The 142,700-nt window shown below is 39.9% G+C and overlaps 10 protein-coding genes, 1 long non-coding RNA gene and 3 pseudogenes across 17 annotated transcripts; 8 read left to right on the top strand and 6 right to left on the bottom strand.

The window, feature by feature from the left end:
- Window positions 1-4,392: 4,392 nt before the first annotated feature.
- On the bottom strand, window positions 4,393-6,570 carry LOC121768003 (polygalacturonase-like). Its single transcript, XM_042164340.1, has 9 exons — window positions 6,273-6,570; window positions 6,072-6,193; window positions 5,823-6,003; window positions 5,702-5,722; window positions 5,422-5,629; window positions 5,249-5,330; window positions 4,900-5,008; window positions 4,700-4,816; window positions 4,393-4,611 (listed from the first exon to the last, which is right to left on the bottom strand). Exons 1-9 carry the CDS (start codon window positions 6,561-6,563, stop codon window positions 4,393-4,395), a joined length of 1,350 nt encoding a protein of 449 aa, XP_042020274.1. The 5' UTR covers window positions 6,564-6,570.
- Window positions 6,571-27,895: 21,325 nt separating this feature from the next.
- On the top strand, window positions 27,896-30,094 carry LOC121768318 (pentatricopeptide repeat-containing protein At5g48910-like). The gene is made up of 2 exons (XM_042164786.1): window positions 27,896-28,844; window positions 29,204-30,094. Exons 1-2 carry the CDS (start codon window positions 27,987-27,989, stop codon window positions 30,029-30,031), a joined length of 1,686 nt encoding a protein of 561 aa, XP_042020720.1. The 5' UTR covers window positions 27,896-27,986; the 3' UTR covers window positions 30,032-30,094.
- A 219-nt stretch (window positions 30,095-30,313) lies between these two features.
- Window positions 30,314-34,201, bottom strand: LOC121768319 (calcium-dependent protein kinase 32-like). Of its 3 annotated transcripts, none has more exons than XM_042164790.1 (9): window positions 33,977-34,201; window positions 33,196-33,880; window positions 32,541-32,664; window positions 32,310-32,453; window positions 31,963-32,115; window positions 31,734-31,849; window positions 31,452-31,619; window positions 31,054-31,284; window positions 30,314-30,804 (listed from the first exon to the last, which is right to left on the bottom strand). In XM_042164790.1, the coding sequence occupies exons 2-9, from the start codon at window positions 33,673-33,675 to the stop codon at window positions 30,655-30,657; spliced, it is 1,566 nt and encodes a 521-aa protein (XP_042020724.1). In that variant the 5' UTR covers window positions 33,676-33,880; window positions 33,977-34,201; the 3' UTR covers window positions 30,314-30,654. The 3 variants fall into 3 exon arrangements, with proteins under 3 accessions (XP_042020724.1, XP_042020725.1, XP_042020723.1); XM_042164791.1 differs by having other exon boundaries at window positions 33,196-33,699; XM_042164789.1 differs by having other exon boundaries at window positions 33,196-34,201.
- Window positions 34,202-44,357: 10,156 nt separating this feature from the next.
- On the top strand, window positions 44,358-47,250 carry LOC121768263 (guanylate kinase 2-like). Of its 2 annotated transcripts, none has more exons than XM_042164701.1 (10): window positions 44,358-44,752; window positions 45,095-45,130; window positions 45,221-45,319; window positions 45,412-45,488; window positions 45,578-45,707; window positions 45,812-46,174; window positions 46,255-46,376; window positions 46,451-46,586; window positions 46,671-46,719; window positions 46,798-47,250. In XM_042164701.1, exons 2-10 carry the CDS (start codon window positions 45,128-45,130, stop codon window positions 46,980-46,982), a joined length of 1,164 nt encoding a protein of 387 aa, XP_042020635.1. In that variant the 5' UTR covers window positions 44,358-44,752; window positions 45,095-45,127; the 3' UTR covers window positions 46,983-47,250. The 2 variants fall into 2 exon arrangements, with proteins under 2 accessions (XP_042020635.1, XP_042020634.1); XM_042164700.1 differs by having other exon boundaries at window positions 44,364-44,752; window positions 46,792-47,250.
- Window positions 47,251-48,006: 756 nt separating this feature from the next.
- On the bottom strand, window positions 48,007-50,218 carry LOC121766783 (annotated as a pseudogene).
- Window positions 50,219-50,714: 496 nt separating this feature from the next.
- Window positions 50,715-55,938, bottom strand: LOC121768261 (annotated as a pseudogene).
- Window positions 55,939-56,135: 197 nt separating this feature from the next.
- LOC121768264 lies at window positions 56,136-59,033 on the top strand. 3 transcript variants are annotated; one of them, XR_006043333.1, is made up of 6 exons: window positions 56,136-56,294; window positions 56,411-56,638; window positions 56,952-57,454; window positions 57,537-57,765; window positions 57,881-58,201; window positions 58,300-59,033. It is a non-coding gene; the product is annotated as an uncharacterized LOC121768264 (long non-coding RNA). The 3 variants fall into 3 exon arrangements; XR_006043331.1 differs by having other exon boundaries at window positions 56,411-57,454; XR_006043332.1 differs by having other exon boundaries at window positions 56,411-57,454; window positions 57,881-57,995; window positions 58,300-59,011.
- A 9,040-nt stretch (window positions 59,034-68,073) lies between these two features.
- Window positions 68,074-70,750, bottom strand: LOC121766782 (annotated as a pseudogene).
- A 21,369-nt stretch (window positions 70,751-92,119) lies between these two features.
- LOC121769554 (1-acyl-sn-glycerol-3-phosphate acyltransferase 2-like) lies at window positions 92,120-97,665 on the top strand. Its single transcript, XM_042166401.1, has 11 exons — window positions 92,120-92,367; window positions 92,694-92,816; window positions 93,341-93,380; window positions 93,472-93,545; window positions 94,110-94,169; window positions 95,372-95,449; window positions 95,596-95,754; window positions 96,470-96,595; window positions 96,807-96,899; window positions 96,994-97,077; window positions 97,169-97,665. The coding sequence occupies exons 1-11, from the start codon at window positions 92,287-92,289 to the stop codon at window positions 97,397-97,399; spliced, it is 1,149 nt and encodes a 382-aa protein (XP_042022335.1). The 5' UTR covers window positions 92,120-92,286; the 3' UTR covers window positions 97,400-97,665.
- A 4,588-nt stretch (window positions 97,666-102,253) lies between these two features.
- Window positions 102,254-104,009, top strand: LOC121767122 (small nuclear ribonucleoprotein SmD3b-like). Its single transcript, XM_042163316.1, has 5 exons — window positions 102,254-102,518; window positions 103,119-103,171; window positions 103,254-103,320; window positions 103,398-103,454; window positions 103,642-104,009. The coding sequence occupies exons 1-5, from the start codon at window positions 102,360-102,362 to the stop codon at window positions 103,702-103,704; spliced, it is 399 nt and encodes a 132-aa protein (XP_042019250.1). The 5' UTR covers window positions 102,254-102,359; the 3' UTR covers window positions 103,705-104,009.
- Window positions 104,010-104,544: 535 nt separating this feature from the next.
- LOC121767330 (zinc finger CCCH domain-containing protein 14-like) lies at window positions 104,545-107,378 on the bottom strand. Its single transcript, XM_042163576.1, has 3 exons — window positions 107,044-107,378; window positions 106,600-106,660; window positions 104,545-105,463 (listed from the first exon to the last, which is right to left on the bottom strand). The coding sequence occupies exons 1-3, from the start codon at window positions 107,105-107,107 to the stop codon at window positions 104,701-104,703; spliced, it is 888 nt and encodes a 295-aa protein (XP_042019510.1). The 5' UTR covers window positions 107,108-107,378; the 3' UTR covers window positions 104,545-104,700.
- Window positions 107,379-110,466: 3,088 nt separating this feature from the next.
- On the top strand, window positions 110,467-114,078 carry LOC121769373 (enoyl-[acyl-carrier-protein] reductase [NADH] 1, chloroplastic-like). Its single transcript, XM_042166163.1, has 13 exons — window positions 110,467-110,613; window positions 111,281-111,578; window positions 111,741-111,850; window positions 111,933-111,988; window positions 112,075-112,159; window positions 112,244-112,291; window positions 112,465-112,539; window positions 112,868-112,979; window positions 113,051-113,102; window positions 113,185-113,236; window positions 113,320-113,377; window positions 113,474-113,572; window positions 113,728-114,078. The coding sequence occupies exons 2-13, from the start codon at window positions 111,302-111,304 to the stop codon at window positions 113,883-113,885; spliced, it is 1,182 nt and encodes a 393-aa protein (XP_042022097.1). The 5' UTR covers window positions 110,467-110,613; window positions 111,281-111,301; the 3' UTR covers window positions 113,886-114,078.
- A 1,575-nt stretch (window positions 114,079-115,653) lies between these two features.
- LOC121768855 (mediator of RNA polymerase II transcription subunit 4-like) lies at window positions 115,654-118,824 on the top strand. 2 transcript variants are annotated; one of them, XM_042165442.1, is made up of 3 exons: window positions 115,655-115,889; window positions 116,783-116,872; window positions 117,208-118,824. In XM_042165442.1, exon 3 carries the CDS (start codon window positions 117,237-117,239, stop codon window positions 118,467-118,469), a length of 1,233 nt encoding a protein of 410 aa, XP_042021376.1. In that variant the 5' UTR covers window positions 115,655-115,889; window positions 116,783-116,872; window positions 117,208-117,236; the 3' UTR covers window positions 118,470-118,824. The 2 variants fall into 2 exon arrangements, with proteins under 2 accessions (XP_042021375.1, XP_042021376.1); XM_042165441.1 differs by lacking the exon at window positions 116,783-116,872 and having other exon boundaries at window positions 115,654-115,889.
- A 2,066-nt stretch (window positions 118,825-120,890) lies between these two features.
- LOC121766781 lies at window positions 120,891-132,228 on the top strand. The gene is made up of 2 exons (XM_042163029.1): window positions 120,891-121,217; window positions 131,242-132,228. The coding sequence occupies exons 1-2, from the start codon at window positions 120,891-120,893 to the stop codon at window positions 132,226-132,228; spliced, it is 1,314 nt and encodes a 437-aa protein (XP_042018963.1).
- Window positions 132,229-142,700: the final 10,472 nt, after the last annotated feature.

The raw sequence follows: 142,700 nt of genomic DNA, 5'->3' as shown, positions 1-142,700 counted from the left end.
TGAAGAAATATGGAAGAAAAATGTTATTTTTGGCGAATTTTAACAACTGTGAAGGAATATAGATGAAATTGTTAGAGGAAGTGAATGTCACTTTTATATACTACTCCTATTAGGTTTATTATTCAAATGAATTGGTAAAATACAAAATCTACTTTTAAGTTGAGTAAAAGTGAAATAAGATATGTAATACTAGTGCAGATTCCAAAATGGCCAAATGAGACCTTTAATGACTGACATATAAATGAAGTATAAATTTAGCTTACCCTAATTGTAAAATGTTAAATTTATCATAATTTAATTGGATTTTCGGCGTGTGTTTGAAATTTTAAAGCGGGAGGTATTTGTAAAGGTCAAAGGAGTGGGGTAGGAAAAGACATGATGTAATAGAACAAAATGAACAATATATATAGTTTATTAATTATTGACAATTATCATAAACTTTGTGACTACTGATCATAATGAACAACAATGCATTTTTCCCATTCAATATTTTTCCGAGGAAAGTAGTTTGTTTGAATGGAAGATTTGTGGCCAAGATAAAGTAAATCAAAATATCCTTATGAACTCTTGTTTATTTTTTGTTCAAAATGTTGGGGTTTTTAGGTTAAGAAACCTTGAAATAATAAGATGGATCGGTGAATCATCCATACAATGAATTCAAAATTACCATGAAATAAATTTGAATGGAGATGAAAATATCTACACGTCAAGAGCTCATCTTAGTCATATTAATTAACCTTAGTGTGTCAACTTATCTGATCTACTTTACATGAGAACTGTATTTTACTTCTAAATTTTTCTTTTATTATTGCTACTAATGTAGTTTATGGCCTAGGTAATTGGGTTTTTAGAGGTTTAGATTCAATTTTGAATTTGATTGGTCCTGCAAATGAAGTCCAATACGATTTTACAATTGAATTTGATGGATAAAATGTGAATCTATTTTCGTATAAACATTTTAATTGGTTAAATTAATTTTAATTTATATTTTATGATTAAATCTGTAGTTTTTTGGGTTCGGAAAAATATTACTCCCTTCGTCCCCAAATAATATGCATTTTGGGTTCGGTACGGATTTTAATATAAAATTGGTAAAGTAAGAGAGAGGTAAAGAGAAAAAGTAATGAAAGTATTGTTGGTAGAAAATGAGTTTCACATCATTAGAGAGAAAAAAGCTTTTCAAAATTAGAAAGTGCATATCCTTGTGGGACGGACTAAAAAGGAAATAGTGCATATTCATCTTGTGGGACGGAGGGAGTAGTTGACATCACAAAATATATTGAGTCGGGAACTGGCATTGTGTCAGGAATTGATATTCATGAATTTATGATGACAACTTGTATTAATATATTTGCGAATTAATATAATTTTGTGTTATGACTTTAAGAAAACTATGAAACGAACTATCTCTTTAAGATTAATATTCACATGGTACAAAGAGATAATAATAGTCCACACAATTTGTTCAGATTCTGATTAGTTCTAATTAAAACGAAATATTACAGACATGGAGTTGCAAACTACTTATATATGAATTTTAAATTTTCTGAAGTGTAAAGTACAAAACTATGAAATAATAGGGGCGTAAATTCATAGTTTACAATTTAATGATAATTCGAATTTACCAATGGATTTAGAATTTTGACAATTACAATCACAATTTCGAATGTTTTTATAGTATGAGCAGTGCATATTAATCTTAACAAAAAAAAAAATGAAAATGATAAGTATGAATGTGAAAAAAAGGAGAAAAAGTGATTGTGGGCACAACGGCTTTGTTGTTCAAAGCTTCTTTTCAACAGCTATTGAGCTTTGAAATGTTATCAACGATTTCATTTGTGTTTTCACACACACTTCCATCTCCCAATTCAAGACAATCCTTTTTCTTTTTTTCTTTTTTTTTCTCCAAATCAAAACTAGAATGGCTCAGCTGCCGCCGGTGGTGGAAGCAGAATCCGGGCACTCGACACGCCGCTCGATTGAGACTCTGGTGGTGGTGTTGGCGGCGATCACGATCATTGCAGTCGTCGCCGGAATAATTGCTCGTCTCTGCGGCGGACAGCATTCCGGCGGCGACCATGATGTGGAGGGATGGGTCGAGAGGAAGTGTCGAAGCTGCATCGACGGCGGCGTGCCTACGCCTCCACCGCCGCCGGCCAAGGAGGAGGACCCAAAACCAGCAGGAAATGAAGAAGCAAAGAAGTGAGAAAGGATTATGCATCAAATTTTTTGTATCTTAGTTCTAATTATTTTTTAAACTATAAAATTCTCCAATAGCCAAAAAAATGGAAATATTTAGTCCATTCGTTACTCTTTTTTTTTTCACTTCTTAAAGATGTCTACATTTAAATGAGGTAATCAGGTAAACTTCATAGTTAATACTACTATCAATAAAAATAGTACATTCTTATTTGTAGTAATATTTTAAGTATTTTTTTGTAGTAAAGGCCAAAACTGGTTCGGAAGATATGCTCATTTTATGATTTTGGTCATACACTTTATCTTTTGAATTTTTGCATCTTGAACATTTCAACTCGGATCACAATTGGTCCTACACTAACAATTCCGTCAATTTTTAAACGGTTTTAACCCGATTTTGATGGTTTTAACAGTCCCATTCGGGTTAAAACCGTTTAAAAATTGACGGAATTGTTAGTGTAGGACCAATTGTGATCCGAGTTGAAATGTTTATAATGTAAAAATTTAAAAGATAAAGTATATGACCAAAATCATAAAATGGGCATATGTTCAAGACCAGTTTTGGCCTTTACTTTTTTTTTACTTTATTAATTGTGAACTATACCGTCCAAGTATTTACTTTAATAGGGCATTGAATAATTTTTTTTAGAAGCTCTTACCAAGTACTCTCTCCGGCTCGTATTATGGAGTACCAATTTTCCACTTTTATTACTTCTAGTAATGAGTTCCACATTTCAAGAGTATATAAAAAGTAGGACCCACGTATCACTAACTTTTTTTAATCTATTCTTTTTTACATTTCTTAAATCTTGTCCAAGATCAAAATGAGATACGTATTGGGAGCGGAGTGAATATACTATACAAGCTACTACTATACAAGCTAGTACAAAACTAAGACCTTATAGCTAGTACAAAACTAAGACTTTATGCAATCGTGTACTAAAACTAATTTTCTAGTAAAGAATAATCCAAATCACAACAAAAAAAATGCAAACTTTTGCACTTTCACCATTTCTAAGGGTATACTAAAACTTAAAATGGGATAGGTAATTAGCTCCTATACTACTCCAAAATCAATCCTATTTTTGGTTTTTGGGAAAAAAAAATATCTATCTTTAGGTTTACACTAAATCCAAACTCAAAAATTTTCAATTTTTGTGAGTAATAAAAGCATAATATAGATAATATTCATTTAAGTTTGAGAATGTGTAATGGTTGGAGTAAAATTATATTTGATGTGATATTTACACTAAAATGAATTTGAGTTTAGTTTAAATGGTTGGAGATGTTCCGGTAATAGTTTGCATTGTTGACAAACGCAAAAGCTTCGGAAAATTGCAATCAAACAAATTCTGTTGTGTTTTTAAAAAAAAAGCAAGACAGAGGAAAGAAAGAAAAACATAAATGAGTAAAGTAAAAGAATAGGGAAGCATGATGAAAGTGGGCCTCAAAAATTGGATTAGTCTTGATCATTTGAGTTTAAAGTCATTTACTCATATTAATTAATTGGGCCAATAATAGATGGTGTGATTGTGATAATTTAAATGTTCGTGGTTTTATAATTGGTCTGTTAAATTTGCTTTGAAAATTTTTGGTATGTTTTATTATAATTCAAATTTGAATGTTAGTAGTATATTTATTTGATGATGTCTTTTTTTAAGTTTGTGTAATTTTTATTCAATATGGGTGGAACGATCCACTTCCTCACTACAATGTCAATACAATTGTGTTATATTTTTGTAAAAGTTAATGATACTATAATTATTAGTATTACTAGTTAGTTTCCAAAGTGTAACTATGATTTTTTTTGTTTATTTATATGTACATTGAAATGAAAATTTTATAAATACGAACATTCTCCATGGCACAAGAATTGGATGCTTCAAATTTGACCTTTTTCTTTTCCAAACTTTCAATATAATTAAGTTTAAAAAACATGTCAGCATCAATAGTAACTTTTTTCATTTATAAACAGTGATAACTTATTTTAAAGCGAAAGTATTAGTTTAATGAAAAAGATCTTCATTCATAACTTGTTAAATCACAATAGTGTATCTTTTCATACATTATTACTTATTGAATAAATGAAGAACAATTTCCTTGATAAGTTCTGCTCATGTACACCAATAACTAAATAATTAGTCCTATATAGTAATATACTACTATTATATTTAATACTAGCACATTAAAATTTTAAGGGCAGTGAGGTGAAACAGTTCCAATGCTCTTCAAATGGACGTTCTTGCATATAGCTTTAGATTTGCCACCATTTGTCCCTCCCAACCTCACATTGTCCACCACTATTTCTTGGCATGGATGGCTCTTACTGCACTTGAAATCGACCGCCACTTCCGTCGCGCTCGTGCCCTTTATGTTTTGGTACAGAACGTTACTGATTTTCACAGCTGATTTCTGAAATTAATTAGTAGTACTATAAGAAATGGTACTTAGCTAGATTGAACTTTGATTTTTTTACTAAAAAAATTTGTCATATTTTCACCTGTTCTTTGCAAGGGTCATCTTGATCACAGTAGTTTTGGTCTATGATTATGGGATTTTTCACATTGTGCATCTGTGCATTCTGAAATTTGATATTGCTTGCACTTCCATATCCTCCCTGTATATATATATATATATGTTTCAACTTAGTATTTTGGTTGATGTGTGTGTGTGTGTGTGTGAGGACAGAGAGATAGAGACCTGCCATGTCTTGATTCTAACACCATTTGTGGTTCCAGAAAAGTTTACTTTGTTCACCACAACATCAGATACATGTGCTTCTGAATTTCCAGCCCCTAAACTTCCAATGCTGAATTCAAAATCAAAAACACAATATTTAAGTCATTGGTTCAATAAATAATACTCTCTCCGTCCGTTGATAAAATATACATTTTGCTATGTTCCTCATTAAGTCACATTCTATTATAAAATTAATAATCTATAAAAGTGCGACAGACATTGTAGAACTAACTTTTTCACCAATTTCGTTTATAAGTTAAACAATTTCATAAAATCCGTGTCTAAGTATAACTAAGGAAGGAGTCCAAACCTGATGCCGTGGCCGGGCCCACAGGAAATATCAGTGGCTTGAACCTTCCTTGATCCACTAACAATGGAGATGCAATCATCCCCTTGCATCATTACACAATTTTGTTAACAAATAATGAAAAATATCACTATATATATATATGTATATTCAATCAAAATTACAACTACATATACCAGTGGCTATGATACAATTAGAAATCATAATATCTTGAGTGTCTGCGACATGAATTCCATCTGTATTAGGACTCTTTTCTGGGGCATTCACCACAATTCTTGAAACCTCAACATCTCTACAATTCTCAATCGATACATGAATTTGCTGTCCATTTTCAATCCTCAAATGCTTCACTACCAAATTTGTGCACTCGTAGAAGGTTAGTGCCTGCATCCAATTTTACAATTTAGATACAAATTATACAATAATCGTATCATATTCAAATAAAAGTATACATACCGTTGGAGCAACCTTGCAAGGCTGAGAAAGAGAAAGAAAAAATTAAGAAATAGAAAATGTCACGCAATCTAATTAAGAAATGAAACTTGTTAAGTGAAATAGAAAGGGAGTTTCACATCACCTTAGACTTGTCAATTTTGCAAGAATTTTTCCACCATATATTGCCATTGCCATTGATAGTTCCACCACCTCCTACCACTAGATTATCAACACCCTGGAAAATAATCCAGTGTCTCCTATCTTTGCTATAATCGGCTCGATTATCCGATGCTATGATTGTTCCCCCTATCTGCACTTTGATTTCTCCATCACCATCTTAGTATATACTAGTACTACATCTTAGTACTAATAAATATGTACCTTGATAGTTATGTTGGATTTGCATGGTCCTGAAAATCTTGATGGTTTCAAGAGAAATTTTTTGTAGTTTGGTACCACAAAAGTGACATCTTCCTTGGATGAACAAGCTGATTTCCATGCACTTTGAAAAGCCTGATAATTAAGTAAAAATTGTAAAATCAATTTGAGATGCATAGACTTAAAGTAATACACTAGCTAGCTACTTAATTACCTTTGTATCATCACTTTTTCCATCACCTTTAGCTCCAAAATCTACTACATTAGCAGTCTTAGCAACTCTTCTTCTGTCTGAATTCCATGGTTGGATTTGAATAGTGAGCTCAGCATGACTAATATACAAGGGATAGCCGCCAAGATCATACCCTAATTCTTGTTGGAATAAATTGTTTGGGAAATCATCATCATCATCATCATCATCATAGTGATGGAGGCTGTTGGTGCAAATTGAGCTTAAACAAACATACACAATCAACAATTTCAAAAGATTATTTGCATTGCACATATCTAACTCTTTTTCTGGAGATACCAAATGAAATGATTAATTTGTTTGTGTAATAACAAAATTTGGATATATAGTGACAAATACATACCTACCTTGTACATGTATACAAGTTTTGGGATTAATTGGGAGATGATGATATCATCATTTTTTACTTGAAGTTTTCGAATGCAAATTAAATGAGACACGTGTGAGATTTTTTTTTTTTTTTAATATTTTCTAAATTTCAACCAAATTCTGAGAATTCATGTTGTTCGTTTTGGTTATGTGGACTTGTACAGCCCAAAATACACATATATATTGACTGTTTTGCAATAATGAAAATTACAATAAAAAAAACTATAGAAGTTGGCATATATTTATTTAGACGAAAGGATATGTAAGTTTAACAGTTTGCTGACTTCTGTATTTATTGCTTTAGCATTTTCTTATGTTAGAAAAGGTAATGTTTATCGGCTGAGGGATTTGGAATAGACAAAAGAGAATGTTATTGCCATTATTAATATTCCAAATACATGGTAATAATAGATTAACACGCATTAACAACAATTGCTTTCCCGAGATTAGAACTTGCGTAACTTATTAAAAAAATGATATTCATGCCATGAATTAATCTAGAGAAGTATATTTGTCACTATAGTTAATAGTATATATTTTGATAATCGAAATATTTTTTTTTCGTGCAAAAGTCCTCAAAGAATACATATGTGAAAAAGATTATTCAGTGCATACTAATTTACTAGTATTATATCTAATTAACGTGGACGTATCCTCTCTCGTGACATACTAGTACTTTATATGGTTATTAGTCTATAATACTAATTATTATTATTATTATTATTGAAAATAATTAGTAATGATTCCTTATTTACTAGTGATTGTGATGATTCGAGCCCCTAACATATTGATATTAGTCAAAGGAGAAACATTTACCAGTTAAAATGCTTTATAATTAGTCTCTAATTTTGCAGCTCACATTTCACCAAATAAGTTGATACAAATTATTTGGTATAGTGTAAAAAACGCCACTTTCCATTTTAAAGATAAAAACATCAAGATAAAATAGATGCAAAAAGGATATAATTTTTTGCCAAAGTACTTATTTTTTCGTGGAATGTCGTAAAATAAAAGGTAAAAATAAAATTGTATGAAATGATTATTTTCCAGCCTTTTTCTTAGTGACTTATATTTATTTTTACAAATTACAATATCAATATTATTATTTACTTTTACTTTACTTTACTTTTAACAGGCCACTCTTACAATTTTACTTTTAATAGCACTTTACTAATTTATTAACCATATTCTGTTTACGGATCACATTAGACCATGTTTATCAGCAACCACCTAATCCATCTACTTTTTTAATATTTAATTCATTTCTATCTCCTCCACATCATCTTCCACATCATTAATATTCATTCAACTCAACCACACATATTTTCATGGTTTATCAATGACCACCCAACCACACTATTATATATTTATTTTTATATTATTTTTTAATACTATTATTATTACATGAAATACTTATTATTGTAAATTTATAGAAAAACGTAATAAATGACAAACTAAAAATTATAAAAACAAACAAATAAAAAATATAAATTACAATCATTGAAATACGAAATTGAAAATACATAATTGGTGCTCATACATAAGATGAAAACTAGACATTCAATTGCAATTGCCGAATTTTTCCCATATATGCTCAACCAAATCGTGTAGCAGAGCTTTGTGAGCTTCTCTGTTTTGAAGTTGGGCTTTATTTTTCATGTAAGAAGCTAGACTCACAATCCTATTCCGAGAATATATGAAATCATTATTCGCGTCTCCATCTTCATTCTCACGACTACTTTGTCCAAGTCGATCTTGAATAAATTATGTTGGATCACAATAGTTTGAATACGTGCTTCTTTCGTCTTCCACTATCATATTGTGCAAGATTATGCAAGCAATCATTATTTTCTCCATAATATCACGATCCTAAATAAGACATGGACATTTGATAAAAGCAGAACGAGCTTGCAAAACACCAAAAGCTCGCTCAACATCTTTTCGCACGGACTCTTGATGTTGAGCAAACAACTTGTGCTTCATAGTTTGTGGACCTGGGATAGATTTGACAAATGCCACCCATTGAGGATATATGCCATTAGTGAGATAATATCCCGTATTTTTTTCGTGGCCATTTACTATGTAATTGACATTCGGTGCTCGACCTTCCAAAATATCATCAAAAACAAGAGATTGATCAAGCACGTTAATATCATTTCTCGAACCTGAAGTTCCAAAAAAAGCATGCCATATCCACAGATCTTGAGATGCTACTGCTTCCAAGATGATTGTCGGACTCCCGCTTCTTCCGGCATATTGTCCAGCCCATGAAGTGGGACAATTCTTCCATTCCCAATGCATGCAGTCAACACTACCCAACATGCCTGGAAAGTGGAAACCCACATTGTTCTCCAATATGCAGAAGTCTTGTCAAGTCTTCTTCGTTGGGCTTTCGCAAGTACTCATCGCCGAAGTTAGAAATTACACCTTCAACGAACTTGATGAAAGATTTGCGAATGCGTTGTGCGCTCATTCTCAAATATTCGTCCTGCAAGTCGGCCGCCGCCCCGTAGGCCAACATCCTCACGCTGCTGTCCATTTCTGAATTGCAGACATACCAAGTCGACCAGTAGCATCACGCTTTTGCATATAAAAGTTGTCGATGTCGATGAGCTTATTCATTATTTTATCGAACAAAGGTTTTCGCATGCGATACCTTGTTCGAAAAAAATCTGGAGAATAGATTGAATCTTCAGCAAAGTACTGCTCGAAAATAGTATCATGACTCTCTTCGCGTTTCCTTTCAATGTATCTACTTTTAGCTCTAGCCGTTTGCGTTGCAGGTGGTGAAGGAAAGGTTGTTGGCCAAATAGCTATATCCCCGATTAGTTGATCGAATTGCTGATTTTGTTCAACAATTTTTCTTCCCATTCATTGTCTTCAAAATTAGAACTTGATGACATTTTTTAGGGAGAGTTGGCTCAATAATTGTGAGAAGATTTGTGTGTAATTTTCTTGAAGCATATAGGTAAATTTATAGAAGCAATTTGTTGAGCATAAGATTCCACTACTATCATTTGTGAGCACATGGCATAACTTTAGATTCCACCACCACCACCACTTGTGATAGAAAATGACTTGTCATGTAGTCATACTTTAATTTTCGTGATCACATGGGTTGTCATTGGATTCCACCACCACTTGTGACAGAAAATGACTTGTCCTATAGTCAAACTTTGATTTTCGTGATCACATGGGTTGTCATTGTATTCCACCACCACTTGTGATAGAAATGACTTGTCATGTAGTCATACTTTGATTTTCGAGATCACATGGGATGTCATTGGATTCCACCACCACTTGTGATAGAAAGGACTTGTCATGTAGCCATACTTTGATTTTCGTGATTGATGATTCCGCGAATTTTTGATGTTAGTAAAAGCACGTAAAAATAAATTACGACACAGAGAATTTACGTGGTTCGATTTACTGAAGTAAATCTACGTCCACGGGAAAAAGGGAGGGCAAGATTGTATTGCTTGATCTGTTTTCTACAGCTTACAAATATAAACTTGCTATTTGCTATATGGTGTTTTATCTCTAGAGAGCTTCCCACCCCTTTCTATCAGATCTAAGTTCTATTTATACATTGAACTAAGATCGTGGCTTACATCATCACTCTAGGTCGTGGAGGTCGTGTAGGTCATGGCCTAAGATCGTGGCCTGAGTTGACGCCACGTGGTAGTGGGTGTGTTGGAAGTTGTGGAAATCCTGCATGGGTCCACTAACTCCTTGTTCGGTCGAATACTGAGACCGAACTGCTTTGGTTGCCGATCTGAGAGTAGAGCTTGATGCCGACCTGAGAGCAGAGCTTGATTGGTTGGCTTTTACCGAGCTGTAGGCTGAGGCCGAACTCTTTGGTAATGCCGAACTCCTCCGAACTCTTTGGTCATGCCGAACTCATACTCTTCCTTGGGCTTCGGGCTGATGGGCCGTCATTGCTGTTGGGCTTGTTTAGTCCGTACCCCATCACTACCCCCCCCGAAAGACGAAGTGAATCACTTCGGCGAAGCGAGTCACTTCGGCATTCTGGATAAAGGTACGGGGGAGGCTGACGTCAGGGGACGTGCCTTGCATGTGACTGCATTAAATGCGACAGCAAAATCCGGCCGTTGAATCCTGAAAAGGTGGGATTCGAAACGGTGCGTCGATTTTGAAATCTTCGCCGAATCTGATAAATACCTCCTTTCTTCGTCATTGAAGCACTTTTGCGACTGCTTCTTCTGCACTCTCTCTTTTTTGCGAAAATTCTCTCTCCGCTTTCAAGAACTTCTTCAGACTTTCTTCACCTTCAAAAAGTAAGAAAAATGTCTTCTTCTTCTTCGGAGTCGGGTAGTGGTAGGAAAGGGGATAAGGGGTCTTCTAGCCGGAAGGAATCCGGGGAGAAGACCGTAGAGTACTTTCACAGCGTCTTGAGTAAGGACACCGTGATATTTCTACACGAAAAATATCTTCTTCCCGGGGGGAAGGCGGTGGTTCCCGACGATGATCATAGGGCTAACGACCCGCCGGAGGGTTATGCCACCGTTTACGAAGCCTGCTTAGAATGCGGGCTTCGTTTTCCTCTTCCCCCGCCTTTTGTAGAGCTTCTTGATTTTTTTCAACTCCCTTTAGGTCAGGTGACTCCGAACTCTTGGAGGCACTTATCGGCTTTTGCTGCCGAACTGCGTAGGCTAGATAAGGATCTGTCTCTGAGGGCAATCCTTAATTTTTTCCAGTTTAAAAGGAAAGGATCTTGGTTTTACTTGATCCCCTTACAGCCTTTTAGGGCCTTCTGCAAAACCAAGTGGCCGAAATGGCAAAACCGTTTCTTTTTTTATAATAGGACTTCGGCTCCGGGCTTTCCTTGGAGAAGGCCGAAGTCCGTGATTCCCCACCCTCGGTTAGAACCGTTGGCCGAGCTCGAGGGCGAGCTCAATAAGATTCCTATGATTAGGAAACAGTATTCGGACACTGAGCTCGTCAAGGGCGACCTCGTGTTCAATATCTCGTCTTCGGACGAAGAGGCCGAGGGTGAGGATTTCTCTTTATCTTTATGCTCTACTGCTTTAACGAAGAAAACTAACCTTGTTTTCTTGCTTTTTGGCAGTGTTCATGCTGAATAAGGCTATCCGAAAGTCCTCCGAGCTCGAGGAGCCGGAGAAAGAGAAGGCTACCAGCTCGGCGCCTGATGCCGAGAATAATCCGAAGAGGCAAAAGACCTCTTCGGATCCAAAGAAGCCGGGGTCCACTTCGGCAAGTAGGAAGGGGAAGACCCAGAAGCCCCCGAGAGTGCCAGAGAAAGACGTGGTCTTGGCGCCTCCTTCGGAGCATATCTGTGAGCCATTTTTATGGCCCACGGACTTCGCCGAGGTGAATTGTCTTCTTGATTCTTTGGCTTGGCTTCTGTCCTGTATTTTTGGTGCCCTCTGTTGACTTTTTTCCTTATCCATTTTCAGAGGAACGACATGCTCTCCAAGCTCGTCGCCGTCGAACTCTCCAAAGCGTCCAACGACTATGCTGAGATGCAGAGGAAATTGGCGGCTGCTTGTCACCGGGCCGAGCAGGCTGAGGCAAACTTTGAGAAAGCCAGAGCTGCTAGGATTTCGGCCCAGGATGAAGCTCAATTCGCCAAAAACCAGCTCGTCATCCAGCGAGAGCAGACGAAACGGAGGGATGCTGCCGCCGTGGTTGCCCAAGGAGAGGGTCTCCGTGCTTTCGTGGAGAAACTCTTTCTGAGCCACCAATTCTCGGCCTTTGTCGGTGATCTGGTAAGGCTAATTACCGATAAGGGCGAGCAGGGGCCTGAAGTCGTCCTGCCGCTGTACGGCCGGGAGATAGCAGCTCGGCTTCAGAGTCTGCCGGTGCTTGAGGAGCTTGCTTCGTCCTCGGTCCTGCTTTCTGCAGACCGAGTCCGGAGTTGTCGAGCTGATCGGGACGAGAACCTGGAGGCTATCTTTGCCTCCGTGGGACCCGTTTCACCCGCTTCGACTTACAACGGAGAGGGTGAGGCCGAGCCGCTGGAGCGGGAGGCCGAAGTCGAGCGGGCCGGGCATCCGGAGAAGGAAGCCGATCAGGAGACGCAGCAGATCGGCTACGGTGGCGCCGAGCAGGTTGGGGAGAGCAAGGAGGCAGAGGCTGAAGCTGAAGCAGATAAGGAGAAGGAAGCTGAACCTCACCGAGAAGGTGGAGACGAAGCTAGCGAAGTATGATTTCGTCTCCCTTCTCTTAGTTTAGTTTCTTCCTTTATGTAAAATGGCCTTGAAGCCCTCCTTGTATAGAAAAATTTTTTTCTTATGAATGAAAAAATTCTTCTTTCTGCTCTCGTGTCTTCGTATAGCCTCTCGTACTCTCTTACTCCTGTTGTGGTTTACTACCTGCTCGGTAAGCTGAAATGCCGAACTGACGTAGCTGCTTTGTATTCTTAACTCTCAAGGAGCTGGAGGTACTTCACTGGAAGCGGCTGTACTCTTCGGCTTTAGACGAAGCTGAGAAAAGAGCTATAGCTGACCAGATGAAGAATGACGAACTCTTGGCTCGTTCAATGAAGCTGGAGGCCGATAATAAGGACTTAGAGTCCGAAAAGAAGGATCTGGAGGCCGAGCTGAACACTGCCGTCGCCGAGAGGACTGCATATGAGGATTTCATCTGCAGACGTGGGGGAATGACCATCTCTGAAGTTCAGGAACGAGTTGACGAACTGTGGGAGGAATATCACGTACTCCGGAGGAACAATGCGCTGGAGAGCTCGGCTTGCCAACAAGTTGTGAAATCATTGCGGCGCTGGGCTTCTCGGTATGACATCGTTCTTTCCCGGCGTCCTCCAATCGAGAGATTCCTTAGGCATTTCCCGCCAACAGATGCTAGTACTCCCGCTCAAACCTCTGATTCACTTGCTCAAAACCCTACTCCAAGTCAGCAACGAACTCAGGGACAACCAGAGACGTCAAGTCGAGGACGGACTGAAGTTCGCAGAGGAGCTGTGGTTATGAGTGAGCAAGACCGGCAAATGCTTCGTGAAGAGACTCTTCGCCGCCGAGGTGCTAGGGCTTCTCGGGCTCGGGGAAGAGGCGTTGGGTCGAGGATAGCATCTCGTCGACCTGCTTATTCTTCATCTGCTCGGAACAACCGAACTCGGCTTCCAGAGGATTTTGCAGATAGGTGGCTTAACTTCAGCAACCCTGGACAGTAGAATAGTCCTGTGTAATAGCGTAACGCCATTTTGTAGGGTAGCGGAGTTGTATGCCGAACAAGATTTGAAAATGAAATTTTGTTTTCGCTTCTAACACTGTATTTACAGCTTAGCGAAAAAATTTCATCGTACTTGTCCTCGGTCTTATGAAGTAAACTTCTTTGACCGGACTTGGTCCTTGATCTTATGAAGTAAACATCTTTGACCGGACTCGTCTTTGGTCTGATGAAATAAACATCTTTTGACCGGACTCGTCTTTGGTCTGATGAAATAAACATCTTTTGACCGGACTCGTCTTGTCGGTCTGATGAAATAAACATCTTTGACCGGACTCGTCTTTGGTCTGATGAAATAAACATCTTTTGACCGGACTCGTCTTTGGTCTGATGAAATAAACATCTTTTGACCGGACTCGTCTTGTCGGTCTGATGAAATAAACATCTTTGACCGGACTCGTCTTTGGTCTGATGAAATAAACATCTTTTGACCGGACTCGTCTTGTCGGTCTGATGAAATAAACATCTTTTGACCGGACTCGTCTTTGGTCTGATGAAATAAACATCTTTTGACCGGACTTGGTTTGTGTTCTAATTTGGCGATTTGTTGCCGGGATCGAACTTTCCCTTGTCCTAATTCGGCGAGTTTTATCGCGTGGATCGGACTTTCCCAGTTAACCGAAGTGGTCTTATGCAGTAAACCTCTTTGACTAGACATGGTTGTCCTCGGTCTTATGAGGTTAACTGCTTTGACCGAACTTGGTCGTCCTAATTCGGCGAGTTTTATCGCGTGGATTGGACTTTCCCTTGTCCTAATTCAGGCAAGTTTTATCGCGAGAATCGGACTTTTGTTGCAGTTCGTTTCAGACGAAGTGCTTGATTCTTAAGCAGAATTGTGGTCTTGTATCCTCTTTAGAAGCTTTGACACACAATCTTTGGCTTGTTGCAGCTCGTTTCAGACGAACTGCTTGTTTAAGCTGAATTGTGGTCTTGTATCTTCTGTAGAAGCTTTGACTCACAATTGTTGGCTTGTTGCAGCTCGTTTCAGACGAACTGCTTGTTTAAGCTGAATTGTGGTCTTGTATCCTCTTTAGAAGCTTTGACGCACAATCGTTGGCTTGTATATGTTCTAAGAAGGGGATCAGCCTTCGAAGAACAAGATACCTCAGTAACATTTGTAAGAGACGACACGCACAGAGAGACAAAACACACAGACCAAACGCACAGAAACACACAAAGACCAAGCAAACCAAAGAAAGCACATTGACCGGACTGTCTCTTACAAATGGAACTTTTTGAGGTTGGGAACGTACCATGTTCGGGGTACTTGTGCTCTTGACACGTGAGTCAATTAGTAAGACCCTTTGCCGAGGACTTCTGACACCCGATATGGACCTTCCCATGTGGGTTCGAGTTCGCCCAGCTTTTCTGCTCGGCTTACTTCGTTGTTTCTCAAGACGAGATCTCCCACTTGAAATTGCAGCTTTTTCACCCTTTGGTTATAATACCGGGCTACTTGCTCCTTGTACTTGGCTGCTTTTATGCAGGCCAGTTCTCTTCTTTCTTCAGCAAGATCCAGTTCGGCTCTTAGTCCGTCCTCATTCGGTTCTGCTGAGAAATTAAGAGCTTGGGGACTGGCTATGCCGATCTCAACCGGAATCACGGCTTCAGTGCCGTACACCATCGAGTTCGGCTTCAGTGCCGATGTGACTTTGGTCATTTCGCTTGCCTTTGACTCCGGCAGCAGTGATTGCTGTGCTTGATGGTGCCGATCTGACTGCTCGGCACTTTTAGGCGCAATCTGCAAACACTTGCTTTTTTGATCACCTCGGATGACCGCTATCCCTCCTTTAGTGGGGAAGGAGTTCGGCGAGGAAGCCTCTGATCGCTATGATCGGGCTTCTTTTTGTCTTCTCTAGATGAGCTTTCTAAAGACCGTTTTCGACGGTCTGCCTCATCGGCACGAGAAAACTGGTCCGCAATGTCCCACATCTCTTGAGCTGTTTGCGGACTGCATTCCACGAGCTTTCTGTAGAGAGCTCCGGGCAGGATTCCATTTTGGAATGCCGAAATGACAAGTAGATCATTGAGATTATCTACTTGTAGGCATTCCTTATGGAATCTCGTCAGGAAGTCGCTGATCTTTTCGTCGCGACCTTGACGTATAGAAAGCAGCTGAGCCGAAGTAATCCGGGCTTCCGCTTTCTGAAAGAACCTCCTGTGGAAAGCATCCATTAGATCTCGGTAGGATCTAATGCTGCCTTGAGGAAGGCTATCGAACCACCTTCTTGCGTTCCCGATGAGCAGCTCGGGGAACAGCTTGCACATGTGGACCTCGTTGAGACCCTGGTTCGCCATGTTATATTGATAGCGTCCCAAGAAGTCATGAGGATCCACTAGCCCGTCATAAGTTATCGACGGAGTTCGGTAGTTCTGTGGTAGGGGAGTTCGGGTAATATCGTCCGAGAACGGAGTCTTCAATGCTCCGTACATGGCGAACCCGACATATCTTCGGTATGGAGGAGTTGGAGTTCTCCTGTGATTCCGGTACCGAGGATTCTCTCTCCTGGAAGACATGACACTACTGCGGTAGTGACTGTCTCGTATGGAGGGAGAGGGAGAATCCGCCGTTTTCGCCTCCGGCTGCTTTTGGCTTTTTTGCAGGAAGGTTAAGAATTCCTCCTGCTTTTCAGCCAAAAACAGCTTGACAGCCTCGTTCAAATCGGGCTGCTGGGAAGACTCGGTGTGACGGCTTTTGGAGCGGCTTGTTCCTCCGCCATGAGAACGGGTGGTAGATTTATCCCTAGGCCGTTTTCCAGACCTATGGGATGGATTGGCTTCCTCCTGGTTCTCACGGGCGGGAATACGGGTACTCTGCGATCTGGTATGCATTTTTTGGGTTGAAAAAATGGTCAAAAATTCGCTTTATCACAAATTTGGTTCTCTGCTTCCCACAGACGGCGCCAGTGATGATTCCGCGAATTTTTGATGTTAGTAAAAGCACGTAAAAATAAATTACGACACAGAGAATTTACGTGGTTCGATTTACTGAAGTAAATCTACGTCCACGGGAAAAAGGGAGGGCAAGATTGTATTGCTTGATCTGTTTTCTACAGCTTACAAATATAAACTTGCTATTTGCTATATGGTGTTTTATCTCTAGAGAGCTTCCCACCCCTTTCTATCAGATCTAAGTTCTATTTATACATTGAACTAAGATCGTGGCTTACATCATCACTCTAGGTCGTGGAGGTCGTGTAGGTCATGGCCTAAGATCGTGGCCTGAGTTGACGCCACGTGGTAGTGGGTGTGTTGGAAGTTGTGGAAATCCTGCATGGGTCCACTAACTCCTTGTTCGGTCGAATACTGAGACCGAACTGCTTTGGTTGCCGATCTGAGAGTAGAGCTTGATGCCGACCTGAGAGCAGAGCTTGATTGGTTGGCTTTTACCGAGCTGTAGGCTGAGGCCGAACTCTTTGGTAATGCCGAACTCCTCCGAACTCTTTGGTCATGCCGAACTCATACTCTTCCTTGGGCTTCGGGCTGATGGGCCGTCATTGCTGTTGGGCTTGTTTAGTCCGTACCCCATCAGTGATCACATGGGTTGTCATTGTATTCCACCACCACTTGTGATAGAAATGACTTGTCATGTAGTCATACTTTGATTTTCGTGATCACACGGGAAGTCATTGGATTTCACCACCACTTGTGATAGTTAATGACTTGTCATTTAGTCATTCTTTAGTTTTCTTGATCACATGAGATGTCATTGGATTCTTCCACCACTTGTGAGCACAATTTATCTATTCATGCTTTAATTGAAGGGCTTATCACATAAATGGGAAGCTACATAAGCAACAGAAATTAAAGATTACATAATAAGCAACGGAAATTGAAGATTACATACTAAGCAACAGAAGTTGAAAGTTACATACTAAGAAACATACATTGAAAACAGATAGACCACGATCACTTCCCAAACAATTCTGCTATGAGATTGCGTTTCAGATCTTCTTCTTCTGGAGTTAAGTCCCTCCTAGCCATCAGCGGAGTAAGGATAGTTGCCTTGATGTTCTGTTCCTGAATATCACTAGCTGCTTTAATCTTCCGTTCCTGAATATCACATTCCATTTCACGCGTGACTCTCATTTCACGCAGTGCTGCAGTGAAATCATTAGGACTTGTATATGATGGTGTTGCAACTTCTTTGCCTTTTCTTTTAGCCTTAGCCTTAGCTTGATCTCTTCAATGTTGAAGAACGACTCTCAGGAGTGGAGTCAATTTGAGGTCCTACTTCTTCACTAGTCCTCGACCTTTTTGAGCTCCCATGACTTTCTTCAAGACTATCTTCATATGGCTGGAAACGCGTTGAACCGGTGCTATTCAATTTCAATTCCCACTTGGGATCGAGTCTCATCACCTCCTCAAACACCTTATGGTGAGTAAACTTGCTCTTACCATACAGTTGTTGAGCGACTTTCTCAATGTCCTCTTTAGACTGGCAACTCGTAGCTCGATCATGCGCTTTTTTATATGCACCAACCCATTTTGCGACATTTGCGTTGAGTCGTTTGTAGCGCTGTTTCAATGACTCTAAACTTCTTTGTTCATCAATTCTTGGATTTTCTTTTCTTGTCTGCTCATATAGTTTAAGAACATTTTCTTGTTCAGAATTTGGAAAATCATCAAAGCTAGGGAAATAATCTTGAGAATGATTAAAATTTTGAGAAGGGTTGAAGTTTTGGGAATGATAGAAATTTAGATAATCAGAGAATATATTATTCTCATCATCCTCCATAGTTAGCAACAAAGGAAACTAAAAAATATGAAATTCTATTAAACAATAAGGATTATAGGAGGAGAAAAGATGATATTTTTTTGTATGCAAAACTATAGCAAATGTGGTCACTATTTATAGAGGAAGAAAAATTATGAATTTTGGTATAGTTTTTATAATTTTTTAATATAATATATTAAAGATATATAAATTATTTAAAAAATAATATCAGGAAATGAAATTTTGCCATTTGGCACAATCTCATTGGTTGAGTGGTGAAATGGGAGGAGAGACCGTTCAGTCAGTTCAACTCAATCAGCCGACCTGTGTCCAAGAGAGAGAGAGACCCCATGGATTGATATATATATATAGGGGTGCGTTATAATGATAACCCCAATTTCCGTAATAACCCTATAACTAAATCTGTACCACACATTTTTAAAATCACGCGGTCTAGATTAAAACTTAGATTTACTTCATAAAAAAAAGCGCGGGGGTAAATATGTCAGTCAAAAGTATCATTTTATCAACTCAGAGTATCATTCTATCCGGCAAAACTATCATTCTATGCAATAAACCTATCATTTTATCATTTTACGTGATATTTGGCGAAATTCAGAGTATCATTTTATCATTCAGAGTATCATTTTATCAACTCAGAGTATCATTCTATCCGGCAAAACTATCATTCTATGCAATAAACCTATCATTTTATCATTTTACGTGATATTTGGCAAAATTCAGAGTATCATTTTATCAACTCAGAGTATCATTCTATCCGGCAAAACTATCATTCTATGCAATAAACCTAACATATATCATTTTATCATTTTACGTGATATTTGGCGAAATTCAGAAATTAAATGAGCGAAATGACATATTTACCCCTCCGCCTTTTTTTATGAAGTAGAGTATCATTCTATCCGGCAAAACTATCATTCTATGCAATAAACCTAAAATATATCATTTTATCATTTTACGTGATATTTGGCGAAATTCAAAAATTAAATGAGGGAAATGACATATTTACCCCTCCGCCTTTTTTTTATGAAGTAAATCTAAGTTTGAATCTCAACCGCATGATTAGAAATATGTGTGGTCCAGATTTAGTTATAGGGTTATTACGATATTTAGAGGTTATCATATGATCACGACTCTATATATATATATATATATATATATATATATATATATATAGAGTTGTGATCAATGTCGAACCAATCTTAAAGACCGAACTAGAGAATAAATTAGGACCATCCATCTTCTTAATCTTGTGGTTAGGATTAATTTACCATTATTTTATTATTTTATCCCTAAAAAACTTGTTGAAGGGTATTTTGGGAACTCAATTTATTAACAAACATAAAATACTAAAATACGTGTTTCCTCAATTTTTCTCTCAATTCTTCAATCGCCGATCTCTTATTCAATCTTCATGATCTCCTTCTCGCAATTTCCTTCATCTTCATCGATCTCCTTCTCGCAATCACCTTCAATCTTCATCGATCTTCATCACCGGACAATTGTGTTGCCTCAATTCACGATCGCCGGATAATGGCCTCAATCGCGATCTGCTTCAATCGCGATTTGTCTCAGTTTTCACGATCTTCTAAATCTCATCCATGGAGAATTCCACACGTGAAATTCATCAGCTTCTTGATGTAGTAGGAACGACACCGACAAATTATGCGGTGGATGCGGAGCTTCGATCTCGATCCGCCGCCGGAGGATTTGCCTCTACTTCACCGGCGGCATCAACGGTGGGATTTGGTGAATTCCTTTAGAATTTTGCTATCTCTCTCTCTGAAATGCTAGGGCTTTTGTTTGAAATCCTGATTTAGTTTTTTCAATTCTAAATTCTAGCCAAATTGGATGTTATTTTGATACTGGTAAGTTTTTAGCCTGAATTCTGAAATCCTAGCCAATTCTAGCCAATTTCTAATTTTGAATCCTAGCCAATTATGGCCAATTCTGAATCTGATATATGTTTTTAACATTGATGAACAATCTCTTGTTGAACCTTGTCGGTGGTTATTTTTTCGATTTTTTTATGTTTGTTGTATAAACAAATCTATAATGAAGTAACAGTTTGGCTGAATGAAGTAATCCGCAGGTTGAATGAAGTAACGTGAACTTAACTGTGTTGTATGCATAAGTTTGTGTATAGCATTAGTTAATATGAACTAAATATCTAGATGAATGAATTAATAACATGTTCAATGAACAAATGTCGGTTAATATGAAATGATAATATAAAGTGTATTGTATGCATAAGTACGTGATCGGTTGTACTTATGATTAACTAAATTACCTTTTTAAATGAAGTAATAACATGGATGAATGAACTTAAATTCTGGTTGAAAGATTATTTTTGTTGTTATTGTTGTGGTGGATGAGGCTAGTAGGAATGATTTGCAAGCACATTTTTAGAATGTCGCTCAGCTTATTGAGGGCAATATTGATCAAATACGTACATTTAAATATATCATTGTTGAATGGTAAGTGACGAGAGAAAGACGATTTAGAATTTCTATGGCTTGAAAGATGATTTAGAATTTCTATGGTTCGCAAGTCCTAGTGAAATAAAAGTCCATCCTCCTGATGTCGTCAGCACCAAGGTTTGCAGTAGTCGAAAAGTTTACGCCTTGAGAAAGAAATAAAGGATATATCCAAGCAAAGCCGTAAATGTGCCAAACGGCGAGGTTGGTCAGCGTGATTCAAGAATTGTGAGAAGAAGAAGTGCTTATTTCCTTATAGTAAATTATTTCATTCCAGTAGGTTTCGTACTTCATTCCAGTAGTTATTTACTTCATTCTTATGTTTATTACTTCATTACACTTTGAATTTAAATTTATTTAAATATTTGGCAAACTTTAAATCAAATAGACTGCGTGAACTTTGAATTGTTTCATTAATGAAATTTTTATTCTTTATTATAACGTATTCATAAGTCAAGACTGAACCTACCTATTATTCATCTCAGTAGGTTCATTACTTCATTGCAGTAGTTTATTACTTCATTATAGTAGTTTATTATTGTGCGTGAACTAAAACCGTTTTAATTTTCTCTAAAATAGTCAACTATTCATACAGTAGGTGAAAGTTGTAAACCACGCCATCCTCACTATATAAATCCCATAACTAATACAAACTCTCCATCATAAAAAAGGAAAAAACACAAACTTGTCCAATACAAGAAATCATCCAAAATTGACACACAAGCACATCTCAATGGGCTGAGCCGTGATTCTGGGCACCACCCATTTGTTAGGAGTGGGGACGGACTGCACAAATGTTTTCATCAGCATATCACTGTGCCTCAACTACATCTCCCGAAACTCTTCATCTCGCTCCACAAATTTGATTTCTCACCCCGCTGTGAGTTGGAGGACCCTAGCGTTTTCTTCACCTATATACAAGAAACACATAACAATAATTCAACATTTGAAACATAGTTTATATTACATCATTAAAATAGTTTAGAACTTCATGATTTAGGTTCTTTAGTTCATTAAAAGTATAATTCACAGCTAAACACACGTACAAAACATGTCAGTTTATATTACTTCATTCCATGAGGTTATTACTTCATCAAATAGCTGAATTGGTTCATTCAACTGTTATTTCTTCACAAAATATGCATACAACACAATTACTTCATCCTATGAACACTACTTCATCAAATAGGTTAGTTAGTTCATTCAATGCTATTTCATAGCTAAATATGCATACAACACAGTTAATAAAATTTATACGAACATTTGACGAACTTTCCTTGCGATTTGATTTCCACAAAGCAATGTCTCCAAATTATGAAGTAATAAATCAAATTAAGAAGATGCAGATTAATTTTTGCCACATAATTCGAATGAGTCCAGAAATGAACTAGAAGCACACATTAACAACATACAATCGAAAAAACAAAAATCAAGCACCAAACTAATAGCCTCATCAAATGAAGTTGCCTCTTGAAATGAAGTAATATCCTCATGAAATAAACTAAATCGATTTACGCAGCCACATTTTTTTATGCATTTTCTCTCAAATATCAAAAGTACTGTGAAGTAATCGATTTATATTACTTCATTACGTGAGGTTATACCTTCATCAAATAGGTTATTTAGTTCATTCATGTTTAATTATTCACAAAATATACGTATAATACAGTTAAGTTGTTCATACAATACAGTTAATATAATTCATAAAACACAGTTAACTTCATTCCATGAATTTACTACTTCATAACAACTATAGTATCACTTCATTTTTACCTTCTAGTGGAGTGATTTGACTTGCAATATTTGCTTCCGACCGACCAGCAGAGGAACTTTCCTCGGGATTTGCTTTCTCGACCAGTTGTGATTTGGCCACCTGCCTATGAGTATATTTGAAGCTTATGTTGACCTTCCTCCGCTCTGCTTGATAAACTCATAAGACAAAAATCATAAACCAATTTACAAATAGATGAAGTAAATTAAAATTTTGAACTATGCAAAGCTTCAAAACAGTGTATACCTGATGCAGACGAGTTGAGTGTTTGAGTCATTTTTGAATCGTCATCGGATTTGAACTCGTCGGCTGTAGATATCGAACTCGGTGGCTGTAGATGTTGAACTCGGCGAATCGAGATGCTGAATCATTGATGAAATCGATTTCAACTGATGAAATCGATTGGAGTGAGATGAATCGGCTGGAGATTTGGAGATTACTGAGATGAAGATGTTGAATCGATTTCAACTGTCATGAAGATGTTGAATCGATTACTGAGATGAAGATGCAGAATCGATTTCAATTGATGATGAATCGGATTTGGAGAAGAAGAAGTAGCGCAGGAGCAGAGGAGAGAATGTGAAATGAGTAAAATTTTAGGATGGGTTTAACCCTAAAATTTTTACCTCCAATGTGAAATGACATAAATACCCCCGCATTGAAGTAAATTATTTATGTAATGAACTACGAAAAATAACCCTTAATTATCTAATCTAATTTATCAAATTTTAGATCTAAGGGCCCAAATTTAGTCTCTAGTTCGGTCTTTAAGATTGGATTTGTGAATAATGGGACTCTATATATATATATATATAGTCCCATTATTCACAAATCCACTCTTAAAGACCGAACCACCGAACCATACCAAATTAGGGTTTTAGATCTAGTTTTTTATGGATGAGAGACACAAATTTATCAATTATTTTCGCCTTCATCACGAGCCTATTTTAATTCATCCGAAGGTAAATAAGTCATACTAACATGTTACGAAGATTTAACTTCATTCCAGTAGGTTTTTACTTCATTCCAGTAGGATTATTACTTCATTCCAGTACGTAAATGCGGTTTCGCCGTCGCGTGCCGTTCTTTCTCTCTACAATATCTATCACCACCGCCACACCGCTGATATGGTGTAATAAACACATGGAATGATGTAATAAATTATTGGAATGCAGTATGTGTAGAAGCATTTGAAGTCCTACTGGAATGAAGTAAAAACCTTATCCAATGAAGTAATAACGTTTCAGAATGAAGTAATAAACGCACTTGAATAAATTACATTTTTTAATGTAAATAAAGTAAAAACTCAGGTCAATGAATTCAAATGAAACATATGTTGAATCATTTCAAAACCTACTGGAAGAAAGTAAAAACATATTGTAGTTTCAAGTTATTACGTACGGAATGAAGTAATAAACCTATACAATGAAGTAAAATGGGCTTGTAATGAAGACCGAAAAATTTACACAGCAACACATCTCATCAAAAAAACTAGATCTAATGGCCCAGATTTGGTCTCTAGTTCGGTCTTTAAAATTGGTTCGACATTGATCACAACTCTATATATATATATATATATATATATATATATATATATATAGGAGTGCATTATAATGATAACCTCAATTTTCGTAATAACCCTATAACTAAATCTGGACCACACATTTTTAAAATCACGTGGTCTAGATTCAAACTTAGATTTACTTCATAAAAAAAGCGCGGGGGTAAATATGTCATTTCGCTCATGATAAAATTTACGTATCCAAATTTCGCTCATTTAATTTCTAAATTTCGCTCGTTTTATCATTTTATCAGTAAGTCAAAAGTATCATTTTATCAACTCAGAGTATCATTCTATCCGGCAAAACTATCATTCTATGCAATAAACCTAACATATATCATTTTATCATTTTATCAGTCAGTCAAAAGTATCATTTTATCAACTAAGAGTATCATTCTATCCGGCAAAACTATCATTCTATGCAATAAACCTAACATATATCATTTTATCAGTCAGTCAAAAGTATCATTTTATCAACTCAGAGTATCATTCTATCCGGCAAAACTATCATTCTATGCAATAAACCTATCACTTTATCATTTTATCAGTCAGTCAAAAGTATCATTTTATCAACTCAGAGTATCATTCTATCCGGCAAAACTATCATTCTATGCAATAAACCTATCATTTTATCAGTCAGTCAAAAGTATCATTTTATCAACTCAGAGTATCATTCTATCCGGCAAAACTATCATTCTATGCAATAAACCTAACATATATCATTTTATCATTTTATCAGTCAGTCAAAAGTATCATTTTATCAACTCAGAGTATCATTCTATCCGGCAAAACTATCATTCTATGCAATAAACCTAATATAATCGGCACAATACATAATATACAAACCTACAAAGCAGTAAACGTATCATTTTATCAACTCAGAGTATCATTTTTATAAGGTTACTGTCATTTTATCCGCTTAGATTATCATTTTATCAGGTAAAAGTATCATTTTATTAAACAAAAATGTCATTTTATACACCAAAAATACCTATCATTCTATCGGCTAAAAGTATCATTCTATCGGCTGAAAGTATCATTCTATCCGGCAAAACTATCATTTTATGCAGTAAACCTAACATTTATAAGATAAAAGTATCATTTTATCAACTCAGAGTATCATTCTATCCGGAAAAACTATCATTCTATGCAATAAACCTAACATATATAATTTTATCAGTCAGTCAAAAGTATCATTTTATCAACTCATAGTATCATTCTATCCGCAAAACTACCATTCTATGCAATAAACCTATCATTTTATCATTTTATCAGTCAGTCAAAAGTATCATTTTATCAACTCAGAGTATCATTCTATTCGGCAAAACTATCATTCTATGCAATAAACCTATCATTTTATCAGTCAGTCAAAAGTATCATTTTATCAACTCAGGGTATCATTCTATCCGGCAAAACTATCATTCTATGCAATAAACATATCATTTTATCATTTTATCATTTTACGTGATATTTGGCGAAATTCAGAAATTAAATGACGGAAATGACAGTTTTACTCCCGCGCTTTTTTTTATGAAGTAAATCTAAGTTTGAATCTCAAAACTATCATTCTATGCAATAAACCTATCATTTTATCATTTTACGTGATATTTGGCGAAATTCAGAAATTAAATGAGGGAAATGACAGTTTTACCCCCGCGTTTTTTTTATGAAGTATATCTAAGTTTGAATCTCAACCGCATGATTAGAAATATGTGTGGTCCAGATTTGGTTATAGGGTTATTACGATATTTAGGGATTATCATATGATCACGACTGTATATATATATATATTTTAAATGCATTACTGATGTGGCGGTCGACCTGAGAGACCGATAAACTTGGTCTTAAGGGTGGCGAAATGGGTTACCCGCGGGTATCCACACCCGACGAGTCAGGTACCCGTACCTAATTTTAACCAAATTAGTTGTCCCAATACTCGCCCCGCAACATATCGGGATTACCCGATACCCGTGTTGGGTATCCCGTACCCGACAATGCGGGTACCCGTACTCGACCCGAAACCCAAATAGAAAATTTGAAAACCCTAGTATCTGACAATGTTCCCTAATTTACAGTAATATCGATGGTAAGCGTTGAATAGATTGAGAATAAAAGTGGGGGGACACTTTATAGCTAGTTTCGGTGAGTTTTCACATTGTATGTTCGTTGAAATATAAAAATGATTCAAAGGAACTCTTAGAACTCTTAGATTCTATGAAGTATTAAAAGATGGTATATGGCTAATACTAATAATATCATGTATTATTGGGATTAACGGGTATACCCGCTATCCGCAAACCTCTAAAACACCCTACCCGATCCCACCCCATTTCCCGTTATCATCGGGTAATGGGTACCCAATACCCGACGGATAACGGGTCGAAATGAAAATCACCCATTACTCACTACCCATTTTATCACCCCTAGATCACCGCCACAAAGCTTCTCAGTTGTGAATTGGCCCTAATTTTCTTACTACTACTATAATTTATAACCTCAGAAGCTTTTTAGCCGTGAATTAATATTAATTCAAATGAATTAAGAATAATACAATAGCAGGGAGCTAATGGAGTATTATATTGCTAACTCAATTATTTAATTGCTAACTACAATTAAATAATAGTCATTAGATATTTAAATCAATGGCCTAGATCATAAGCCCCGAAATGTCAATACGATCAACAAAAAACGTCAATAAGGGTATTAAGGTCAATTTACAACAAATTAGTTGTAACTAACTTTTGAAAAATATCTCATAACTTTAAAACTCATATAAGTTTCTCGATTTAAATTATTTTTTCGCACAAGATATATCAAATTAAAGATAATATCATAAGGATTCTAACGAGATATCACTTGCATATGTTCCGATGTCAAAATTTGAAAAAAAATTTAAAAATTTTCAATTTTTTCGTACAGCAACAAATGTCAACACAATATATAAAATATGTCAATATAATACATGTAGAATGTCAATATAAGCAATGTGTTAACATTCTCAAAGCATTGCGTTGGCATTCTCAAAATATTGTGTTGATATTTTCGAAACATTGCATTGACATTTTCATCCAAAACCCTAATTTGATAGTTTTTTTATCTTTTTTCAATTTAATTAATAAAAACGAAAATTACATGTGGCAAATTTTACCACAAGATTTCTAAAATCTTATGATCTTAAATTAATTGTAGTTAGTAATTAAATGATTAGTTAGCAATTGATCACTCCCACCAAAGCCAAATATATATATGTAAGACCTCATTTATCTTATTTTTTTCATTTGTAACTATTTTAGTGTATATTTACAATAACAAAAGTTAATTTTATATACACAATTGTTTTATTTGGGCCGGGCCAGATATTGGGCTCATAACAAATTGAGAAAGTCCACTTTTAAAACCGAAATTATTATCTCTAAACTTTTTGTTTCACAGTAAGAAAAAGAAGGAAGTTTTGAAATCAGCAGAGCTGAAACGAGGAAAGCTGGCTGAAGAAGAAGAAGAGAGATTGGCATTACTGATCAAAAAATGTCCCAACATGAGAGTTCTCGATCAAATCCACGCCCAAATTCTCACTCATCCCCTCATCTCTCCCTCCACCAACGCTTTCTCTCTCTCCAAAATCCTCTGCTTCGCCGCCTACAAAAACGCCCAATACGCCAAGCGTCTCCTCTTCCACCTCCGCTGCCCTAACATCTTTGGCTACAACACTGTTATGCGAGGATTCCTGCAGCATAGCCCCTCCCCGGAGCCGATTCTCCTCTTCCGGAGGTTGATTAGGTCCAAATCCCCGGCGTCGAACACCTTCACTTTCGCCTTCGTTTTCAAATCCTGCTCGATTCTGACGGCGTTTGACGAGGGCCGCCAGGTGCACAAGCACGCGATTGCGTCTGGATTGGGGGAGAATCTGTTTGTTCAGACGTCGTTACTCAATTTCTACACGAAATGCGAGGAGATGGATTTGGGGCGGAAGGTATTTGATGAAATGTCTGACAGAAATGTGGTGGCGTGGAGCGCGATGATTGGGGGCTATGCTAGGGTTGGGAAGGTCAATGAGGCTTTGGAGGTGTTTAGGGCGATGCAGAAAGGCGGGGTGGAGCCGGATGAGGTGACGATGGTGAGTGTGATCTCTGCTTGTGCAATGGCTGGGGCGCTTGATTTGGGGAAATGGCTGCATATGTTTATTGATAAGAATGGGATTAAGAATGACCTTGAGGTGAGCACGGCGCTTGTGAGTATGTACGCCAAGTGTGGGTGCATTGAGAAGGCGCGGGCTGTTTTTGAGGCGATGCCGGTTAGGGATGCAAAGGCGTGGAGCTCTATGATTGTTGGATTTGCCATCACGGGGATGGCGAAGGAGGCGTTGGATTTGTTTGAGAGAATGGGGGAAGCTCAGGTAATGGAGAGGAGTTAGTTATTGTAGTGATGTTTGTTGGATTATAGAATGGTAAAGTTTAGAACTTTTTGCTAATGGTTAGTGATTATTGCCACGTTGGTTTAGCTAATTGTGATCCATTTTCAAGATTTTTGAGTTGCTTAGCCTCAGTTAGTGCTGATGCATGGATAGTGTCAGATTGTGTTCAATCTTGGCATCCATTCTTCATGAATAGTTTGTGCTTTCTTGTGATTGAAATACTCTCTCTCTCTCTCTCTCTCAATGTGCTCAGTGTTCAAAGTAGTCTCAGCTTGTGTTAGATCTTGGCACCCATTCTTCATGAGCAGTTTGTAACATGCAGCGTTTTGAATATTTTTCAGGTTGAGCCTAACCAAGTGACGCTTATTGGAGTGTTATCGGCATGTGCTCATGGTGGGCTTGTAGCCGAGGGGAGGAAGTATTGGTTGAGCATGCTTAACTGTGGGATGGAGCCGTCTATGGAGCATTACGGCTGCATGGTTGATCTATTCTGTCGCGCAAACAAGGCAGAAGAGGCATACGAATTTGTGGCAAGCATGCCCATTGCTCCTAACCCAGCAATATGGCGGACATTGGTGGTTAGTTTCAAGAAGAACAAGATGTTCCACAAAGGCGAGGAAGTAGCAAAGCAGCTTATTCAGTTAGAGCCACATAACGCAGAGAATTATATACTGCTTTCGAGCTTGTATGCTTCTATGTCAGATTGGGTTAAGATGAGTAGTGTTAGAAGGCAGATGAGAGACAAAAGAATCAAAGCTGTGCCAGGGTGCAGCTCCATTGAAATCAACGGACATGTACATGAGTTTGTGGTGGGCGATTGGTCCCATCCTGAAGCTAAGGCCATAACCGAGTTCATACGCGTAGTGTCGGGGAGGGTTCAGGCCAGCGGGCATGAACCTTGGATTGCGTCTGTTTTGCTGAATCTTGGTGACAGGGAGAAGCTGGACGCTCTCTGGGAGCACAGCGAGAGGTTGGCCATTGCATATGGTCTGTTGAAGACGAAGGCGCCTGTAACTATTAGAGTAGTGAAGAACCTTAGGGTCTGCGAAGACTGCCATGAAGTGACAAAGACTATAAGCAAGTTGTACAATCGGGAAATAGTCGTTCGGGATAGAATTAGGTTCCACAAGTTTGCCAATGGAGTCTGCTCTTGCCAAGATTTCTGGTGAACTTCATTCATTGTTTGATCTCTAGATTCTTGGCTCTCAATTCAGAATAGAAGTTTTGGATCACATTCACTGAGGTGAGCCTCTTCACATACAAATATTTATATGACTGTCTTGATTCTTGAATTAGCCCATCCTCTTATACAAGGACCAGTTTGGTCTGTGAGCTATGTTATGTCAAGTATAGATATGGAGCTTGTATATGTAGTGTGGCATCAACAGATATTGACTAAATCAATTATTCAAGAGTACTCTAATTATATTGAATATAGTGCTCCTTTAGAATTTTGAATGTTGGAGAATAATATGTCTATATACAACGGAAAAGGTATTACAATTCTTACCAGAAACATACACATTGAAATATCCTTAATATCTGTGAATCTTTATCCCAGAATAACAACCAACCAACAAACAAACCACACAAATCAGAGTAAACATGAACGTGAATGACCTATTTATCGTCATCCTCAACAACCAGCCATCTTAACATATACAATCAAAGAAAAAAAATAATTAGAGCCGAGACCATACTCAGTTTTTCGCTGTAAGTCCTGCGTACTGATCACGAAACGATCGTTGGTTTTCTGTTTAAGCCGAAGCAAGTCAGTGTTCTTCTCATCTATCTACTCCTGGTTCTTGTTTAAGGATCCATCCTCCATCAATTTCAAGCTAAGACTGTTATATCGTTCTCGTGAGTATTGTCTTGACGCCTTTCTCCAATCAGTGCCGGATTTCATCATTGCAGCGAACTCCTCGTAACTTATACGACCATCCTGCAGAAATACAAGAAGCACATTCAATCCTCTTAGTTTCAGATGATAGATTAGACGTACCAAAATGATATAAGACCATATTTTAATGTGGATCGAATATTTTAGAGTTTGTTTATATATGTATTGACGATCTAACTCATTACTAAGAGTGTACGCCCAATACGTGTCTCACAGTTCTAAAGCTCTACGCTCTAAACAGCCCCATATGGAACGTATGGAAACGGGACGAGATGAACTAGTGTTGCTAACCTTATCGGTGTCAACGTCTTGAATAATAGCATTTATGATCTCTTCACTGGTAGCTTCCGCCTCATCAGCGAAGGCGTCCCTCAGCTCTTCAATCTCTATATACCCAGTTCCGTTTTTATCAAAGAAGTCGAAGGCCTTGCGCAGATGGTCTTCATTGCCCAACTTTCTTAGGTGAACAGATATGGCAACAAACTCCGCGCAGTCGAGATATCCATCCTTATCCACATCACCCTGAAAGAAGAGAGAATTGTTACTTCAGCATAAACCAAGATTGGTTGTATTATGGAAAGGAAAGACAAGACAGAAAGGAAACAACCAATTTGACAGAGAATGAATGTGATTTTTGCAAAGAACGTGGCTATAAACCATCTAAATTCTGAAGTCAAAATGGCACTTACCGCTTCCATGAGAACTACGAGATCGGATTCAGGGATTTGATGACCAAGCTTATGTAATCCAGCTCTCAACTCATTGATGTCGATCTTCCCCTTGTTGTTTGTATCCATCAATTTGAACCCCTCCTTTATTCCTGCCACTTCCTCTACTGACAAATGCTCAGCAATCACCTGAAATTTGAACGAGAAGTTTAATACGAGATAACTGCGAGAATGTCACAAGTTCAAGTTATAATACAAGTCAATGGATCCAACTCTTTTGCAATTTATAAAGCAAGAATTTACCCTTAGAGCTCTTTTCTTCAACTTATTCATCATCGAAAATTGCATGAGCCTAGCTCTGACAGTTTCACCCAGAGAAACATTAGGAGCACTCTTTGCATTTTGTAACCAGGGATGATCTACAAGTAAAAAAAATTATGCATGTCAAGAGGCTTCATATTTGATGCAAGGAAATCATGAGGGAGGATCAAGCAGTTTACGCAGAAAGCTCATCAAATACACTGTAATTTACCGAGAACTTCTTGTGCTGTAAGCCGTTTTTTGGGATCAGGATTGAGCATCTTCTTCACCAGATCCTTTGCTCTATCGGACACTTTGGGCCAAGGGTCTCGTTTGAAGTCCACGTTAGAACGAATGATCGCTTGGGCAACTCCTTGTTCGGTTTCTGCAAGTCATGAGCAGTTTAAGTAAAAATTAAGTGAAAATTAAGAGCCTGAATGAAGAACATGATATGAATCTTAGACTTCCATATATGTCGACCATTTTAAGTATACATGGATTCAGTCAATTTCTCTACATCATATAGTACCACATTAGGGTGACGGAGTTATTGCATCAACAGATATTATGGAAGCTTACCAGCCCAAAATGGTGGAACACCGCAGAGTAATATGTAGAGAATCACACCAGCACTCCAGACATCAATTTCTGGACCATAGTTCCTTTTAAGCACCTCTGGAGCCATATAATAAGGACTTCCAACTATCTCATCAAATGTCTGGCCTGTGGAATTACTAACGAATCAGTTATGAATGAAAGATTGACCTTATATCTGGTTTTACAATGAGTAATCGAATGCAAAGGCATTACCAGGCTTGAAGAAGACTGACAACCCAAAATCAATAGCTTTCAGTGGCGATGTTTCCTTTTTATTGCTAAACAAGAAATTTTCAGGTTTGAGATCACGATGTATGACCCCGTGCTTGTGACAATTCTGCGAAGAAGCCCAACTTGATCAATTCACTGCTTGCAGAACAAAAATGTAGATGCCACATAGACAGATTCCCACACTAAAGAGAAAAATCTAGGATGAAATAGTGGACCAAATGAAAATAATAACCACCTGGGTTTCTATAGTTCCTCAAACACATAATCGAATGAATAGCAACAAGAAACGAAAAAACACAAGCACTAATACATCAACCTCAAAAGATCATATCCAGTCACTTAGTATATAAGACACTTTTTTTGCATCTCAATGGCATATAGAAAATATAACACCAAATAGAATCCAATTTCTCTAAAAACCTAGATGTTCAAAGTTAAATGAGATACATACTATTAAACTGAATCCGCATTCATCAATCCATTCTACTAACAACCCTTTCAGAGAAATGTTATAACACTTCATACTAACTAAACTGCACAACCCCTAATACTAGAAGAACAGATATCATGTATTAGAAGAAAATAGCACTCCAAATAAAATGTCACAGAAAAACACCCCAGCCACAAAAATCCTCACCTGGATAACTTCAACAATCGTACGAGTCACAGCTGCAGCAGCCCTTTCAGTATAATGCCCTCTAGCAACAATCCTATCAAACAACTCACCACCCTCGCACAATTCCATTACTAAGTGGACTGCTTTATCATCCTCATAAGTGTCCTTCAACGTCACTATATTCGGATGCTTAGGCAAATGCTTCATGATCTCGACCTCTCTCTTAACATCCTCAATATCCACTCTCGTCTTCAACTTCTTCTTTGATATAGACTTACAAGCAAGAATACCACCAGTGTTCTTATCTGTACACATATACGTGATCCCAAATTCACCCCGTCCGAGCTCCCGCCCCAGCTCATAAAACTCATCTATGTTATGCCCTGTTGGATTCTCCAACACATAAGATTTGAGCCCACCATTCGGAACAGGTTTCCCATCGAAGTAAGGGTTTGGCTTCTTCTCATCCGAGGTTTGCGGTACAGCACAACAATTACCCATTACAGAAGATGAACCAAAATCAACCTGTTTAACGAGAAATCCCCAATTTGTCCAGCAAAATGCAAATCGATTAAAAACCTAGCTTATCAGCCGATCAAACAAACCGGATGCAAAACCCCAATCTAATTGAGCTAAATAATTTCTCAACTAAATCTTAAAATCTCAGATTTCGTCAATTATCCCGATCTTTCAGCCAGTAGAGTTTCTAAATTGCAGTAAACAGTAGTCAATAACCGCCAAACTTCAATCTTTTTCACATCTAAATAAACAAATACTAGCATAACGAAGCTTCGAAGCACACCTGAGAAAAATCGCGAGTCAGCCCCAAAACAAAATCTGAGCTGCGATGCAATCAAGAAATGAAGGGAATTTTGAATCTAAGCAGATAAAATTGGATAGCTCTTTATCGTAGAACGGGAGACTACGAATTGGGGGAATTTTTGATAGGGTTTGAAAATCGAGATTGAATAAATGCTGAAATTATGAGTGTTGAAAACATTTTTGAACAGCTGATTTAGAGAGTCAATAAAATTCCATAGACACTTTCCTTCTACTACGCCGTATATTAATATTTTTATTTTCTTTTTCCGTTTTTCGTCAACTACTTTTACTTTTTTTTTAAAATCCTATTACATGATTTTTGTATATAAAATATTCTCAATATATTGTTAACTTCTAGAAGATAATTTGGACAACTCAATTAATTAAATCTAGTACAAGTTGGCCTAAGTCTTCTAATTTAATTGTATAATACACTCGAAAATAGAAATAAAATTAAAGTAGCGGGTCAAAATACTTTATTTAATTTTAAAATTCTAAATTTAAACCTATTTAACTAAATAGAGCTGTACTCATTTTTAACTTGATCATATACGAGTTGTTTGAAATATTAGAATTTTGTGGTTAGAGTCGAAATCCAAAATAGTAGTTTAATATGAATACAAATCAGTATAATGTCATACTGCTATGTACTTACATATTTAATTAAAAGGTTTGCAGCAAAAATGAAAATTAAACTTTTAATTTTATCACAATGTCAAATTATGATGTTTAAATAAGATATTTATAGAATATAGTTTAAAATCATACCATAGTCAAACCACGAAGTAATCATTTGGTTGCTCAACTGTTTTTAGTTCAGTTGCATAATATGTCCAGCCATTTTGGTTGACTCTTATGTTTGAATGAATATTTAAATTTCACACTAGGCAAAATAAAGTTTTGGAATTTATTTTATTTTATTTTATTTTATTTATTTATGTAATATAGTACTATATCACGTTATAAATGAAAATGAAGTGGCAAGCTGATTTTATTTAGAAGCATATTTATTTTGGAATTACCTTTTCAGGAACGCCCGGCCACCAAGTCAAACTCGGCGATTTGACTCCTAAATGGGAGGCTCAATTATATACATTACATTATATTATACTATTATAATGATAATATATGCATGTTATAAAAAAAAGAATAGCATACACATGTAATTTTAATGGGGTTGTAAGGTATGACAAACTTGTTTTCTCGTGTAGTTTTTTTTTTTAGGAAAAATTCGACAAAGATTTACTATAGCAATGAGTTTTTTAGGGCATATGTATATAAATCAGTAACAAATATAGGGTTTCTGATTCAAATGAAATTATGAGATTGTTATGAATGGTGTCCATAGTTTTGATTAAATTCAACACCATATATAACTTATAACGATTTAGTTGACATTTTAGGTGTTAGGACCCTTTTTTTCTATCGAAGGTTGCTAGCCTAAGAAAAAGCGACATTTATAATATTATAAATTAAATTTTAACATCTCTTACGAGTTACGTCAACTAAATTAATTTGTTTTGAAGACCCTCTACAATATCTACAATGACTTTTGCTTTGATTTTATAATAATCCTTGTTAGTAGCCTATAGCTTGGGTTTAACTTTAGAATTTCATCTTTGTTTTAGTAGTGAAAATCAGTACTGTATTTTCTTCTTTTATTGAAAAATTAAAATTAAAAAGATGAAGTCGCGTATAAGGTTATTAATTAATAATTAAAGCTTGATCTGTATCTCATCATTTATCTAATTGATAACAATAAGTTTCATTAAAAACAATGACTAATTAATGCAAATTAAGTACATATACATTTAGTGATGATAAATTGACATGAATTGTATTTGCAAAAATCAAGAAATGTATCTATTTTAATCGTACTTTTATTTACATTATAGTCCTTTATGACAATTAAGGAATTGACAATAACACTTTCAACTAAAATTCAAAAGACAGAGTGCTTAGATTTTTCCTTCAAAAAAGTTTTATTTTCAGAAATATAAACCATGTTTTTTCTAGTTTAAACCAAAAATATGGAAACAAGATTAAAGAATTAAAAATAAAATAAAATAAAAAAGACAAAGGAGTTTGCGAGAATTTTCCATAAATGAAATGTGATATTTTATGGGACGAATGATAAAAAAAATTATTTTTACTTTTGTGGGATAGAGGGAAGTATGATTAAGGAAGTTTGCTAAGGTAACAACTTATAATTTTCCCCTCTGCCAGTGTATTATTCCCATGCTCAAGATCAAATTTGGAAGACAATCCACACCAAATTTATGAGTTTCAGATGAAATTTAGTGTAGGAGTGGAAAGAAAGTATTGAAATCGGCACACTGCACTTACTGTGTCAAAAAATCTTGTTTTTTGATATACTGTAATTTTTGTTATGATATGATGATGCCTTAGCAGTAAGTTTCGACACGGTAATTACATCGCTTTGCTTGATAACATGATATAATGGTGTATACGGTGTCATAATATATACAAACAAAATCGATAAATACTAGTAGGGTCCGTTTGGTACATGAAAATTAGAATTATACATAATTGAATTTGAATGAATTGAATATAATTTTATTTCAAATCTTTTGTTCGGTAGAAATGATATACATAATTGAATTTAAAGGAATTCATATGAAGTGAGTGTGTCTATGTGTAGGGGACAGTGTTTAGTGCGTAAAGGTGTTCAATTTTATAACTATTTAAAATTCGAATGATCTACTTTTCTTATAGAGAATTGAGAAAAATTAGAATTGAAATTCAATTATTTAATCCAAATATTAATTTAGAATTGAAGGTGAATTCTAATTCCATACACCTAATTTGATGATATAGGAGTAGTATCTCTTTCTTATGGGTTTCAAATATTGGCAAATAAATCTGATATAGCAGCCCATAAAAAGCCCATTTATTCATTTACCTAAAATCTCAGATAGTACTAATTCCTATCATAAATACAGCTCCTTCTCCTTCAACCGCTCCTCATCTTCACAGCTCCATTACAAAAATAGGTTTTCAATTCCGTTTCTCAAATTTGTTATTCTGTTCTCTCAATTGCTATTTTTTATGTATTATTTTTGTGAAATTGTATAGCAAACTTAGGGTTTCTGATCTTGTATTTGACGAAACAACCCTTGGCTCTCTGAGCACACGTTCTTAAGATTCATCTCATTCACTTTGGCTTATGATGAAAAAGTTAATTATCTTAACGGATATTAGTGAGGTTATGATTTTTATTGTAATCAAATCCTTTTTTTATTGTGATTTTCAGTTTTTGCTATGATGAGATCAAGCACAAGTTGTGTGTTTATACTATGAATCATAATTTTTAAAATTATTTTGATTGAATTATTGCTTTCTATAGATTGATTTTGTAGCTTTAATGCCACCTTTTTTTCTGTGCTGAAAATGATGCAGGTTTTGAATTCATCTCATATTTTTTTTATCTAAAACTTGAATTTGATTGTTGTTTTTTTTTATGTTTCTTCATATCTCAATTGAAGTGAGGTGTGTTCTACTTTCCGAAGCATAGTTAAGAGCATCCACAACCGTGCTATTGCCAGCGGCACGGTTGTGGGCCCGACCCCACTTTTTCTGCCTGCTCTCTGGCAAGAGCACAACACCCACAGTTGTGCACTTCCGCAAGGACGAGAACAATTAATTTAAAATTCAATTACACAAAAACATTTCCATAGTACTAAAATTCATTAAAAACCCACAATAAATATTACAAATTACAAATAAAATAAAAAAGACATAATTAAAATCCTAAAAATTAAAAATTACATAATTAAAATACTAAAAATTAAAAATTACATAATTAAAATCCTAAAAATTAAAAATTACACAATTATTGTCTAATATTACCCGAGGAAGACTACGCATCCGGCGGCACCAACCCTAATTGTTTTTGGAGACCCAATATCATGGTCACGTGCGTTTGAAGTTGCGTGGGGGTCATAGATGACCTATCGGCCATATTGAGTTGGGCCAAAAGGGCCCACAACGAGTTGTTCGGGGGTGGAGGTGGAACATAGGGTGCGGGTTCTGGAGCGGGGGCAGATGGAGTCGCGGCGCGACGGCGTTCGGCCGCCGCCTTCTTCTTTCCTTGCGGTCGGCGTCGGGAACCGCTTGGTCCGGCGTCGGGGCTACCCAAGTTAGCTTCGGCGAGTTGGCTAGCCACTTCTTCGCCGGCGTCGGATAGGGATGCCGACCGTGACCGTTTGGAGGAGCCGCTAGAGGAGGATGTTACGCCTCCCAAATACTTTGGGTGCGTCCTCGTTTCCTGCCAAACATTTAGGTACTTGAACGACTTACCGTTCATGGATTGGTAGGTGCTCAGCGCCGCAGTGATGATGTCGACCTCGCTTCGGCCGCTCCCGGCATTCCGCGACTCCTGGAGGAAATAGCCATTGAACTTGCCAATTTCGTCGTTGGCTCGGCCGATGCAGTTGCGCACCATACTCTCGTTGCGCTCAATCGTTCCCGGTGGCCGGTTTGCATTGTACCGCCGAGAGACGCGCCACCAAAAGTGATCACCGGATTGGTTCGTGCCAACCACTGCATCTTCGGATATTTCCAAGTACGCCTTGAACAATCTATCCATCTCCGCCGGTGAGTACGGTGTGCGGACACCGGCGCGAGATGGAGGAGTCGGAGTTTGGGAAGGGACGGGAGGCCTAGGCTCCGGTGTCCACCCGTATCGCCCATCGGAGCCACCTTGGTTGTCGACCGGGTATGGCCGGGTGACCATTGTGGATGCTCTAAACTTGTTAGTCAGTTTGATATCAATTTTTTCCATGGATTGGTTTCTATCCCTTTCTTGGTATAATGCAAAGAAATAAGGAGAGATTGGAATGAAAATGCCAAAGAATTGTCATTTCATTCTTATCTTTAAAATACCTCAATGAATAAAATTTACTAACTTCTTTAAATGATAAAAAAATATATATATGAAGATGTTCTTAGTTCCTGTATATAATTTGTGTTTTCTATAATTGTCTTTATTTTGACTATATCCATAATCTTATGATGGGGCAATATGAATTTGGGATGTGATAATTGAAATCACATAACCAGTTGGACTGAAGCCCAAAATAGGATTAAATTGTGTCTCAATTCAATGAACGAATGTGACTGATATATATTGTTGACCTCACCTCACCTCACCTTCTTAGAAGTTTCGAGCCGACACTTTAGTACTAGTACTATTTTAGAGTAATCATTATCGAATTAGATATACATTAACTTCCAATTTATTTTAAAATTTCCACTCGTACACAATTCTAAGATTTAAGTTTTGTTGCCGTCTTTCAATTTCTTCTTCTTTGTTAATAAACTAGTCTAAGCTGCATTCAAATTATACATGATATATGAACAAAAAATATTTATTGTAATATTATTTCACTCCCTCGTCCCATAAAAATAAATACAGTATATTTTTCATTTTTGAATGTCACATAAAGATACCTCCTATTTTTGATAATTTTCATATCTCTAATAAGATGAGGCTCATTTTTTATTAATAATATTATAACTACTTATTCTTTCTATCTCTATTACTTTTTCAACTGTGTATTAATTTCTGTGTTGTGCCAAATTTTTACATTTTTATGAGATGGATGGAGTACTACGTGTTTATTTGAATTTAATTGGACATACCAAATATATGTCAAACGGGCCAAATTATCACAAATAGGACTATTTGTTTTATCATAAACTTTCTAGAATCACCTCCAAAATAAAATAATGTAAATAAATATCTCTCATAGTACCTATCTCTTTGCCACTTGTATTCATTTTCATAATTTAGTAGTCAACCAAAGTCAATGGAGTGCATATTAGTCGTATTTATTCCTCGACTTTCCATGATATCATCTTCAAAAGAAAAACTCCTTTTTGCAAGGCGTAAGATTTTAATTGGACAATCGGCTACAAAAACTAATTCGATTTAATTTTAAATTCCCAAATAGAACTTAGAGTTACAGATACCAATCACTTTTAAGGTATCTGGATAATGCAGGTAAAGATATTGCTATAAGTATTTTATTTAATCTAATTTTTTATTTAAAAGAGGGTGTCACTTCACATGGACTAAGTCATGTGTATCAGCAACAATTTGTGTAGTTAAAGTGGTCCAAGCCTAGCTTTATGGTCATATCCATGCCACTTTTCTTTGACCGCACTTATTGGCGCCAATCAAGAAATATAATTTCCTTAAAATAATGATAATTAAGGGCCTCTACAATAGGGCAGACGATAATCCGCCCGATGCATTGGGCAGACTATCGTCTGCCACTGTAGCCATGCGGACGATGGCACATCCATTGTCTGCACCCTATGCTTCTTCCGCGGACAATAGGGCTTCAACCACGCATCGTCCGCGGTATCATCCGCCCCACTGCGGGTCACGCGGACGATGCAACGCGTTTTCCTTTTTTTTAATTCTTCAAAATTTATTATATATATACACCCCAACTTCACTCTTCCATTCACTCCACTCTTCCATTCTCACTATTCCATACACTATAAAATAAATCCCGGTGATTACCCAAGTTCGAATAGTCCGATGTTCAGTGGTGGTGCACGGTGGCCGGGTACAGACCCTGATGAATACCGGCCATTTGACTCCAACACCCAGTACGATCCCGATTTTAGTACGGATTCGTACGGGCTGTCAGACATGGAGTCGTCTCCCACCCGCGCCGCCGCCGCCCCCACCTCGAGCTCCGCCACCCCCGCCTCGAGCTCCGCCACCAAGAAGAAGCGGAACAGGCAAAGGGCCAAGAAGTTGCCGCCTCCAGAGAAGAATGAAGAGTTAGCCCCAGGGAGGGCGAACTACAACCCGGATGAAACCATCGTCTTGGTTAAGTGTTGGATTGATATTTCGGAGGACCCGGTGTTTGCCAACAACCAAAAGCAAATCGCTTACTTGGAGCGCATCGCTGATCACTACAACGAGGCCAAGCCGACGGCCGCCTACAAGAGCCATAGGGAGCAGCTCCGCAAGCACTGGGATCAGGTGAAGAAGCAGGTCAATTTGTTCTCGACGGAGTACGAGAAGTGCTTAAGGGAGCAGGGCAGCGGCGATAGTTTGATTGATGTGCGCGATAGAGCGCTTGCATCGTACATTTCATTGTACGGAGATTTCAAGCATTACAACTCTTGGCTCCTCTTGAAGGACAAGTAGAAGTTCCAAGGAGGGTTTATGCCCCCATCGGCTGCGGCGAAGAGGACGAAGAACACTGCCGCCGGTGATTATACGAGCAGCGACAGCGGCGCACCTCCGATGGACCTAAACCAGCCGATGTACGAGGATGAGAGTTCCGGCACACCGATATCCTCCCGGCATCCCATTGGCGTCAAGGCTGCCAAGAACAAGGGCAAGGCGATGGCGACATCCTCATAGGGCGCGGCCATGGCCCCGGTTCCGACCCCGACCCCGACCCTGACTTCGGCTGCGGGATATGCCTACGCGGTGTTGGTGGCGGCCGCCAACCGGAGGACGTTGTTGGACACGCACTACTCCTTCATGCAGTGCGAGGACCCGGGCAAAGCCGAATACCTCAAGTGGATGATCGATTATCTGCGCCGCAAGCTAGGAATGAAGGATTAGTAATGTAGGATTTAGTGAACTTGTTTTTTATTTCTAACTCTTGTAATTTTTTTTAATTAGTAATGTAGGATTTTCCTTTAATCGTAGTGTTTTTTTATAATTTTGCATGACATATTTGAAAACATAAAAAATTAATTAACAAAATAGTAGTGAAAACTATAGGGCGGACTTTAGGGCGTCCCACTGCAAGTGGAAGGATAGGAGGATAGAATGCTGATGTGGCGGAGCATAGGGCGCCCTATAGGGCGGACTTTAGGGCGCCCACTAACAATTTAGGCTGCCAATTAATATTGAGTGAAAGAGTTGCGATCATTTATAACCTAAACTTTAGAAAAGTTCGATTTGTAACCTTAATTAATATATTCTCAAATTTGAGAAATTATTTCAATTTTTCATGAAAAATATAGACAATGTTTTTTGTCCTACAATCTACATTATTTCATTTTTTCGTGAAAAATATAGAAAATGTTTTTTGTCCTACAATCCAGTCTATTCGACCCAATCAAATTGGAGTATTTTTTATTCAATCGGGAAAAAACAAAAAACTCACACAAAACTCTATTGCAATGGCATTTTGTATTGAAGCAAACAAAGACAAATAGAGCATCTCCAATAGCGGCAAGCGCACCGGCTAGCCGATTCTTGGCGCTTGCCGGTCTGCTCGCCGAACCATTGCACCCGGCGAGCGCCAAATCGGCGAGAAAAACGGCGAGCGCACGGCGATTCCCGAGCGCTCGCCGATCTCCTGGCCACCATTGCAAGCTCCAATCGGCGAGCGGGATTTTTTTTAATTTTCAAAACAATATATATGCGCGATATGCACGTCATTTTCATTTGCACCACTTGTTTTAACGACTTTTATCTCTATCTTAATTTCTGTACAAGATCAACAACGTGAAATGAGTAACGCAGGTGGTAGTAGTGGTGGGGATGCTGAGGAGTTCGAACGGCGTTTGAACGAACAGTTGGAGGCGGCGTTACAACTGGCCTTGCAGCCGGCGGTACCTCGACCTCGAACCGTTGTCCACCGCCGAGCAGTGATTGATCGGGATCACGTAGCTGCACATCAGAGGCTATTTGACGACTACTTCGCACCGGAGCCACGGTTTAACGCCAACATTTTCAGGCGGCATTTTAGGATGAGCAGGGCCATATTTATGCGTATTGTTGACGCTTTGGAGCGTCAATATCTGTGTTTCCGCTTTAGGCAAGATGCGGCTGGCAGACCCGGCCACACACGTATTCAAAAGTGCACTTCGGCAATCAGACAGTTGGCTTATGGAGGCGCGACAGACATGTGGGACGAGTACCTCCACATCGGCGAGTCGACTGCCCTTGAATGTATGAAGTATTTCTGTCAGGGCGTGGTTGAAATATTCGGTGATCAGTACCTTCGAAGCCCTACCCCCGAAGACTGCCAGGAGTTGATGCAGATGCACGGGGCGAAGCATGGGTTTACCGGGTATGTTAGGCAGCATTGATTGTATGCATTGAGAGTGGAAGAACTGCCCCGCTGCCTGGAAAGGGTTCTACATGACCGGCTACAAGGGAAAGAATCCCACGATGATCCTCGAGGCCGTAGTTGATTACCGGCTGTGGATTTGGCATGCATATTTTGCGGTAGCCGAGTCGAACAACGTCCTCAACTCGTCGCCCCTTTTCAACGAGCAGTACCAGGGCGTCGGTCCGACCATCAGTTTTATCGCCAACGGGAACCAGCATGATATAGGCTACTACTTGGCGGATGGGATATATCCTAGGTGGTCCGTCTTTGTGAAGACGATCAGATGTGCATCAGATGAGAGGAAGGCCTACTTTGCGGAACGGCAGGAGTCGGGGCGGAAGGACGTGGAGCGCACATTTGGTGTGCTCCAGTCTCGATGGGCGGCAATTAGGGGTCCAATGCGTTTGTGGCATGTCGACTGCATTGCTGATATAATGTACGCCTGTATTATCATGCACAACATGATTGTCGAAGATGAAGATGTACAACTGACTAGTTGGGCCAACGACGATAATGAAGCCGGTCCAAGCCACGGCGTGGCCACCCCCAGCGTACGAAGTGGGGTACCTCACGATGAAGCCGACCACCTCCAAGCACATGCCGACATGCGCCAAGTGGAAGCTCATATTCGACTCCAAAATGTTTTAATTGAAGAGTTGTGGGCGCGGAGGACTGCACGGCGTTAGTTTTTTTTTTTGTAATTTTGTAATTTTGTAATTTTTTTAATGTACCTTTTTTAAATTTAAATGAAATTATTGCATTTTCCCGTATCTGTGTCGTAAGTCGAATTCCGTATTTTGTGTGATTGTTATTTTTATAATTTTGTTTATTATGGCTGGGCTATTGCTTGTCCAGATGATGTGACATGAGGAGTTTTAGTGCTGATGATGTGACAGCAGGAGTTTGTGGCTGAGCTATGACTGAGCTATTGCTATTGGAGATGCTCTTACAAAAAAGTATACCGTTAACAATAGTTTGGTACTCCTACTTTAATAAGTATAATCAATTTTGGTTGGAGATTCAAATCCTAAAACTTAGGATTACTAAATAAAAATTGTGTATAGAGTATAGAATAACAGACATTTTTCAATATTTTTCATTCGCACTAACTATGCACGTCAAATAAATTACCTTTGCATCTAATTGAAGATATTCCAAATAAGATGTTTTAAGCATTGTTTATAACTTTCTACACAGTCAAATTTCAAGGAAACCGTCGTTTCTGGCCAACTTGTCGAAAAAAAGAATAAAAAAGCAAGAAAAGAGAGGGAGGAATTCTAGAAAGAGAATGAATCTAGATAGAGAAGAGGCAAATCGCCCTCAAATTGCAGTGAATACGACTGCAAATCCGCCTCTCTATGCCACACTTCATTATTATTACAAATAGCATTTGCTTTCCAAAATGGGAGTCCCTCTCAAAATTTCTTGCAACCTCTACAAACTTTCTCAATCCCAAGTCTCCCCTGCCTTAAAAATCACGTCTTTGATTGACCCTATAAATCAATTGGGAAAGGAAAAGGAGATAGAATAAAATAGAAGAGATAGAATAAAATAGAAGAGATAGAATAAAATAGAAGCCTCGACGCCCCATTGCATTACCAGTTCTGATCCAGTGCTTTTCGGGTGGATTTGAGGTGGCAAATTTTAATTTTCAAAGTTTTTTTTTTTCTGGCAAAAAAATGATTTTCTGCAATTTCTTTGAGCTATGTTTTTTCACTTGAGGTTTTGTAGCTGAATATGATGAAATATTGTTTTGATTGCTCAAATTATGTGGCGGCCAATTCGGTCTTCTGTTATTTGAGACTTTGATTTAGTATTTTTTTGTCCTTTTTCAGTTTAATCAATCGTGTATATATATATATATATATATGTGTGTGTGTGTGTGTGTGTGTGATGAGGTTTTATGCATTTTGCTGAGCATGAGAGCTGTGAGCAGTGGATGTAATCATGTCTTCTTACGTTTTCTCTTGCAACAGATTATCTGTTGATTGGTTGGATTGCCTTTATCAATGGTGAGGGCTCATGTTCATGGTTTAACAATTTGGGGATAATTTGATTTTGTGAAAAATGGGCTTAATTATGTGTGTGTTGTGTATGATCAGGGGGAAGCTCCAGCTTTCATTTCTGATGATTTTTCAAATGGTCTTCTCTTGAAATCGAAGGGCTGCGAAACCATCATCAACATGGGCTGCAATAGAACAGTATGATGATTCACTATCTTGAATGAAATGCTATGCTTCAAGTGTCCTTGTTTGGTAATGGTCTTTTTATTCTTTGCTTGATTTTAATTCAGTTTGTCATTGGTGCCATGGGAAATGGATCTGATTCCTCCATTGGAGTTCGGATTTTTGAGAAATCCACGAGCGAATGGTAATGGTCTCTCGAGAATTATGATGTTGGTGCAGTTATCTTGAGTTTGAACACTGTGACATAGCTTTGAATCTTGAATTGTGTTGTAGGGTGATCCCAACTGTGTTTGGGACGAGGCCTACGCTGTCAAAGGGACACTCGGCTATAGTCTTGGATGGAGATCGGATTTTGGTCATTAGGGGTAACTCGACCTCAGACGATTGCTTTTGGTTTCTTGAGGTCTGTCTCCCTTTTAGCATCATTTGTGTGAAGCTGATGATTTTTGGTGTATGTATACATGTTGTGTCTAGTTTTGATGCCTCGTGATTCGACTTTTTAATTAGGTTAACACTGCGTTTGTGAGAGAGCAGAGAGCTAGGCTAGGTAGTGAAGTGGTTGCTTGGAGTAAAGGTGTGGTGGGTGAGGCTCAAATACCCGTTGTCATAAGTGGTCCTTCGGGGGTTGGTAAAGGCACCCTTATTGCCAAACTGATGGAGGACTTCCCAATGATGTTCGGGTTCTCAGTGAGCCACACCACCCGAGCTCCAAGAAACAACGAGCAGAATGGCGTCCACTATCATTTCACTGAACGTGGTGTGATGGAGAAAGATATACAGGATGGAAAATTCTTAGAGTTTGCTGCGGTTCACGGGAACCTCTACGGGACGAGTGTGGAGTCGGTTGAGGTGGTTACCGACCAAGGAAAGGTATCAAATTGTTGTTTCATTGATGAGAAATGACGAGCATTTAGTTCAAATTTGAATGTATGATTCGTGATTTTGTGTAGAGATGCATTCTCGACATTGATGTTCAAGGGGCTAGATCGGTTAGGGCTAGCTCTCTCGAGGCCATATTTATATTTATCTGCCCTCCTTCATTCGAGGAGCTTGAGAAACGCCTTCGTGCTAGGTAGGCAAGTCTTGTTACCTTTCTATTCATCAATTGTCGTGCTATTGACATGAAGTTCGTGTTTTATTATAAAGGGGGACCGAGACAGAAGAGCAGATCCAAAAGCGTCTACGGAATGCTAAGGCGGAGATTGATCAGGGAACCTCGCCCGGGCTCTTTGATCATACCTTGATCAATGATGATCTGGAGACGTGCTACGAGAATCTCAAAGTGATTGAAATCTTATTATTTCACTGTATATGTTTGTTCATATTTTCAACATAATACTGAAATTGAATCTCACAAATCTTGCAGAAATTGTTAGGGCTCAGTGATGGGAGTGCCAAAGCTACCAATATCTCAGGTGAGTTTTTAATTCCATCAACTATGTGAATCTATTGCTCGTAATATTGAAATCAGTACGCTCGTTTTTAAGCTCCAGAGACGGTCCACGTGCCTCTGGAACACACCGTCTCAAAAATCGACCAGAAGATCCTCATAAACTGCAATACGTTGCACCAAGAGAAACCGGGTAACAGCATGTTTGTGCTGGATTTATCGTCAATCAAGGGTGGCGCACCTGGCAGGACAAGGGGTCTGAACTGGGCCATCCATGACCAGCACTAATGGCTTCAAAGCGGCAAGCTAACATCAACCTCTCTATTCTAAACATATTTCATTTACGTTAGCTTACCGAGTTGTTTAAGGGCGTACGGACCGGACTATCCGAGACTAATTTGCAGGCGAAAAAACTCATCGGACCGGACTAATTTCACGTGGCATTGTTATTTGATCGATTATTGGCCAAGTCTTCGTAGTTGAACAAAGATTATTTCGTAGGCTAAAAAAACTCATGAGACAAGACTAATTTCACGTGACATTGTTATTTGATCAATTATTGGCTAGGTCTCCTTAATCGAATAATATGTCACAAGAATAAGTCTGGTTTAATCCACTAAACTAAACATCCGAAACTATATGGACCAAACAGAGTTGGTCTAAATATTACTAGTATGTTATAATTAATGGAAACGTTGAATTCTTATTTTTGGGGATTAATTTCACAAATGGTTATCAAAATATGATCGATGACTTGTTTCAAAATGAGTACTACTAAAATTTATGAATCATATTACTACTATTAAGCAAAATATGAGTATTAAACTATAAATAATAGTATAAAATATAAAGTTTAATATTCATTTTAAAACATTAAAATTTTAACAGTTAATTTGATATAAGTACTGGTAATAGTATATGTAGGTGTATAAGGTATCTGGATTGAGAAAGCATAGTAGATATTATTATATTCTATTATGATAAAGTAGTAGTTGAATTGGAAACGCAAGTATTTGTATGCATAGCAAATTGGTAATAATGAAAGAATATGTTCTAAGTCGATAAGAATTTGGTATCGTCAAGCAAAGAGGAAAATGTGTGGTTTGATATGGAAGAAATACAATATGAATAATATCCTTGCTAGCACTAGAACAGTCATTAAAAAATTAGTAGTATTAATTAAGAGTGTTTGCTTTTTATGATTGCTAGAGGATTAATGATTGAACATTTGTTTACTTATTACTAGGATGTTTTCAATTTTACCATTACAATTACTTATAAATCAAATAAAATCAGTTCAAATTATACAGAGTTATTAAGAATTACGTGAACTTCATAATTAGTCTTTAGAACATTCTTGTGCATGATATCTTTGGATACATAAGCTCAATTATGAGGTCTATTAGTTACATATCTGGATTTACATGGGTAAAAAATAAAACACTGATTAATCTAGTTTTGAATAACACTAAAGACCCTTTTAACGGTCAACGAATATTAATTGAATTTTGACCGGATAATATTCAATTAACTAGTGCCACCCCTTTCTGGTTCACCGGCACCGGCACCGGCGTCGCCCTCGAATCCCTGAGATCCCAAAACACAATCTCCGGCACACATTCTCCATATCCCTTCTCTTTATACTTCCTCACTATCGCCTCATAATCCGTCTCCCATGGATTCGCCGACGCCTCATCGAATTCCATATCACTGAACACAAACATCCTCTTTATCATCTCCTCCGCCTTCGGCTTCCCTTTCACCGCCACTTCAAGTATCACATCAAACACCTTCTGGAAAGCAGTGTTATACCCCCTTTAATAGTTTTAACAAACCCAGTTTTCGATTTCAAACTCTCCCCTTCCAACTTTTTGAAGCTGTGGATTTTCGCTGAAAGTGATGAGCTTCCCCTTCCATGGCTCCTCGCTCAATTCCGGCACCAAAATCCCTAGTGCCACCGATACCTTCATCGGAATCTCATACATTCTCCCTGAAACATCACTGATTGCAAGGCAATTGCTCAATTTCCCAATCTTCGCCATGTCATCCAACATTCTCCTCTACTGCAGCTCCGCCACTTCGCCGCCATGTTCATCATCCAACTATTCGATTATCTGGTGAGGAAGCAATGCTCCGGCAGCAATAGTGGCTTTGCCGGATCTCACTCCCGAGATACTCACGAAACCTCTCCTCATCATGAATGAAGAATAGTTCCATGTAGTTTTTCATCGCCACGGAAGCGACTCTGTTGTAAGGTAGAGATCCCCAATCGTTGGCGCCGATGTAAACCTCCGGCAGCTACAACGCCTTCCGCAGCGGCACAACGCCTTCCGCAGCTGCAACGCCTTCCTCAGCCGATCCCTCACTCTATACGCATAATACGCCTCCTCCATGCTTTCATACTCCGGAAACTCTGCCACGAGAAACACCTTCTTCGCTATGGTCTTACACAGCAGCGTGATTCTGTCAAACGACGAATACAGAGAGGGGCACCATTTCGCGGCGAGGCTAATTCGGTTCAATTTCCCCAATTTCAACATCTCCATATCCGATCTCAACCAATCCACGAAGAGATCGGAAATGCAATTGTGCAGGAACCTGAAATCGGCGTCGTGATTGAATCTCTCCACCGCTCTCCTCGGCTGAATATTAATTGATTTGTAAAAATAATAATAAATAGTTACTTGAATATTAATCCGGTCAAAATTCAATTATTATTCGTTGACCGTTAAATTTAACCATTTCCGTCCAATTCGAACTAAATGTGACCCGTTTTTATTTGTGAGAGACCGAATAATTTAAAAGATAATATTTTGAACTAAAATCATAAAATCTCCATATGTTTAGAAAAAAGGGGTCTTTAGTATTTGAATAATTGTATTCTTGAAAATTAAAGAAAATGAATGAATCTGGGGCCATCATCTCCATCACCAATCAAGTTACAAATGTCAGAGCATTCTGACAACTGTACAAAATCATAGCATTAAAAAAATGAGGGAGTCAAATTATACTACAAGTAGAGAAAAACATGCCTACTAATTTTTAGTGAGTGAAATATATATAGTGTTAAAATAAATGGAAGGAGTAACAAAATTGAGATGAATGTAGTAGAGGCTTACCAATATTTTGGACTTCGAAAACCATCCTTGAAAACAATCAGTGGTCTGTAGGTATTGAATATCACATTTATTTATATCCAAACTATAGTAAGTACATAATGCATCTAAGTCATACCTCCGGATATTCAAGGGGCCTTCTCCGGGGGACCCGAAACCGCCTCGAATGCAAGTGGAGGTGCACATATTCGTGCAAGCCTCCGCTTTCTTCGAGTTGGGCTTTTGTATTTTATATATTTTCCTACAATCCTTTTGATTGGGGCCGCAAACGCTTGATAACGTCTGCGGAACGTTGGAAAGCGTCTCCTCTGCTAGCGCCGCCACCTCGACAACATCAGCACCGTGGTGGCGGCCGTGATTGAGACAGCTATGGTGTTTCCCGCGGTGATGGGAGCTTTTCTCGGGCATTTCATTGAGCATCTTGCGCCAGTACCGTAGAGGAGCATTCTGAATTTTTATTTTTTATTTTTTTGGGAAGTTTTGTTTTTGGTGATTGGTTTATTCATAAGTTCTTGCTTCCTTCATTTTCAACCACAAGTTTTGGCATTTTGAATTTAATTTTTTATATAAGCAAAAACGTTACTATTTCATTCTTTTTTGTAACCTTATTGAAAATAAAGAATTCAAAATTTGTGACAAAAAGTGGAAAATAGTTATTTTCTGTAATTATATAAATAGGACTACTAGCAAACATATACCGACAATTAGATATTTTTTATTTACATTCTCAAATTGATAAACGGACAAACATGCTCTTCCAATTCTTTTTTTCCCAACTTTGCATTGATGTTCCAATTCATCCTTTTTATTGTAATTTTTTTTTAAATATCAAATTCGATTTGAATTTCATGTTTTATTCCTGAAGCGCACGACACCCGCACATAACAACACTAATAAAGCCATATCGCACGGCACATTTCTCTCCAACCTTGCGCACACCTGTGTGCGCACGGGCGTTTCGATAAAATTGTGCGATGTAGTAAAAAAGCTTCGAAGATAATCCCTACATTCCAAAAATGGAAGAGAGTTTCACCACCGATGCTGCTGCTTCTTATCTTCATCTTCATCTTCATCTTCATCTTACAAGAACAGATTCTTCACTAACAAGTAACAACACTCTGGATTATTTCCCATTGAAGGGATCTTCGAACTCACTTTGCTTCCCTCCTCAGATTCAACCAAGAATTCTCCACCCTTCTGCCCATAATTCTTACATGCACAGCAGTCACACTCTCCGATCTCTGGAACCTTCCAATTCGCTTCAGACAACAGTAGATCATCATCAGTTGCACACAAGGGCCATGTCAATCCTATCTCCTATTTTCAAAATATATCGAATTCGATCCAATTATATTTACTTTAATTAAAATACACTCGGGCGTATTATGTGCATTTTCAACATGCACCAACGGCGCACAAAGTAGAAAATACCACGCCACACGTAAGCGAGACTATTACCATTTCAAACGACGACAGCGCATTCTAATTCTTAACATGCATTCGAACAACTGCGTGCAAATACCATATGAAAACGCAAGAAATCAAGCCTTTCAGCCTTTCTCACAACAGTTTTCAGCAGCAATGCTGCGTTGCTCAACGCGTTTTTCTTAATGAGCAGACGGAGTATCTCGCACCTGCATTACCGAGCTAAGATTTATTAGTGAATGGCTAATTGCTTCTAAATACACGAACTTTCACTCAGAATATAGGTATGTTTTATACCCTGGACTAAAAAATTCTAACACCAAACTTTCAATTGTTATGATTTTTCACATGATTGTCAATTTCCTACATATTAAATTATTAATGTCATCATACCAAGTTGAAGTGGATGATAAATTCTATAGTAGTAGCTCAAGTGTAGAGCAATCCAACTACATTTTTAGTGTGCATTGGTTAATATGAGAAGGAGACATTGCCAGTAAAGGGCATTAATGTATCAGTTACCTGTATTCTTTCATCATCTGGATGCTCTACATCCAGTCTAGCCGCCGCAGTTGGGCTTGTGTCAGTGTCGTACACAGGCCCCCTGTTCGGAACATCGTCCACCGGCCCCCTTGTATCAGCACTATCTTCATCATTGGAGACCGGTTCATGATCATCTTCCGGATCTTCTTCTGCCTCGTCTTCAAAATTCTCGACTGACCCAACCGATTCTGTTTCCTCCGAACTGGAGCTCTTCCTGCTTGCTTGCCGTTTATACGGTGAGTAGCCTGACTCATCTGCAATCGCCACCGGCCGCCTCTCTAGCATATTCGGGGAAAAGATCGAGGGCATTGCAGAGAAATTGACGCGCCTTCTAAGGAAGGGTTGTCGAGTTAGTGAAGGCTTAATCTCTACTCGAGACTCGCCCCCCATTTCTTTCAGATCCTCTTCAATCAAGTCATCCGGTAACTCGGAAGGATTCTTGCTTCGTTGTGATAAAACTGAAGGAGCCGAGCCGGGGACTGAGTCCTGAGGCAGATCAAACGGATTCAGTCTTGCTGTGGAAATAGGAGCTACTTGGAACTGGAAATCGGAGTTTTCCAACTCCATCAAGTTTATCTCCGGGATCATGCTCCGATTCCTTCTCCTAGTTAAAATCCTCTCCAACCGTTGATTCCTTTCGATCTCCGAATTTCCAACTTCCATCAGATTCTTCTGATCCTCCTCTGTCCAAGTGATGACAGACTTTGTGTGATCCTCCGTGTTGTCATCATCGTCTTCATCATCTACAGCCTCCGATTCTTGAATATCGGTCTCATCAGCCGACACAATGCTGCCGATGCTTGATCCTGGAGATCACTCGTTTAGGGACGTCTCGGACTTGGCATGTGACATCTGAGCAGGCTGCGGAGCATCCTCGTCCAAAAGGGGGTGGAGCCGCCTCGTCGGTATTATGTCCCCGATCAAGGCGTCATCCGGAGACAAGCTCTCGGACCCTGAGGCCAAACCTTCTCCCTCTCCTTCTTTATCATCCTCGCGGCGATCCTCTACGTTCCCTCCCTCGGAATCGCACGAATCCCCCTCAGATTTCTCGTGCTTCAACTCCGATTCTAGTAGCTCACCCATCACTTTAGAGATTATAGCATAGTGATCAGCCATCACTTCCCCATCACCATCTCCAGTCCCTTCTCCCTCCCTCTCCTTCTCCTCACTCGACCCCTCACCCTTCCCCGTGTGCACCCGATGATCGCCTGACCCCTCGCTCTCCTCCCCACTCTCGCTACTCTCCGACTCAATCTCACTTGATCTATCTACGCCTACACAAATCCCCTTACTCAATCCGTCTCCGCCTACACGAATCTCACCTAGGTTACGCCCTAACAAACTCGAATCCACGTCCAACTTCCTCTCAACACCCCCACCACATTTCTCAACAAAATGCTTCTCATCCTTCTCAACAACAACACTAGCATTATAATCGATAAATTTGTGATTTCCAAGTGAAACGCCCTCGTATTTGGACTTCATTTCTTTCTCAGTCTCGTGCATGCTCTTCTGTCCGTAATACAATAGGGTTCCGAGTAACACGGCCACACAGACTACAACCGGAGAGACTGAAAGCAACAAGGGCGTCATTAAAGGAAAGACCCTTGAAATGTATATCATCCCACACACAATAAACACAAGAAATGGATGATGCAAACACCCTCTAATTGGATACATCACACCTTTTCTCATATGATTCCCAAACTCCATTAATGTAACCCCCATTTTATTCCTCCTCCTTAAATCTACAGTTTTTCATATAAATCCAATAAAATTGAGACAATGTACATCATCAAATCACAAGAAAATAATCAAAATTAATTCAAAATGCTCACCATACAACTGTTAGGGATTAGGATTCGGAAATTCAAGATTCAAATAGCATCTGAGTAATTCAAAACAAGAAAGTAAATCAATTTAATCTGCACATACACATAAATAAATATTGGATGGGAAATTGATAAACTATGCCAGCTGAAATAGAGATCAAACCTTCAAAACCACAATCTTGAAAATTATTTGTCTCGCTCCCACTTTTTCACCTTTTCCATTGAATAATTCAATAAGTATTTCAAATTGGAAATTTGATAATCATAGATTACAAAATGTTTGAGGGCTTATAGCCCAAATAATGGTGTGAGACTGAACCTATGTGTGATCAAATATAGCAATTTTTTGTGAATTATGGGGTGGTTGAGGATGAGGGTGATCATTGCTTTCTGGAATTTGGATGTTTGAAATTCTTAATCTGATTTTTTCTATGATAGATTGGAAGCCAAAGATAGGATGCATACCATTTTTAGATTAACCATTTGTGATTTGCAAAAAATGGATTAGTGTTTTCTCTTGCTTTTTAGTAAGAAAATATAGGATTCAAAATTTGAATCTTGCTTAATAAAAATTAGAGCATTACAAACAATACAACAAATATTGCAAAAGAAAAAATATTTATTTAAAACACACTTGGCATGTAGAATTAAGTTACTTACATGAGATAGCTCGTCTCTGCTCTATAACAAACGATCAATGGGATAGCAGCTGCTCTTGCCATCTCGTGCAAATATAGGAGCATTCAAACGATATGCTCAAGAAGAGTATGGAATCCGCATTGTTTCCCTAAAGAATACAGCATCGTGTTAACGTTCACATGTAGCCGGTTGTAGAGGAATGACAGCCAATCACACCATACCGCCCTTTGAAGTCCAATACAGTTTGGCGAATTCCAAACATAGTTGACGGTCCCTTTTATCTCCCCAGCCTCCCCATCCCCTAAACCCGGCTTGATAGCCGGATTGATGCTTGTACACGTGCAGCCCCCAATCCGATTTGATATTAGCAACTGTATCAGTTTCTTCGACATCAAAACTCAATACACCATTATCAATACAGGCCGCATTATCGCTCTGACCTTGATGCAAACCACGTGAACAGCGCTCGTCCTAGGTGCCCTCAACGAGTAGACAGGGCTCCCAAACGAAGGATAAACAGTAGCCCACATTGTAATATCCCAGTTATAATCATCAAACGAGCAAAACTCCACAGCCTTCCTATGAATCATCCGCCACACTGTCCTGTTGAAAGAGTAACCCACGTTCCCCATCCTCTCGGTTATTAAACTCCCCCACCCTTCCCCCTTCGACTTCACCTCAGACGGAGCCAGATTCGCAGCATAGCAATCTGGGCACTTCTTAGGCTTCAGCTTCACAAGAAGCTGCAAGTTGCGGTATGCATTGGGAAAAATGAAGTCATCCTCCTCTATGAAAAGGATATGCCCCGAATGATGCCTCGTTTCCTCTAAACCATCCCACACCGTGTTCATCATCCACCACCAGTGATGCTTCAACGACACTATCTTAGGCAACCTATGGTTTCCATATTGATCCGGGGTCCCCACGCATTTCTTCGCCACTGCATCGTCCTTATCCCTACAATCACTCGATGAAACACCCGGGAATCCCTCGGGGAACACATGAGGCGAAAATGGGGCAAAGATCTGTTTCACTTGGCAAAACATGATGCCCTCCACAACCTTGTTCATCTCATGAAAGTAACCATCATGGCTAACAACGAGGAGAGTCTCACTAATCCCCTCGACTTTCGACAGGCTGTCTACGGCTACACGAAGATATTGAGGATGGTTATGCACATACAACACAATGACTATGTGATTGTGACCTAACTTAGGGTATAAATCTAAGTTCCTAGGCAACATCTGATTACGCTTCTGTAGTGAAATAGACAACTCATTCTGCCGAGGAAGCTTCGAATTCTTGCTAGAATTGAAACAATGGTTACAATTCGATCCAAAACTCTCATTAGCTGAATATATGGTGATTAAATCTGCAATTGTATTGGCCCTAAACAATAACAGCAAAGAATCAAAATCAACCGGCATAAACCCAAAATTTTCATCTGGGTTTTTCTGTCAGAAACCGCCATGACCGCCCAGCACAGGTAAACGCTACAAAATGATAAAAAAGATGAGATCTTTACCGAAATCTTGACCCGAATGAGAATCAGCGAAACTGGGCGGATCCTACGATTTCTGTTGAAAACTTCAGTTTATTTTGTTCAAAAGAAAAAGTAATGCATCAAACTATTAATACTTCACTTTAATTTTTAACTTTTAGAAGTCGTTCGGTGCGTCCGGAATGGATAGAAACGACTTATATTCAGGTCAATTTCGTGTGTTCGGTTTGTCTTAATTACCCGAACAAATGTCAAAGCCGCACTGTTGCAATCATAAATGTCAATTTTTAATTAATTGGGAACCACATATTTTTTAATTCTCCATCGGGAACGTCATCAAGAGATGAGGTATGTCTTTCCCAAATTACCCTTCTCGTTTTTGAAACACTCCCCCTTCCTTCAGCAATCATTCCCCCACCACAATTGAAGCTCCAGAAACCCTAGACAGCGAGGAAGATGGCACACACATAGCTCTCAGTTCGCATCATCCAAAACCCAGACTTATGCCGAGAAAAGGTCTCATTCTACAACTGTAATTTCGCAGGTAAAACGACGAGCCCTAATTTTTTCAAACTTTTTGTGCTCAACTCCCAAATTTGATGTCGACGACTACCCACGGTATTAATATACATATTCACCTTGCCAATTGGTTGTTTTCAGTGTCACCGGAAAACCTACACAGAAAAATCTCCCGCATAACAGAATCAGGGCTAACGGAAAATGTCAGTTTTGCAAGTTTTAAATTGTTGACGACATGGTCTCTAATTTGAATGTGGTTTTGCTAATTCATTAACCGATCCCGGGTTTAACTCCCTAGACGCATCGGTACAGTGAAATTGTGGAACTTCCAGATACAAACAGCTCCCCACCTGCTCCTGCAAAATTTCGGTGAGTAATTTGATCGTCATGGTTCGCATTAGAGGCATTTGTATTGTTGCAAGCTCATACTTGTGTTATAGTCCATCTGTATTTGACCCATGTCGAAGTAGTCCTATTTTCTGTGTGATAACCATGCCAAATTTTGAGCCCTGAATCTGCAGCTACACCGACAAAGGTTATCTTATAAAATAAACAGAAAACCCATGATGATTCAGTCTATTTTGATGTCTCAGTGGTGATTAAGTTTCATGTATATGAGGTTTGATAGTGATTGATTACTTATGAACTTATGATGCCAAATATGTACTACATTTGTATGAAGTCGTTAGGCCACCACAAGGATGAGAAATCCTGCTGCCAATTACGACCTAATACACATGATGCTTGAAGACATCATGTTTTTATACCGTGTTGAGAGCACAATTCTCGTACATCGTTACATCAGAGCCCGAACAAAACGTGCTAGGCGAAGGATCGTTGAACAAGCGAGGCAGTATAGCGTACTCTCTAAGATCCCGGATCAAATAAAGTACTTGGACAGACTCCTTCATGTCACCGATGCAGACTGCTTGCATAACTTGAGAATGGATCGCAACACTTTTGGGAAATTGTGTAGAATTCTCACTGAGCAGGTGGCCAATTTTGTAGGCGTTTTGGCGCATCACAATAAAAATCTTGTTATTCGTTTCAGCTTTGCTAGGTTCCACAGTATCACACTATGTGAATACTGTTTTAGGTGCTATTTTGAGTCTCCATAGTGTATTACTGTCGAAGCCTACCCCCATACCTGATGATTGCATTGACAACCGGTGGAAATGGTTTAAGGTCTGGTTTTTCCCAATACTACCCAATATACATATAGCATGCTGATTCGGCAGGTTGAATGCTGACCTTTTTCTTGTTGCAGGACTGTCTCGGTGCTCTCAATGGCACACATATCAATGTCCTAGTGAGTAGCAGTGATAAACCCTGTTATCGTACCAAAAAGGGCTCTATTGCAACGAACACATTGGTTGTTTGTGATCGCAACATGCAGTTCGTTTATTTTCTGTCGGGGTGGGAAGGTTCAGCTGGCGACTCTTGGGTGCTCAGGGATGCCGTTGTGTCGCACCACGACGGGCTAAGGGTTCCCCAAGGTATAATTGTCCATTTTAGAAAAATCTTTCTCTTGTGCCCGAGGTTTGTTTATACGCAATCATGAACTAGACCCACATTATTAACATTTGATCATAACGCTGTCATCAATTTCAGGATGTTACGGATTCTTGACGCCATATAAGGGGGTTCGATACCACTTCAAGGAATGGGGAGTAGGAAATGTGCATCCCAAAACCCAAATGAACTGTTTAATATGAGGCATAGCCAGGTTAGGAACGTTATAGAAAGAGCCTTCGCTGTTTTAAAGATGTGTTGGGGGGATATTACTATTGGAATCGTGGTCCGATTAACGCAAATGGACTGGGTCGTACAAGTGACGGATTATTTAATTTTGAAATAATTAAATAATTTATAATCGATCTACGCTTCGAGTAGATGATTGTGGTATATTTACTTTCTCTAAACCGATTTCCGGTGAGTGAGAAATAATATATTAAAGTATGTCATGATATATGGAGATATGTAATTAATTTATTTATTTATTTATTTATTTATCTATTTTGGACACGTAGACAAAACAATGTGGCAAATGGGCATACGGAGAAAGCTTCATAGAATGCGTGCACATTGATCGGGTCGTCCAGATACATCTCTGGAATGAACAACTACGTGAGAGGTGTCTAGATACATCCGTCCAGGTTCATGCTCCATGGTTGACATTTGTAACGTCAGTAATGGCTTGTAACCCCCGACGGTTACAATCAAGCTATCATGACACACATAATGGGTGTTGACTCCATCAATTCAAATGAGTGGACTTGGCGCCAATAAAAAGGCATGCATCCATTTCATTCTCTACACAATCATATTGCAAACCAAGCATATCATTTGCATAGCTCTCTCCATCTCTCTGCATAGTCTTCCGTCAAAGCTCTACCCTCACCATCATCCAGTTCGCCGGAGCTTGTTTTGTTTGCGGTGCTGCAACGAACAAGACGAAGCAGTTTTATCTTTGGGGACGACACGTCAATCCGAGAGCACTACCGGGACGTATCTCTTCTTGCGGAAATAGGACACCTCGACTCGGCTTACATCTTTACGGTTTAAAGTTTTGATTATCGTTTTGTTATTTCAATTCAGTTTATTGTACTTTTATCTTCGTTCTTCATTTGGGTTGTATTACGCCCGGTTATTGTATCTTTGTATCACAGTTGTAATCAAAGAAACATCAACAATTAAGAAGTGTTTCGTTTTACCCAATTGAGACACAAATCAGGTTAATCATGGCCTGCTTCCTTCTGCATAATTTCATTAGCCGTGAGATGAATACTAACCGTATAGAGGCCGTGTTTGAAGGAGAGAACTCAACAGCTATCCTTGAAGCAGATTATATCCCGCATGATTACATAGATTATGTTGATCCAACTCCAGAATGGACGCAGTTTCGAGACTCCTTAGCCATGAATATGTGGAATAATAGATAGTTTTAGATGTAAAACAATTATGTTTGTCGGGACCTCTTTTGAAATGTGTACTTCAACATGTTTTATTTCAGTGAACCTATTTCTATATAATCTGTTGGCATTTGTCACACTACCTGACTTCCCTATTTGATAGTTGACTTTTTTGTTGAATAATGTATCCACAGATCGACATGGGAGATGGCATACCAGACTGCGGTTGTGGTGCGGGGAAGATGGAATTGTGTCAGGCAGGGAAAAATGTTATGCACGCAGGACGGTACTATCTCAAGTGCCCCGCCAATCTCAATCATGCAGGATCATTCCAGTGGTGTGACGAGTATATCCCGAGGAAGAGCTCCATAAGATGAATCGACCACCGTGAGAAATCACGGCTGATTAATGAACGTAATACAAATGCAAAGTCTGCAGGCGAATTTGACAGTTGTTGCCATCGGGGTACAAAGAATGACCCCTTTGATTTGAAGACCCTAGTCCACGTCGGGTTTATGGCCATCCTCTTGGTTGTAATTGGAGTAATTATTGGTAAGCTGGGTTGATCTATAAAAACATACTTATATAATATTATCAGACAACTTATTTATCTCATGGAAATATAGCAGAAGGTTTTTTGTATTTGTGTATGATATATGATCACATGTCCACTGCGATGGTTATTTTTGCATTGGAGAAAGAAATCCCTATCCATATTAACGTAGATAATATAATGAGCAATTTATTATGCAATTTATTTAAGTTGCGCCTTAAATCCATTGTTCATAAAATTTTAAAAAAAGGATTTTAACAAAACCACCTCATTAATCTCACTGAGCAATTCATATCAAATTATCAATAATCTCATTAATTACCAATCAATTACATTAATTAGGAAACAATCCTGTAACTGATTATGATCATTATTTTGGTAATTTCGAAAATTTTAAATAGATTTCCATAAGTGAATTTTTGTTGTTGATTTTTTTAGTAATGTAAAAAATCACTCTCTATTTATGTTTAACACATCTCATCAATTCCTCTTAATTACCCAAAAAAAGGCATTCCCCATTATTGTATGCTGATTGAAAAAAATATATATATACCAATTTCATATAATATAATAATATTTTAATATACATTCAATATTTGATTAATCTTGATAGTGGAATAATCTACATCTTCCAATTGGATGCGTATAATTTTCCAAATGATATCAATATTATTGAAAGTGAAAATTAAAATATTATAAATGATTATAGACTTTCCGTGCTAAACTCAATTAGCGTTCCATGATTCCATCACTTAAGAATCAATCAACAATAGACCATTAATCAAGAAACAATGTAAAAAATAAATTTAATTAGGTTAAAGAATTCCCCTCCACCTTCTCTTATATATTCTGGTAATTTCTCCCAATATTTTTGGATAAATTTCCATAAATTAAAGTAGTGAATGAATTTAGATACACTGTCACTAATTTCCATTTATAAATTGAGGTCTGTCTTTTCTTTTTTTAGAAATCTATTTGTCAAATGAGGTGGATTTATGTCATATCTAGCATATAATACTCACATAATTTTCGTTAGGCTAATACCCTACTTCATATAGATATAATAGTCAAATATTTTGATAAAAGAGGAAATAATCCCACATACGCGTAATCTCATAAATGGGGTCTGTGCAAGTTGCTGGTAGCATTTTTTGGAGGTGAGAAGTGATAAATACACATTCCATCCGCCAAGATCAGTGATATGAAATGAGTATTTGGCCAGTGAAATGACGTATGGAAGTAGATAAATGTCTTTCAAACTAATGAATGTGCAAACCTCTATTTAATAGCTGCATCAAATCACGGTTAGGCACACTACTTGCATTCCCTTCCTTCCATCACTAACGCCAAGCTTATTCCTCAACAAGTTGTGTATCTATATTACGGCAACTGGACCCTGGAGTGTTGGGACTACCGCAGCGGAAGACACAGAAATCAAACAGGTCCTTACGGATCTATTTAGGTGACTATGTGATTAAATCCAATTTTCATGCAATTAAATTAGATCTACCCGGAGAACACATCAAATAAACACATAGACATGCAATTTGATGTAGATTCGATTGTTACCTCTTGATCCATCGTAAGATTGACGTTGCTTGCTGATCCTCCCGGTAATCCTTGATTTCTCGGCCACAAATTTTCCATTCTATTCCCATGTCCTTGAGTATTCATCCGTGTGGGCGGATCTCGAAGAATCAATAAGGGTGAAATAAAATCTTGGGAAAACCACACAAAACACGAAATTGTCTTTATCAAATCCTATAAATTAGGATAGAACAAGAACAAAAACCAAGAACCCTAATCTCCCTTGTGCTAAGGCACGAAAACCTAGACAAGAGGGAGAGAAAAATCACCGGTGAAGGCAGCTAGGGTTTTGAGGAGGAGTTGTGAATTGTGTATTGTGTACTAGGGTTTCCCATCTCATTCTCTATTTATAAGATAGACTTGTTGGGCTAGAATGGGGATCCATGGAGTGATTAGATATTGGGCTCACCCATTAGATATATATATAATTAAATCAATTAACCCATGATTTAATATATTATCAATGGAATTATATTTTATTCCACTAAAGAATAATATTGCACTCCCATCTAAATCACCAATTTATGAAGAACTTGGGTTCCATTTTATTTTACAATATTTCCCGCGTTTAAGATTATCTTGATCCATCAATTTAATTCTTTGTTTGCTATGTGGCTTGAAATTAATTAATTCTCCAAAGAGTTTTCTAGTTTGAAACTTTATTTATTATTCGTGGAATAAAATTCCAACTGCGCAGATTTTTTAATAATAAATTCATTTTTCAAACACCTCTTGGGGATTTAATCATACCACACTAGGCACGCGAATTCTATGAAATAATATTCCAATACCTTCATGTTATTCATTTACTACCAACTAAGATACCATGTTTGAGTTACGTACAAACTTTCCTATATTGATAAGTCAAAGTGGTGTCTGACTAAATAAACAATATTGATATTAATATCATAGACTAGAAAATACTAAATTTTCTTAAGTATATTCTTTCAGTAGATAGCAATAAAGAATATATTTCGTATTAGATCCTTTCAATGTTTTACCACACCAGTGTTACTAATATCTTCTTAGGTAAGAGAGAATTATCACAAACACTGCAACCATACCAATAGGTAGCCAGTGCCTATCTAGGTTGTGAACTCATTTTTCTTTTTATTAGATCTGGTCAAGTCCCCTACTGGTGAACACATGAAAGTTATCGTATTCCCCTACTTTAACCTTCTTAGTAAGTAGTAAGAAGCCTTAGACTTGTTTATTATATAAGATAGACTTGTTGGGCTAGAATGGGGATCCATGGAGTGATTAGATATTGGGCTCACCCATTAGATATATATCTAATTAAATCAATTAACCCATGATTTAATATATTATCAATGGAATATTATTTTATTCCACTAAAGAATAATATTGCACTCCCATCTAAATCACCAATTTATGAAGAACTTGGGTTCCATTTTATTTTACAATATTTCCCGCATTTAAGATTATCTTGATCCATCAATTTAATTCTTTGTTTGCTATGTGGCTTGAAATTAATTAATTCTCCAAAGAGTTTTCTAGTTTGAAACTTTATTTATTATTCGTGGAATAAAATTCCAACTGCGCAGATTTTTGAATAATAAATTCATTTTTCAAACACCTCTTGGGGATTTAATCATACCACACTAGGCACGCGAATTCTATGAAATAATATTCCAATACCTTCATGTTATTCATTTACTACCAACTAAGATACCATGTTTGAGTTACGTACAAACTTTCCTATATTGATAAGTCAAAGTGGTGTCTGACTAAATAAACAATATTGATATTAATATCGTAGACTAGAAAATACTAAATTTTCTTAAGTATATTCTTTCAGTAGATAGCAATAAAGAATATATTTCGTATTAGATCCTTTCAATGTTTTACCACACCAGTGTTACTAATATCTTCTTAGGTAAGAGAGAATTATCACAAACACTGCAACCATACCAATAGGTAGCCAGTGCCTATCTAGGTTGTGAACTCATTTTTCTTCTTATTAGATCTGGTCAAGTCCCCTACTGGTGAACACATGAAAGTTATCGTATTCCCCTACTTTAACCTTCTTAGTAAGAATCCTTAGACTTGTTTATTATATTTCAATAATAAACCATTATATTATATTATTTATTCTCATAACATGTACGCTCGAAGCATCTTTTAGTATACAAACCCCAGTATGGAGACCGACGAGATTGTCCTAAACATGATCATCAAGCTGAAGAGGGAGACCCAATAGAAGCTCGATGATTTTCCAACTTGGTTCTTGATGACGGCACGGCACGGAGTGCATACTAAAACCACCATTCTGTTGACCGATGTGGACATTAAACAACGTCTCGACTTCCTGAAGCAGAGGTACACCTTCAAGGCGGTCGTGGGTTACAAAGGCGCATCATATGACGTGGAGGCTAAGTTGGTGCGTGCGACCGATGAGATATGGGAGAAAATTCTAAAGGTCAGTATGCTCTTTTTTGTGTTATACATTGTGAGTGCAACTCCTTATCCATGATAATTGTGCAGAAAACTCCATTTGCGGCAGGGTACTACCACCGAGATGATCCCCACTTCTCGCAGCTGGCATGCTTGTACGGGATGGACGACGTCAAGAAGGAAGGAGAAGTCGATGTGATAGTGCTTTCTGACTGCACCGAGGTGATCCCTACTGATGAACCGAGCTGTTACGAGGTTAGTGGCTTCAAAGCAGAGGTGAACTCTCCGGTTATTTTCCCACCTCAAACGGTTCGACGTAAACTATTTCCGAAAGATGACAAACCTCTAGCTGATCGGGAGTCAACCACTGACATGGGCATGTATTTCATAGACATTGGCCCGGATGGGAGGCTGGTAACTCGCCTTGAGAGCGGCCAGGTTTTGGTGAAGCCAGTGCAGCGAAGAAAGATGAAGATGGCCCCTCTACTCGATCCCCCAATGCGAGTTCTGTTGCTTCAAACTCACCACTCCGTCGGTGGCCACACAATATCATCAGGCGTCTCAATTTCTAACTAAGTTATATAGTAATGAGTAGGTCCTAATCTCTGCTAGGCTAGCATATATAGTAATGCCATAGAATTGCATCTCATTCTGTCGGACCTACGTTTTGGGTGGCGTACAAAACCCCTAGTATTGTAATAGGTGTAGCACCGTGTTTTGTTTTGATGTACGGTGTATTTAAGTCGACTGTTGGTGCTTTGTTTATGAACTAAAAATATGAATATTAGGTGATGCTTTTGTATGAACTTGTTGATGGCAGCCGGTCTGTTATAGCTATAGCAGCATACACTCTCATATTTACATGGCGAGTAGTATGCATCACGAGCAACCAAATGCTGAGCAGGCACGATGTATTAACATACATAGTTTTTGCAGATATGATTGACCAAAAGTCCCAAAATAATTACATAGAGTTGCAGTTCAAAGGCTAATTCCCTAGCTACTTACAAAATATGTGTCACACATTAGGCTTCTGAGTTTCACTTGCTAGTACAAGCACGCTGCTTACTTACAAAATATGCATGACATTACTGCGAACTATACACATAGAAGACCAACCAAAAACAACAAGAACATTAGCCATGATATAGATCATAAACCCCATCATTCAAGAGCCATTGTGTTTCTCTTCGATTAGCATCAGCAGGTATCCGAGACGTGCACCCACCGGCATTCCCATGAATACCTCCAGGCCCTGAGATTTATTGCCTAGGATGTTGCATAGTTGATAACGTTGCGCAAGTGTGAGGTATTCCACCGTGCAAAGCTTATCAAAAACATCTTGTCTTGCCTTTCCAAGGTCAAATTCATAGCCGATCCTAGCCGAAATTACCTCCAAACTAGAATTAGTCTCATAGTGCAGATTTGCGAGGAACTCCATAAGGGCTGCATCAGGACCCTCGTGCTTGCGTTTCTTGCTAGAGCTAGACTTGTTAGTGGAAGTTTGTTTGCCATTGTTGCCCGAGTTGTTTGATTCATTCATTACCTGTTGTGACATTGGAAGCACATTGTTGATCTCTTCATCCTCAAAGAATGGGTAGTAGTCATTTTCATTGACTTCACTGCTGCCTTGGAGGTTAGCAGCATCAACCTGTTCAGCACCTCCACCGATCGCACGATCCTTGCCGAAGATGGCCTTCCACGTTTCCCATAATGGCCATGGCTTTGTCTGCATTCCTTTGGCGTCCTTATCAGCCAAAGTTGGTAAAACAAAACAATATACAATAATGCAGCATGACTCAGTCGGTGCTCCCTTAGCAAAAATAAAAAATAGGGGATTTTATACTCAGTTGCACCGAACAAATTGACACATAATACCTGGACGATCGCCTCCCATTGGTCATCATCGCATTCTATCATGTACTTTCCATCCGAATTGAACCCCACGCCACTCCTCGCTAGTATCTTTGTCAAACTGATGTAGTTCTTCTTCCATGTTGTTATCTTGGATGTGATATGGGGCGTGCCTTTGAGGTCGGTATTTGGGAATTCAACACGCATGTTATCTTCAATCCTTCCCAAATACCCTGAGTGAAATCCATTGTCGGATTTCCATCCCCTAGCAAGGAGTTCGAGCATTGATACAGCCCAGATTTCCTCTTCCTGAACGGTCCACGTCCTCCGAGTTTGATCACCCTTGCGGAATTTCCGACGAGTCAGAGCTCGGGGCTCCTGCCCGCAATTGCACAATTGTAAAACAAAAGTTCTATAACTGATTTATACAACACCATTTTGCATAAAACAGAGAGTCGAACGACACACAAACCTTCAGATGCTTGTATGCCTTTCATACGAACTCCGGTACCGTGTTGTGACTCAGCCATTACACCTGCCAAAAAATTTCATGTATTGAACCCCATCAAATTTAAGAACGTGTTCGATATAATAGGATACGACGAAGCACATAATTTCACTTTGGTAACGATTTTACCCAAACAAACACAACTATAGCAGCGGCTAAATTCATTGGAAAACACTACACAACTCCAACCAACGAATCAAATTTCATAATAATCAAAAAGGCATATAACGAAACTCTCGAAGCTGTAAAAAACTCCATCGCGGTAAGTCATCGCATACCAAATAACATTGAAGTAGCACTTTCATAAATTCAACAATCCAACACTATACTTTTGAAATTCGAAGGGGATGGGGAGAGATTACTCCCGAGTTGAAGCTCCAGTCGTGCGCGTTCGGTGTGTGAATTCGAATTGGAGGACGTATACTTAAACCTGCAAAAAATGAATTATTTGAACAAAAAAGCCGCGTTTTGTTGATAATGCGCGGGGACTTGAAAATTTTGAATGCGTTTAGGGTTAATATGGGCAATTCGGTGTTAATGGACCGCCTTTTTAATTAATTTGGAATTCATTTTACACTAAAACAGAGCTCATATCTGAAAAAGTGAACACTAGTATATAATCTGATGAAGGTAGGCCAGTCCTTATTAATTCTGACTATTTTTATTCTGCCCAAACCAAAACAAACTTAGAAACAAGTACTATCTGAATACATGTTGATAAAATTGATGCAAGTTCAAAAAACTTAGGATAAAATTTGTAAATGGAAAAAACTTGAATAAATTTAATAAAACGGGATTGATCATAGTCACAATGCAAATAAGTTACTAGTACATAAAATAATCATCAAAGTTCGAAAAAGATTGGAGCATATATCCTAAAAATACCATTTACTTTAGAGCATCTGCAACGGTGAGCAGGACGGAGTCCGTCCGTCCGTGCCAGCGGCACGGAGACGCTGTCCGCCGCTGGCATGGCGCTGCTCGATGCATCGAGCACGTCCGTGCCAGCGAGCAAGTGACGTGGCCGGCGCTGATTGGGCAACGGCATAGCCGTTGCATTTGAATATTTTTTTAAAAAAAAATCGGTTTTTAATTAAAAAACCGATTAAAAATAAAAAAAATATTTTCCCACTTCCCAAAAATATTATATCCGTTTTCTACCCACTTTCAATTTTTAATTATGTAATTTTTAATTTTTAGGATTTTAATTATGTAATTTTTATTTTTTAGGATTTTAATTATGTCTTTTTTATTTTATTTGTAATATTATTTCGGGTTTTTTAATGAATTTTAATATTATAGAAATGTTTTTATTTAAATTGAATAATAGTATGGTGGGACTCTTGCGCTAGTCCTTGCGGAAGAGCACAACTGTGGGTGTTGTGTGCTCTTGCCTAAGAGCAGACAGAAAAAGTGGGACCGGACCCACAACCGTGCTCGTTGGCAAGAGCACGGTTGTGGGTGCTCTTAGTTAGTTCTTCATTATATTTTAGTAATTAGCAAATTTTGTTATTAATTTTTGTTAATATAGCTTGGAAGATCGAGTGTTTGTGGGTAATCACTCTATGTAAGCGTTACCCTTATTGATTACTGAGATCTACAAAAGGTAAAACCACGTATCATGAAATAATTGATTTTAGAAAATAAGGTAATTTTAAACCATGGGGCCTAACCCATACTGATAAACTATAAAAATATATTCAGCATTGAAATTTTTGAGTCATTTTGCAAGAAAATGATATCAATATTTTTCTATAATTCCATTTGTTCTAATTGGTCAAAATGAGCCAATTGTAAAATTGGCTACATGCCAAATCAATAATCGAGACTCAACAATATATTTTTATAGTATGAGACAAATATTAGCTAGCTAACATTTTTACCACATTGGAAGTTCTTAGTCTCTTGGACATAAGTCAATATTTTACAAATTTGCATCTTTATGTTGATTTCTAATTAATTTCCAATCAAAGGCTGATTGAAAACCGTGTCTTTAATTACGGAGCTTAGGATGTGACGATACAAACTACAAATTTGAGGAGAAATCTACACAAATTTCACGTCAGCAAATCAAACATTTTTCAGATTTTTATGAAACAAATCAGAGAATCAGCCCTCAATCAGGGTGGCAGAAATTTCCAAGGGAGAGTTTACTCTTCACAAGGAAAAGACTTTACTTGTATATGAGGGCATCGCGGCCTGGTCCAACGCCTATGTAGTGAACGGGTACACCTACGAGCTCTTCTATCCTCTCTACGTAGTCACGAGCTGCCTTTGGTAGCTGAGAGTACTCTCTGATGGAAGAAATATCGACCTGCCAACCAGGCATAACCTCGTATTCGACCTAGCAAGAGAGAACCGAGGAGAGGAAATTACCAACTAAGAAAAGGGAAACACAAAAGCAATAATGTTTGTAGAGGCGTGACTTATTCCGAAGAAAATAAGATGAGGGCTTACTTGGATCTGCTCCAGAAGACGAAGATCTCCAGGGAATGAATTGACTGGTGAGCCATCGGGTAGCCTGTAAGAAATACCCAGCTGGATTTCGGGTAGATCAGACAATACATCGAGTTTGGTGTGGTTCAGAGACGAGAACCCATTTATCTGAGAACAATATTTCAGTGCAACTATGTCCAGCCAGCCACAACGACGAGGGCGGCCAGTAGTGGTGCCAAACTCCTGCCCAGCAAACCTAAGAAGATCGCCGCCTTTACCCAGTAAGTCTGTTGGGAAAGGACCTGATCCAACTCGTGTTGTGTATGATTTCACCTGCACCATTGTCCAACAGAATTCATTCAGCAATTCAGAGTACAAGTATTGAACATGAACAAGATAACTCTACAATTATGGCAAATTCATACGAGAAAAGCTTACCACGCCTATAAGATCACCAAGGACTCTAGGAGCAATACCGAGACCGGTGCAGATTCCTCCAGCAGATGGACTTGAAGAAGTTACGAAAGGGTAAGTTCCAAAATCTATATCCAGCATGGTTGCCTGACCACCTTCCACCAAAATCTTCTGTTTTCGAGACAAGACATCATTCATGAAATGCAGTGTGTCAGTAATGTAAGGTTCCAACCTCTCAGCAAACCTCTTATATTGTTCAACTTCTTCCCTGAGCATTTCAGGGGTATAGTTAAAACCCTTGAATCTTGAGGCAGCGTCAGATAATAAAATATCTAGCTTCTGAGGAAATGTATCCATATGCCTCAAGTCACTTACTCTTAATTAAGCCATTCCGAATAACCTTGCTCGAATAGCAAGGGCCAATGCCTCTCCTGGTGGTGCCAATAAATGACTTAGCAAGTTCGGCTTCCCTAAGCCCGTCCACAGCTTGATGAAAATCAAACAGCAGGTGAGCACGGTCAAACACAAGTATTCTTCCTTTGCAAGAGACTCCATTGGCTTCAAGCCCATCCACTTCCTTAAAGAACCCTGGCATATGCACCACAACTCCATTACCAATCACACAGACTGTTTCTTCATTAAGAATTCCAGAGGGAACGAGGTGAAGTGCAAACTTTTTGCCCTCTGAATTGTAAATTGTGTGGCCAGCATTAGCTCCACCCTAACAGTAAATGGCGTTGACAAATTAAGAAAAAGCAGGTCATAAAAATGGAACCACAATCTTCTTTTAATGAGACTCAAAACACTATATATTCAAATAAAAACTACGCCAGCGTTATATATCATCTGCAATAAATGGCAAGACACTGTCGAGTAGTCCTATTGTGCACCTAAAATTGTAAATAGACCTTTTAATGCATTTGCATAACATGCTAAATAGTATATGCAGCTGATCACTATATCAATGAGGCGTTTCCTCACACAGAACAACTATTTAATTCACATAATATTCCTCCACGAGGAACCAAAAAATTCACAAAAAAAGGAAACTCTAAACCAGAAGCACGAACTATAAGGTATAGCTTTTTACCCCCTAACACTAGCCAAACTTAACTCCACTGGACTAGATTGTTAGCACATTATCAAAAACACAGCTTTTGCATATTCCTCTAATTTCATTTAATTTGTAATCATCAACTGGATATGCAAACCGTGAGATACACTACATTCGCATAAAATTACAATAAAATCAAATGCAACAGTCAAAACATTTTTTTGTTAGCTGGTGAGAGACAAACAAAATTAAAATTCAAAGTATCGAAAATAGCAACAATCAATACAGGAACAAACGAAACTATAGCTTTTGGCAAACTTCACATACCGACAAGCCCTAAATTCGAAGAAAAACTAGAAATGCCGAGCGGAATTGAACCTAAAAGTAAAATGCGAGCAGAAAGACAGACCTGACAGCGAGCGACGATGTCGAAGTGCTGCGCGAGAATATCAACGAGCTTTCCTTTGCCCTCGTCCCCCCATTGGCACCCTAGCACGCCGGAGACGTGGCTGAGATCTGCAATTCGGGTCAGTTCCGATCGAGACTCACCGAGTCCTTGGTCGATCACGGCAGAGACGCTCTTCGCAGCGGCGGAGCAGATGATCGCCTTGTGCAGCTTGTGGCAGGGAAGCGAGAGAGTGAATTGGGGGTGGGGGTGGGACCCGCCGTAGAGCGTGGCGGAGGATAAGGAGGAGGAGGAGGAGGTGGAGGAGGAGAGATTCAAGGTGATGGTGGAGAGGAAGGAGAGTGAGGGTTAGAGAGGAAGTGAATTGCAGATATAGTCTTCCATCCACTCTCATGTGATTCTTCATCGCTGTCGCTAGATATTCCTCTTTTCAATAAAATATAAAAGTATCTTATTTATTCTGATATTCTGATATTGGAGTAGGACATCCAATCCAAAACCATTTTATTTTGGGTTTCTGAATAAAATATATTTACTTTTGGATTTAATTTCATTTCTTTTCTCAAATTTTATAAATAAAAAAATAGTTAGATAGTCTTTTAAGTTAAAGTATTATAAAAAGTTTGAGTATTTGGGATGATATTTACACTAAAAATATTATAAAAAGTTAGAGTATTTGGTATGATATTTACACTACAAAATATTATAAATTTGGTATAAATAATTGTAAATAACGAAGCAGTCTCTTCGAGTCAATAATGTAAATTGGCAGATTTTTATATTATTTTATTAATTCTTTATTATTATTATTATTATTATTATTATTATTATTATTATTATATATCCCTTGCAGTTTCATATTTTTTTGTCTATTTTGAAAACTAAAGAATCAACTAATAATGCATACTATTGTGAGAATGAGGGAGTATTATTAGGCCATCCGCAGTGGGGCGCCCTAAGGCGCGCCCTATGGCGCGCCACATCATCAATTTTGTAATATTTACAAAATACATACGAATTAAAAAAAACAAAAATACATTTAAAATACGAATTTTAAAAACTTCATTCATTTAATAAAAATTAATACATTACAATGCGAAATAATAAAAAACGCAAACTCAGCGACGGCGGTTACGAGCCCACACTTCTTCAATCATGTCGCTCATGAGCTGCGCATGCTCCTGTTGGTTGCACATTGAGGCCTGCCTAGATAAAACCTCATCGAAACCTAACGGTAACCCTCTATCGGGTGTCTCGGTTGATGTGTCGGCAGAGCTAGATGCACGGTCGTCGTCATTCCAATCGGTGATGCTTCCGCCTTCACTCTCGACTATAATGTTGTGCATGATTATGCACGCATATATGACATCGGCGATGACTTCCTTGTACCAGAAACGAGCCGGCCCTTTCACAATTGCCCACCGTGATTGGAGCACCCCAAATGCCCGCTCTACATCCTTCCGCGCCGCCTCTTGCTTTTGTGCAAATAAAACCCTCTTCTCACCAATCGGGCAGCTGACCGTCTTTAGGAAAACTGGCCACCGTGGGTAGATGCCGTCGGCCAAGTAGTACCCTATATGGTATTGGCGTCTGTTGGCAGTGAACTCTATGGCCGGGCCGTTGCCGTTACATTGGTCGGTGAAGAGGGTGGACGAGTTGAGGACGTTGATGTCGTTGTTTGACCCGACTACGCCGAAGTAAGCATGCCAGATCCAAAGCCGATAGTCAGCGACGGCTTCGAGGATCATCGTCGGGTGGTTGCCCTTGTATCCACTTGTGAATTGGCCTCTCCACGCCGTCGGATAGTTCTTCCACTGCCAGTGCATACAGTCGATGCTCCCGAGCATCCCAGGAAACCCGTGCGCCCTCTCGTGCATCTGCATCAGACTCTGGCAATCAGTGGCTGTCGGCTTGCGCAAATATGTGTCGCCATAGGCCTCTACTATCCCCCGACAAAAGTACTTCAGACACTCGCGGCCTGTAGTCTCCCCACAGAGGAGGTACTCGTCAAAAAGGTCCGCCGTGGTGCCGTATGCCAACTGACGAATAGCAGTCGTGCACTTTTGCAATGGTGTAAGGCCGGGTTTCCCGATGCCGTCCTCCCGAAACGTGAAGTATTCTTCACGTGAAGACAATGTACGAACAATGCTGAGAAAAAGGTACCTCGACATTCGAAACAGGCGGCGGAACACAGTCGGGCCCCAACGTGGTTGATCGGCAAAATAGTCTTCAACCAGACGCCTGTGAGCTTCCTCGTGGTTGCGTCGGACATACGTCCTATGTCGAATAGGACGATGGACTTGCTCAGCCGCCGCTGCAGCCGTCGCCTTCTCGCGCTGCATTTGCGAATAGCATGCCGCCATGGCCTCTTCAACGGCTGCATCTAATGCTTCGTCAATCGAACGACCGGAATCAGACGAACTAGAACTATTGGTGTCTTCGCCGGGATTCATTTTCGATGGATGTTGAGAGATAGTCGATATGTTCATATGCACAACTGAATGAGAAACGAGATTTATATAAAAAAACGAAACCGCGTGCCATCGTCCGCGACGTCCGCAATGGAGCGGACGATGGCGCGGACGATGGCCATCGTCCGCGGTTTAAGTCGCGCCCGAAGCATAGGCCGCGACTATCGTCCGCGGCCTATGCCACACACCCACAGTGGGGGCGGACGATGAATGGCGCGGACGGTCTTAACAAAATTTGGAATTCAACAAACTAGGGTTTATATGTTCTTTCAATCAGTTCAGTCATTCTTCTTACACGTTTGCATAGAATCATAGTTCATTTTCTTAATTTTCATTATCTTAAAATGTTTATTCCCAAAAATAATCTTATCAATGATAAAGTATTAATTAAGTACGGATTAAGTTATAACCCAGTGTACAATTATAACCATGAGTGATGCTAAATGGCCATATTATGGCCGGCCGTAATTACATTTTCCAACCAAATTTAATGCACTTGGAAAGTACAAATTTTTCAAGACTAATCTACCCCTTCCTTAATTCTCCATCTATATTTTCCTCAACTTTCGATAACTCTTTATACTTATTACTCTTATGTTCTCATATTTTTATTTATAATAAAAATTAACAATATTAAGTAAATGTAGTATAATATAATATTATAATTAAATTCTTTTAATTGTATAGGTCTAAAGTGTGTGTCACGTTTTGCACCAATAATTAAATAATAGGAGTACTCCGTAATACTAATAGCATATGATAAGTTAATATAAATTTAGTGATATAAAGTATAATACAAAGTTTAACATTTGAAATGGATGATAATTTAAAAAATAATGTTATTATAATAAAGTCAACGACAATAGTAAATACATTAATAAATATTAATAATAATAGTAATAATAATAATTACTATATCACGTTTAATTGTTTAAAGTTATTGTATTATTTTACAAATTTCATATGACTAGTATATTGTCATGTTTTGATGTCATCCCTTTTAAGGATCCGATAATAATTATTTTTGGGAAATGGAGTTGTAATTAGTATAGAGAGAGATTGTTTTCAAATTTAAATTTGTAATTAAATGAGTATTCTCTCAAATTGGAAGGATAAGGGTGATTATGTCAAAATACTTGAGCACTATCTAGAACTATTATTTTATAATATTATTTGTTTCAACTATTTACAAAACTGCCACCGTGTGGCGAGCCACATTGTGGCCGCATAGCATTACTGTATAACCATATATCTTTCCTTTCCAAAATCTATGTCATGTTCTATTGATAGGTAATATTCTTGCGCAATTGGCAGCGCGGAGCTGTGGTGACCTTGAGGTCATGGGTTCAAACCTCGGCACCGCTGGGAGACTTTCGGCCTTAATCCGCAAGCTCGGTCAAGCAGGATTAGTCGGATTCCGCCAAAAGCGGATTCGATACACCCGTGGTTAAACAGAAAAAGGGTAATATTATTCGTTCACACCATCGACCATTTTAATTCATCCATAGATCAACAAATATCTTTAAATTAATTTATTGCGATTTACTCACCTTTCTAACTTAATATGTAAATATTACTGTAATTATTTCAGTGGACTATAAATCATTTATATATATAAACAAACACACATACTAATACTAATATCAACGCTAACACAAACACAATCACAGACACAAACACAAACACGAGGTTCATACACTTCCCAATACTCTCTCGTTCAACCAGAAATATCAATTCTTCTTACTTAAAAGATGCACGGAATCGATCTTGGACGTTCCATTGTGGTCATTATAGGTTTGTGCCCCAAATCTAGAACAACCCAATATTATTTTATTTACTGATTAATTATTGTGATCAAATTTCTTTGTAGACAACATCCTTTTCGGCTTACTCTTCTACTCCTATTTTAGTGGATGACAACTACCTAATATGGATAATTGGATCTAGAGAATGGACCATCGAGGTTAAAACATATGAATGTCAACGTTCCTCATAAAAATATCAAATCGAAATTAAAAATACGAATGTCAGCTTGCTTTATAAAAATGTGAATCAGGGTTAAATGAGACATTGTGTGGACATTAATTGTTATATTTTGATATAAGATTAGGAAATTTAATTATTTCTTTGGGTTGTAGGCTGGAATTGTTTGCTCGTCTAGCTACTTGTGTTTGCTTGTTACAACGTCAAACCTAATAGTAGTGCTTCAAGTGAAGATGCGGTGTCCAGTGATTATAACTCCCGATAACACTAACAATAAATTGCATTATAATGTCTCATGAGATTGTCAATTTCTTTTGTAAATGAAACTAGAATTAAGAAATTTTGTTATACATACAAAATACATATTGATATAATATTGATCGGTATACAATTGAGCGTAGATCACTATATATATTTAATATGAAATCAATATGGATCATTATAGTACAAATTTATTATAAATCTGTATACGATTTAGTATGGATGATTGATGGGGTACGAACTAAACAACTAAACCCTAGTTGCGAGCCCAATAACAGTGACGGCCCATCAGCCCAAAACCCAAGAAAGAGTATCAGTTCGGCATGACCAAAGAGTTCGGTTCGGCACAACCAAAGAGTAGAGTCGCAGCCTACAGCTCGGTAAAAGCCAACCAATCAAGCTCTACTCTCAGATCGGCAAAAGAACCAATCAAGCTCTACTCTCAGATCGGCAAAAGCTAATCGGCAAAGTTCAGCAGTTCGGTCTCAGTGTTCGACCGAACAAGGAGATAGTGGACCCATGCAGGATCTCCACGACCTCCATTACACCCACGATCTATTTAGTGGTGTTAAGCAGTTATCAACCATCCACGATCTAGTGAGTGGTGCTGCAAACCACGATCTTAGTTCAATGTATAAATAGAACCTAGATCAGATAAACAGGGGTTAAGCTCTCTAGATCCTGAATCTTATAGCAAATCAGTATTGTAATCTGTAAGCGAGACCAAGCAATACAAATTTGCCCTCTCTTCTTCCCGTGGACGTAGATTTACCTCAGTAAATCGAACCACGTAATTTTCCGTGTTGTGATCATTTATTACTTGCATTTATTCCCATCAAAAATTCGCCACATCATCACTGGCGCCGTCTGTGGGAAACAGAGAACCAAAACTGTGATAAAAGCGAGTTTTTGATCCTTTTCTACCAAAAAAAAAAAAATGCGTACCAGATCACATAATACCCATACTTCCGTCCGTGATGAAGGTGAGGAAGCTAGTCCAGCCCATAGGTCTGGAAAACAGCCTCGGGAGAAATCTGCCTCCAGTTCTCACGGTGAAGGAACAAACCACTCAAAAAGTCATCGCACCGAGCCTCCCCAGCAGCTCGCTTTGAATGAGGCTGTCAAGTTGTTCTTGGCTGAGAAGCAGGATGAGTTCTTAACATTCCTGCAAAAGAGCCAGAAGCCGGAGAAGAAAACGGCGGATTCTCCCTCCCCCTCCAGACATGAAAGTCACTACCGCAGTAGTGTCGCACCTTCCAGGAGAAAGAATCCTCACCACCGACATGTTCCTGTTCCTCCTCGGTACCGAAATCACAGGAGAACTCCATCTCCACCATACCGAAGAGATGTCGGATTCGCCATGTATGGAGCGCTGAAGACTCCATTTTCGGATGATATCACCCGAACTCCATTGCCACAGAATTACCGAACTCCGTCAATGACTTATGACGGGTTAGTGGATCCTCATGATTTCCTGGGACGCTATCAGTATAATATGGCGAACCAAGGTCTCAATGAGGTTCACATGTGTAAGCTGTTTCCCGAGCTGCTTATCGGGAACGCAAGAAGGTGGTTTGACAGCCTCCCTCAAGGGAGCATTAGATCTTACAGAGATCTAATGGATGTTTTTCACAGGAGATTCTTCCAGAAAGCGGAAGCCCGAATCACTTCGGCTCAGCTGCTTTCTATACGTCAAGGTCGCGATGAAAAAATTAGCGACTTCATGACGAGATTCCACAAGGAATGCCTACAAGTAGATGATCTCAATGATCTACTTGTCATTTCGGCATTCCAAAATGGAATTCTGCCCGGAGCTCTCTACAGAAAGCTCGTTGAGTGCAGTCCGCAAACAGCTCAAGAGATGTGGGACATTGCGGACCAGTTTTCTCGTGCCGATGAGGCAGACCGTCGAAAACGGTCTTTAGACAGCTCATCCAGAGGAGACAAAAAGAAGCCCGATCATAGCGATCAGGGGCTTCCTCGCCGAACTCCTTTTGAAAGAATTCAAAGGGCACCGGTACAAGGCAGATTGGGACCACGTCTCGATCTTGAGAAACCGCCCGCTCAGTTCGTACCATTGAACAAGTCGAGAGCGGAAATTTTCGAACTGCATTCTGATATGTTCGAAAAACCAAAGCGGATGACGAAATCAGCCACGCGCCGAAGTCAGGATACGTACTGCTCCTACCATCAAGACCACGGTCACGATACCGAGGAATGCCGAAATTTGGCAGCAGGTATTGATGTTCTTGTGAAAGCAGGGACGTTAAAAAAATACCAAAGCAAGCTGCCGAAGAAGAATAAGAAACAGAGAGGTGCGAACTGCGCTCCTCAGGATCCTAAAAGGCAAAAGGATCCCGAAGACGATGACGAGCCGCAATATGACGGAGTAATCCAGACTATTGACGCTCTCCCAGCCGGGAAGACTAAGTCGTCTCTAAAAGCAGAACGCAGAGGCGTCAATCGAGAGGAGCCTATGCATAAAAGGCTGAAGAAGGAGGAAGTAATCACGTTTTCAGATGCAGATCCCGTCCCGACCATTTCTCCTCATCAAGACGCGATTGTCATTCAAGCCGGAGTGGCAAACAAACTGATCCACAGAGTGTTTGTGGATACAGGAGTGTCGGTTAGCATTCTTTTTAAAGAATGTTTTGATAAACTGGAAGTGGATCCAGCTCGGCTCAGTCCGGCCCCACTTCCTCTGAAAAGTTTCGCCCAGGAAGACACCCGCCCTGAAGGTACTATCAGCCTTCCGATTACGGTGGGAAGAGCGCCTACTAGCTCCAGTACGATGATCGAGTTTTTTGTGGTAAAAGCTCGGTCCCCGTATAACATCATCCTGGGAAGAGACTGGCTCAACACAGTTCGGGCCATTTGCTCTACTTATCACCTCACAATCAAGATCCCCACTAAAGGAGGGATTGCAGTCATCCGAGGTGATCAAAAGAGAGCAAAAGAATGTTTGCAGATTGCGCTTAAAAGTGCCGAGCAATCAGATCGGCACCATCAAGCATAGCAATCACAGCAGCCGGAGTCAGAGGCAGGCGAAATGACCGAAGTCACACCGGAGCCGAACTCGATGACAGTTCAGTTATACGAAGATGATCCATCCAGAACGGTCAAGATCGGTTTCGCGGGAACACCTCTGCTCCGGGAAAAGACCATCCAGCTCCTCAAAGAGTACAAAGATGTCTTTGCGTGGTCTCCGTTGGACATGACCGGAGTGTCTTCCGAGGTAATTACACATCGGTTAAATATTGATCCTTCAGTCCGGCCTATAAAACAGAAGCAAAGACTCTTTGCGGCAGAAAGAAATCAAGTCATCCATGACGAAGTCCGCCAATTACTGAAAGCGGATGTATTATTCGAAGTAAAATATCCTTCTTGGGTGGCCAATCCTGTGATGATCAAGAAAAAAGAAGGAGGATGACGGATGTGCATAGATTTTACCGATCTAAATAAGCACTGTCCTAAAGATTGCTACCCCCTTCCGAACATAGATAAAAAAGTAGAAGCTTTGATAGGCTTCGAAATTTTCTGTTTTCTTGATTTGTATAAAGGATACCACCAAGTTTTAATGGATGAGAATGATGCTTCAAAAACGGCTTTCATTACTGACTTCGGCATTTTTGCTTATAAAAAGATGCCATTCGGTTTAAAGAATGCCGGAGCCACATATCAAAGGATGGTAGACAAACTATTTCGGCACCTGATCGGAAAAGAGGTTGAAGTCTATGTTGACGACATAGTTGTTAAAAGTAGAAGCACTTCGGATTACGAAGACAATCTCAAATCAACTCTCGACGTGCTCAAAAAAGCCAACCTCAAACTCAATCCCCAAAAATGTACCTTTTTGGTAGATTCGGGAAAGTTTCTGGGTTGTTGGGTTTCAAAGGACGGACTCAAGGCAAATCCCCTAAAGGTTCAAGTTGTTCAGAACATGGCAATGCCGAAGTCCATACATGATGTGCAAAGGCTAACTGGATGTCTAGCCGCACTGAATAGATTCCTTTCCCAAGCAGCCGAAAAGCAACTGCCGTTCTTCAATGTTTTGAAGAAGGCACCAAAGTTTGAGTGGGGAGCCGAACAGAAAAAGGCTTTTGACGAACTCAAAAGTTATTTAGCCGAACTCCCTATTCTCTCTGCTCCAACAGATGCCGAAGTGATATTCTTATATTTAGCGGCATCAGATCAAACCATTAGCGCGGTACTTGTACGAGAAGAAGGCCTAAAGCAGCGTCCTATCTACTTTACAAGCCGAGCATTAAGAGGTCCCGAAACAAGGTATCAACCTCTGGAAAAAATTGCTCTGGCATTAGTAAATGCAGCAAGGAGACTGCGGCCATATTTCTATGCTCACAAGGTATGCGTCTTAACCGATCTTCCACTTCGGCAAGTTTTGACTAAGCCTGAAGCATCAGGCAGAATTGCCAAGTGGGCCATAGAGTTGGGAGAACATTCAATAGAATATCTACCTCGGAAAGCCATCAAGGGACAAGCCTTGGCAGATTTTCTGGTAGAGGCAAAGTTCGATCAAGCAATCCCTATTATTGCCGAACCGAAAAGCCCTACCAATGATGAACCAACACAGCCCCAGGAACCCGAAGTAGAGCCGCCGGACTGTTGGATTGGATTCGTAGATGGAGCTTCGAATAAGACGGGAAGTGGAGCTGGTATTCTACTTATCTCTCCCGACGGACACGAGGTAACTTATTCACTTCGGTTCTTATTCCCAACCACTAATAACGAAGCCGAATACGAAGCCCTTCTTGCCGGACTTCGGTTAGCGCAAAGTCTATTTATCAAATCTCTCAAAATCCATTGTGATTCACAAGTCATAGTGAATCACATGTTGGGTACAAGTGAAGCCCGAGATGAAAGGATGAAAAAATACTTGGACAAAGCGCAAAGCATTAGCCGAAGTTTCTCTTATTTTCGGATAATCCGCATTCCCAGAGCGGAAAATGGCCGAGCAGATACTTTAAGCAAGTTGGCCTCATATCCGAGCTCAAAAGTGGAGGAATTACCGCACAGAAGCATTGATGATGCTGAGGTACTTTCAGTAACCAGCTCGCCGAACTGGATGACGCCAATATCAAAGTATCTAGATCAAGGACAACTGCCCGAGGATAAGAGAGAAGCTCGGAAAATCACATGCCGAGCACTTCGGTATGAACTTCATGAAGGAGTCCTATATAGAAAGTCCTACCTTCAACCGTTATTGCGATGTGTAGGACCAGAAGAGACGGACTACATCCTTAGAGAAGTTCATGAAGTATCGTGCGGCAGCCACATCGGAGCTAGAGCTTTAGCTAAAAAAGTTCTGAGATGGGGATATTATTGGCCAACTATGGTACAAGAAGCAGTACAGCTCGTTAAGAAATGTACGAAGTGCCAAATCCATGCAAATATCCCAAGGATGCCGCAGACCGATCTATGTGCTATGCAAAGCCCTTGGCCTTTTATGCAATGGGGCATAGACATAGTAGGACCACTACCACAAGCTCCTCGGCAAATAAAATTCTTGATCGTTGCCGTGGACTACTTCACAAAGTGGGTGGAGGCTGAACCATTAGCTACGATAAAGAGCTCGAAGGCATTGGATTTTGTTTGGAAGAACATAGTTTGCCGATTTGGCATACCCCATATCCTCATTTCGGATAATGGGACTCAGTTCACCGACAAGACATTCAAGAATTGGTGCCAAGAGTTGAATATTCAACAGCGGTTCACTTCGGTCTCTCACCCACAAGCAAACGGACAAACGGAAGTAACAAACCGTATTTTGGTGAAAGGATTAAAAGCTCGGTTAGAACAAGCCAAAGGACAATGGGTAGAAAATCTTCCTCAAGTCCTATGGTCTTACCGAACTACACCAAAAACCTCCAACGGTGAAACTCCGTACAGTCTAGTGTACGGCACTGAAGCCGTAATTCCGGTTGAGATCGGCATACCCAGCCCCCGAACACTCAATTTCTCAACAGAACTGAATGATGACGGACTGAGAGCCGAACTAGATCTTGCCGAAGAAAGAAGAGAACTGGCCTGCATAAAAGCAGCCAAGTACAAGGAGCAAGTAACCCGGTATTATAACCAAAGGGTGAAAAAGCTGCAGTTTCAAGTGGGAGATCTCGTATTGAGAAACAATGAAGTAAGCCGAGCAGAAAAGCTGGGCAAACTTGAACCCACATGGGAAGGTCCGTATCGGGTGTCAGAATCCTGGGAAAAGGGTCTTATAAATTGACTCACATGTCAGGAGAACAAGTACCCCGAACATGGCATATTTCCAACCTCAAGAAGTTCCATTTGTAAGAGACAAGGTCCGGTCAGTCTTGTATCTAGTTCGGTCCTAGGGATATGTGCTTTCATGTTTCTATTTGTCCTTTATGCTGGTCGTTTTATAAAAGTTTAAAATCTTTTTCGTCTTTTTTATTTGTCTTTATGTGCGTTTAGTCTCTATGTGCGTTTTGTCTCTTATAAATATTACTGAGGTATATTGATCTTTAAAGGCTGATCCCCTTTTTAGATCATGTATTAAAGACAATTGTGAGTCCAAGCTTCTAAGGAAGATACAAGACCACAATTCAGCTTAAGAAACAAGCAGTTCGTCTGAAACGGACTGCAATAAGCCGAAAACCACTTCGGTCAACCAGGGAAAGTCCAATCCAAGCGATAAAACTCGCCAAATTAGGACACAAAGGGAAAGTCCAATCCAAGCGATAAAACTCGCCAAATTAGGACACAAAAGGAAAGTCCAATCCAAGCGATAAAACTCGCCAAATTAGGACACAAAGGGAAAGTCCAATCCAAGCGATAAAACTCGCCAAATAAGGACACAAACTAAGTCCGGTCAAAGAAGAGTTTTCTTCATAAGACTGAGGACGAGTCCGGCCAAAGAAGAGTTTTCTTCATAAGACCGCGGACGAGTACAATAAATGAAATAAAAAATCGCTGAACTGTAAATACGCAGTGATAGAAGCGAAATGAAAAAATTTCATTTATTAAGTCTTGTTTGGCATACAATTTCGCTGCCCTACGAGAAGGCGTTACACCATTACAAAGGACTATTCTACTGTCCACGGTTGCTAAAGTTGAGCCACCTATCCAAAAAATCCTCATGATGCTGAGTTCGGGTGTTCCGAACAGTTGAAGAATAAGTAGGTCGACGAGATGCTCTGATCGACCTACCGCCCCTTCCCTGAGTCCGGGAAGTTCTAGCACCTCGGCGGCGAAGAGTCTCTTCACGAAGCATCCGCTGATCTTGCTCACTCATAATCACAACTCCTCTACGAACTTCAGGGCGTTCTCGTCTTGACATTTCCGGTTGCTCCGGAGTCCGTTGCTGACTTGGAGTACGTTCTCGTCTTGACGTTTCCGGTTCATCCTGAGTCCGTTGTTGGTTTGGAGTAGAATCTTGAGCAAGTGGATTAGAGGTTTGAGTTGGAGTGTGAGCATCTGTTGGCGGGAAACGCCTAAGGAATCTCTCGATTGAGGGACGCCGGGAAAGAATGATGTCGTACCGAGAAGCCAAGCGCCGCAATGACTTCACAACTTGTTGGCAAGCCGAGCTCTCCAGCGCATTGTTCTTCCGGAGTACATGAAGCTCCTCCCACAGTTCATCAACTTGATTCTGAACTTCAGATATGGTCATTCCCCCGCGCCCGCAGATGAAATCCTCATATGCAGTCCTCTCAGCGATGACAGTGTTCAGCTCGGCCTCCAGATCTTTCTTTATGGACTTTAAGTCCTTATTGTTGGACTCCAGCTCCACTAACCGAGCCAAGAGTTCGTCATACTTCACCTGGTCATCTATGGCTTTTTTCTCAGCTTCGTTTAAAGCCGAAGAGTATAGCCGCTTCCAGTGAAGTACCTCCAGCTCCTTAGAGTTAAGAATACAAAGCAGCTATGTCAGTTCGGCATTTCAGTTTACCGAGCAGGCAGTAAACCACAACAGGAGTAAAAGAGATTACGAAAAGCTATAAAGAAGACACGAGTGTAGAAAGAAGAATTTTTTCATTCACAAGAAAAATTTTTTACACAAGGAGGGCTTCAAGGCCATTTTACAAGGAGAGAAAGAAACTAAACTAAGAGAAGGGAGACGAAATCATACTCCGCCAGTTTCGTCTCCGGCTCCTCTGTGGGTTTCAGCCTCCTTCTCCTTGCCTACTTCGGCTTCAGCCTCGGCCTCCCTACTCCCTCCAGCCTGCTCGGTGCCCCCATCGCCGATCTGCTGCACCTCCTGCTCGGCATGCCCGTCGCCGGCCTGCTGATCCGTCTGCTCGGTCTCCTTGCCGGCCTCGTTTTCCTGCCCACCCTCTTCGTTAAAGATTGAAGCGGGTGAAACAGGTCCCAAGGAGGCAAAGATGGCCTCCATGTTCTCGTCCCGGTCAGCGCGGCAGTTACGGACTCTTTCAGCAGAGAGCAGGACCGAGGAAGAAGCAAGCTCTTCAAGGAGCGGCAGACTCTGGAGACGAGCTGAAATCTCTCGGCCATACAGCGGCAGGACGACTTCGGGTCCCTGCTCAGCGTTATCGGTCATCAATTTCAGCAGATCACCGATAAAGGCCGAAAATTGATTGCTCAAAAAGAGTTTCTCCGCGAAAACACGGAGAGCCTCCCCCTGAGCAACCACGGCGGCAGCCTCCCTCTGTTTAGATTGTTCTCTCTGCATGATGAGCTGGTTTTTGGCACGCTGAGCTTCATCCTGAGCCGAGATCCTAGCGGCCCTTGCCTTCTCAAAGTCTGCCCGAGCCTGTTCGGCCTGGTGACGAGCAGCATTCAACTTCCTCTGCATCTCAGCATAATCGTTGGACGCTTTGGAGAGTTCAACGGCGACGAGCTTGGAGAGCATATTGTTCCTCTGAAAATGGAAAAAGGAAAAAGTCAACAGAGGGGCCACAAAAAATATAGGAAAAAAGCAAGGCCAGAAAATCAAGAAGAGAATTCACCTCTACAAAGTCCGTTGGCCATGCAAAAGGCTCACAGACATGTTCCGAAGGGGCCGCCAAGACAATGTCTTTCTCCGGCGCTCTTGGGGGTTTCTGAATCATCCCTTCCCCTTTGCCCAAGTCGACTCCGGCTTTTTTGGATCCGAAGAAGAGGTCTTCTGCCTTTTCGGATTCTTCTCGGCATCAGACGCCGAGCCGGTGGCTTTCTGTCTCTCCGGCTCATTAGATTCGGAGGATTTGCGACCGAGCTTGTTTAGCATGTTCACTGCCAAAAAGCAAGAAAACAAGGTTAGTCTTCGTCGTTAAAGCAGTAAAGCATAAAAAAGAAATCCTCACCATCAGTCTCTTCGTCCGAAGACGAGATATCGAACACGAAGTCACCCTTGACGAGCTCAGATTCCGAGTACTGTTTCCTAATCATAGGAATCTTATTGAGCTCGCCCTCGAGCTCGTTCAACGGTTCTAACCGAGGATGAGGAATTACGGACTTCGGCCCTCTCCAGGAAAAGCCCGGAGCCGCTGTCCTATTGTAAAAAAAGAAACGATTTTTCCATTTCGGCCATTTGGTTTTACAAAAGGCTCTAAAGGGCTGTAAAGGGATCAAGTAAAACCAGGATCCCTTCCTCTTAAACTGAAAGAAATTAAGGATTGCCCTCAGAGACAGATCCTTTCCTAATCTACGCAGTTCGGCAGCAAAGGCCGATAAGTGCCTCCAAGAATTCGGAGTCACTTGACCTAAAGGGAGTTGAAAAAAATCAAGAAGCTCTACAAAGGCAGGGGGAAGAGGGAAACGAAGCCCGCATTCCAAGCAGGCTTCGTAAACGGTGGCGTAACCCTCCGGCGGCGAATCAGCCCTATGAAGGTCGTAGGGAATTACCACTAAACCCCCAGGTAGAAAATATTTTCCGTGTAAGGATATCACAGTATCCTTACTCAAAATGCTCGGAAAATATTCTACCGTCTTCTCCCCGGACTTCTTCCGGCCAGAAGACCCCTTACCCCCCTTCCTACCGCTACCTGATTCAGAAACAGATTCAGAAGAAGAAGACATGATTCTTACTCTCTGATGGTCGAAAGTCTGAAGAAAGTCTTGAAGAAGCGGAAGAAAATTTTTCGAAAAAGGGAGAGAATACAGAAGAAATAATCGCAAAAGTGTTTCCAATGATGAAGAAAGGAAATATTTATCGGATTCGCAAAGGCATTTCAAATCCGTCGCGCCGTTTCAAATCCCACTTTTTCTGGATTCAACGGCCGGATTTACTGTCACATTTAATGCAGACACGTGCATGGCACGTCCCCTGACGTCAGCCTCCCCCTTACATTTATCCAAAATGCCGAAGTGATTCACTTCGCTTTTCGGGGGGGTGGTGATGGGGTACGAACTAAACAACTAAACCCTAGTTGCGAGCCCAATAACAGTGACGGCCAATCAGCCCAAAACCCAAGAAAGAGTATCAGTTCGGCATGACCAAAGAGTTCGGTTCGGCACAACCAAAGAGTAGAGTCGCAGCCTACAGCTCGGTAAAAGCCAACCAATCAAGCTCTACTCTCAGATCGGCAAAAGAACCAATCAAGCTCTACTCTCAGATCGGCAAAAGCTAATCGGCAAAGTTCAGCAGTTCGGTCTCAGTGTTCGACCGAACAAGGAGATAGTGGACCCATGCAGGATCTCCACGACCTCCATTACACCCACGATCTATTTAGTGGTGTTAAGCAGTTATCAACCATCCACGATCTAGTGAGTGGTGCTGCAAACCACGATCTTAGTTCAATGTATAAATAGAACCTAGATCAGATAGACAGGGGTTAAGCTCTCTAGATCCTGAATCTTATAGCAAATCAGTATTGTAATCTGTAAGCGAGACCAAGCAATACAAATTTGCCCTCTCTTCTTCCCGTGGACGTAGATTTACCTCAGTAAATGGAACCACGTAATTTTCCGTGTTGTGATCATTTATTACTTGCATTTATTCCCATCAAAAATTCGCCACATCATCACTGATGATTATACAGATTTTAAGTTATATGGTTCAGTGTAGGTCAGTATACCAATTTTTACATTGATTTTAGGGGCTAAATCGCATAATTCTGGGCCGTTCGTCATTTTCATCCAACATCTACAATTTATGCGCTATTATAATATAAGGTGGTGTATGAGGTAATTGTTGGGTTACAAACTCATCTCATATCGGGATGAGTGAGGAAAGTGCAAGATTTGGCTGCTGAAGTTGTATTGATCGTCTATTCAAAGCTGATGGAAACTAAATCAAGTGAAAGGAACTGAATTTGGATCATATCTTGTGATCGATCAGAAGCCGTCGGATGAAAAATTAGTTAGAATCTTTTAATTTTCACCCGTTGATTCAGCTAAGTGTTGGAATCTGTTTTAGGGATTTAATGCCCATTGTTGTTTCTGTTTTTAGAAGAGAGAAGCTACGAAAATCCCAATTACAATTCCTTGAATAAAATTCCCTTTTGTGCTCCTCATCTTCTTGGTCTCTAACTTCTTGTTTCAATTCGGTTCTCCATTTTCAACAAGTGGCGCCGTCTGTGGGAAGGGAGGAGAATCGTTGGAAGAAGTCGGAGATCTGTTCGAAAATGGCGTTGCTTTTGGAGTCAAACAAATTTGATGGGAAGAATGATTACTGCCTATGGAAGATGAAGATTAAAGCAATTTTGATCGAGAAGGGATGCGCAGCGGTCTTGGAGAAGCCAGATCCCGAGAGCAAAGGGAAGGCACCTGTTCTGGATGAGAAGGCACAGGCGAAGCTGGCTGAGATGCAGCTCAAGGCCTATGGTGCGGTGATCTTGAACCTTGGTGATAAGGTTTTGAGAGAAATTCAGGAACAGAAGACAGCTGCTGAGATTCTTGAAAGGTTAGATGAGATCTATTGTAGTAAGTCTTTAGCTAATCGATTATACATGAAAAGAAAGGTATATTCCTATGGTTTTTCTGGTGATAAATCGATTCTTGAGCAGCTAGAGGATTTTAATAAGGCTGTAGATGATTTGGTGGCCTGTGATGTTAAGGTCAGTGATGTGGATAAGGCTATTTTGGCCCTCAATGCGCTGCCTGACTCCTATGACCAGCTGAGAGATGCGATCTTGTATGGTCGTGATAAGGAGATTACATTCTCCGAGGTTCATTCGGCTCTCATGGCAAAGGAGTTACAAAAGGGCGTAGTCAGAAATCACGATTCACACGCAGAGAGCCTGAATATCAAGAAATTTAAGGGGAAAAAGAACTTCAAGAAAGAAGATGATGGATTCAAGAGTGGATTCACGGAGCAGAGGGAAACACGGTCTTGCTATTGGTGCCAGAAGCCGGGCCATTTGAAAAAGGATTGCTACGCGTGGAAGAAAAAACAAGCGCAGGAAGCGGCGCAGGGGACTAGCAGCTCTGATTATGTGGAAGAGAATGATGTCCCTCAGGTGCTGAATGTGATGATGAAAGGTGAGTCTGTATGTTGGATTCTTGACTCCGGATGTAGTTTTCATGTGTGTCCGAACATAGATTGGTTTGAGTCATTTACTGAAACTATGAGTGGTGAATATGTGGTTCTTGGAAACAATCAAGTTTGTTCGGTTAAAGGAGTTGGGAGTGTGAGATTGCAGCTGGCTGATGGCTCCATTAAAATCTTGAGTGATGTGAGGTTGATTCCTGAAGTTAAGAGGAACCTCATATCACTTGGGTTGCTTGAACGCAAGGGATGCTCATTTGAATCCTTTGAGGGGAAGATGACCATCAGGAAAGATGGGGAATTGGTTATGCAGGGAGAAAGGAGAGGAAATCTCTACTATCTACAAGCCACAGTGATTCTTGTAGGGTATGAGGCTGGAGTTAAAGGCTATTATGGGCTGCGGTGTATTGAGCCTAGGAAGAATAGAGATGTGATCTTTGTGGAGAATGTGATGCCACTCAACAAGGACAACGAAAATCTGGAAGTCAATGAGTAATCTAGAAAGAAACTCCAAATGATAACATAATTTTACAAAACACTTCTCAAGGTGGAGCTAACACTGATTCTGATTCTGATAATGATCAGACCAGGGATGACACAGCTCAAGGTGGAGCTGGGGATGGACAGGAAGAAGGTCATACTAATGATGGTGATGGTCTGAGAAATTACCAATTGGCCTGGGATAGAGTCAGAAGACAGAACATCAGACCACCATCTAAGTTCCTTGATTCAGAAATGCTCTACTTTGCTTTATGTGTGGCTGAGCAGATTTATTATTCAAAACCAAGTTCCTATGCAGCAGCTATGCAGTGTGAAGAGAAGGATCAGTGGCTAAAGGAAATGATAGAGGAGATTGATTCACTTATCAAAAATGGTACTTGGATATTGGTTGATAAGGTGGAGGACAGGAAGATCATTAGCTGTAAATGGTTGTTCAAAAGGAAAATTGAATCTGCAGATGGTGAGCAAATCAGATCCAAGGCTCGTTTGGTTGCTAGAGGGTTCACTCAAGAATATGGAGTGGACTTCAACGAGGTATTATTATATGTTGATGACGAATGCTCCGATGAGAGCTGTGGGAAGATGTATTCTACTGATTGGACTGATGAGGAGAAATCTGCTTTTGTTCAGACTCTTTCATCTTGTGGCAAGGATTTTGTAATGGTATCTCAATGTGTCAGAACAAGATCCAGTGAGCGGTGCAAGATATTCTTCAGCAAGACTCGAAAATGTCTTGGATTCGATAAGATTCGGCTTGGATTTGGCACTGGTGTCTCTAATGCCGGTCATGGAGGCAATAGTGACACCGAAGGTGCTTGTATTGTGCAAACTTGCTCAGTTACTGGTAATAATGGTTCAGATTGCAGGATGGAAGAGGATCTCCCACCTATGGATGTTAAGTTGAGTAATGAATCTGATGTAGGAGTGATTCACAATTTGAATTCGGATTCAATGGATGATGAACCGGTTAGGAAGAGTTATTTGGAAAATGCATTGGTGGGTTACTATGACAGTGACTACGCAGGAAATGTTAATAATCGAAGGTCACAAACGGGTTATATTTTCACTATGTATGGAGCTGCAGGCAACTGGAAATCGAACTTGCAAGGGGTGGTGGTTTTATCCACGAAGGATGCTGAGTACATGACACACACAGCAACAGTGAAAGAAATATTTTGGTTGAAAGGAATTGCATCAGATTTCAAGGTGGTGCAGGAGTCATTGGCAATCGGCTGTGACAGCAACAACGCGATCATCCTGGCCAAGCACAACGTTTTTCACTAGAGAAGGGTCTTGAGACAACTTGATCAGCCAAGGTGGAGAATTGCAAGATTTGGCTGCTGAAGTTGTATTGATCGTCTATTCAAAGCTGATGGAAACTAAATCAAGTGAAAGGAGCTGAATTTGGATCATATCTTGTGATCGATCGGGAGCCGTCGGATGAAAAATTAGTTAGAATCTTTTAATTTTCACCCGTTGATTCAGCTAAGTGTTGGAATCTGTTTTAGGGATTTAATGCCCATTGTTGTTTCTGTTTTTAGAAGAGAGAAGCTACGAAAATCCCAATTACAATTCCTTGAATAAAATTCCCTTTTGTGCTCCTCATCTTCTTGGTCTCTAACTTCTTGTTTCAATTTGGTTCTCTAATTTCAACAAAAAGTTAGATTAGTATATAAATATTATCCACCCCTAATTAGTTTGAGGTCTTTTAGTGTGACTCAAAAACAAATTCGTGCGGACTTAGAGCATCTGCAACGGTGGACGGACGGCGTCCGTCCGTCCGTGCCAGCGGCACGGAGGAGGTCGTCCGCCGCTGCGCTCGCGCCACTAGCACGGCGCTCCTCGATGAATCGAGCACGTCCGTGCCAGCGAGCAGCTGACGTGGCGTGCTACGATTGGGCAACGACATAGCCGTTGCCTTTGAATATTTTTATTTTTTAAAAAAATTCGGTATTTAATTATAAAAATATTTTCCAAATCCCAAAAATATGACCGTTTTTTTACCCGTTTTTCTGTATTTTTTTATTCTTTTTTCCCCAAAATCATCTATAAATACACGCATTCATCATCCATTTATCACATCAAATCATCTCTCATTCATAATTTTCATACAAAATATCTTCACCTTCATCTCTCACTCAATACCTCAAATGGGTTTCACCCATCTTATGGCGGAAGTGGAGCGCGAAGAACAAGAATACTACGAACAACATCGTGCCGCTTACGAAGCATATGTCGCGGCGAATACCCCCGCTCCTCCTCCTCAATGAACTAGATCAACTCGCCGCTACATCCATCGTGACCGGGAGGGAGCCCACGAAAGGCTCGTTGCCGACTATTTTGCCGACCAGCCGCGGTTTCCGACAGATTACTTCAGGCGCCGTTTTCGCATGTCAAAGCGCTTGTTTATGCGAATTGTCAACACATTGTCCGCACGTGTTGAATTCTTCCAAACCGGTCCAGATGCAGTCGGCCGGCAAAGTATCACGCTATTGCAGAAGTGTACGTGTGCCACCCGACAACTCGCTACTGGGCAAACGGCCGACCTCTTCGACGAGTATTTGCATGTCGGTGAGTCCACTGGAATCCTTTGTCTAAAAAATTTTTGCGAGGGCATTCGTACAGCTTTCGGTGATGAATTCCTTCGGGTACCCGTCACCGATGATTGCCAACGGTTGCTTCGTTTTCACGAATCAGTCCATGGCTTTCCCGGAATGTTTGGCAGCATTGACTGCATGCATTGGAGGTGGAAGAATTGCCCGACTGCTTGGAGGGGGCAACACTTAAGGGGTCACAAAGGCGGCGGCCCAACACTTATCCTTGAGGCAGTCGCCGACTACCGCCTATGGATTTGGCATGCATATTTTGGCGTTGCCGGATCCAACAACGACTTGAACGTGCTCTATTCTTCACCACTCTTCAATGATGTGATGAATGGTGTAGCACCGGCGGTCGACTTCACCATTAACGGAAATACATACCACATAGGTTACTATCTCGCCGATGGTATCTACCCAAGGTGGTCGACTTTCGTGAAGACGCTCAGCAACCCGCAAGACCCGAGACGGGTTTTTTTTGCGCAGCGTCAAGAGTCCGCTCGGAAAGACGCCGAAAGAGCCTTTGGGGTCCTTCAAACCCGATTCAACATTGTGAACGCCCCGGCTTGGCTCTGGTACGTGAATAATATCGACGACATCATGTACACGTGTATTATCTTACACAACATGATTATAGCCGACGAAGGACCGAGGGCGGCTAGCTTCTACGACGAGAATGAAGCCGGAAGCTCAATCGCGAGGTCTCCCCCACGCCGAGGTCGGCATAAAACGGTGTGGGAGAGGCTCGAAACAAGGCTCACAATGCGCGATACCCGAACCCACATTGAGCTACAAGAAGACTTAATCAAACACATGTGAGCGAAATTCGGCAACGAGTAGTGTTTTTTTTTTTTAATTTTACGAATTTAATTATGTAATTTTTAGGATTTTAATTATGTAATTTTAAATTTTTAGGATTTTAATTATATCTTTTTTATTTTATTTGTAATTTGTAATGTTATTTCAGTTATTTAATGAATTTTAATATTATGGAAATGTTTTAATTTAATTGAATTTTAAATTGAATTGTGCTCGTCCTTGCGGAAGAGCACAACTGTGTGTGTTGTGCTCTTGCCGAAGAGCATGCAGAAAAAGTGGGGTCGGGCCCACAACCGTGCTCGCTGGCAAGAGCACGATTGTGGGTGCTCTTAGCTCCACCCAAACCCCACAACGTGCCGTTGACAATCTCAACAGTAATGCCCCAAATATGTTGATATACAGGTGATCAAATATTAAACATCTTAATGTGCTACTTGCGAACTAAATCAATACATTATATTAAAAATTGTCAACAAAGTAACATGAATATATCAACACAAACGTCATAATTTTTGTTGAGAAAATACATTGTTAATTGCCTAATTCGAATCACAAACGGATGAATAAATTAAGGATAGCACAAATATTACAAATTAATTAAAAACTTATTTATATTTGGATATGAGTAAATTTTTTTCGTACGAGATATACCCCTCCAACGAAAAGGCATTTATCAGCATACACACGGATTTAACTTTACACAGTTTTGTGATGAAATGAAATCCTGCTTCTAATCTATCTTTTCGTTCCCCCAATTTTATGCCCTATATTTATTGCGGTAGTTGTGCCCTCTTCCTTCGCTCCCTAATCGGAGAGAGAGGCTTCTGATTCTCGTTTATGGCTATCCCAGCTGCTATTGTTGTTTTGCCGTTGGGCGTTCTATTCTTCTGTTCTGGACTCGCCGTTAACCTAATCCAGGTGCCTCACAGTTTCAGCTTTGTATGAATATGATTCATTGAGGGTTGCTTGTTTGGGATTTTGTACTTTACAACACTTTTCAGCCAATGAGAGCCAAATCGAAATTGAGTTTTGTGCAGTTTTCAGCTGGTTTTATTTGTGCAGTTTTGAGCCAGCGATATCCAAATCAACGATTGTGCAGTTTTGCTTGCTTTAATCAATTTGTTTTTTGTTTTATAAATTAACCTTTAGCTGACTGTGGTCTAACCTGAGTAAATTTCCCTTAGTGTGTGAGTGTGTGTATATGTGTTTCCCCTTTTAATTACTTTCCGTGTCTGTTTTTCCAGGCAGTGTGCTATGTGCTAATAAGGCCTATTTCGAAGAGCACTTACCGGAGGATAAACCGGCAGGTTGCAGAGCTATTATGGCTCGAGCTTGTGTGGCTGATCGATTGGTGGGCTGGTCTCAAGGTGAAAATCCTCTGTAGAAATGGTTATATAACCCACCAGTAATACTCAATTTAGCTTATTAGCTCCAGCATAGGTTGCTATCTGCAGTGGAAGTGCATATCAGTTGATGTAACTTATTGAGTTGTCGTGTTACTGCGTTTACTTGCTAGTTTGATGTTAATCTTCAGTACAATTTGTAGTTGCAGTGCGATGGAAGATAGTCTTTTGAGCCAACAATACTCTAACAACAGATTGAGCTCTCTAGAGTCTAACTTGTTAGATGTAATCTCATTGAGCATGTTATGATGTTCTTGAGATTCTTAGGTAAAAATTATGCTAGTGATGATTGTAACCAGTTTTAATCCTATACATGGGAAATTTTTCTTGCCTTACAGATTCAGCCTACACTATACCACCCAAATCTCAACGCCCAAAATATTTTCTTTTAGCATGCTGTTGTGTTTATGCATGAAGGGTCATTAAAGCGGTTTGTTTTCATTTGAACCACCTGTCTGCCTCACGTCCCTTTGCTAATTTGGTTTCAGATTGAACTGTACACTGATTCTGAAACCTTCCAGTTAATGGGTAAGCCCACTTAGTTCTTCGTAGTTAATCTGGATACCTTACCACGATATTCCTTGAGTCACTCATGTCATGTTATATTGGTAATTTCCAGGTAAAGAACATGCACTCGTCATGTGTAACCACAGGAGTGACATTGATTGGCTTGTTGGATGGGTTTTGGCTCAGGTTTGCCATCTGCCTTCTAAACAATGATTATATGCATCTGCCAATTTAGTATGAGAACTATGTCTATTTTCCCCATGTGCATTGAACAATGAATATCATGATTATGTAATGCAGAGAAATGGACCCGCTTATTTGAAATTGATGCATCATATCCACATATATAATGAATACATTTTGTATTATCAGCAATTAAAAGTATAATCATAGATTAATTTAGCAGTACATTGTTAGAAGTTGGCATTTGGCTCAAATTTCAAGCTATTTCAAATTGAGTGGCAACAAGGATTTCACCTAGTTGGAGATAATAATGCATACAAGAGATGCTTTTACACTTGTACCTATTCTGGTGCATGCGCCATGAATCAGATATATAGATTCTGAGACACTCATTTTTTATTATTGGAATATCGGTGCCCTCAAGAAACATTCCTGTGTCATATGTAATTGCTGAACATAGAAAGTGCTAGGTTGAGAGTTTTGACATATGCTTGATCACATCTGGTTCTTTGGTGTCATCTTTATTACGCCGCTATTAGTTACCGAAATTTGTATATCTTTTGATAGCGTTCAGGTTGCCTTGGTAGCACTCTGGCTGTTATGAAGAAATCGTCAAAGCTCCTTCCTGTAAGTGCCTAATGATAACCTTCTTATGACATTAATCCCATAGCTTTCACTTGAAGTTGGTTTTCAATACTGTTTTGTGTCTTCTGATCAGTATATGGAAAGTGTTGTTAGGGGTGCGTGGTGCACCCGGGGGGACTGGGCGTGCGCCCCACCGCCACCACGAATCGGGGTGCATTAATAACTCAAAATTTGCATAACACACTGCACTATTATTTTGTATTGATCCACCACAACATTTTTTGAATATGTACTACTGTATTTTTTTAATCGGCGTACTTTAGATACATAGGTGGATGCTCCTAATATAATGAATATTATGGGTAATGTATTTTTCTATCTAAGTGCATGTAAAAGTGTCTGCAGAGTATGGAAAAGTGTCTATGAGAGAGAGAGCGTGCGTTTGTACTTAGTTAGTAAATGAGACCCTCTTAGAGAGAGAGAGGAAAAAAATGGAATTATTAATTAAAAAAGCGTGCCTATGACGGAGAAAGAGAATGTGTATGGGTGTAATTATTATAGAGACCTGCAACCTGCATCTTACATTTAAACTACCTAAGAAGTTGTCTATATTCAAATATAAAGGAGTTTGTTCATCTTCTTCCCTTCTCATTTTAAATTGCCCCATCGTCACCCCTCTCTCGCCCCAGCCGCCCCGGCCCCCCATGAATGTCGCTCGCCCCTCAGTGGTGTTGGGGCGATTACAGCAGAGCTTCGAGCAGCCCCAGGGCGCGCTTTTAATAACGCTGTATATGAGTCATAAGACAGACTGTTTTGATGCATTTATTCATTGATGAAATGATTCTACATGCAAAAGGCTAAAGACATTTTATAGTACGACTGACAGCAAGTAAATAGGAATCTTTCTTTAAATAAATAAAACTAAAATATATGAGATGAAGGTCGTATGGGCACTATATCTGGAGTTTATTACTCGGGGCCAAGAACTACACCAAGAATAGCCGGAATTTGCACCGATATTATATACTAGTAATAAATTATGTTCTCTTTCGTAGTACTGTAATAGTTGAAGTACACATAACAAGTGTGGCCAGTCAAATATGACTAAAACCATCTTCCCTGCCGTGTCAATTAAGAAGTTCTTGTTTTTCTATTTTGCTCCTTGTATCCTTTCTGTTCAACCTTTTCTTTGGAGCGTGCAACAACGCATGCTCAAATATACAATGTAATTTTTTTCCGAGCAGGTCATAGGATGGTCTATGTGGTTCTCTGAATATCTCTTTCTTGAAAGAAACTGGGCAAAGGATGAAAGCACCTTAAAGGTACTGTTGAGTGGTTGAATATTTGGCAATGAGTTTTCAATCATTCATATTCCATTTTACTTTTTTCTTCTGTGTGTATTGTTTCTTTCTCTTCTGTTTCTACCTTACTTGATTGCCTAATTGATAGTGGTTAAAATTTACTGCAGTCAGGACTTCAACGGCTAAGGGATTTTCCTCTGCCATTTTGGCTGGCACTCTTTGTTGAGGGGACTCGCTTCACGCAGGCAAAACTTTTAGCTGCTCAAGAGTACGCAATCTCAACTGGGCTGCCAGTTCCAAAAAATGTATTGATTCCTCGAACTAAGGTTACAACTCAACCCTCTTTTAATATGCATTATATTTCCATTTTGCAATGCTTAAGCCTAATACTAACCAGCATACTTATTTCACATTTTAGAACTTAGAAACTTTAATTCTTCTAATTTTATTGTGATCGTCTTTTAAGTTCTTAACTAATTGGCATTCATTGTAGCCAAGTTATTTCCAGAGATTCTAGTTACTTAACATATTTCCTCAAATGGAGGCTTCACATTTTCTAGAAGTTCTCATGGTTTGTCAAAATGTGTCTCATTAAATATCTAGGCCAGTTTGGTCATTTTTGTAAATTTAATGTGGCACACTTTCTCATTTCAGCATTGCCTTTCAAGATTGATGTATTATGGATAGCTCTTGTTTCCAAGTATGTTTGGAATATTGGGGAAACAGATAGTATTTAGACGAAACCATACACTTATAAGTTATACCCTAATAAATTTATGTGACCGCATCAGTTAAGATAATCCATACTTTATGGAACATTGAATTTTGTATTAATTTCTGGCTTCTTTCTGAAATTTAGTACCCCTTCTTTCTGTGTGTTACTTCACTTTAAGTACTACTCCTATATAACTAAGCAGTGGATACTGCCTTTTTAGTCTAGAGGCTGTGGAATATTGAGATTTTCTGACTTCATTGCTGTTTTTGTCTTTGTTCCTCAAAGTCCCATATGTTCAGCATTGTTTCATTTTGGCCGTCTTTCAGGGTTTTGTAACAGCAGTAAGTCATATGCGTTCATTTGTTCCTGCTATATATGACGTGACGGTTGCTATTCCCAAAGCATCTCCTCAACCAACCATGCTCAGACTTTTTAAAGGACAATCTTCGGTGGTAAGCCTGTAAATCTTATTGCTTAGAACTTGTTGATTTGTGGTTGGAAATATTATGTGGTTTTGACCCTATTTATGCAACTACTGGTCCAGTGTGAAAAATGGTGTTTCTAGTAATTACCGAATACAGAGCTTGCTACTACTTCTGTGGATATTAATTGAACCCGATTTTTGTGCTTTTCAAATATTTATGTTATTACGGTATTATTAAGGTTCATGTGCACCTCAAGCGACACTTGATGAAGGATTTGCCAGAAACAGATGAAGCAGTTGCTCAATGGTGTAAAGATGCCTTTGTAGCCAAGGTGTTTCACTTCTACTAAATTGCTATTTGATATTTTCCATTTTCTTACCTTAATCAGAAAATTGATCAATGTCATATTCTGATCCTCGTAACAGGATAAGTTATTGGACAAGCACATAGCTGAGGGCTCCTTTGGTGAAAGACGGCAAGACATTGGGCGTCCGGTGAAGTCCCTTTTGGTAATTAGTACTTGATAGTATCTCCTTCTATTCCACACTCTTAACCCTCTATCTAGCAGCTGTAACCTGTTCTCGTCTCTTGCAATGACAGGTGGTCTGTTCTTGGGCCATACTGCTCATTTTGGGAGCATGGAAAGTTTTCCAGCGGTCCTCAATCTTCTCGTCGTGGAAAGGCATCACCTTTTCAGCGATTTGTTTAGCTATCGTGACAATCCTCATGCAGGTCTTGATTCAGTTCTCGAAAGCTGAAAAGTCAACCCCTGCTAGAATCACTCCGACAGGAGGTAGAGAAGCGTCTAGTAGACAACCAAAACAGCAGTAGGTGAAAGCGTGCGCATCTCATGGGCCTCACTATCACTATCCTTCCTGATCCAGCTGAGTTATCTCGTCCATTTATACAATGTAATTTTCTAACAGTTGACATATGCATGTTCTTGAATTTCTTATATGGATGTACAAATACAATTAACTGATCTTGTCATGATTTGGGAGAACAACTTGGCTTGAAAATTCATTGTTGTTAAATTCAACTGTGATGGGATATTGGGGCAAATTTTATAGTGAAAGCAGAGAGGGTTTTTTTTGTCTTGTTTTGTCTATTTCTCTCTTGCTCTGTAAAATGTGACTGGAATTCAGATTTTGGAATGGAGGTTTATTGACGATAGGGGAGTTTTGATTCCTGATTTGTTATATACTCCCTCCGTCTCACAATAAGAGTCACACTTCATTTTTATCATAAATGATAAGTAGCTCTCACATTCCACTAACTCACTTCAATCATATTTTATTATAAAATCAATATAAAAAAGTGGATCATATATTCCACTAACTTTTCTAACCTATTGTTCTTTATATTTCTTAAACTCGTGTCCACAATAAAAGTGACTCTATTGTGTGACGGAGGGAGTATTTGGAAACAAATTATGCTGATGACTGAATAAATGAATATGAGGTTGGATTTGTGTAACAATCTAGCAAAGGTATTTATTTGATGGATTGCTCTAAAAATACTAGTACTAGTATTTATGATGGAAAATTAGGCTGTGTATTTAATATTTACCCTCTTTAATGTAATGTATATCATCGAGTTGCTTATTCAAGAAATCAAGTTCCCTTTTATGTATGGATACTCCTTTGATTTAATATATATTATGAATGCTTAAACATTAAAATATATTCCATTCATCTATGAAAAGTATGAACTATTTTCTTGTTAGTCTATTCCTGAGAAGTATGAATTTTCTAATTTTGAAATAGTAAAATAACATATTAACCTTGAACATCATTTTATTTATAATTTATACCATTATATTACACTATTAATGATGTGGAGTTCACTCTCCACTAAAAATATTTATACTACTCTTTATCTATTTCTCTTACTTTACTAATTATACGTTAAAATACACGCCAAATCAAATATTCATACTTTTCAGGAGTGGGAGAGTATCTACATATATCTATATGAAACTGATTATAGTACTAAATTTTTTTAGAAAATCAATTTTGATAAATATATATTTTTAATTCCTATGGTCCATGTACCTGCTAGGTCTGGCGCACCAAACCGCCCTCTAGGCGTGGCTCGGTGCACCGAGCGACTGCACCTCGCCTCTTTTCCCAATAACACATGGGGGCGAATTGTACGTATGAAAAATCGCAACCAGGCCCCAATTTATGAGCCTGCTATCACTAGAGTCTCACAAATAGACCATGTACTAAGTACTAACCAAATTGAATGGATGTATTTCAGTATATCACTCTTAGGCCATCCACAACCCTGGCCCGGATTCATGTTCCAAGTCCCCTCCACGTCATCATTCCCCTAAATTTGAGTCTCAGGCCACAACTCCTCTAACCCTGCAGGCCCCATACCAGACCACAACTATTAAATTGCACTATTCACAACTTCAACCTATTTTACTTGTAAAAATTGAAAATGTTGAACAATTATAGCACGAGAAATTCATTTTAAATTAAAAAATTAATAAATTATAAACTAAAAAAATTAAAATTTAGAACATTAAAAAAATTAAAAATTAGAAAGTCAAAGTGGTAAAAACCGTCGCCCCTCTCCCTCTCCCTCTTCTTCCTCTCCCCCTCCCTCTTCTTCCTCTACCAAATGCAAAAAAAAAATTCAGAAATTGGGGCTCCATCGCCCCTCTCCCTCTTCCTCTCGCCCCTCTCCCTCTTCCTCTCCCCCTCTCTCTTCCCCTTCTTCAGAAATTGGGGCCCCGGGCACATATAACGCCAGGACGGACCCTGGGCGCGGCCCAGGCCGCAAATCTCTCTCCTCCATCGCGCGGTGACGCGGGCCGGGACCCAAGTGCGGTCCGACCTGCAGCGTTATTTATGCCCTTAGTAACACTGATAATTTTAAAGTATCTCACAGAATAATATGAATGAAAATTAGTGTAATAAATAATCGGTAAATATGTTATTATTGATATGTATTTATTTCATTTCGTCATCCATTTATTGTTCACGTTCTTTCCGACATGAGTTTTAAGACATATAAAGAAAGTGAATTGAAAAGGTTAGCGGGATACAATTCCTATTTTTATATTTAATTTTTAATATGAGTGAGACAATAAAGAAGGGACATGCGAAAATGACAAAAGTGAACAATAAATAGAGGATAAAGGGAGTATGATTTTTATTATATCCATAAAAATAGAATAAACATTTAAGATCTTTCTTGTCATGGTTAAATATAATAATGGAATAGAATGTGAATCTTACTTCTATAATATTCGGTTCATTTGTTTGGCATGATGGAATGAAAGGGAAAATAAAATGGAAATGCAAAAAAAATGCAAAAAAAATGTTATTTTATTAATACCTTCATTCCTTTTAATCATACCAACAAAGATCTTTAGTGTATAAAACAAAGGTTCTATTATCACACAATTCGATAAGGATCGCCTAAAACATCTTACTCCATCTTCTATCATATAAATAAATAAAAAAAGACAAATCGGCACTTTTAATAAAACTAAAAAAGAAAGTAAAATTCGAACTTTGCTAATACGGTAATACATCTACTACAGTAGAGAATAAGAGCATTAGCAATAGAAACAACTCAGCCACAGTCCAGCCTAAAATTCCTCATGTCACATCATCATGCCCTTCCCAAAGCCTAGCAAATGCTCTAGCCACTGGTGGATCCAGGTGGGGTCGGGCAGGGTCGGCCGACCCCACCACCTGCCACGGAGTGCACCGGAAAGCTACTTTCTTCGGCCCCCGACCCTACGGCGTTCACGTCTCCGCCCCCACCTCACGTCCTCACGTTGTGTGTGATGATGAGAAGACTGATCAGAGAGAAAGGAAGGAAGTGAGGCAGCCGGATGGGTAGACTGTTGTCGAGAACGAAGGAGTTGTAGGGGAAGAGTCCTTCTGCGGTTTTTGTTTTCGAAGAGAAAGAGGAATGGTATTGGAGATGTCATCATTGTTTTCTCATCCCTATATTCACTCGTGAAATAGAATAAACCGGCATCAATAAATTTAACTAAGTTTAAAAGATTAAATATCTTAAATATGTTATCTAATTGTAAAATGGGCTTTGAAATATTTTCTTTATTTGAATTAATTCTTAGAAGTCCATTAAAAATATTTTCTCATCTTATCAATTAATGTTAAATAGTAGTAGTAATATTTTTTTTACAGTATATCAAATCAATTTATCTAGATTAACCACCTACTTATATAAAGTAAATATTTCTTAATTTCTTCTACTCTTAGTTTTATAATTTAAATTTTCAACCTTATTATTCATATTCAATTTTTTAAATCTTTAAAAATTTGGTATGTTACAGAAAAATTATGCTATGTGTATGTCATTTTTTTGTCAAAATACGTAATATAACATAATTGTTCTCTCTTACTTTATTATTTATTTGCATCTTTGTTTTATCTAAGATCATATTTTATTCTTTCTTCAGTTAGCTCCATAAACGTCTTTTTCTTAAATTATGTATCCAAAAGAAGAGTCTCGCTTATAACGGGACGAAGAAAGTGGAGTATGTTGTTTTAAGAATATCGATACTCGCATGAATTATTTATATTAAAAAATATATTTATAAAAATAATTAATTTAAACAATTATTTTAAATAAATATTTACTATCTTGTTCGACCCCACGATAATTTGTTCCTGGATCCGCCATTGGCTCTAGCCTTCCCACAGCCCAGCCTAGCTCTCACATTTAATTCCTTTTATCAAATTAATAACAAATACGAAATTAATTGGTGTTTAGAGCAATCGCAATAGGAACAACCCAACCTAAATGCCTCATGTCACATAATCACACCCCAAACAATGCCACAACGTTCCCACAATCCAGCCTAGCCCTCTCATTTATCAAATTTTTTACAAACACGAAATTAAAAATTGAAAAAAATGGAAAAAGTTCGAACATATTTCAATAAAATGAAGTGCAACGAGCCGTATATATAGAAGAAATAATAATATAAAATAAAATAAAATTTTTGGCTCGGCGGTTCTTGGCGCGCAATAGGCGCCCATCCACCGACCAGCACCGGTCACCCGAGCCCGAGCTATCCGGCTTTTCCCTCTCCTCTTCTCGGCTAGGCGTACGCAATAGGCGCCCAACCAACCGCTGAATTGCACGGCGGTGGCAGGGCCACCTATTGCTATTGCTCTTATCAAATATTAAAAAAATGAAGTGCAGTGAGTTGTATATATAGAATAGAAATAAAAATTATAAAAAACGAAAAATCGGTTCAACTGGGTGGTCGGGCGCGCAATAGGCTAGTCGCTCTCTCCCAAGCCCGAGCTCTCGGGCTTTTCTCTCTCCTCTTTTCGGCTAGCCTCATGCAATCGACACCCATCCAACAGCCGAACAGCACGGCGGTGGTTGGGCCGCCTATTGCTACAAAGAATAATTTGTTACTACCTCGGTCTAATGTTATTCATACTTTTCTTTTTTGACTCGTTTTAAACTATTTGCACTTTTTATTTAAGTAAGAATTATGATATTTAATTAAATTATTAGAGTTGATTAAGCATTATATTATTAAGTGTTCTAATTCCCTTATTATATAAAATATTAATTTAATAAGACAAAAAAGACAGTAATTTACAAGTCTGCCCTTCTCTCAACAGACCAATATAAGCGCACGGGTAGATTAGATCTGGGCTTCTCAGTCATCGTTCCGCTCAATAGAAAAGCCTACCACTACCAGTCTCGATTTCATATGGTTTTAGCTGCATTTTGTTAGTAATTTTTATAGATATATACCTAGAAAAGTAGAAGAAGAGAAATGAGTCGGAGCTTAGGGATTCCGGTGAAGCTGCTGCACGAGGCGTCTGGGCATGTGGTCACGGTGGAGCTCAAGAGCGGCGAGCTCTACCGCGGAAGTATGATCGAGTGCGAGGACAACTGGAATTGCCAACTTGAAAACATCACTTACACTGCCAAGGTCTCTAATTTCTCCTACTGCCTTTTCTCTATTTCTCAATTATGTCAATTTAATTCTCTCTATTTGATGTAATTCTGTGTATTTGATACTTGCGGTTGCGAGGTGCTTGTTAAACCCTAGTTAGATTATAAACCCTAGGAGTGAACTGGTAGTGGCAATTCTGTAATTAGGTTAGACCTTTTTATCCTTCAGAAAAAGTCGTAGTTGCTTATTTATAATTCGATTTATGTGATTGTTAGAGTAAGGAGTGGTTGAATGATTCTAATTTCTACATGAAGATGTAGTTCATAATCCTTTCAATATATCTTCAGAAATGGATCATGCTGAATATATTTCAAGTGATTGATGTTAGGATATCAAAAATACCCAAATACTAGTATGATCATAGATGCCATCGAATTTCGGCCTGGTTACAAATAATCGAGCAGTTTTCATAACCTTAGATATCTTAAAAAATGCACTACAAAATCTAGATCATTCATCACCTCTAGGGTGGTTTTTGTGATTATCTCCTTAGTGTGTAGATGCTTTTATATTTGCTGTTGCAGTGACTAAATTCTTTTCACTTATCTGATATTGCTGTTGTTCAACCTATTGTAGGATGGAAAGGTCTCGCAACTCGAGCATGTTTTCATTAGAGGCAGCAAAGTCAGGTGTGGATCCATATTCTATTGTGGATCCTGTATGTATTTGTACCAAATAAGTTTAAAGGTGACTAGTTGTGGATTGTTACAGGTTCATGGTCATCCCAGATATGCTTAAGAACGCTCCCATGTTCAAGCGGTTGGAATCTAGAATCAAGGTACTATATATTTTTTCTTTGCGCTGGCTTTTGTATTCTTGATGTTGCTGATCCTCTGTTGCTTTCCAATAATAAAGGGCAAGGGTTCGTCACTTGGAGTAGGACGTGGACGAGCTGTTGCAATGCGAGCTAGGGTATGCACTTTCTTTATGCTTGTAAATGGAATGTTGTTTCGATACTGTTTAATTTACCCATACCATTAATGCCTTTTTGCAATGATGAGGGTGTCATGGTCTTCAACTGTTGAGTTGTAAACTGAAGTTGTCATTGTAAATAGTCTCGGATTTGGTTCCCTCTGATTCTTGAAATTCCCATTGGCAGGCTCAGGCTGCTGGTCGTGGAGCACCTCCAGGTAGAGGTTCTGCACCACCAGTCCGGAGGTGATCGTAGTGAGGCAATTGGTGTGGAACGCTCTATTGATCTCATTCTTAACCTATACTTGGAACTTGGTCTTTGGTTTCTAATTTCTCTTTGTTTGAATGTGAACTTGCTATGGCTGAGATAGATGAGAATCGACTCGTTTTCGGTTGGACTGTGGTTGTGGTTTTGTAGTACTTGTTTGGATTGCTGGAATGTGCAGTTTATGACTCTTTTTAGTGAAAGTTATAAAGTTCTCAAGAAGGCTTCCTATGTATGAAAATTTGATCCACTTTTTAAATATGAATGAAATGGTTATACATTTATTATTATTATTATTATTATTATTATTATTATTATTATTTTCTCAAATTCGACGGAGTAAATGGTTATACATGTTGTATGTATGAAAAATGATTAATTTTCATGCATTATAAATGCTGCATATATTGGAATGTATAATTACTTGATATTCTTTTTCGAAAAATCTTGCTGAATATAATTTGATTCACAATATAATTAAATCAATGTGCAATCGTAGTTACATTGCTGCACCTCCGACTAGCAAATATACAAAATAAAGATAAAAAAAAAACTCCTTTCTTTTCCGCACGTGTTTTGAAAAATAATAATAATAAATTATTAAATTGAAGAGAATGTAAATGCACGTGTTTTAAAAAATAATAATAATAAATTATTAAATTGAAGAGAATGTAAAGTAAGAGATAAAATAATATAGAGGAGAATACGGATTATTATAAATATATATATTGTTGTGAACAGAAAATCATAAACTGAGCTTATAAATATAATGTTACTACAACTTACACACAAATGCAAGTGGGATAGGAAATTGAGCATAAGATATATAATTAAGCTTAATTTATAGTAAAATAAAACCTGCGACTTATGCTACACTCTTGTCTTAAATCACCTACGTAGCTGCTACAAGATTCAATTCATTAGTTCTATTACTCTAAAATAAAGAAAAACACAAACCTCAAATGACAAAATGATGGGATCTTATCCTGTTTTCCTTAGCTCTGCTTCGCCATGTGCGAAATGGCACCTATCTCCGAAGGTGCACGACCCTTTCCCGAAGTTCTCGCAGAGCTTCGTCTTGAAGTTTCCGCCCCTGCCAGTGGAGGCAGCCACCGCGCCTCTCCCCAGCTCACCTGCTCCTCCAGAACCAATGCTGAGGATAAGCTCCCTCACCATCACACTCGCTTGCTGGATTTGCTCGAATGTGCCCTCTAGCTCGATGTTTTTGAGATTGGGATTCGCTTCGTGGTCTCTAATAGATAGTTTGGTCCCCGTTTGCCTGCATATCTGCTTCGAGTTCACTCCTCCTTTCCCGATTACAGCACCAGCTAGGGAAGCATCTACACTAATTTTGGTTGTAGCCGTTAAACCAAAATTAGCTGTGGGTCCAGGAGCGTGCAACTCCGGCCGGGCGCTGAACCTGCCGGGCATAGGTCCAGCGGCAAGGTGGGGATTGTCGTGGGAGTGGGATGGCACAATTGGTTTACCGAGCTCCCATTCCCCATGGGCGAAGTTGCATTTGTCGCCGAATTTGCAACCCTCTGCAGTCTTGTATTTGTTGCATATTTTGGTTTTGACAGCAGCCGGAGAGCCATAACCGTTCTGGTGGGCAGGCAGTGGGGGGCCGCCTACTGGTCGTGGGGTGGGAGCAGGAGCCAGGTTCATCATCTGGGCAACAGCATTGTAGCCACCAGGAACATGGTGGAGAAAGTGGCAGTTCTCACCAAAGGGACAACCGGCGACGCTACAAACAAAAGAAATACAGAGATTGGACCTTAATTAGCATCTACCTAAGTCACTAGATAGAAAAACTCCCATCAACTGTACCACTAACATAATTGTGCATTTGTGCTTATCAAGCAGATTACCAAATCGAATGCCAAAATTTATCTCATATGGATGAAATTACAGAATAACACATAATGCAGAGAGAATCATTGGAAAGGGACTTGAAAGGTAAAATTAGCTAGTTATAAGCATTTCATAAAAAAAAGTCTTGAAAGCCCTGCTTGAGTTTTATTTCTTTGCAAGTGCTTCTCATCCTTATTTCCCTTCGAGACTATATAAATTTTCAGGATAGGTCACTAGAGACTATATAAATTTTCCATATTATGTCGTTGGAAAATATTCTTGTCGATGCATTGAGAGACAAAGAGAGATAGTAGGAGCACCATGATGGTATATTACTATATGTAGGTTTAAAGCACAAGACATGATCAAAAGAGATCAACAATCAAGCAAGTAGTAAGTTCCCCAGATATTCAGAACACAGGTACCACAAAACTCTAGATTCTAATTTCTACAGATCGAATGTTTCCATTTATTGTTGCCACACAAACAAGAAACCCTAAAGCCAAAGATTATAGCTTCCAACAACTAAACATTTCAATCAATAAAATAACAACACAGCCTCAAACATAAATCAGGTTGAATGAGAATCTCCAACAAAAACCAAATAAGTGGAGATTGAAATGCCTACAACATACTTAAAGAAATAGTAACTCAACTAAGCCGATGAATCAATGCACTTCCCCAATTTCCAATTTGCTAGATGTGTCGAATTAAGATAGGCAGAAATCAAATTGGGTGATGCATAAAATAGCAACAAAATATAAGAAAAAAAAGAAGCAACAGTCCATCAAAGAGTTAATGGATGCAAAAACACTGTTATCAAGCGTCCATCCACATCAAATCTGGATAATGATATCATTACTGTGAAATGGTAAAATCTGTATCAAGAAAGAAATTGATTATTAAACATCTTCATTGTTACGAAGATTTCCAATATTACATGAAATACCCTCGGCATCACATTACAGCCTGTTGTTGGATAGGAGTATTAGAATTTCAGATATTCATTTAGTGAGTTGAGATTTGAACCTGAAAAATTTCGTGCATGGCTTCAATTTGCTTCCTATACCACTTGATAAGGAGTCCATTTCTGTTGCAAGACATTAATTACTTTTTCTCAGTTTTCTAGCATTATGCATTTGATGTGTTGGTATGTCACTTGAGCTGTATCTAAAACTACATGAGATAATAAATACAATCCATAATAGTATCAATTTGCTTTAAAATCATCCATATTAAATGTGTAAAAATTTTAAATAATTTAACCGGTAGATCTCACTGATTTTCTCGACTGAATAATCATAATCATTCACATTAAACAGATCTAGAAATTCTTTCTTCACATATTTCCTCCACAGCCACGCGGGAAATCACCAATTTCCAGCTCTTCCAAGCAATTAACATACTAAAAATCTTAAAAATCCAGGTAGGAAAAGAGAAATAAACATTTTTTCGAGATTCAAGCGCTAATACCTGGCTTAGATTTCTTAAAACCGCCGTTGGAAAATTCAGCTCTGCCTCTTTTGCGAGTATCCATAGCTCAGAGATCAAAATCACACCGAATGAACCACAAAAACAACTGAAACAAGATGCTCTAGAAACCAATAATTCAGTTAATTCGCGAAATTGTGAAGTTCTGAGAGGTGAATCGCGATATAGAGTACATAAAGAGAAGAAAGAATAAGGTAATTAATTTGTCGAGCTCCACTGAAACAGTGAAGCTAGGGTTTTTATTGAAGCTAGAGAGAGGGATGGACGGAATCACAGAGTTTCACTTCATTTTATGTGATGAGGAAAAATCGATGACCGTTGCGATGTCACGTGCTCTCCGATTCACTCATTAGAAGTTGCGTGCGTGCGTGCATACCGAAGTTTTAAATGGGCCTTTTTTTGGAATGGGCTCATTGTTGTCACAAATTGCCCGGCCCAGATCCTCAATAAGAGCAAATACAAAGTGAGGCCTTTTTCACCCACATCCTCATTTTCCTCCATTTCCATCTCAGACAACAACTCCTGCCTCTGCCCAGGCTTCTTCTCAGGTCAATTAACTCACACTATTCATGGTTTTCCTTTTAAAATGGAAAAATGAGACTATATATAACACCATATAACACAAAACCACCTTATTAAAACAATAAAAAGTACTTTCTCTGTCGCACTTAAGATGACTTACTTTCATTTTTTTCTAACTAAGATAACTCATTACTAAAAATAGAAACGTCTTTATCTCTACTTTATTCTATCTCACTTACTTTATTCTATTCACTTAACACACAAAATAAATTTGTATAAAATCTCGTGCTGTCTAAAAAATGAGTCATCTTCTTTGAAACAGAGGGAGTACAAATACTTAAAAATTCATAACACATTTATGCATTATTTATACATTAAATAAGGAATTAGTTAAGAATTCGATCAAGAAATAAATTAAGAATTCCCTAATTAATTTTAAAAGGTTGAAGGTCATCAATTAAGAAATTAATTAACATGCTCATCAATTCTCTTTAAATATAAAATAAATAAAAAAATCCTAAGACTATTTTTATCAGTCACTCTTGGCCGACCGTCTTGCCATCAAGTAACAAAAAGAAAGAAAATCTATACCTATATAAAAGGCAAATTTTGGCCTTTTTTTGAAATATTTATTAATTTTGTCCTATTTTAAAGTATTTATAAGTTATGAGATCAATTTTTATTCCTTCCAATGGCCATAACATGCATAAACTTATAGTTATCACCATATTATATTTATGTATATTTATGTTACATTATCACCACAGCAAAGAAAATAATTTGGGCGTTACTTTACAAAAACGTCTAAAATTCATTGCATTTAAGAGCTTAATTGAAAGTTTTGGAGCTAAGAATAATGATTCATTGTAAATACAATTTTAAAATCATATAGGTCAACATTTTTTATAATTAAAAATTATTAATTGTTTCTTATTAGGAGTAATTTGTAACCGCCACATTTATGAATTTTTTCAATACTTTATCGTATCTTTGAATATGTACCATTTGCAAGATTCTATTTCACATTTCATTGTCTCCCTCTCCATCACAAATTTTCGGCAAAAATATAATATTATTGTCAAATAAATAAGAAGTCAAATATTGTTCGAATAATAACGGATTGATATCTCAAGGAAAAGAAAATGATTAAACTCCTAATAATTCAAACAAATTTAGGGATAAATACATAACTCATACAAAATGTTTCACCTTTGTTTCATATTAGTACAAAAAGTTTGAAGTTTACATAAATCATACAAAAAGTTTCACTCGTGTTTCAATTTAATACATTCCGTTATATGAATTTAAACGACGATAACTTTTTACTTATGTGATGCACAGACTATAAAACAGTGGCGTATCCACATGGAAACAAGTGTACCCCCAAAATTAGAATGTTTATGTAGGGGTGAACATTCGGGTTTCGGTTCGGTTTTTTCTCAAAACCGAATTTAGTTCAAAACCCAAACCGAACCGAATCCGAAAAATAAAAAACTGAACTTCAGAAACCGAACAAAAAAAATCCAAAATTTTCAAAAAAACTGAAAAACCAAAAAAAAATAATTTATTTTATTTTATATACTAATAGAATATAAATATATTTATAATACTATTAAATTAATAGAATATATAATACATATTAGATCAAATATATTAAAAGAATATATATTATATATGATATAATATATTAAAGTAATAGAATAAAAATATTATTATATTTAAAATATAATTCGGTTTTTGGGTGTTTCGTTTTTTTTTTCGCCCGAACCGAATCGAATTTCAAAATTTCGATTTGGTTTGGTTCGGATATTCAATTTTTGATTTTTTTGCTCACACCTACCCTTATGTATATATATCTATTTAATGGTGTTGTGGTAGAATACAGCTCAGCGAAGCTTGACACGGGAGTTCGATTCTTTGCCAGTGAAAAATCTTGTTTAATTTTGTTTAATTTCTAAACTGTTTTAGATATTTCTGTATTTTGTATTTTGATATATATTAATCCTCTACTAGATTTTAAAGCATTATAATTATTACGTTTGAATTTTTAGCTTTTCTACTTCTTATCATTTAATTTTTTTTATCATATCACTATGTTTTTAAAGTATTTTAATTATTATCTAATGCATTTATTTTTTAACTTTTCGGTTTCTAATGCATTAATTTATTTTATTTTATCTATTTTTAAAAATTTTAAAATAATAGAAACATGCAGAAATTGGAATAAATTGTCAATGTCTAAGAAGATTCGTTTTAAATAGTAATAGAAGCTATCGAAGGAGTAATACTAAAAAGTACTTAACTCATTTTTCATCTAAAATAAAATTGATTGTTAATTAAAAATGGTACAATTTTGAAACCCTAATTAGCAATAATTATTTATCGTACCCCCAACTAAAATTCATGGATCCGCCTCTGCTATAAAACAATGATGAATTTTTTTGTACCAATATGAAACAATCGTAAAACGTTTTGTACCAACATGAAACAATGATGAAACATTTTGTACTTCAAATAGATAAAGAGTTAACGTCGTTTAAACACATATAACGGAATGTACTAAATTGAAACATGAATGAAACTTTTTGTATGATTTATATAAATTTCAAACTTTTTATACTAATATGAAACAAAGGTGAAATATTTTGTGTGAGTTACGTATTTACCCCCGCAAATTAAGTGGCAACTATTGGGAATAATTCTGATTAATTACAACGCGGCAATTATATTGCGATATTAGTACCTCAGAATATATATTTTGCCGCAATAATGATTAATAGTAGTATTAATTTGATCAATTATTAATCTCTGTAGCAAGGGCAAAATGGTAAATTTACAGGGTCTGCATCTGCCGAAATGAAACAGCTCACTCAACGGCACTATCAAAGCTTCTCAACATCCTCAACTACACTTGCATTGTTTTCATCGAACCCTCAGTAATATTTACATACACCTTCTCTGCACAACACATTTCACACATTGTGCAGCGCAAGAAAGGATTTTTTTCTCTCCCACAGCATTACAGCAGAGGTAATTAAGAAAACTGGGCTGGTAGAATGTAGGTTCGACTGTGTAAACTTGATCTGCTTTTTCACACCGTGTAATCTGCATTTCTCGGAGTTTGTTTGTTTTCTGTCTTTTTTGTGTAATCTCTCGTTTCTTCCATTGCTTGTGAGCGCTGGGTTTTTATTTCTGCCTAGTGTTGGATGTTGACTAAGGAACACAAGTTTTTTGTTGATTTTAGTGGAAATGTATGCTGTGATTTGGTTGTTAAATGTGTGAATATTTTGTTTTACTGGTTGATCGATGCATGAATCAAGGATTTAATTTGTTTTCAGAAGCTGCAATTGAAGGGTTAGGTTTCGTTTCATTTGTGGAAAGTGAAGACATTAATAGGCTAATTTGATTTGGGATTTTTTCAAGGGTATAAAATGCTTCGAGATGTTGTTATTCCTATTCCAAAATTAGCTATGGATGTATTGCTAATCAAATTTCCAATTTGATAACATTGAAAAGGCTACTTTCAGTTTGGTTTTGATGTTGATATTGTTTGTGGAAAATAAGGAAATTGATAGACTAAATAATTGTGTATTTCTCAAAATTATAAAATGCTAGCTTTTGTTGCTGATGTTCATGTTGATGTAACTTCTTTGGGAAAATGTAAGAAGTGAAGCTGAATCTGTGAAAACCCTTTCAGCATCCTCTAACTTAGAAGCACATGGCTGCGGCAGCAACTCGTATCACACAACTTATGGTTGCAAAACCCTGCATTTCTGCTTCCCACCAAAGTTCTAGATCGAGCATAGCATGCTTTGGCAATGAAACCAAAGGAGCGTCTTGGACAAAGCTTAGGAGTTCAACGTTTTTATCTGCCACACAGACCTTCTATAAGAACTGCCACAGCAATGCTTCGAAGTCCGAAAGGCATACTGTAAAAGCAATGGCTGCTGGAGGTGATAAACAAGCTTTGCCGGGATTGCCCATTGATCTGAGAGGTTGGACCTTATCTTTATTTTACATCGAATGTTTCTTTTCATGATCCCTATGTTGGGATCTCATATTGATGGACTCTCTTCGTTTCCAATGCGAATACGAATTATTTAGTCTAGTGAATTAGGTTAGTCACTAACAAGTAACAAACATCGTATCATATGCAGGTAAGAGGGCATTTATTGCCGGTATAGCTGATGATAATGGGTATGGATGGGCGATTGCAAAATCTCTTGCTGCTGCAGGTGCTGAAATTCTTGTTGGGACATGGGTTCCAGTAAGGACATGAACTTAGTGTTTCATATTCGTCTTTACTTCTGAAATTATTGTTTATTACTAATGAACACCAACAATTTTAGGCCCTAAATATCTTTGAGACCAGTCTACGACGAGGAAAGTTTGATGAGTCACGCTTGTAAGAAATGACCTCTTGTGTCTGTTGAGAAATACTTAATCTTCCTTAAGGTTGTCTATTGACAGTCTTGGGGCATTTTATTTTAGGCTGCCGGATGGTTCTTTGATGGAAATTACTAAAGTCTACCCATTGGATGCAGTTTTTGACTCTCCTGAGGATGTTCCAGAAAACGTGAGAAGAATTTTATCCATGATACTTTAGAGTTAAACATGTTGAATTTCTCACATCTACTAAATTATTTTTACCACGGTGCAGATCAAAACAAATAAGCGCTACGCTGGCTCTTCTAATTGGACTGTGAAGGTCTTAGCCCTGTTGCAGTTTCTTCATCTTCATTTTCCCCATAAAGAATGTCCTTTTTATTTATGCTTTCCTGCCTAAAAAAGAAAATGGCATTAGAAGCTGAACCTGAACTTTTTTGTCCTATTAGTTGTGTTGTTAAATAATTAGTCCACTTGATCGGTATTGTCTTGCAGGAAGTTGCTGAATCAGTGAAACAGGATTTTGGGTCCATTGATATTCTTGTGCATTCACTTGCCAATGGTCCAGAGGTAATGATCTCATTTGCCCTCCATTTTCTGTCTTTTACTTACTCCCTCCGTCCCTGAAAAGTACTCCTATCTGAACTATGAACTATTTCCTTTTTTAGTCCGTCCCTGAAAAGTATGAATTTTCTAATTTTGGAAACTCCTTTATTTCTAATGAGGTGGGACCCATTCTGCACTAACAATACTTTAAAAACTTTTTCTTTCTATCTCTTTCATACTCTACCAATTATGCATTAAAACCCATGCCGAACCAAATGATCATACCTTTCGTGGACGGAGGGAGTATTTTTTAGGTGCTTGAAATTACTGTTTATCCTAAAATGTCGTGTAGGTTACTAAGCCTCTTCTTGAAACATCAAGAAACGGTTATCTTGCAGCCATATCTGCATCGAGCTATTCCTTTGTTTCCCTTCTCAAACATTTTCTGCCCATCATTAATCCAGGTATGTGCATCATTTTTGCAGATTGATTCGACTCATTTCATTACTGTTACTGATTTTTAACCTGTTGGCAGGTGGTGCCACGATTTCTTTGACTTACATTGCATCCGAGAGGATAATACCAGGGTACGGATGCCCTTGATTTCTCGAGTGTGATATTAGTCTAAACTACTTCCTTTCATTGTATAACATCATTCCTTTCTTGCAGATACGGTGGTGGCATGAGCTCTGCAAAGGCTGCTCTCGAGAGTGACACACAAGTTAGCTCTCCGACTTCTTAGTCTTCCTTATTCATCTCTTCTTACACCACCATGATGTTGTGCAACTATACACTTCGTTTTAGGTACTTGCTTTTGAAGCTGGGCGAAAACACGGTGTGAGAGTCAACACCATATCCGCAGGTATTGAAGCAAGTGTTTTTATTTTTATTTTGTAACATTGTTGGGACTCTCTCAGTCTGTTCGTACAATCAATAGTTACACGTTGACATGTTTCAGGCCCGTTAGGTAGCCGGGCTGCAAAAGCCATCGGCTTTATTGACATGATGATCAACTACTCATTAGAGAACGCGCCCTTGCAGAAGGAGCTTACTGCCGGTGAGTTGCTTTCTTCTGCTACTCATTTTGTGTTTAGAAAATAGCGTGTGTTTGAAACCCTCCTTGTCCCTAGAAACGGGAGGCGAACGATAGGACTTGTGAGATGGTCTCTAATTCTTGTATTTAATGCTATGCTTGATGTTTGAATTGAACAGATGAGGTGGGAAACACTGCTGCTTTTCTGTCTTCTCCTCTGGCATCGGCCATCACTGGAGCTGTTGTCTATGTCGACAATGGACTTAACGCGATGGGAGTTGGAGTCGACAGCCCCGTCTTCCGGGATCTTGACATTCCAAGAGCCCCAAAGAATTGAGGAGAAGCATTATTTAGCAGGGTGACATTAAAAAGACTTGATTTTTAGTTTTGATCTAAAAATAACCGTTAGAGGCTTGCATTATCTTGCCCGTTTGTGTTGAGAGAGAGCCAGAGAGAGAGATGCTTGTTTTTTGTTCATCAGGATGTACAATTTTTGGTGTGTTTTTCTTAAGGTTTCTTATATTGTGTCATGTAGTGGTGTCAATCAGGTCACTCGGGATGCTGGGCGATTCGGGTTGTACATTTTTCGGGCTTAAAATTTACAACCCTAACCTTTCAGGATTTTGGGCTAACCTGTTCAGCTAATCAGGCCAAAAAGCTCAAAAATAGTTGCTCAAAATTAACTCGTCTTTTGAGATGATTCATGTGCAATGCATAATAAACATGTGATTTTAAAAATTGGATATAACAGCCAAATCCAATTTATAATGATGTTTACTTTTTTTTATGTTACAAAGCAAATGTAGAGGGTGAAAGAAGTACTATCACAAGACCGATACTCCCTCCCTCTCACAATAGGAGTCATATTTGGTGTGGGCACGAGTTTTAAGAAGTATAAAGAATACTGAGTTGAAAAAGTTAGTAGAATGTGATGTTCACTTTTTATATTGATTTTATAATAAAATATGAGTGAATTGAGTTAGTGAAATATGAGTGAATTGAGTTAGTGAAATATGATAACTACTTACTACTACTATTTATGATAAGTGAAGCGTGATTTTTATTATGGGACAGATCAAAATGATAAAATGTGATTTTTATTGTAAAACGGAGGGAGTAATATGCTAAAGAAAATGAAATTGACAAAAGATGAAATCGAGACGGAGTATGTTATGGAACTGAACCGAAGCGAATGTTAGTATTGTTAACACGATTAATATGCATAGGCTAATTATTTTTAAAAAAAGTTGTCAAAGGTAAACAATTATCAATTAATCGTTAATTAGTGGGCTTAGTGGTAAACAGTTATCAATTAATAGTTAATTGAATCAATTAAAGTCGATTAAGAGCATCAGTAGTGGCGCGGAATTCCCGGCGGAATTCCCAAAAACACATCATGTCACGTCATACGGACTTTCCACTGCACTGCCACGTCATAAGGATTTCCCACTGCACAGTGGCGGACATCCCCAGGGACTTCCCGAAGGACTTCCCACAATTAAAAAAAAACCCACAAATTCACAAATTAAACAATTTCCTGAATTAAACAATTTACGGAATTAAAATTTCGACACAAATAGGGAAAAAAAATTCCATTAAATAAAAAAAGAAAATTACATTTCACCAAATTAAAAAAACATTTCAATAATTAAAAACTACATCAACGACGACAACTCCAATAGTTAAAACAAGTGGTGCGAATGAAATGCATTTCAGCGAGCCGTATATATAGAAATTAAAAAAAAAATTAATGCAATAAACGGGAATTCCGCGCGGATGTCCGTGGGAGGCAACTCAATGGCGGACGTCCGTGGGAGGCAACTCAATGGCGGACGTCCGCACGCCCCGTCGCGACGGAATTCCACGGAACTGCGGTGTCCTCGGCGGAATTTCGTATCCGTGCATACCATCCACAATGGCGGACGTCCGCCGCGGAATTCCGGCACGCCGGTCGGAATTGCGCCGGGAAGGGTGCCATTGCTGATGCTCTAATGGTAAATAGTCCATGGATAATCGATAAACACATTTATTCAATTCAATTCGGGGAAGTGCGATGTGATTATAATTTATAACCAATAACATTTGGCGTAATTGATGAACTTAAAAAATCAATTGATTTTTAATTTACTATTTGTTCTCCATTTTAATTTGATAAACTATTCCTGTTTTCATCCTCAGCTGCTCAGATCAAATGCTTCCATATAAAGAACCCTAAACCGTACTAAATCCCTAAATTATACTCTTCTGAATCTGATCCAATCCTACATTGATTCTCTTCCCTTTCTCTCGTCTACGTCGCCACCGCCTCGCCTGCGTCGTCTTGTCGGTCTAGTCCTCCACGGTACTGCCTCTCCCCTTTTCTCTTTTCCAGTTTTCTCTATCTCGCATCTTTAATTGAACAACACAGAGAGACTCAGATGTGAGACGATGCAATCTGTTGAGTGTTGAATCTGTTGAATGTTGAATCTGTTGAATGTTGAATCTGTTGAATGTTGATGCAAAACTACTATTTGGTTGCATAACATAGAAATTTAACCCATTTTTTCACACCATAAAGATATAACGATTATGCCATGTCCATAAATTACTATTTGATGCACATTGCAATGAATCAATGATATCTCTTCCTCTCTATAGACTGTATTGTAGCATTCCGAGCTATAGAGAAGTAATATCGGATTGTATATTCCAGCAAGCGATCCAACTTTCTTTTTGCAGGGAAGAGGAACCGAGAACGATCGGTTAGTCCACTAACCGAAACCTTCTCGGTTCTGGTTAGTGTTTCGGCGATTTTTCCTGGTCGGTTAACTGACACGTCAGTTCGGTTAAGAACCTACCTGACCGAATACCCATGCTAATTGTTCTTAAATAAAAGCTCATTAAAGTATGTTAAAGTTTCTTATGCTCTGTACATGTCTGTGTGGTTATTGGTATATGTATATTACTTCTATCTTCTCTTTTGTGTTACATATTCAGTACATCCAGGAGCTATTCTGTGATGTGGAAGCTACATACTTTCATGTTCTTCAATTTCTTTTACATGTGGTACAATGATACACCATACATAAAGGAAATCAAATTTTGCTAGCAACATATGTAGTTTAAATATTTGATTGTTTTTGGTCCTAGACTTTTATGTAGTTTGAACTTAACGTATTATGAAAGAATTAAAATGAGTAAATACTTCTGTATGGAATGTGACATAAGATTTATACTAATGGGAGATAATTATAGGGCTTGTCCAAGGAAGATGGGTAACATACACTAAACCCTAGGGTGCAGGAGTAGGATGTATACCTGATCGAGACCTTTTTGACTCACGAGGTAGTGTATTCTACTTTAGAACGTGATTTCTTAAATTAAGATTATGTGATTGCATTTAGAACTACAATTGTCATGCATTTCTTTATTAAGTACTTAGGTGCCAAATATGAATTGTCATCTTATTTTGATATCTGATGAATATGAAGGGGATTGATATATGCTGAATTTGGATATCCTGTTTATTTAATTCCTTGGTAGGTAATGTTTGATAACACGATTTAGTTAATATTTCCGATGGAGTTCAAGAGAACATTAATTTGTGTAATAGTATTGATATCTATCTTCTTCCTTTTGACCATATTAGAAACATGCACTTACTGTTGTCTTATTTATAGGAGTTCTTGTAACGGAAAAACATTTGAAAATGCTACAAAGTATTCCCCACCAGATTGTGCAGTCCCCAGCCCGGTTAGGCCTGCCAAACCCCAACTCTCCGTCTCTTCAGAACCCTAACCCACCTAAATTCTCGTCTCAAAACTCACAAACTCAACAGTCCCACCAACCACTGAATCAGTTAACGACTCCTGGCGTATCATCAACTCTGCTCCCTCTCTTACCACCTCTCCCCAGAGCTCAATCTCTTCTCCTTCAAATGGCATCTCTTGCTTCTAAACTGTTTGAAGTCTCACCCAATCGCCCACATTGGATTAGTGCATTTCGAGGTTCTCTGCCTTCTTTCCTTTCTCCACAAGCACAGTCCTCAACACCTGCCCAGGCAGACTCTGTTCCCTCATCTGCCAAAGAAATCATTGCCCAATTCACAACCCTTCAGACTCAGCTCTTTGAAGCCGTTGCTGAACTCCAGGAGATACTTGATCTTCAAGATGCTAAACAGAAGCTCACCCGTGACATCAGGTCCAAAGATGCTTCTCTTCTTGCATTTGCCAACAAACTTAAGGACACCGAACATGTTCTTGACATGCTTGTTGATGATTATTCTGACTACCGTCGCCCTAAAAGAACGAAGTCAGTGGATGATGCAGACGATTTCTCCAAAACTACAGTTGAGACTCAGCTCAAACTATCAGATATACTCTCCTATGCACATAAAATTAGCTACACTACCTTTGCACCTCCAGAATTCGGTGCTGGGCAAGGTCCTCTCCGTGGAGCACTCCCTCCTGCGCCACAAGATGAGCAGATGCGCGCATCACAGTTATATAACTTCGCTGATCTGGACATTGGGTTGCCCAAAACAGAAGAAGGTAAAGAGAAAATCATCGATGCACTCATTGAAACCTCTGCTGCACCACCTGCGGAAAGCAACCCACTGGCAAGCTTATCAGCAATCCAAGGATTGAACCCTTCTACTCTAGTTGCGCCACCGGGATGGAAACCTGGTATGCCTGTGGAATTGCCTATTGATCTATCAGTGCTACCTCCTCCACCTCCCGGGTGGAAGCCTGGTGACCCGTTGCCCCCACTGGATGCTCTCCCTCTTCCACCAAGAGTCGAGGAACAGCCGAGGCCTGGCCCTCCTCCTGGTCTGGTGAAAGCTCCGGAGCCTATTCAGGTACGGCACGTGCAGCTTGATATTGAAGATGACAGTGGTGAAGATTTTAGCAGCGATGACGCCAGCTCTGGTAGTGAAGATTGATGGTTGATGTTTGCGTCATTTATGCTCCAAGCTTTAGATGGTTCAGTCTTATCCATTTTTTTATCAGTTGCTCAGGAGTGTGGTTAATTGTACTCTTGTACCTGTACCACTTTGTTGTGGATTCAGTGTTTATTGCTCAGATGTTTGATGAAGTTTGAGGTGATAAGTCATTTTAGTGAAATTTACTCCAGTTAGATTGCAATCAGGCAGGGAAACTAAACACTATTAGTAACATACAATAGTTGATGGAGATGCATTCCATGGAAATTGTTTCTTATACTTTATCTACTTTTTCTTCCCGGTCTTACTTTAGTAGGACAAGTTATTGTTAGTAAGATTACCTTTGACAAGCTTACATCTGGTAGACGTTGCATATCGATATAGACGTATAATATCATGAAATTCAAATCGTTCATTACTTAACATCATCGTCACATGAGTATTTTTTTTGTTGAGTTTGTTCCATCTGTGTAATAAATTGTTTCCATAAAATTGCAGTTTTTGTGGGTTTGCCACTGTCTATTAGTTGGGCTTCTCTATTTTGTTCGATTGTGTGTGCGACGACGTCTTAGTGAATTGAGGTTATAACCGTTCTGATTTTTTAGCCTAAGCCACTTAGTCGACAATCTAGATAATTTTCTTGGCTCCTTTTTTTTTGTCCGATTTCAATTTGTACCGTCATTTTTGGATTTTTGGTGAAAAGATTTTAAAAATAAAAAATGGATTGGTTTTATAGGACAAACTAAAATGACGAAAGTCTTTTTATCACACCTTATTTACATTATATTCTAGAGTATTCTTAATTTTATTTATCAAACACCAAATATAAAAGTTTATCTTAATATTCCATACGTTCTTAAAAAATAGATTAGTCTTACCATTTTGAGTTGTCTTCCAAAATTAGACCAAGTTTAAAATAGAATGTTTTAAATAAGTTACACATCACTAATAATATGGACCCTACTACAATTCACTAATACAATAATATTACTTCCACTACTCTTTTTTTCTGTTACTTTACTAATTGTACATTAAACCTTGTGTTATTCACAAATTTGTCTATTTTTTTTAGGTCTGAGAGAGTATATTTCTTCATTCTTATCTTAAATCCTAACACAATATCTAATTTATACAAATATATCTTACCTTTATTACTCCATAGATAAACCCACAAACAATTCACGTATTAAAAAAACAAATTAAAACATATACTTATACTCCAATTAATAACAACCCAAACATTAGATGATTGACGAATCCAATAACACGAAATTGAACATGGAAAGGCCCAATTAACAACCCCTAAGCATAGCTAATTATTACCAACAAAAAATCCAACCATAATTCCAAAACTAAAATAATACTAGTAGAAAACATAAAATCCATTAAACCCAAGAAATAAGCCCAGAACGACAAACCGGCGCATAGTCCATCTGTCCCCTATAATTGTCACTAGTTGTTTTTCAGTTTATCCATACTTTTCATGCTATTTTTAGTAATGAATTTAGTATTTTATTACAGTTCGTACATATTTTAATACTGCTTCCGTCCCTCAAAGTTTGTCTCAGTTTACTATTTCGGTCCGTCCCTGAAAGTTTGTTCCATTTCACTTTTTTACCATTTTGGTAGTGGACCTTATATTCCACTAACTCATTCCTACTCACATTTTATTATAAAACTAATATATAAAAGTAGGACCCACGTTCTACTAACTTTTTCAACTCACTTTTAATTGCATTTCTTAAAACCTGTGCCGGGTCAAAGTGGGACAATATTTGAGGGACGGAGGTAGTATTAATTATAAAATTAATAAAAAAAATTCATCACACTGAAAATGACTCACTTCTCGTCGCAACCAAAATAATCCTTTATTATAAATAAAAACACATTTACCTCTAATTTATTCTATTTTTCTTACTTTATTCTCCACTTAATAAAATTGTATAAAATCGTATGCGGTCCAAGGAATAAGTCATTTTTCCTCGAAAAGAAGGGAGTATAAATCTACATTTAATTAAATTTTTTTATCTATTTCCTTTTATATTTTTTAAAATTTAAGCCAGAGGTCAGGTAAATGACGGATAGACTTAAGATATGATTGCCAAATAAAATATTTTATAATGTGTTCTTTATGGTAATATATTTGATTTATGAGATTTAATTTCCATAATTCAATTATAGATAAATTATTATAAGATAATTAATCATAACTAATCTCTTTAAACTAAAATAATCTTATAACTCAATTCAAGATTATATCTTGTCATTATTTTATCTAAGAAATCGAACCATTCCTTTTAATTCCATTGATGAAATTTTATTAAAAAATAAGAAAGAAATTTATAAAGGCACGAGAAACACAACATTGAAACTCTGTTACGCACCGCACAGTAGCTGAACCAACCAACCCCACTATCTCTCATGACCAAACCGGACGGCCTCGCGCCTGACACAAACGACGACGTTTCCCCCGCCGCCTGGGGAACTTGGGAGGAGCTCCTCCTCGCCTTCGCTGTCAACCACCACGGCACCGCCTCCTGGGATTCCATATCTTCCGAGCTTCAGAAGAGGACATCGAACCCTAACCTCTGCCTCTCCGCGCACGGCTGCAGGTCAAAGTATCTCGACCTAAAGCGGCGGTTTGTCGTCACGAATGGCGATTTCGAGGCTGGCAAATCCAACGCCGACGAATCCGGGCCGTTGCTGGACGAGCTCAGGAAATTGCGCGTCGCCGAGCTCCGCCGAGAAGTTACGATCTCAACATCGAGTACTCCTTTACGATTTCCGCATACACGATTGAATCAATTGTTGAGAGATCTGAACGTCGCGGCATTTTTTTTGTTTCGACGAGGCGAGGCGAGGCGATTTTCGTGTTTCCTGATCTGATCAGATTTATGCAGGTCACTCGAGTTAGATGAAGAGGATGGATCAGAAATCTTTGAGGGAGGATTCGTGCAACGGGAGCTCGAACAGTATAGGGGAGCCAGACCGGGAGGTGAAGACCGAACCAGTGGCTAGATCGACTGAGTCGGAGGCGATGAAGGAGAACTCGGATGTGCAGAGCTCGGCAAGTAGATCGAGGAAAGAGGAGGAGGGAAGTTGATGGAGTACGTACTAAACAAGCCCAACAGCAGTAAAGCCCATCAGCCTAAAGCCCAAGAAAGAGTATCAGTTCAGCATGACTAAAGAGTATCAGAGTTCAGTTCGGCACAACCAAAGAGTTCGGCCCCAGCCTACAGCTCGGTAAAAGCCAACCAATCAAAACTCTGCTCTCAGGTCGGCATCAAGCTCTACTCTCAGATCGGCAAAAGCTGCTCGGCAATAATTCAGCAGTTCGGTCTCAGTATTCGACCGAACTAGGAGATAGTGGACTCATGCAGGATTTCCACCTCCACTACACCCACGATCTATTTAGTGGTGTCAAGCAGTCATTAACTCATGCAGGATAGTGGACCCATGCAAGATCGCCACGATCTCCACGACATCCACTACCTAGTAAATGGTGCTGCATGCCACGATCTTGGTTCAATGTATAAATAGAACCTAGATCAGATAGATAGAAAAAAGGTTCTGTTAAGTTCTCTAGAGATCAAAGATCAAATAGCAAGTCTGTATTGTAAGCTGTAGAAAACAGATCAAGCAATACAACTCTGCCCTCTTTTCTTCCCGTGGACGTAGATTTACCTCAGTAAATCGAACCACGTAAATCTCTGTGTCGTGATCTGTATTTTCCTGCATTCATCATCATCAAAAATTCGCAGAACCATCACTGGCGCCGTCTGTGGGAAACGAAGAACCAAATTTGTGATAAAGCGAATTTTTGACCCTTTTTCCACCCCAAAAAAATGCATACCAGATCACATAACACCCATAATACCGTTCGTGATAACCGTGAGGAAGCTAGTCCAGCTCGCAGGTCTGAAAAACGGCCTCGGGAGACATCTACCTCCGGTTCTCACGAAGAAGGAACAAGCCACTCCAGGAGTCATCGCACCGAGTCTTCCCAGCAGCCCGATTTAAATGAAGCTGTCAAGCTGTTCTTGGCCGAGAAGCAGGAGGAGTTCTTAACCTTCCTGCAGAAGAGCCAACAGCCGGAGAAGACAACGGCGGATTCTCCCTCCTCATCCAGACATGAAAGTCACTACCGCAGTAGTGACGTGTCTTCCAGGAGAAAGAATCCTCAACCCCGACATGTTCCTGTTCCTCCTCGGTACCGGAACCACAGGAGAACTCCATCTCCTCCGTACCGAAGAAATATCGGGTTCGCCATGTACGGAGCATTAAAGACTCCGTTCTCGGACGATATCACCCGAACTCCTTTGCCGCGGAACTACCGGACACCGTCAATGACTTATGACGGGCTAGTGGATCCTCATGACTTCTTGGGACGCTATCAGTATAATATGGCGAACCAGGGTCTCAATGAGGTCCATATGTGCAAGCTGTTCCCCGAGCTTCTTATCGGGAACGCGAGAAGGTGGTTCGATAGCCTCCCCCAAGGCAGCATTAGATCTTACCGAGATCTAATGGATGCTTTCCACAGGAGGTTCTTTCAGAAAGCGGAAGCCCGGATCACTTCGGCTCAGCTGCTTTCTATACGTCAAGGTCGCGACGAAAAGATCAGCGACTTCATGACGAGATTCCACAAGGAATGCCTACAAGTAGATGATCTCAACGATCTACTTGTCATTTCGGCATTCCAAAATGGAATCCTGCCCGGAGCTCTCTACAGAAAGCTCGTGGAGTGCGGTCCGCAAACAGCTCAAGAAATGTGGGACATTGCGGACCAGTTTTCCCGTGCGGATGAGGCAGACCGTCGAAAACGGTCTTTAGACAGCTCATCCCGAGAAGAGAAAAAGAAGCCCGATCAAAGCGGCCAGGTGCTTCCTCGCCGAACTCCTTTTGAAAGAATTCAAAGGGCACCGGTACAAGGCAGATTGGGGCCACGTCTCAATCCTGAGAAGCCGCCCGCTCAGTTCGTACCATTAAACAAGTCAAGAGCGGAAATTTTCGAACTACATTCCGATATGTTCGAAAAACCAAAACGGATGACGAAATCAGCCGCGCGGCGACCTCAGGATCAATATTGCTCCTTCCATCAAGCCCACGGTCACGATACCGAGGAGTGCCGAAATTTGGCTGCAGGTATTGATGTTCTTGTGAAAACAGGAACGTTAAAAAAATACCAAAGCAAGCAGCCGAAAAAGAACAAAAGGCAGAGAGGTGCGAACTGCAATCCTCAGGATCCGAAAAGGCATGAGGATCCCGAAGACGACGACGAGCCGCAATATGATGGAGTAATCCAGACTATTGATGCTCTCCCTGCCGGGAAGACTAAGTCGTCCCTAAAAGCAGAACGCAGAGGTTCTAATCAAGAGGAGCCAACACATAAAAGGCTGAAGAAAGACGAAGTGATTACATTTTCAGATGCCGATCCCGTCCCAGCCATCTCTCCTCACCAAGACGCTATTGTCATTCAAGCCGGAGTGGCAAACAAACTGATCCACATAGTATTTGTGGATACAGGAGCGTCAGTCAGCATTCTTTTTAAAGAATGTTTCGATAAAATGGAAGTGGATCCAGCTCGGCTCAGTCCGGCTCCACTTCCTCTGAAAAGTTTCGCCCAGGAGGACACCCGCCCTGAAGGTATTATCAGCCTTCCGATCACGGTGGGAAAAGCGCCTACAAGCTCCAATACGATGATCGAGTTCTTTGTGGTGAAAGCTCGGTCCCCGTACAACATCATCCTGGGGAGAGACTGGCTCAACACAGTTCGGGCCGTTTGCTCTACTTATCACCTCACCATCAAGATCCCCACTAAAGGTGGGATAGCGGTCATCCGAGGTGATCAAAAGAGAGCAAAAGAATGTCTGCAGATTGCGCTTAAAAGTGCCGAGCAATCAGTTCGGCACCATCAAGCATAGCAATCACAGCAACCGGAGTCAGAGGCAAGCGAGATGACCGAAGTCACTTCAGAGCCGAACTCAATGACCGTTCAGTTATACGAAGATGATCCATCCAGAACGGTCAAGATCGGCTTCGCAGGAACGCCTCTACTCCGGGAAAAGACCATTCAGCTCCTCAAGGAGTACAAAGATGTCTTTGCATGGTCTCCGTTGGACATGACCGGAGTGCCCCCCGAGGTAATCACTCATCGGTTAAATATTGATCCTTCAATCCGGCCAGTAAAACAGAAGCAAAGACTCTTTGCGGCAGAAAGAAGCCAAGTCATCCATGACGAAGTCCGCCAATTACTAAAAGCGGATGTACTATTCGAGGTGAAATATCCTTCTTGGGTGGCCAATCCTGTGATGATCAAGAAAAAAGAAGGAGGATGGCGGATGTGCATAGATTTTACCGATCTAAACAAGCACTGTCCTAAAGATTGCTATCCCCTTCCGAATATAGATAAAAAAGTAGAAGCTTTGATCGGCTTCGAAATTTTCTGTTTTCTTGATTTATACAAAGGATATCACCAAGTGTTGATGGATGAGAGTGACGCTCCGAAAACAGCTTTCATTACCGATTTCGGCATTTTCGCTTATAAAAAGATGCCATTCGGTTTAAAGAATGCCGGAGCCACTTATCAAAGGATGGTAGACAAGCTTTTTCGGCACCTAATCGGAAAACAGGTTGAAGTGTATGTCGACGACATAGTTGTCAAAAGCAAAAGCACTTCGGAGTACGAAGACAACCTCAAATCCACTCTCGACGTGCTCCGAAAAGCCAACCTCAAACTCAACCCCCAAAAATGTACCTTTTTGGTAGATTCGGGAAAATTTCTGGGTTGTTGGGTTTCAAAGGACGGACTCAAGGCAAATCCCTCAAAAGTTCAAGTTATTCAGAACATGGCGATGCCGAAGTCCATACACGATGTGCAAAGACTAACTGGATGTCTAGCCGCATTGAATAGATTCCTTTCCCAAGCAGCCGAAAAGCAACTGCCGTTCTTCAAAGTGTTAAAAAAGGCACCAAAGTTTGAGTGGGGAGCCGAGCAGAAAAAGGCTTTTGACGAGCTCAAAAGTTATTTAGCCGAGCTTCCAATTCTCTCTGCTCCAACAGATGCCGAAGTGATTTTCTTATACTTAGCGGCATCCGATCAAACCATTAGCGCGGTGCTTGTACGAGAAGAAGGCCTAAAGTAGTTTCCCATCTACTTTACAAGCCGAGCATTAAGAGGTCCAGAAACAAGGTATCAACCTCTGGAAAAAATTGCTCTGGCGTTAGTAAATGCAGCAAGGAGACTGCGGCCATACTTCTATGCTCACAAGGTATGCGTCTTAACCGATCTGCCTCTTCGGCAAGTTTTGACCAAGCCAGAAGCATCAGGCAGAATCGCCAAATGGGCCATAGAGCTGGGAGAACACTCAATCGAGTACCTACCTCGGAAAGCCATCAAGGGACAAGCCTTGGCAGATTTTCTTGCAGAGGCCAAGTTCGATCAAGCAATTCCTGTTATTGCCGAACAGAAGAATTCTGCCAATGCCGAACTAGCACAGCCCTTGGAATCCGAAGTAGAGCCGCCGGACTGCTGGAGCGGATTCGTAGATGGAGCTTCAAACAAGATGGGAAGTGGAGCTGGTATTTTACTTGTCGCTCCCGACGGACACGAGGTAACCTACTCACTTCGGTTCCTATTCCCCACTACTAATAATGAAGCCGAGTACGAAGCCCTCCTGGCCGGACTCCAGTTAGCGCAAAGTCTGCTCGTCAAATCTCTCAAAGTCCATTGTGATTCACAAGTCATAGTAAATCACATGTTGGGTACAAGTGAAGCTCGTGACGAGAGAATGAAGAAGTATTTGGACAAAGCGCAAAGCATCAGCCGAAGTTTCTCCTATTTTCGGATAATCCGCATTCCCAGAGCGGAAAATAGCTGAGCAGATACCTTAAGTAAGTTGGCCTCAGATCCGAGCTCAAAGGCGGAAGAATTAATGCATCGAAGCATTGATGAAGCCGAGGTACATTCAGTATCCAGCTCGCCGAACTGGATGACGCCGATCTTGCAGTATCTGGATCAAGGACAATTGCCCGAGGATAAGAGAGAAGCTCGGAAGATCACGTGCCGAGCACTTCGGTACGAACTTCATGAAGGAGTCCTCTTTAGAAAGTCTTACCTCCAGCCGTTATTGCGGTGCGTAGGACCAGAAGAGACGGACTACATCCTCAGAGAAGTTCATGAAGGATCGTGCGGTAGCCACATCGGAGCCAGAGCTTTAGCTAAAAAAGTTCTGAGATGGGGATATTATTGGCCAACCATGGTACAAGAGGCAGTGCAGCTCGTCAAGAAGTGTACGAAGTGCCAAATTCATGCAAATGTCCCAAGGATGCCGCAGACCGATCTATCCACTATGCAAAGCCCTTGGCCTTTTATGCAATGGGGTATAGACATAGTAGGACCACTACCACAAGCTCCTCGGCAAATAAAATTCCTAATCGTTGCCGTGGACTACTTTACGAAGTGGGTGGAAGCTGAACCATTAGCTACGATAACGAGCTCGAAGGCATTGGATTTCGTCTGGAAGAACATAGTGTGCCGATTTGGCATACCCCACATCCTCATCTCGGATAACGGGACTCAGTTCACCGACAAGACGTTCAAGAATTGGTGCCAAGAGCTGAATATTCAACAGCGGTTCACTTCGGTCTCTCATCCACAAGCAAACGGACAAACGGAGGTAACAAATCGTATCCTGGTGAAAGGGTTAAAAGCTCGGTTAGAACAAGCCAAAGGACAATGGGTAGAAAATCTCCCTCAAGTCCTATGGTCCTACCGAACTACACCCACAACCTCCAACGGTGAAACTCCGTACAGTCTTGTGTACGGCACTGAAGCCGTGATTCCGGTGGAGATCGGCATACCCAGTCCCCGAACTCTAAACTTCTCAGCAGAAATGAATGACGACGGACTGAGAGCCGAGCTAGATCTTGCCGAAGAAAGAAGAGAATTGGCATGCATAAAAGCAGCCAAGTACAAGGAGCAAGTAGCCCGGTATTACAACCAAAGGGTGAAGAAGCTGCAATTTCAAGTGGGAGATCTCGTCTTGAGAAACAACGAAGTAAGCCGAGCAGAAAAGCTGGGCAAGCTCGAACCCACATGGGAAGGTCCGTATCGGGTGTCAGAAGTCCTCGGCAAAGGGTCTTACAAATTGGCTCACATGTCAGGAGAACAGGTACCCCGAACATGGCACATTTCCAACCTCAAGAAGTTCCATTTGTAAGAGACAGTCCGGTCAGTCAGTCTTGAGTCCTGTTCGGTCAATGTGCTTTCTTTGGTTTGCTTGGTCTTTGTTTGTCTCTGTGCGTTTTGTCTGTGTGTTTTGTCTGTCTCTGTGCGTGTCGTCTCTTACAAATGTTACTGAGGTATCTTGTTCTTCGAAGGCTGATCCCCTTCTTAGAACATATACAAGCCAACGATTGTGAGTCAAAGCTTCTAAAGAGGATACAAGACCACAATTCAGCTTAAACAAGCAGTTCGTCTGAAACGAACTGCAATAAGCCAACGATTGTGAAGTCCAAGCTTCTAAAGAGGATACAAGACCACAATTCAGCTTAAGAATCAAGCACTTCGTCTGAAACGAACTGCAACAAAAGTCCGATTCACGCGATAAAACTTGCCTGAATTAGGACAAGGGAAAGTCCGATCCACGCGATAAAACTCGCCGAATTAGGACAAGGGAAAGTCCGATCCCCAAATTAGGACAACGGAAAGTCCGATCCGAGCGATAAAACTCGCCAAATTAGGACACAAACCAAGTCCGGTCAAAGAAGAGTTCACTTCATAAGACCGAGGACAAACATCAACTTACCCCGTACCTTTATCCAGAATGCCGAAGTGATTCACTTCGCTTTTCGGGGGGGGTAGTGATGGAGTACGTACTAAACAAGCCCAACAGCAGTAAAGCCCATCAGCCTAAAGCCCAAGAAAGAGTATCAGTTCGGCATGACTAAAGAGTATCAGAGTTCAGTTCGGCACAACCAAAGAGTTCGGCCCCAGCCTACAGCTCGGTAAAAGCCAACCAATCAAAACTCTGCTCTCAGGTCGGCATCAAGCTCTACTCTCAGATCGGCAAAAGCTGCTCGGCAATAATTCAGCAGTTCGGTCTCAGTATTCGACCGAACTAGGAGATAGTGGACTCATGCAGGATTTCCACCTCCACTACACCCACGATCTATTTAGTGGTGTCAAGCAGTCATTAACTCATGCAGGATAGTGGACCCATGCAAGATCGCCACGATCTCCATGACATCCACTACCTAGTAAATGGTGCTGCATGCCACGATCTTGGTTCAATGTATAAATAGAACCTAGATCAGATAGATAGAAAAAAGGTTCTGTTAAGTTCTCTAGAGATCAAAGATCAAATAGCAAGTCTGTATTGTAAGCTGTAGAAAACAGATCAAGCAATACAACTCTGCCCTCTTTTCTTCCCGTGGACGTAGATTTACCTCAGTAAATCGAACCACGTAAATCTCTGTGTCGTGATCTGTATTTTCCTGCATTCATCATCATCAAAAATTCGCAGAACCATCACTGTCGTGATCGGATGCCGCTAAGTATAAGAAAATCACTTCGGCATCTGTTGGAGCAGAGAGAATTGGAAGCTCGGCTAAATAACTTTTGAGCTCGTCAAAAGCCTTTTTCTGCTCGGCTCCCCACTCAAACTTTGGTGCCTTTTTTAACACTTTGAAGAACGGCAGTTGCTTTTCGGCTGCTTGGGAAAGGAATCTATTCAATGCGGCTAGACATCCAGTTAGTCTTTGCACATCGTGTATGGACTTCGGCATCGCCATGTTCTGAATAACTTGAACTTTTGAGGGATTTGCCTTGAGTCCGTCCTTTGAAACCCAACAACCCAGAAATTTTCCCGAATCTACCAAAAAGGTACATTTTTGGGGGTTGAGTTTGAGGTTGGCTTTTCGGAGCACGTCGAGAGTGGATTTGAGGTTGTCTTCGTACTCCGAAGTGCTTTTGCTTTTGACAACTATGTCGTCGACATACACTTCAACCTGTTTTCCGATTAGGTGCCGAAAAAGCTTGTCTACCATCCTTTGATAAGTGGCTCCGGCATTCTTTAAACCGAATGGCATCTTTTTATAAGCTTGATCTGTTTAAACCGAATGGCATTCTTTACACCCAGTGATGGTTCTGCGAATTTTTGATGATGATGAATGCAGGAAAATACAGATCACGACACAGAGATTTACGTGGTTCGATTTACTGAGGTAAATCTACGTCCACGGGAAGAAAAGAGGGCAGAGTTGTATTGCTTGATCTGTTTTCTACAGCTTACAATACAGACTTGCTATTTGATCTTTGATCTCTAGAGAACTTAACAGAACCTTTTTTCTATCTATCTGATCTAGGTTCTATTTATACATTGAACCAAGATCGTGGCATGCAGCACCATTTACTAGGTAGTGGATGTCGTGGAGATCGTGGCGATCTTGCATGGGTCCACTATCCTGCATGAGTTAATGACTGCTTGACACCACTAAATAGATCGTGGGTGTAGTGGAGGTGGAAATCCTGCATGAGTCCACTATCTCCTAGTTCGGTCGAATACTGAGACCGAACTGCTGAATTATTGCCGAGCAGCTTTTGCCGATCTGAGAGTAGAGCTTGATGCCGACCTGAGAGCGGAGTTTTGATTGGTTGGCTTTTACCGAGCTGTAGGCTGGGGCCGAACTCTTTGGTTGTGCCGAACTGAACTCTGATACTCTTTAGTCATGCCGAACTGATACTCTTTCTTGGGTTTTAGGCTGATGGGCTTTACTGCTGTTGGGCTTGTTTAGTACGTACTCCATCACTGGATAAGGTGCGGCGCGGGAGCAGCAGTGGCGATGAGCGTGAACAGGAGGATCAATCTCGTGCCGTCAAAGAATTGTCCGCCGAATCGCAGCCTTTGCTCGACTTTCTCCATCTTCGAACGCCGCCTCCGGATCCAGGTCATTATTTATTTTAATTATTCAATTTTATTTATCCTCATTGGATTTATTGGTCGTATAATTCTTTACGATAATTTAAGGACTCGTTTTTCTTGGTTCTCTTTTTTCTTGAAGAGGAGTGTAACTACGTATATGTTAAATTATTCAATCTCTTGCATTTGATTTTTATTCTTTTTATGTACATAATAAATCTAGATATATCATTATCTATATCTGCTTTCTGGCTGACCAGTCAATTTTCAAGTCCTACAAATTATTGATACCTTTATTTTATTTATAAAAATGAGTATTTTTACTCTTATATTATTACTCACTCTTTTTTCTCTTTTAGAGAAAAAAATGTACAGTAATTATAATATGAGTAGTGTGTCTCATTTCGTTAGAGAAATTTATTAAAATAATGTTTTAAAAATAGATAAAAAGAAAGTAGATAATGAGACTAATTTTAGTTGACAACAAAAATAAAAAAATAACTATTTTTTATAGACAGATCGTTATATTTATTACTCCTACTTTTAATTTAAAATATTTTAGTTACTCTCTTCTCTCCCATTATGTGTTCCAATTTCATTATACTGTATATAAAAGTAGGATCCACGTACCACTATTTTTTAAATCCACTTTCTTTTATATTTTTTGAAACACATGCCGGGTCAAAGTGGGACACGTTTTAGGACGAAGAGAGTATTTTTTTTCCGCTTAACTTAACTTTCAATGCTAATTAACACTTATATAGTCCACCATCAGATTAAACAATATTTTAGTTGCTTCTTTTCATGAATACCATCTTTTTTCGGAACTGACTTGTTTCCCATTGTGGCAGGATGAGAAGCTGATTCTCCAGCACATGGATCTTGAAACAATTGAAACCAGATTGATGGAAGGCTGGTACACTGCTTCCGCCACCAAGTTCTACCGCGATCTCTTGCTGCTCGTTAACCACGCCCTCGTGTTCTTCAGCAAGAACTCGTCGGAGTCTAGCGCGGCCTTAGAGATCCGACGTCTCATCTCCAATGAGATCTCTCACAAACACGCCAAGTCCGATTCTTCATCTGTGAAGCTGGTTTCTTTGCAGTCTCGCTCAATGCCCAAGAAAGAAGATGCCAAGGCCTCGCCTCCTCCCTCATTGACAATATCCGGCTCCTTGATCGTCTGCCGGAAACGCAGCTCGATTACCAAGGCAACCCCGTCGTCTTCAGGGACGGACAAGAAGACACAGCTGGCTGAGGAGGACACCGAACAGCAATGGTCTAGTGATGCCGAGGAGCCTAAAATCACCAAGAAACGAACAAGGGATCGAATTCCTGCAGCGTCGTCAGCCAACTCTAAGAAGAATGTCAAGAATCAAGCCAGCAAAACCTCCCCGGCTGAGTCAGTGAAGCAGCAGGAGGGGAGAGGAGGAGGTTCATCGTCCTCGCAAGTGGAGGTAAAGGGCGACAGCAAGAAGAGCCACTCGATGTCGGACTCGAAGAAACGTGATGCAGCCAACTTCTTGAGTAGGATGAAGCAAGGCTCGTCGCCAAACAAAGGCGTGTTGGTTGATGCATTGAAGAACACGCCGTTGACGAGTGAGAGTGCGACTGGGAAGAAAAATGAGAGTGCAAAGAGAGGTGAAAAGAAGGAGCCGGCGGCCACTAGGAGAGTTGTGGAGACGAGGCAGAAGGAGAAGGGCAGCCCGGGAAAGAGGAATGTGGGACGGCCACCGAAGAGAGGGGCTGCGCCACCACCTTTGGCTGGCGGGAAACGCAGTCGGGACACTGAGCCAGCGGCGGCTTCGAAACAGCCCAAGAAAAGGTCGAGGAAGTTATAGTAATGTGGAAGGAAAGGAAGGGATAAGCACAATTGATGATGTGGCGAATTTTTGATGGGAATAAATGCAAGTAATAAATGATCACAACACGGGAAATTACGTGGTTCGATTTACTGAGGTAAATCTACGTCCACGGGAAGAAGAGAGGGCAAATTTGTATTGCTTGGTCTCGCTTACAGATTACAATACTGATTTGCTATAAGATTCAGGATCTAGAGAGCTTAACCCTCGTCTATCTGATCTATGTTCTATTTATACATTCGAACTAAGATCGTGGTTTGCAGCCCTGGTAGTGGGGTTGATAACTGCTTAATACCACTAAATAGATCGTGGGTGTAGTGGAGGTCGTGGAGATCCTGCATGGGTCCACTATCTCCTTGTTCGGTCGAATACTGAGACCGAACTGCTGAGACCGAACTGCTGAACTTTGCCGATCAGCTTTTGCCGATCTGAGAGTTGAGCTCGATTGGTCGGCTTTTACCGAGCTATGGGCTGTGACCGAACTCTTTGGTTGTGCCGATCTGAGAGTTGAGCTCGATTGGTCGGCTTTTACCGAGCTATAGGCTGTGACCGAACTCTTTGGTTGTGCCGAACTGATACTCTTTCTTGGGTTTTGGGCTGACGGGCCGTCACTGTTATTGGGCTCGCAACTAGGGTTTAGTTGTTTAGTTCGTACCCCATCACCACCCCCCCGAAAAGCGAAGTGAATCACTTCGGCATTTTGGATAAATGTAAGGGGGAGGCTGACGTCAGGGGACGTGCCATGCGCGTGTCTGCATTAAATGTGACAGTAAATCCGGCCGTTGAACCCAGAAAAAGTGGGATTTGAAACGGCGCGACGGATTTGAAATGCCTTTGCGAATCCGATAAATATTTCCTTTCTTCATCATTGGAAACACTTTTGCGATTATTTCTTCTGTATTCTCTCCCTTTTTCGAAAAATTTTCTTCCGCTTCTTCAAGACTTTCTTCAGACTTTCGACCATCAGAGAGTAAGAATCATGTCTTCTTCTTCTGAATCTGTTTCTGAATCAGGTAGTGGTAGGAAGGGGGGTGAGGGGTCTTCTGGCCGGAAAAGGTCCGGGGAGAAGACGGTAGAATATTTTCACAGCATTTTGAGTAAGGATACTGTGATATCCTTACACGGAAAATATTTTCTTCCTGGGGGGTTAGTGGTGATTCCCGACGACATTCATAGGGCTAACTCGCCGCCGGAGGGTTATGCCACCGTTTACGAAGCCTGCTTAGAATGCGGGCTTCGTTTCCCTCTTCCCCCTGCCTTTGTAGAGCTTCTTGATTTTTTTCAACTTCCTTTAGGTCAGGTGACTCCAAATTCTTGGAGGCACTTATCGGCCTTTGCTGCCGAGCTGCGTAGACTAGAAAAGGATCTGTCTCTGAGGGCAATCCTTAATTTCTTTCAGTTTAAGAGAAAGGGATCCTGGTTTTACTTGATCCCTTTACAGCCCTTCAGAGCATTCTGTAAAACCAAATGGCCGAAGTGGCAAAATCGTTTCTTTTTTTACAATAGGACAGCGGCTCCGGACTTTTCCTGGAGAGGGCCGAAGTCCGTAATTCCTCATCCTCGGGTAGAACAGTTGGACGAGCTCGAGGGCGAGCTCAATAAGATTCCCATGATTAGGAAACAGTATTCGGAATCTGAGCTCGTCAAGGGTGACTTCGTGTTCGATTCCTCGTCTTCGGACGAAGAGACTGAGGGTGAGGATTTCTTTTTTATGCTTTACTGCTTTAACGACGAAGACTAACCTTGTTTTCTTGCTTTTTGGCAGTGAACATGCTAAACAAGCTCGGTCGCAAATCCTCCGAATCTAATGAGCCGGAGAGACAGAAAGCCACCGGCTCGGCGTCTGATGCCGAGAAGAATCCGAAAAGGCAGAAGACCTCTTCTTCGGATCCAAAAAAGCCGGAGTCGACTTCGGCAAAGGGGAAGGAGAAGATTCAGAAACCCCCAAGAGCGCCGGAGAAAGACATTGTCTTGGCGGCCCCTTCGGAACATGTCTGTGAGCCTTTTGCATGGCCAACGGACTTTGTAGAGGTGAATTCTCTTCTTGATTTTCTGGCCTTGCTTTTTTCCTATATTTTTTGTGGCCCATCTGTTGACTTTTTCCTTTTTCCATTTTCAGAGGAACAATATGCTCTCCAAGCTCGTCGCCGTTGAACTCTCCAAAGCGTCCAACGATTATGCTGAGATGCAGAGGAAGTTGAATGCTGCTCGTCACCAGGCCGAACAGGCTCGGGCAGACTTTGGGAAGGCAAGGGCCGCTAGGATCTCGGCTCAGGATGAAGCTCAGCGTGCCAAAAACCAGCTCATCATCCAGAGAGAGCAATCTAAACAGAGGGAGGCTGCCGCCGTGGTTGCTCAGGGGGAGGCTCTCCGTGTTTTCACGGAGAAACTCTTTTTGAGCAATCAATTTTCGGCCTTTATCGGTGATCTGCTGAAATTGATGACCGATAACGCTGAGCAGGGACCCGAAGTCGTCCTGCCGCTGTATGGCCGAGAGATTTCAGCTCGTCTCCAGAGTCTGCCGCTCCTTGAGGAGCTTGCTTCTTCCTCGGTCCTGCTCTCTGCTGAAAGAGTCCGTAACTGCCGCGCTGACCGGGACGAGAACATGGAGGCCATCTTTGCCTCCTTGGGACCTGTTTCACCCGCTTCAATCTTTAACGAAGAGGGTGGGCAGGAAAACGAGGCCGGCAAGGAGACCGAGCAGACGGATCAGCAGGCCGGCGACGGGCATGCCGAGCAGGAGGTGCAGCAGATCGGCGATGGGGGCACCGAGCAGGCTGGAGGGAGTAGGGAGGCCGAGGCTGAAGCCGAAGTAGACAAGGAGAAGGAGGCTGAAACCCACAGAGGAGCCGGAGACGAAACTGGCGGAGTATGATTTCGTCTCCCTTCTCTTAGTTTAGTTTCTTTCTCTCCTTGTAAAATGGCCTTGAAGCCCTCCTTGTGTAAAAAATTTTTCTTGTGAATGAAAAAATTCTTCTTTCTACACTCGTGTCTTCTTTATAGCTTTTCGTAATCTCTTTTACTCCTGTTGTGGTTTACTGCCTGCTCGGTAAACTGAAATGCCGAACTGACATAGCTGCTTTGTATTCTTAACTCTAAGGAGCTGGAGGTACTTCACTGGAAGCGGCTATACTCTTCGGCTTTAAACGAAGCTGAGAAAAAAGCCATAGATGACCAGGTGAAGTATGACGAACTCTTGGCTCGGTTAGTGGAGCTGGAGTCCAACAATAAGGACTTAAAGTCCATAAAGAAAGATCTGGATGCCGAGCTGAACACTGTCATCGCTGAGAGGACTGCATATGAGGATTTCATCTGCGGGCGCGGGGGAATGACCATATCTGAAGTTCAGAATCAAGTTGATGAACTGTGGGAGGAGCTTCATGTACTCCGGAAGAACAATGCGCTGGAGAGCTCGGCTTGCCAACAAGTTGTGAAGTCATTGCGGCGCTTGGCTTCTCGGTACGACATTATTCTTTCCCGGCGTCCCTCAATCGAGAGATTCCTTAGGCGTTTCCCGCCAACAGATGCTCACACTCCAACTCAAACCTCTAATCCACTTGCTCAAGATTCTGCTCCAAACCAACAACGGACTCAGGATGAACCGGAAACGTCAAGACGAGAACGTACTCCAAGTCAGCAACGGACTCCGGAGCAACCGGAAATGTCAAGACGAGAACGCCCTGAAGTTCGTAGAGGAGTTGTGATTATGAGTGAGCAAGATCAGCAGATGCTTCGTGAAGAGACTCTTCGCCGCCGAGGTGCTAGAACTTCCCGGACTCAGGGACGGGGCGGTAGGTCGATCAGAGCATCTCGTCGACCTACTTATTCTTCAACTGTTCGGAACACCCGAACTCAGCATCATGAGGATTTTTTGGATAGGTGGCTCAACTTTGGCAACCGTGGACAGTAGAATAGTCCTTTGTAATGGTGTAACGCCTTCTCGTAGGGCAGCGAAATTGTATGCCGAACAAGACTTAATAAATGAAATTTTTTCATTTCGCTTCTATCACTGCGTATTTACAGTTCAGCGATTTTTTATTTCATTTATTGTACTCGTCCGCGGTCTTATGAAGAAAACTCTTCTTTGACCGGACTCGTCTTCGGTCTTATGAAGTAAATTCTTCTTTGACCGGACTCGTCCTTGGTCTTATGAAGTAAACTCTTCTTTGACCGGACTCGTCCTTGGTCTTATGAAGTAAACTCTTCTTTGACCGGACTCGTCCTCGGTCTTATGAAGAAAACTCTTCTTTGACCGGACTCGTCCTCAGTCTTATGAAGAAAACTCTTCTTTGACCGGACTTAGTTTGTGTCCTTATTTGGCGAGTTTTATCGCTTGGATTTGACTTTCCCTTTGTGTCCTAATTTGGCGAGTTTTATCGCTTGGATTGGACTTTCCTTTTGTGTCCTAATTTGGCGAGTTTTATCGCTTGGATTGGACTTTCCCTTTGTGTCCTAATTTGGCGAGTTTTATCGCTTGGATTGGACTTTCCCTGGTTGACCGAAGTGGTTTTCGGCTTATTGCAGTCCGTTTCAGACGAACTGCTTGTTTCTTAAGCTGAATTGTGGTCTTGTATCTTCCTTAGAAGCTTGGACTCACAATTGTCTTTAATACATGATCTAAAAAGGGGATCAGCCTTTAAAGATCAATATACCTCAGTAATATTTATAAGAGACAAAACGCACATAGAGACTAAACGCACATAAAGACAAATAAAAAAGACGAAAAAGATTTTAGACTTTTATAAAACGACCAGCATAAAGGACAAATAGAAACATGAAAGCACATATCCCTAGGACCGAACTAGATACAAGACTGACCGGACCTTGTCTCTTACAAATGGAACTTCTTGAGGTTGGAAATATGCCATGTTCGGGGTACTTGTTCTCCTGACATGTGAGTCAATTTATAAGACCCTTTTCCCAGGACTTCTGACACCCGATACGGACCTTCCCATGTGGGTTCAAGTTTGCCCAGCTTTTCTGCTCGGCTTACTTCATTGTTTCTCAATACGAGATCTCCCACTTGAAACTGCAGCTTTTTCACCCTTTGGTTATAATACCGGGTTACTTGCTCCTTGTACTTGGCTGCTTTTATGCAGGCCAGTTCTCTTCTTTCTTCGGCAAGATCTAGTTCGGCTCTCAGTCCGTCATCATTCAGTTCTGTTGAGAAATTGAGTGTTCGGGGGCTGGGTATGCCGATCTCAACCGGAATTACAGCTTCAGTGCCGTACACTAGACTGTACGGAGTTTCACCGTTGGAGGTTTTTGGTGTAGTTCGGTAAGACCATAGGACTTGAGGAAGATTTTCTACCCATTGTCCTTTGGCTTGTTCTAACCGAGCTTTTAATCCTTTCACCAAAATACGGTTTGTTACTTCCGTTTGTCCGTTTGCTTGTGGGTGAGAGACCGAAGTGAACCGCTGTTGAATATTCAACTCTTGGCACCAATTCTTGAATGTCTTGTCGGTGAACTGAGTCCCATTATCCGAAATGAGGATATGGGGTATGCCAAATCGGCAAACTATGTTCTTCCAAACAAAATCCAATGCCTTCGAGCTCGTTATCGTAGCTAATGGTTCAGCCTCCACCCACTTTGTGAAGTAGTCCACGGCAACGATCAAGAATTTCATTTGCCGAGGAGCTTGTGGTAGTGGTCCTACTATGTCTATGCCTCATTGCATAAAAGGCCAAGGGCTTTGCATAGCACATAGATCGGTCTGCGGCATCCTTGGGATATTTGCATGGATTTGGCACTTCGTACATTTCTTAACGAGCTGTACTGCTTCTTGTACCATAGTTGGCCAATAATATCCCCATCTCAGAACTTTTTTAGCTAAAGCTCTAGCTCCGATGTGGCTGCCGCACGATCCTTCATGAACTTCTCTAAGGATGTAGTCCGTCTCTTCTGGTCCTACACATCGCAATAACGGTTGAAGGTAAGACTTTCTATATAGGACTCCTTCATAAAGTTCATACCGAAGTGCTCGGCATGTGATTTTCCGAGCTTCTCTCTTATCCTCGGGCAGTTGTCCTTGATCTAGATACTTTGATATTGGCGTCATCCAGTTCGGCGAGCTGGTTACTGAAAGTACCTCAGCATCATCAATGCTTCTGTGTGGTAATTCCTCCACTTTTGAGCTCGGATATGAGGCCAACTTGCTTAAAGTATCTGCTCGGCCATTTTCCGCTCTGGGAATGCGGATTATCCGAAAATAAGAGAAACTTCGGCTAATGCTTCGCGCTTTGTCCAAGTATTTTTTCATCCTTTCATCTCGGGCTTCACTTGTACCCAACATGTGATTCACTATGACTTGTGAATCACAATGGATTTTGAGAGATTTGATAAATAGACTTTGCGCTAACCGAAGTCCGGCAAGAAGGGCTTCGTATTCGGCTTCGTTATTAGTGGTTGGGAATAAGAACCGAAGTGAATAAGTTACCTCGTGTCCGTCGGGAGCGATAAGTAGAATACCAGCTCCACTTCCCGTCTTATTCGAAGCTCCATCTACGAATCCAATCCAACAGTCCGGCGGCTCTACTTCGGGTTCCTGGGGCTGTGTTGGTTCATCATTGGTAGGGCTTTTCGGTTCGGCAATAATAGGGATTGCTTGATCGAACTTTGCCTCTACCAGAAAATCTGCCAAGGCTTGTCCCTTGATGGCTTTCCGAGGTAGATATTCTATTGAATGTTCTCCCAACTCTATGGCCCACTTGGCAATTCTGCCTGATGCTTCAGGCTTAGTCAAAACTTGCCGAAGTGGAAGATCGGTTAAGACGCATACCTTGTGAGCATAGAAATATGGCCGCAGTCTCCTTGCTGCATTTACTAATGCCAGAGCAATTTTTTCCAGAGGTTGATACCTTGTTTCGGGACCTCTTAATGCTCGGCTTGTAAAGTAGATAGGACGCTGCTTTAGGCCTTCTTCTCGTACAAGTACCGCGCTAATGGTTTGATCTGATGCCGCTAAATATAAGAATATCACTTCGGCATCTGTTGGAGCAGAGAGAATAGGGAGTTCGGCTAAATAACTTTTGAGTTCGTCAAAAGCCTTTTTCTGTTCGGCTCCCCACTCAAACTTTGGTGCCTTCTTCAAAACATTGAAGAACGGCAGTTGCTTTTCGGCTGCTTGGGAAAGGAATCTATTCAGTGCGGCTAGACATCCAGTTAGCCTTTGCACATCATGTATGGACTTCGGCATTGCCATGTTCTGAACAACTTGAACCTTTAGGGGATTTGCCTTGAGTCCGTCCTTTGAAACCCAACAACCCAGAAACTTTCCCGAATCTACCAAAAAGGTACATTTTTGGGGATTGAGTTTGAGGTTGGCTTTTTTGAGCACGTCGAGAGTTGATTTGAGATTGTCTTCGTAATCCGAAGTGCTTCTACTTTTAACAACTATGTCGTCAACATAGACTTCAACCTCTTTTCCGATCAGGTGCAGAAATAGCTTGTCTACCATCCTTTGATATGTGGCTCCGGCATTCTTTAAACCGAATGGCATCTTTTTATAAGCAAAAATGCCGAAGTCAGTAATGAAAGCCGTTTTTGAAGCATCATTCTCATCCATTAAAACTTGGTGGTATCCTTTATACAAATCAAGAAAACAGAAAATTTCGAAGCCTATCAAAGCTTCTACTTTTTTATCTATGTTCGGAATGGGGTAGCAATCTTTAGGACAGTGCTTATTTAGATCGGTAAAATCTATGCACATCCGCCATCCTCCTCCTTTTTTCTTGATCATCACAGGATTGGCCACCCAAGAAGGATATTTTACTTCGAATAATACATCCGCCTTCAGTAATTGGCGGACTTCGTCATGGATGACTTGATTTCTTTCTGCCGCAAAGAGTCTTTGCTTCTGTTTTATAGGCCGGACTGAAGGATCAATATTTAACCGATGTGTGATTACCTCGGAAGACACTCCGGTCATGTCCAACGGAGACCACGCAAAGACATCTTTGTACTCTTTGAGGAGCTGGATGGTCTTTTCCCGGAGCAGAGGTGTTCCCGCGAAACCGATCTTGACCGTTCTGGATGGATCATCTTCGTATAACTGAACTGTCATCGAGTTCGGCTCCGGTGTGACTTCGGTCATTTCGCCTGCCTCTGACTCCGGCTGCTGTGATTGCTATGCTTGATGGTGCCGATCTGATTGCTCGGCACTTTTAAGCGCAATCTGCAAACATTCTTTTGCACTCTTTTGATCACCTCGGATGACTGCAATCCCTCCTTTAGTGGGGATCTTGATTGTGAGGTGATAAGTAGAGCAAATGGCCCGAACTGTGTTAAGCCAGTCTCTTCCCAGGATGATGTTATACGGGGACCGAGCTTTTACCACAAAAAACTCGATCATCGTACTGGAGCTAGTAGGCGCTCTTCCCACCGTAATCGGAAGGCTGATAGTACCTTCAGGGCGGGTGTCTTCCTGGGCGAAACTTTTCAGAGGAAGTGGGGCCGGACTGAGCCGAGCTGGATCCACTTCCAGTTTATCAAAACATTCTTTAAAAAGAATGCTAACCGACGCTCCTGTATCCACAAACACTCTGTGGATCAGTTTGTTTGCCACTCCGGCTTGAATGACAATCGCGTCTTGATGAGGAGAAATGGCCGGGACGGGATCTGCATCTGAAAACGTGATTACTTCCTCCTTCTTCAGCCTTTTATGCATAGGCTCCTCTCGATTGACGCCTCTGCGTTCTGCTTTTAGAGACGACTTAGTCTTCCCGGCTGGGAGAGCGTCAATAGTCTGGATTACTCCGTCATATTGCGGCTCGTCATCGTCTTCGGGATCCTGTTGCCTTTTAGGATCCTGAGGAGCGCAGTTCGCACCTCTCTGTTTCTTATTCTTCTTCGGCAGCTTGCTTTGGTATTTTTTTAACGTCCCTGCTTTCACAAGAACATCAATACCTGCTGCCAAATTTCGGCACTCCTCGGTATCGTGACCGTGGTCTTGATGGTAGGAGCAGTACGTATCCTGACTTCGGCGCGTGGCTGATTTCGTCATCCGCTTTGGTTTTTCGAACATATCAGAATGCAGTTCGAAAATTTCCGCTCTCGACTTGTTCAATGGTACGAACTGAGCGGGCGGTTTCTCAAGATCGAGACGTGGTCCCAATCTGCCTTGTACCGGTGCCCTTTGAATTCTTTCAAAAGGAGTTCGGCGAGGAAGCCCCTGATCGCTATGATCGGGCTTCTTTTTGTCTCCTCTGGATGAGCTGTCTAAAGACCGTTTTCGACGGTCTGCCTCATCGGCACGAGAAAACTGGTCCGCAATGTCCCACATCTCTTGAGCTGTTTGCGGACTGCACTCAACGAGCTTTCTGTAGAGAGCTCCGGGCAGAATTCCATTTTGGAATGCCGAAATGACAAGTAGATCATTGAGATCATCTACTTGTAGGCATTCCTTGTGGAATCTCGTCATGAAGTCGCTAATTTTTTCATCGCGACCTTGACGTATAGAAAGCAGCTGAGCCGAAGTGATTCGGGCTTCCGCTTTCTGGAAGAATCTCCTGTGAAAAGCATCCATTAGATCTCTGTAAGATCTAATGCTCCCTTGAGGGAGGCTGTCAAACCACCTTCTTGCGTTCCCGATAAGCAGCTCGGGAAACAGCTTACACATGTGAACCTCATTGAGACCTTGGTTCGCCATATTATACTGATAGCGTCCCAGGAAATCATGAGGATCCACTAACCCGTCATAAGTCATTGACGGAGTTCGGTAATTCTGTGGCAATGGAGTTCGGGTGATATCATCCGAAAATGGAGTCTTCAGCGCTCCATACATGGCGAATCCGACATCTCTTCGGTATGGTGGAGATGGAGTTCTCCTGTGATTTCGGTACCGAGGAGGAACAGGAACATGTCGGTGGTGAGGATTCTTTCTCCTGGAAGGTGCGACACTACTGCGGTAGTGACTTTCATGTCTGGAGGGGGAGGGAGAATCCGCCGTTTTCTCCTCCGGCTTCTTGCTCTTTTGCAGGAATGTTAAGAACTCATCCTGCTTCTCAGCCAAGAACAACTTGACAGCCTCATTCAAAGCGAGCTGCTGGGGAGGCTCGGTGCGATGACTTTTTGAGTGGTTTGTTCCTTCACCGTGAGAACTGGAGGCAGATTTCTCCCGAGGCTGTTTTCCAGACCTATGGGCTGGACTAGCTTCCTCACCTTCATCACGGACGGAAGTATGGGTATTATGTGATCTGGTACGCATTTTTTTTTTTGGTAGAAAAGGATCAAAAACTCGCTTTTATCACAGTTTTGGTTCTCTGTTTCCCACAGACGGCGCCAGTGATGATGTGGCGAATTTTTGATGGGAATAAATGCAAGTAATAAATGATCACAACACGGGAAATTACGTGGTTCGATTTACTGAGGTAAATCTACGTCCACGGGAAGAAGAGAGGGCAAATTTGTATTGCTTGGTCTCGCTTACAGATTACAATACTGATTTGCTA

The sequence above is a fragment of the Salvia splendens genome, chromosome 15, assembly GCF_004379255.2.
Source record: "Salvia splendens isolate huo1 chromosome 15, SspV2, whole genome shotgun sequence".
NCBI classification, from domain to species: domain Eukaryota; kingdom Viridiplantae; phylum Streptophyta; class Magnoliopsida; order Lamiales; family Lamiaceae; genus Salvia; species Salvia splendens.
Note: the sequence above shows the minus strand (reverse complement) of the source record. Positions and strands in the feature narration are given on the sequence as shown.

Excerpts from the sequence above, each read along its gene's own strand:
- LOC121768003 (XM_042164340.1), bottom strand. The coding sequence starts at position 6,563 with ATGTGCAATGCAAATAATCTTTTGAAATTGTTGATTGTGTATGTTTGT. Across the intron at positions 6,194-6,272 it reads GAAAAAGTGATGATACAAAG|GCTTTTCAAAGTGCATGGAA; the intron begins GTAATTAAGTAG and ends CTTAATTATCAG. Across the intron at positions 5,630-5,701 it reads CTTGCAAGGTTGCTCCAACG|GCACTAACCTTCTACGAGTG; the intron begins GTATGTATACTT and ends AATTGGATGCAG.
- LOC121768318 (XM_042164786.1), top strand. The coding sequence starts at position 27,987 with ATGAGAGTTCTCGATCAAATCCACGCCCAAATTCTCACTCATCCCCTC. Across the intron at positions 28,845-29,203 it reads AGAGAATGGGGGAAGCTCAG|GTTGAGCCTAACCAAGTGAC; the intron begins GTAATGGAGAGG and ends AATATTTTTCAG.
- LOC121768319 (XM_042164789.1), bottom strand. The coding sequence starts at position 33,675 with ATGGGTAATTGTTGTGCTGTACCGCAAACCTCGGATGAGAAGAAGCCA. Across the intron at positions 32,116-32,309 it reads TGTTCCACCATTTTGGGCTG|AAACCGAACAAGGAGTTGCC; the intron begins GTAAGCTTCCAT and ends CATGACTTGCAG. Across the intron at positions 31,850-31,962 it reads TACAGCACAAGAAGTTCTCG|ATCATCCCTGGTTACAAAAT; the intron begins GTAAATTACAGT and ends TTTTACTTGTAG.
- LOC121768263 (XM_042164700.1), top strand. Across the intron at positions 46,175-46,254 it reads TGGTTACCGACCAAGGAAAG|AGATGCATTCTCGACATTGA; the intron begins GTATCAAATTGT and ends GATTTTGTGTAG. Across the intron at positions 46,720-46,791 it reads CAAAGCTACCAATATCTCAG|CTCCAGAGACGGTCCACGTG; the intron begins GTGAGTTTTTAA and ends CTCGTTTTTAAG.
- LOC121769554 (XM_042166401.1), top strand. The coding sequence starts at position 92,287 with ATGGCTATCCCAGCTGCTATTGTTGTTTTGCCGTTGGGCGTTCTATTC. Across the intron at positions 93,381-93,471 it reads TGAAACCTTCCAGTTAATGG|GTAAAGAACATGCACTCGTC; the intron begins GTAAGCCCACTT and ends GGTAATTTCCAG. Across the intron at positions 96,596-96,806 it reads TTAAAGGACAATCTTCGGTG|GTTCATGTGCACCTCAAGCG; the intron begins GTAAGCCTGTAA and ends GGTATTATTAAG.
- LOC121767122 (XM_042163316.1), top strand. The coding sequence starts at position 102,360 with ATGAGTCGGAGCTTAGGGATTCCGGTGAAGCTGCTGCACGAGGCGTCT. Across the intron at positions 102,519-103,118 it reads ACATCACTTACACTGCCAAG|GATGGAAAGGTCTCGCAACT; the intron begins GTCTCTAATTTC and ends AACCTATTGTAG. Across the intron at positions 103,321-103,397 it reads GGTTGGAATCTAGAATCAAG|GGCAAGGGTTCGTCACTTGG; the intron begins GTACTATATATT and ends CCAATAATAAAG.
- LOC121767330 (XM_042163576.1), bottom strand. The coding sequence starts at position 107,107 with ATGGATACTCGCAAAAGAGGCAGAGCTGAATTTTCCAACGGCGGTTTT. Across the intron at positions 106,661-107,043 it reads TTTTAAGAAATCTAAGCCAG|AAATGGACTCCTTATCAAGT; the intron begins GTATTAGCGCTT and ends GTCTTGCAACAG. Across the intron at positions 105,464-106,599 it reads CCATGCACGAAATTTTTCAG|CGTCGCCGGTTGTCCCTTTG; the intron begins GTTCAAATCTCA and ends TTTTGTTTGTAG.
- LOC121769373 (XM_042166163.1), top strand. The coding sequence starts at position 111,302 with ATGGCTGCGGCAGCAACTCGTATCACACAACTTATGGTTGCAAAACCC. Across the intron at positions 111,579-111,740 it reads ATTGCCCATTGATCTGAGAG|GTAAGAGGGCATTTATTGCC; the intron begins GTTGGACCTTAT and ends TATCATATGCAG. Across the intron at positions 113,237-113,319 it reads CTCTCGAGAGTGACACACAA|GTACTTGCTTTTGAAGCTGG; the intron begins GTTAGCTCTCCG and ends ACTTCGTTTTAG.
- LOC121768855 (XM_042165441.1), top strand. The coding sequence starts at position 117,237 with ATGCTACAAAGTATTCCCCACCAGATTGTGCAGTCCCCAGCCCGGTTA.
- LOC121766781 (XM_042163029.1), top strand. The coding sequence starts at position 120,891 with ATGACCAAACCGGACGGCCTCGCGCCTGACACAAACGACGACGTTTCC. Across the intron at positions 121,218-131,241 it reads TCGCCGAGCTCCGCCGAGAA|GATGAGAAGCTGATTCTCCA; the intron begins GTTACGATCTCA and ends CCATTGTGGCAG.